General features: G+C 37.6%; 1 protein-coding gene across 1 annotated transcript; it reads left to right on the forward strand.

The window, feature by feature from the left end:
• Positions 1–12,396: 12,396 nt before the first annotated feature.
• On the forward strand, positions 12,397–81,363 carry LOC139713006 (uncharacterized; the record flags this gene model as incomplete). Its single annotated transcript, XM_071624785.1, has 62 exons — positions 12,397–12,531; positions 21,425–21,763; positions 23,092–23,205; positions 24,218–24,331; positions 25,279–25,710; positions 26,444–26,875; positions 27,115–27,537; positions 28,384–28,803; positions 29,006–29,428; positions 30,200–30,622; positions 31,458–31,886; positions 33,149–33,571; positions 34,650–35,063; positions 36,033–36,446; positions 36,892–37,311; positions 37,440–37,865; positions 38,362–38,504; positions 39,129–39,408; positions 41,786–41,896; positions 42,464–42,577; positions 43,265–43,378; positions 44,047–44,160; positions 44,740–44,967; positions 45,665–45,778; positions 46,900–47,013; positions 48,345–48,458; positions 48,755–48,868; positions 50,348–50,461; positions 50,882–50,995; positions 51,458–51,571; positions 52,272–52,385; positions 53,792–53,905; positions 54,658–54,771; positions 55,656–55,769; positions 56,763–56,876; positions 57,468–57,695; positions 57,991–58,104; positions 59,201–59,311; positions 60,728–60,841; positions 61,248–61,361; positions 62,220–62,333; positions 63,045–63,158; positions 63,836–63,946; positions 64,641–64,754; positions 65,533–65,646; positions 66,707–66,826; positions 67,140–67,367; positions 68,065–68,184; positions 68,554–68,667; positions 69,151–69,335; positions 70,572–70,743; positions 71,115–71,237; positions 71,986–72,099; positions 72,992–73,105; positions 73,919–74,038; positions 74,926–75,039; positions 76,631–76,756; positions 77,174–77,287; positions 77,792–77,911; positions 78,608–78,761; positions 80,015–80,155; positions 81,285–81,363. Coding segments are annotated over 62 exons (11,759 nt in total), but the record flags the coding sequence as incomplete, so codon positions are not given.
• Between the last annotated feature and the right edge of the window lie 62,816 nt (positions 81,364–144,179).

Here is a 144,179-nt window from a genome sequence, read left to right on the forward strand (position 1 = left end):
ATTTTATCCATTATTAAAATTTTAGATCGTATCCCCATTAAGATTTGTCAAAAGTAGATTGCTTGGTACATCAATCCTTGAATGAAGAGGGGCAGTATACGTCATTGCTTCGTTGTAGAGTGACACGTTCTCCTCGAAGTCGATGCTACAGGATATTACAAATAAGATGAGAAGAAAGAGAGGTAGGTTGCAATTAGGTAAGACGCTTTTTTGCATGTGATGGTACAATAAAAATACAATGGATAGGTGTTTCCTGCCAATTTCGTGAAATTGTCATTCACATTCATTTTATACGCGTTCAAATTCGTATGTTTGAAGCGGTGATGGTTGAAATGTATTTTTCTCGACCTATGTATCTACGAAACGTCTTGCACAAAGTTGTTGTCATGGAATCGAACCAGTCGTTGAATTCTTCTGGGTCACTTGCAATATGGAAAACTTTGAATACCGACAAAGGAATAAAGCCACAGCATTCAACAATCAATCCCTGAGTATATGTGTACAGAATCGGCAGAATATATATTTTAGATTTGTGTTAAATGCTTATTCAGAAACTGCAAGTCAAACTGTGGAATTACGTGCATCGACACAGCAAAAAGAAGCCGAGTTTTAGTTGCTGATTTTTTTTTTATTATGCTTTTACGTTTGCAAAGTGACGGTAATGAGAGCTAACCAATCTGCAATTCTCTATAGTTCGATTGTACGGAAATAATTACAGGCTTTTACAATGACGGATTACAAATGGATTCATAAGTGATGCAATAACAAATACCTCCAGACACATTAACTTTTTGCTTACAGGCAGAAAACATGAAGACGTATTATATAGTGTAACGGATGGAGAACTTGGCGATATCACCGATGTAAATCAAAATTCTGTCCGAACATAACAACCAGGCTACTAAAGCTGCAATTAGCGCTGGATTAATTAAAACAAACAAACAAACAACATACAAACAAACTAACAAACAGACAAACAAACATCCTCGACCACAGATGACCAGAATGAAGTGAATAACATGCGATATTTAGTGCATAGGGGTAGCTAAGTGGTAGAGGGTAGTAGGGGGTAGCTAAATCATAGAAAAAATGAATACTTTTACAAGAAAGTCTTCGGACCGAAATCTAAACTTCTGCGGATACATGCGATTAGGTTGTTAATTCACAAAGTTCAGAAATAGGTTGTGTAGATAGAATGTTAAGGTTTTAGTCAGAGGAAGACAAGCCTTAAACAACAACAAAAGCAACAACCATCAACAACCACAAAAACAACCAATAATAACAATAATAAAAATGATACCAACAACAACAACAACAACAACAATAACAAGAAGAAGAAGAAGAAGAAGAAGAAGAAGAAGAAGAACAACAACAACAACAACAACGACGACGACGATGCAGTATAGTCACCGGCAGAAGTAGAGCAAGAATATTACATCCGGGAAGCCAACGGGCTATTAATAGCCATGACGATGAGGGCGTTCTTCTTCAGTTGGTTAGCAGTGCCGTACCGCGTACGGCACTGGTTGGTACTTGATTGGTTGCACGGTACTAGTTGATAGCACAGAACTATACGCTCAGTCGTGATTCCGCCATTTTGGCGAGTCCTCTGCTTGTTGTTATTGTTGGGGGTTTTTTCACTTGTGGATCAAACTACTCTCAATTTTGAAGCATTGCCTTTCAGAGTAATTAACATAATTGGAATAGAAATCTACAGAAGCATGAAGGGCCGGCGCAGCCATGGGGGCCGTGGGGGCTCGGGCCCCCACACTTTTTGTGCACCATACAAAGGAATACATAAGGTGTCATCACTTTGTTAGCTCATGAAACCCGGAAGTGGGCCCCCACACTTTTGAAAACACTGCGCCGTTCCTGGCATGTGCATGTAATGGTCAAGTCTCTCTGAGCAGGACACACCGAAATGGCGGTTTATAAGTGGCGAAAAGCTACGCGTGGGTTGTGAATGATCTCAATTGATCATTCTAGGCCCATCTGTATAGTTCTGTGGTTGGTAGCAGATAATTCTGAGCGGGACGCACAGTAAAGAAGAGGATGATGATATTGAACATGAAACCCTTCTCGGGTAGCTCCGGTATGCACCCGTGCCCCGATGAAAGAAAAAGCAAAATAAAAACAAATGCGGTGTGTGTGTTTTTTTCCAAACAAGACATATTAAGACCTATTTCTTATAATGTATGGCATAGCAAAAACACCTTACATACTGGTTTTCACATCAAAATAAATGAGCATTTCTTGTAAACATTCATTGAAAACACATGATTATGTTAATATATATATATATATATATATATATATATATATATATATATAAGATATGAGAGGAGACCAGAATACTATAATGCTAATTTGATTGTTCGAAGTGTTTAAAAGGTTTTCCCCAAAACGAATTTGAATGATGGGATAGCGCCATCCCAGTCTATGGCGGTGACCGCTTCGAGAAGTTGGATTACGTTCTACGAAAGGCATCTTAGTTTTGATTGACAGGTATGTACATTCGACTTGTCGAAGATGCACTTGAACGACAAAATGGTCGCGTATGGCTAAAACCCACGAAATTGAATGACCGCAATTATATCAACTTCACAAAGACGAAATAGAAGGCAGAAACCTATATCATAAAAGTTATAACATTGCAAGATAAAACAAAGCGAAACGTAGGAAACGGGACCCAACAAATCAAGAGTACAGAATTAATGCACTGAGGTAAAATGAAGGAAACGATTAGGCCATTGGTTCCATTCCGACAGCCAGCAAGCACTGTGGTGCCCTTCTACACGGTAGGGACCTGTTTACACTTCGCTACCTTATAGGCGCGGTCATGCAGACTGGCAAAAGATCACGAAGTTCAAAGTAAAGTTTAAGATGGCAATCTTTAAGATCTCGAAGTTTTACCAATTTTCTCGCCAAACTTCTCGATCTTTTGCCAATGTGACCAGAAGACATATGATCGCGAAGACCTCGTCATCTTAACTTCTCGATCTTTTGCCAAACTGACTGCACCTAATGTATTTGGGAGGGACATAAACCCGCGTAAAGCCGGAGTCACGTGCCTTCAATCATCAAGAGAACGTCAGTCCATGTTCCCCTGCTGAAAAAAAACACAGTGTCGTACAGTGTGTTCACTATGTGTTCACGTTGTCCGCATTGTGAAAACGCTCGAAATTAACAGAGTACAAATGATTTCACACTGTGGCGGGGTTTGCCATTTCACATTATAAATGATGATTCACAATCTGTTCACGTTACCAGCGTGAAGAGGTTTCACACTGTGTCGCACTGTGTTTCACACTGTGGAACACGGTTCAAGTTCTTTACAGCAGGGATATCGGAACAAAAGAAGAGATATAGAAGTATGTCTGGCAAAGTGTTATACTGATGATGTACAGAAAGGTGAGTAAAGAGGCTACATCAACAGTTAAAAGGGATATGAAACCCAATAAACTGACTGAATGAATGCTGCAACATAAGTAGAACACATGAGTGAAAATTTTCGAAAATTAAACAACCCTTTAAAAAGGCTTTGAATTCTTGAGGTTTTTCTGTGCTCTCATCGCTTGGTGACAAGACAGCAACAGTTTGTTACGTCACGTACGGTCAACTACATAAGGAAGATCTTGCATTTTTCTAGCACAAGGAAAGTAATATACTTTAATTGCCTCTTTCAGATATCAGGGAAATATAGCATTGCTCCACATTAGGTCAAGAATAAGTCAAAGGAATCTGCACTTTCAATTTAACGAAAGAAATCATGTCGAATATCTTTATTTTTGTTAGCATTGTTTTCCAACTGTAGTAGTCTACGTTAAAAACAGTGGCTGCAAGGAAGCTTTAAAATGCATTACTTTTAAACTGTCCGATTCCCACCAAACTTTCACTGATGTCTTCTGTTATACTGTTGTATTCACTCAATTTACATTTGTGTTTGAGTTTCATTTTCCTGTAAAATTTTACCTGATCATACCCTGGTCATCCCACTAGACCGACACCCACGAGTCATACGGCCTACGAGTTCGGTATTGAAAAGAGGTCCATGAGTCATATACAGCCCATAGTTTCGACACTAGGTAAAAACAGCCTACGAGTTCGACAGATACAACAAGGTGCTAACTGCGTTGGTCTCGGGGGCTTTGTTAGCTTTAAAATAGTGTCGGACTAATGGGCTGTATGACGCGTGAGCTGTATGACTGTGGGCTGCATGACTATTTGAGTACTGAAGAATGTGAATGGTCAAAGAAATATTGGATTCTTAAGTCTCCCCGAACTTTGCTGAGAGCTAAGGGCAATATTTTCACTAATCACCAGTTACTAGTATTCATTATTTTATTTCTAAGCTTAATTCTATATAGAGCTGCACTTCCGACCCATATTATTTTTGTTGACCCCAACGTATACATTATCTAATCGTTCTTGTATTATGTGTTCTTTTTATATTTTTTTTAAATATGATATAGAACGGTTGTAAAAATTTCGATGCCGTACCCAAAATTGTGATTATTAGTGACAACCTTATACGCAAAGATAGAGAGTCAATGCTGTCGTCGTTACAGTCTGCTATTCCCAAGATTAGTTATTCGGAATGTTTGTTAAAATGAAAATGAATTTTCCCGGTAATTCATTACTTTCCCAAATATAATTATTCATAATCGATTATCGCATTACTACAGTGATTTTAGACGAAAGATTAACATTCTTATTTCCTACCGTAGAAATGAATTCATATTGTCATTGTTTGGTAATGAAACTTATGGGTCTAATAATTTCACGACATCACTTTTTATGAAAATGTGTGTAACTTAAATTTTTGTACCTTTCTCATTTTAAGTCTACTACTGATAAAAACAAATCCTATTCTAGTCCATTTTAGCCTAAGGGGGACTTTCATTCTAGATATGTAACATTTGACGCAGTTCCTAATAATTTGCATTTATAATTTAAAAGGAGCATTAGTACTCGACTTTAAGTTCTCCTGGCTTTCCAAATGAATGCGAAGGAATGGGAAGGCGATGAGTCTTCGATGAACTTGAGGGAGGGTTAGGAATTTATACGTTTACACGTCGGATAATAGTTATCACTCCAATCCCCTCTTCTGTCGAAGAACTCTTTTCTTGTTTTGATTCAAGAGTTAACTCTTAATGTGCCAGGCCCAAAACCCCTAACGTGCCAGAGGTTTTTACCTACCGCCAGAACGTTTCGAAACTGGACTAACAATGAAATTTAAAACCGCCATATCTCTGAAACTATTGACTTTTTTTAATTGAGTTCTACACAACATATATCAAGAAATGTTTGTTCTTTCGTGTCATGCAGTCAGTTTGCCACAATTTCTATCTGAACCTGAAATATTGCAGAAATAATTGATACATCAAAAAAGTTATTAAAGATTTTCGTGTAGTATGGAAAAAAAGAGTCAGTCGTGTTTTTTCTTCAATGGAACACTCCCTTGACTCTGTGAGAAAGTTTTAGAGCAACATCTCCTCTTTCAAATGATAACAAAATTGTCTTCTAGAATTGTATGATTCCAAAGATACTAGCAGTTTATTTTGTCTTGGCAATTTCTCTTTTTGCCTCAGTAATTCATTCCCAAATCTGAGTCTTTTAGTCCCAGATCCTGTATTTGCAACTAAAGCAATAGTCCCGGGCCCTGGAATAGTGTCTTTTGTCCACCTGAGAAGGAAGAACCTGCTAATCCTCCTTTTGTCTAAGCGGACTGCGGGCGGGCGTACTCTATTGAAATCGGCAGGCCTTTGTCCACGCGCAATTCCTTTGCTAGTGTGGGGACGATTAGTTACATTCACCAAAACAAAAGGATGAAAGACTTGACCGACGAACCTAAGCTGACCCTCTGTGAGGGACAAAATAAAAGCAGCTTCCCGCAGGACAGCGTCCAAGCGGAACAATGCGAGTGGAACCGCATAGACAATACACGCAGATTCAATAGCATACACACGCGTGGTTTACCTATGAGACTTTTGACCCATACACATCTCGCAGAGGGTGCGCCCGCTGCGGATTTTCCCGACGCGAAAAAAATACAACTAGCTGAAAAATCGTGTATTTACTCAAAACTTTCCAATGTAAGCATGCTCATATTTTTAGTGGAAACGATGGCTATACTAATCAGCTACCAGTACATATCATTGGCAGTTGCTTGGTGTAACACATTACGGTACCACAAGAACTTAAATGATCAATGCTTTTCTTGCTCTTTTTAGTCGCCGATCGGCGACCATGGCACGTCAGGACTAAGGTCGCCGTTCGGCGACCATGGCACGTTAAGAGTTAACATTGAAGTAAAAACAATCTGCCCGAGAAACATGCCAGCAAACCCATCAATGGAAAATCGCGTGTTTACTGAAATTTCCCAACCATGTCTTTGGCAGGGCTGCAAGCTGTAGTCACAGCGGGTGCACGTCATAGCACAAGTTTGACACTCATGAATCATACAGCTTACGAATCATACAGCCTACGAGTCGTGCAGCTCACAAGTTCGGTACTGAGCAAACAAGACCCATGACATCGAAACATTAAGGCCCATGTTGTAATGTCGAACTCGTGACCTGTTTTTACCTAGTGTCGAACTCACGGGCCTTACTTGGCCTAAGGACCTATTTTTTGTCGAATTCGTGGGCTGCGCAGTGCAGGTCTCGTGGGTGTCCATCTCGTGGGATGACCCTCATAAGGAGTCCGTGTGCATGTTGTCAGAAAATGATAATGCGATTCTGTTCGTTGCCATAAGAAGAACACAACTGACAATGCACATTTCAACTGATGTAAACGTTACCAAGTGATTTGTACATTGTCACCACTACTGCCATCTCATTGTCACCATAATTACTGAAATCTCATATATTCCTCGTCCGGGCGTAACTGTATTTTTTTCCCATTTTCCCCTTTTTTATTCTTTTATGAAAATAAAAGAGAGAGGGATTGAGTTTGCACCCATTTTGAAGTGGGATGTATTCTTTCCCTGCATGGTTTTCCGAAAAAAAAAAAAGATTCTGTCCCACTCATTCACTCTGTCAAATTTCTGCAACATCTCGTGCAAGATTTGAATAATATGTGTGTATATATTTCCATGCATTTGATCCTTCCCTCCCATGAAATTCACCTGCTATGAAAAAAAAAAGAAGAAGAAATGGCTAGTTAGTTAAAAAGAAAGAATGGAGTGCAAAGTTGTGTAAAGGACTATTTGCTAGCTTTAGAAAAAGAAAATGGATCACTGAAATTAAGCATACTATGACTACGGCAAATAACTGGGAGACTAATTATTCTCGATTTTTTTTTTTCTTTCAGCCAGATATCTCTAAATTCATGCCATGAACGTGACATGAATAAGGCTAAGACCCACGCAAATTCCATGCCTCCATGGATGAATAGCAGTAGTTGCCACGTTCTTTGCGTTTGGCTGCATATGAATGGTGTCTATTAAGGTCATTCGTTTTCATAATAAGAAAGAAAAAAGTAGGCTCCGTGGGAGTATTTTAGATAACACATTATCTTTGAACTCCCAGAGTGCGAGCTTTTGTAGTAAGAAATGACGAATACAGACTTCTTCGTCGATAAACCTGAAACTACAATACCGAGGAAGTTAATCAAAGGCATTATCCAACAATGTTTCCAATTAACCAAACACAAAATAGGATGCATTTACTAATAACCACAACATTCGCACCAAAAAAAAAAGAAAAAAAAAGGGGTGTGGTTCATGGTATACTGGAGACAAATGTCTAGTGAAACGGTGGGGCTTGTTTGTCCTCAAACAATGAAGATGCTTTTGTCATATTAAAACAAACTTCGCCAAAGACACATCAGCTAAGTTATAGACAAAATTATTTTTGTTGTCTTCTTCACTGCATGAGATGACCGTTAGTGTTTTTACCTCACGGTGACAAATGACCATCATATGGCATGTTCAAACTCTTACTGTCAGGATAAGGATTTCGTCATGATGCCTCACGTGTTTCATCCCCTTACTCTCCCTACGTTCGTCGTAGTTATCATACTTGATGAGAATTAATTCATGAAGTGTAAAAGGAACCATGGGCATGATTTATGTTATAGTTTCAGGCACAGATAATTCGTGACTATATCGTGAGAAGAACATCACCAGTTTTCGGTCAAGGTATAAAGCAGCATTCAAATTCAAAAATGTTCTAAGGTAAGGAGGGAAAAATACAAATGAATACTAGCATGTTACTTCTCTTTGACGCCTTGGGAAAGATAAAAATATTGTAGAGAAAATGGTAAGCTCCTAAGGCGGTAAAAGTGCTAGAACCACCTGTGTGAGTTGCAAACTCTGTTTGCAATAAACTCATTTTGCTATCAAAAGGGGTAAAATTATTTGAAAACAGATATCTTGCTTTTGTGGCTATTCGAAATTTTTCTGTGAGTCTTAAAGAGAAAACTATGTGGCATTTAATAGTAAAAAAAAAACACTGTATGCCCACACGGGTTGTTTGTGCGCATATTTTTTAGGCGAAAAAACTGTGTAGGCCTATTGTGGAATACGGAGGCACAAAATCTACCATAGCTGTTAAACCAAGCGTGAAGTGCGGCTGAAATGACGCTGATATGATTGTACTGCCGTGACAAAAGAAGTATGGAGCTTTACAAAGATAAAATCCTCTTGGCTGTGGTTCAATGAAAAATTACGAGTGCGTGGGTAAACAAAAGGAACAATGCCGTTCACATTCTAGCTGCCCTGATTTCCTCAGCCCCACCTTCTATTTGATGCACACACGGCAACAAGCAAGCGTTGTCACGGATAGTCCAAGTTCAAAGTTATTGTGGGGAGACTGAAGTGTTTTTTATCAATTTTCTGGCATATTCTGGTGTTACGCATATTCTGGTGTTACCTAACCAAAAGACACTGTGAAAATAATTAATTTGTTACACAATTATGCTGAAACGGGAATGGCTGGGTTTTGCGCTTGCAAAGCTTGTGTTCTTTTGAATATGTGATCATCACTTTAGTTCCAATTGAAGCTCATTTTGGAATCACTAGTCTTTATATAGGCGTTACAGCTGCAAGGTCTTTCGTCAGCTTGTAACACCATGGGTGTTCCATTCCACGAAAGCTGTGTAGACAAGATCAGGGACTTGAGAAAGTTGTTCAGTGAACATGGTTTATGGCCCTTTTAGACAGTGCATAAGACTGACGTGAAAGTACCACTTTATTTTCCGATATTGATTGTGATCCAGCTGTATTATGGATCACATTCTGACCCCCGAATTTGACGGAGAGTGCTATATCAATATTTGTGATCTATCGTGGCTATTAGCAACCTGTTTGCCCCAAAAGTCAGTGATATTTTGACAGTTTGGTTGTCAAGAAATGACATGATTATTAACTTTGTACTTGATTTTCTTGTGTCTCGATTGGAACAATTTTCATGACTTTCTGTTTTAATGTATCTTTTAACAAATAGACATCAATATCTCATATAGGTAAGTGTGATAATGATAATTGTGATGATGACAATAATGACGATAACAATATAATAATAATAATAATAATAATAAGAATGATAATAATAATAATAATAATAATAATGATAATAATAATAAACAATAATAATAACAATTACAACAATAATAATTATATTGATGATATAGTCTTGAACAATTGAAATACGCCGCGTTTGTCACACAGTAGCTCTCCTGGCGCAGAAAGACATAAAAAGTGAAACCTCTTTTGCCACTATTTCACAAGGAAAGAGCAGGTAGGCCTATGAGCTCGAATGAGCAAATAGGAGCAGCATCTCGTAAACATAGTTGCCGATGTGTTTACAAAACCGACCCCATCGCATCCCAAAGGAAACACACTGGTATCATAATATTTTTTATGACTTTTTAATGGTCAACATTTATCAATCTAGATATGAAACATACTGGGATTTGTGGTATGATAAAGTCAACGTGTGGAATGTAATATACACGACGCGTCAGAGCTGTCTTTGAGGCGTATAGTCCACCATCATCTAAAATCCGTCTGTCCCAAGTGATTCCTATTGGCGTCCACATAGTCTCTCTGTATTTATGCTTATTTTCTCTCATATTGGCAGATATCTGATTGCTTGCCAATCGAAAGAATCTCTGACAATGTAATGTTTCTCTTTGAAAATAAAATCATCTTGTACGGAAGTTTTGCCTGCGGCATAACAGCAGGATTATAGTTACGTGGCAGGTTCAGTAACGATGAGAATAGTGACAAAGAATGATAATGATATGATAATGTAACGCCGATTGTACAGGAAACTGTCATCGGTTGATGGTGATGATGATGATGATGATGATGATGATGACATGTCTTCCGATCGTTGATCTTGTATGTTGTATATATATATATATATATATATATATATATATATATGTCCAAACATGTTGCGAATTCACGTATTGGCTCCAATTTAACGAAGAATAAACCGGTAATGCAATATTTCGCCAATAAACTCTATATAAACTCATATAAACTCTCAATAAACTCTATAAATTGGCGAAATATTGCATTACCGGTTTATTCTTCGTTATATATATATATATGTATATACATGTACATATATAATTATATAACATACAAGATCAACGTTATGACCTGCCATTGTAATTGCTAGACCATAAAACAAGTATCAAACCCTGTCAGACACTTTACAAGAGGCCCGGGCGTTTCCCAGTGTGTTTCATCGCCCCCACAAGCAAAGGTGTGCACGTCACGAGACCGACACCCACGAGTCATACAGCCTACGAGTCATACAGCTCACGAGTCATACATGAGTTCCACACTAAGCTAACAAGGCCCACGACGTGTTGTGTCTATCGAACTCCTGAGCTGTTTTTACCTAGTGCCGTACTCATGGGCTTTATTTGCCATATGTCGAAGTCATGGGCTGTATGACTCGTGAGCTGTATGGTCATGGACCTGTTTTCAATGTCGAACTCGTGGACTGTATGAATCGTGGGTGTCGGTCTAGTGGGATGACCCCAAGTAAAGATATGTTAAAACCCGAACACCAGCAGATTGGGAAACAAACACGGGATACTAGCCATGTTCGATCTTATTTCATCAATACAATGATCATTGCTTCCATCTCCCTTGCCCCTCTGTTGTAATTAATTAACCTCATCTAGGACGTTACATGTTTTGCTTTCGAGCTGCCTCGTCCTCCCCTCATAAGAGTTGCGAAAATATGTCTTCATTATATAAAGACATCCATGAGTGGTATTTGGTTTTAAAATAATTATGAAACAGAAAAAAAAAACATTCTGTCAATAGACCTGCTCAGAAAGGCTCGGTACACTCAGATACGAACAAATGATATACATCGTCATTGTTATGCACATTAGGTTTCAAAGCTGCCAGATATTCTGAATTAATTCAATGATCCGCATCTCCCTTGTAATTGAGGTCATATTTGATAAAGGACAAGGTTAGGGAGAGGCCTACAAGAATGCAGATCAAATAAAAGATATCTGCTGTTAACAATGGATCTCCATTACGAATTACACGTCACAATGGCGAGCCTGTGATTGGCTGATCGTTGTTGGGTGGATCAATATTGGAAAAGAAAAAAAAAAAGATAAACTTCGGGTCTAGGTGTAACACGGGCTTGGGGTGTATTCTGTGATGAAGAACGCCAGAGAATTAGAAACAACAATCTTCAGTAGAGACGGCGCGGTTCAACACATGAACAGTAGGTAACGTTTAGGCCAAAGGATCAAATCAGTTGAAGTCAAGTTGCTCGGTGTATTCGTTTCCAACAGTTTCTGAGGCCATTCCTTCGGTCAGAGAAAAGGGAGAAATTCGCCATGAAGTTGGCGCTTTTGTCCTTGTTTTGTGTGGCGCTAAGCTTCTGCGCTGTGACTGCACAAAATGGTAAGTTTTAGCACGTTTAATTTTTTTTTCTCTCAGTACTTTTTAGAATCACTCCCTTCACACGAACCTCCGTCCGGTCTACCAATGAAACTCCAGTTATTATTAGTATTAGTATTAGTATTAGTAATAGTATCATTATTATAATATTTGTTATTATCATCATTATTTTCATTCTTACTATTATTTTTACCACCTGTTTACCATGTTATTTTATCGTACTGGTGTTAAATCTGATTCAATACAATGAATTGTTTCGAGGGCTATCACCAATTCTACAACTGATCATTTGTGTCACTAAACGTTGCAACTGAAATTGTTCAAAGCGGAAATAAGAACGTGATGATGAACAAGGTCAGTCTCTGTACATCATCATAATGCAACAAAGAATGTAAAATCCTATGGTATCGTGGCTTTCACTCTTTTACATCAAGGAATCACAATATATAACATACTGATTCTCTAGGATGTAGTGTTATGTTTTTCCCGTTGGTTTTTCATTTCAGAATGCGACTCATCGCCCTGTGCAGGCAGTGCTCAGTGCTTAGATGGACCCTACGGATACTATACCTGTCTGTGTCAGGGAGACACGTACGGAACGAACTGCGATAATGAGAACCAGGGAATCCCAAATAGTCTTGGTAAGATTGTTGTGCCTCATTCGTGATGTGTTTTGGCTACGTCAATTTCCTAAGCACATGATTCATCTGATGGTTGTTTTTTGTGTTTGTGTGTTTTTGTTTGTTTGTTTGTTTGTTTGCTTTTGTTTGTTTTGTGTAAAATAACCATCGGTCATTAAGCACTTTGCATGTAAAGTGTAAACATAATGAGTACGGTTGCATGAAAAGTTTTCAATGAATCGATGAAAATCAATATTGCTGGCAAGTCTGTGTCATGATGATACTTACTCTTGATTTAACGCATAGGTGTAATAGCAGGTGGAGGATTTTTTTTAATGCATCAATCGTATGATCAATCGTAAGCTCAGTCTTTATGCTAGAGTCACACACGGCCGGATTTCGTACCGGGTCCATAAGGAATTAACACCGTATCGACCCATACAGTTCGAGCCGTAGAGACCCGCGTTGACCCACATTGTAACCCGTGTCAATTCCTGATGAATTCCAGGGGCTACGATACGGCGGTGAAAAATTGTTGGTCATGTTCAAAATTTTCTCACTGATTTCAATTCCATATTGATATCCGAATTGACCCGGTTCGAACCGCACTAACTCGCATCGACCTGCTCCAACCCTGCGCAAAACCGTTGGGACCCTTGCCGTATACCACATTGCCTTCATGCAACGGATGATGACAAGGCTTACGGTACGGTCGAAGCGGGTTGACACTGGTCAATAGGGGTCGATAGTGATTGTATCATAAATTATCCTCCATTCTGGGACTAATCCGGCTCGTTTTCACTCGCATCAAATTCGTTTTGTGACCTGGCCGTGTGTGACTCTAGCATTAAGAAAATTGTGTCAGGCATCATTCCACTGGTGTATTTTTGTTAATGTAGCCTAATTAGGTATGATAAGTTCTAAAAAAGATTCACAGTTGACAATGAAAATAACCCCTGTATACGTTTTGGGGGATTTTCTTTTTGTTATGATGATCGATATCTTGATTTTTATTTACATTCTTCACACTAGACACACTGCTTTTAACATGTCATTATTTTGTAATGTGCACATTAAGGAATTGTAATCAGACATTTTTCTCTCCTGTACCATCTTGATATGACTATGTGGATTAAGCTGTACTCTACACACCATCCTATACTTTACCCTATAAACTATAATATATATACTTTGCTATATAAATCATTATAATATCAGAACATAATACTCCGCTCTTTAGTTTAGGTAGGACTTATATAAGGTGTACACCATGTATTTTCTTAGTCTCGACATAAACCAACCTAATCTTGTTTTGTATCAGTTCATTTTCCCCTTTTTATTAAAAAAAAATCTCTAAACCAAAATTAATCCAAAGTAAAGGATTACATGTATATCGAACAAGAAGATAATCATAGTAAAGATGAAAAAGAGGCAAAATAAGTGTATATTCAAGTGACCCATACGCTAGTACACAGAAAAAAATCCTCAGACTCGACTTTATCTCTTCTTATTGTCTGCCTAAAGAGAATTTAACAAGTTCAAAATTCTGAAAGCATATTTACATGTATAAGAAGAAGTGTTTTATGAGTAACAAGCATCTATTTACTAAATTATTATGAACAACTGGATGATCTTATACGGATTCCTGACAAAAATAAGAACGGCATTTAAAATGCAGATGGGAAACTTGACTGTCTAGACCTTGAACCAATGCCATTAACACGAATGCCCTTCACAGAGTACTGCACCAGCTCATGAAAAAATACTCAAATCATTTATGGTCAGATCCAATATATCCTGAGAAGTTCAAAATTTTCTTCAAACTCCAGGGAAAGACCCCATTAGCGTGCGATTCAGGAGGGGGGGGGGGGAAGCTGCTGGACCTGGGACGGGGTCATGGTCAATGGCATTTGTCCTTCCCCCCCCCCCCTTTCCCCTCCCCCTACTCCCGTTTTTACGGAGTGATTCTTTCGGAACATTCTACGTCTTTGTTTAAATTGTTTCAATAAATTCTCATAATACAATTTTCTTGAAAAACTAATTACGTCGGTTAAGTTGTTACGTGATAAAGCGCACGTAACGTCTGAGGTCATACAACTGCTTTGTCTTTAAATACTTCCTATACAATCTCTGCCTCGTATTCATGGAACGCAGAGTACCAGTTGTGATCCAATGTTTCACTACCAGTTTTTATCTTAATTTTTGTATCCTGATTTAGAATGTTTCTTGCAGACGCTGGTAAAAATATCTAATATCATGATTATGCAGTATTAACATCTGACTGGTTTGTTACAGCCGTAAAATCAACTGACAAGCTCCTCAATAAGGGATGAAATACAAAGTTGTCTGGAAACACGTGATGTTTTCAGACAGTTTCTATTAAAACCCATAGTTAGTGAACTGAAAAATTGGAAAATGATATAGTGGAAAATATCGGCGTTTACACACACACACACACACACACACACACACACACAATATATATATATATATATATATATATATATATATATATATATATATATATGTATATATATATATATATATATTTGTCAGTAGCATTCGTAAGGATGTTCAGCTCAGTTCAGTTCAGTTCAGTTTTTATTTCTGCATTTCAAAATCAATACAAATCAACAAATCAACAAAATACTTACATAGTCATTTACACAGCTAATATTCGTAACGTTTGGATCTTACATACATTTTCTTTTTTTCAAGAACGATATATGAAAGGAAGCAATAGGAAAGTATAAAAATGAAATGCAGGGGACCATCATCATAAGCTAAGCTTGACGAGGAAGATGGTCCCAGGTAAAGAGATACATAAAGAAAATCTTGCCACTCACTGAGTTCGGGGTAATTGTGCGAAGGGCACAATAAAGAGATACATAAAGAAAATCTTGCCACTCACTGAGTGGGAAGTAATTGTGCGAAGGACGTGCGGTGCAGTGCGGTGTGCATTGTGTTGGGATGAATCTTGGTATGTAGTCCATGGGCCAAGACCCGAAAAATGGGTTGTTGGTACCATCTGAGGTGGCACAACCTTTTTGGTGTCATTTTGTTTGTCGGGCATAGATATGCTTATCAAGCTATGATAGCATTTCCAAATGAGTAGCTTAGTCATAATAAATGAATTTTTAACCAATTTGGTCTCGTATTTATATCCCTATACTTCTGAATCGAAACTAAACCGCTATACAAAGAAGAGCACTGCCTTCTGCATGTCCACAGGTGTTCTGTTGTAAACGCGGTGCGCTTAGTCTTTATTCAAGGCAGCGAAGGGAATATCCAAAGGGTTATGATGTCCACAGCTGTCACGCAGTGCGCTTAGTTCTTTATCTAGACCAATGTACCGTTATCATATCTAAAGTTCCTCATAAAAGGGATTATCTATACTGTTTTTATACCACCCTATCAACAAATACATCAGTTTTAAACAAAAATCACTCTGTTCATTTACAATGTTATTTATTATAATGTATTGTAGTGTACCGGTACATTGTTTTTGCATTATCTTTCATTGTTGGAGGGAAATAAAGCGACATTGGCGTGGTATCAGCGTTTTCACCGTAGCGTTTTCGCCGGAAAATTATAAATAATTGAAAGATACGGTAAAATTCACGAGGAATTGCTTTTGTTGTTGTTGTTTTTAGATAAAAGCATATACACTGTATCATACGCTTTGGACATTCCCTTCGCCGTCTAGAATAAAGACTAAGCGCTGTGGACATCATAACCTTTGGATATTCCCTTCGCTGCCTTGTATAAAGACTAAGCGCACCGCGTTTACAACAGAACACCTGTGAACATACCATAGAGCTGCATTTTACAGCTCTATGGAACATACAGAAGACAGTGCTCTTCTTTGTATTGCGGTTAGTTTCGATTCAGAAGTATAGGGATATAACAACGAGACCAAATTGGTTAAAAATTCATTTACTATGACTAAGCTACTCATTTGGAAATGCTATCATAGCTTGATAAGCATATCTATGCCCGACAAACAAAATGACACCAAAAAGGTTTTGCCACCTCAGATGGTACCAATATCTGGCCTGGCCCATGGACTAATGTACGTTGAGTGTTATTTTGTGTATCAGTGTGATGAGGTGAATGTTACTTCAGTTATGGCCGTGAACTCATTGTTTAGGGTGTTTGTTGACCAGGTGGTATGAATATTTATGTGTCAGAAGTATACTGGATTATGAAGGTGTTTTTTTAGTTCTCGTTTGAAAATGTTGAACGACGTACATTGCTTTAAATTAGGGGGAAAGAATTCCAAATATCTGGTCCATTATGTTTTAATGATTTTTGAGCTAAAATGATTCTGGGGTTTTCGAGATGGTAATCGGACGACTGACGTGTTGGATATGAATGAACGGTGGAATTTGGAGTGAAGAAACCATCAAAAATTTTTGGAAGACAATTAAATGTATATTTATACATAAAAAACAGCAGTTTGAAAGGTGTGAAGATCCTCAATTTTCAAATTTTTTTTTAGTTGACGAAATAGGGGATTGGATGGGGATAAGTAACGGGAATTGGTAATCAAACGTACAGCACGTTTTTGGTGAGTATGAATTGGATTTATTTTAGTTGAGCCACAGTTTCCCCAAACGATATTGCAGTATGTGATATGTGGTAAGATCAATGCATTATATAGAATAGTCAGGGAATTTTGAGAAATGAAGTTTTTCAGTCGATATAAAATTCCTACAGTTCTTGAGACAGACGTGTGGATATTATGAATGTGATCGTTCCAAGTTTATAAACTCGAGTCAATTGTGATTCCTAAAAATTTAGTAGATCTTACTTCAGTTAAGGATAATCCATCAATATTAATATCATAACTGCTGTTAATGTTCTGTGGAGCAGTAGGTTTGAAACGTATAAAATTTGTTTTAGAGACATTAAGGGATAATTTATTACATATAAACCATTGGGAGACTTTGTCTATTTCCGTGTTCAGAGTATTAAACAATGTTTCGAGGTTCTCATGGGAGTAAAAAATATTAGTATCATCCGCAAAAAGTATAAATTTAAGAGTTTTTGATGTATTTATTATATCATTGATATATACAAGGAACAGCAGGGGGCCAAGAATTGATCCCTGGGGAACACCACATACAATATTAGAATTCGGAGATTTAGATGACTTAAATAGTACATATTGCTTTCTGTTGGATAAATAATCAATAATCCAAGAAAGTGCTAAACCACGAATACCATATCTTTTTAATTTGTAAATTAATATATCATGATCTATGGTATCAAAAGCCTTTGATAAATCCATGAAAATTCCTACAAAGTGTTTTTTATTTGCAAAAGATTCAGTGATCTTATCTAACAATTGAATTATAGCTAAATCGGTGGAATGGCCCTTTCTAAATCCAAACTGATTAGGTATAAGTAGGTCATTTACATGAAGAAAAATGTACAGGCGTTTATGAATAATTTTTTTCCAGAATTTTAGAAATACTAGGTGATAACGATATTGGTCTATAATTTTTTTAAAGAGAAGGGTCGTCTTTTCTTTTGAAAATTGGAACTACTTTCGCAATTTTTAATGAGTTTGGGCATATTCCAGAAGACAGTAAAAGATTGAAAATGTAAGATAAAGGTGTGGTTATTTGTTTGATGATTTTCTTCAGTATATAAACACTTATTTCATCATGACCACTAGATCTACTTGGCTTTAATCTGTTAACAATCTCCAGTATTTCTTCCTCATCTGTTGGGGTAAAGAAAAGGGATTTGTCGCAGTTTGGTAGAAGAAATTCAGTAATGTTTAAATGAACATGTTTTTTTTTATTTTTGAAGCTAATTGGGGGCCAATATTTACGAAATATGAGTTAAAAGCATCAGATACAGTATTTCATCAGGGTTTGTGAGTTCTTTGTTGTCATTATAAAAAACGTACGATGTTTCCTTATTACTTTTACCTGTTATTTCATATATAGTTTCCCATAAGCCATTTACGTTATCCTTTTGATTGTCAAACTTATCGGAATAATACATTTTACGAGAAATACGAATCAAGTTACTGAGTATATTTCTATACTTTTTGTAATCTGTAAAATGTTTTGTATTGTGGGTAGTAATCGCCAGTTTATACAATCTATTACGGGTTTTTATTAAATTGATGATTCCCTTTGTAATCCAGGGATGTTTGTTCTTTCTACGTGTTTTTTTTCTTAACTAAAGGAATGTTTTTTCGATAATAATATAAAAGTTTATCTAGAAAAATATCATAACCTTTATCGGCGTTATTTTGAAGATACACTTCTTGCCATTCTTCCTTCACTAAGTCAAGATTAAGTAACTCAATATTCTCGTCTGATTCTTTTCTGTACATTATTGTTGCCAATACATGTACAGGAAATTTGTTACACGAGAGGATTTGGTTATGATTGGTCTGAAACAGAATGAATTAAATAGGCCTGCGTTATAAAATCCATTAGTTCAACCGTAATAGGCCTATGACCTTTTAAGGAGATCAAAATTAAAATTTCCATTGAGTAGCATAGCTTATTCTTACGTGCTGTTTTATTAAAACACAAGCGCAATATGTCGGTGAACTCATCTGTCTGGGTGTTTGGGGCTTTATAAATCACGCCGATAATGAAATTCATTCTGGACGCCTGTTAAATCCAAACAAAGAGGGTATCAACATTCATCCGAATCAAACTGCAGATCTGATCCGTTTTTAAGGCAATGATCCTGAACAATGATCAGGATTGCAATGCTCTATTACATATGCATGAGAAATTCCGCTATCACACCTAGTATTTGTTTATCCAGGGAGGTGCTAGAGAAGGAGAGACAACTTACTGCTCTCCTTTGAAGTCATGCACGGCACCACGGAGAAGTTATGCGTTCAACTACAGGTGTTACCCATGTGCTTTGACAAAAGAGAGCATCAATAGTCGGGACGAGCGCTCTCACATCTAGAAATACTTGCCCCTACTGCAATTCGCTCTCTCTCTCTTTCAATGTGATGGCAACAATGAATTTGTGTACCTTGAATTGGAGCAGCGAATCAAAATGCAGTGTAAAACTAACAATTTTAACAGCAAAATAGTTTAAAAGCACGCTGGAACACGCTTTAGCGGAGTACTTTATTTGAAAGATCAAAATATACCAGATTAAAAGATAGAAAACTAACATGCGCAAATGTGCGCATCGTAGAAAAATATTAGGTTTTTAAGATGGCCTGATTTTCATTTCATTTCGATTTCGCATTACAAAGAAACTAGAAATACATGTTTATAATATTGAATTCTTTCCTAAACTATTCTAAATCAATTCGAGTATTTCATTTTACGGTGAAATAAAGCTTGTAATTTAACGAAAAGTGAAATGCGCTCTTCGTCTCCGAACTTCGTCTTGCAACTAGAGCGGTGCCGAGCATGACTTCAAAGCGTAGTGGAATGCTAGACATCCCATTGTAACGCCTTGAACCCAGACATGCGTTTGCATGAATTACGACGAGTTGCCACTCCATCTCTGTAACACCTCCCTGGTTTATCCTGAAATGTAGTACACGCAAGCACATGAAAGCATGTGGTTATTTTTTTTCTTTTTTTCAATTTTTTTTTAATTTTAGCAGTCCCCAGGGGGATCCCTCATGAATTTATTAATGAAGCATCCATATGCCTTGGAGTAGTCCAAAAGCCTCAGCAGAGCTCTGCATGTAAAGGTGGTATTCGTGGTATTCATGTCTATTGTTCAGGGTCCTTGCAAGCCACACGCTCATATACACATCATTGGTTCTCGTTTAAAATTCAATTTCGTACAGAGGGTTCATTTTGGCCAAAAATCTGGAACCTAACTTTAAGATTAATCAAGTATTTAACAAAACTGATTCCTGCTCTATTTTTCAAATCACCTCTAACTAAATTGTACATTATTCAGCTAGTACTCACACCAATGACGGTGTCCTCATTATGATGTATAGTTTTCGAACTATTAAGAATCAAAAGTGGGATTTTTTTTTTTGTAACACCTAGTACATACAACACCCACCGCCTCTTTTTTTTTTCTTGCTTTATGAACAAAGTTATATCTAGCTAAGTTGTACATTGCTTATCTATTAAAAAAAAATGCGCGTTATGTAGTACTGAATAATCGTTACTTTCTGTTCACAGGGCTTCTTTCTTTGACTATAGGTTGCATGATTCAATGGAAATTTGAGAGAAAAAAAGAAGAAATTGAATTGAATGAATGAGCAAACATTATTTACACCACTTGTTTGCTGCCCTCATTGTTACCTGTCCTCCCAACGTTTTAAAGGGACATTCCAGACGATTTTCATAATTTCACATCATGTAGTACATAAATCAACAGCTCCATATATAGATTTGTGGAATTGTATTTTGGTTCTTGAGCAGAGAAAAAATACTTTGAAAAACCTTAAACAAATTACACTGAACAAGGATGATGACATAGGAGGTTCACATATTTCAGAAATGTAGCAGTGTAATTCCATTACAATACCGCTTGCTTGCGAGGTCACCTGTGCATAATCTATGCATGCCTTCTTCTTTTGTTCTGCTTCCTTGAGCCCCAACTCATGCATTCTTATAGTAACTCTGCCATGTCATCATCCTTGTTCATTGCAATTTATTCTAAATTTTGAAAATATTCTTATTCTTCATCCCAATTATCACAAATTCTGAAACTCTGTCCTCAGTATAACTAATTTATAGTTGTTAAAATGTAAAAAACTGAAAATCATCCTGAAGTCTCCTTTAACTGAATTGACTACAAACACTACATTGGAGAGATTGATGCTTGGCGTCTGACTTGTCATCAGATGGCTAAGATCCAAGTTGAACAACGACAACGGAGGTTCGATGATACTCACTCTGTATTTAGGTGTTTGTTTGTTTTTTTCTGATATTTTTCGTTGCAGTGATTGATAGGCAGTGTAGCTTCACGAACAACATTTACGAGTACACGGCGACATACAGCACTCCAGCACAGTTGCCAGCAAGACAAAATTGTTTCACCCTGATACGTATCCACGGTGCGACAGTCATCAACGTAACGATCTTCAATAACAACATAGAAAGAGATAAGGACTTCATCGTCATTGGCACGGGTGACGTTCCGTTTGACCCTGTTGATCCGACGCGGGAACTTGACAGTGACAACGGCACCTTCACTTTAACGCTCAGTGGACCTAGCATATGGATTTGGACTTTTACTGATAGGAACATACCCAGTAATTACTCGGTAGCGATCAGTGCAGGTATGATGTCGTAATTCATTTATCCATACAACTAATTGTTCTTCCCATCACTTATATAATCATTCACGTCTCATTCATTTAGGCATTCGATGTTAACTTCTCCGGTGTATTGCGCTGACAGTATCATGACAATTACCCCCTCTCCCCCCCCCCCCCCGGCCTAAGAGTAGAGTGGAGATTAGGGTTAGGGTTAAGTTTAGCGGTAGAATTTTGGTTAGGGTTAGGACTAGGTGCAGGGTTTTTATAAGGGTAGGGTTAGGCAAAGGGTATGGGGTAATTGTCCTAGATACTCACTGACAAGGTTTGCCTCCGAAAAATGAAGGAGCATTGAAAGATATTAATTGATTCATTATTGTAATGTCCCTCTGGTTTCTGTAGTCGTTGTGTAGATTACTTATGGAATCATCAATTTCAACTCATACTGAACATCAAACAACACAGGGCAGTAAATGGATGAGTTAGTGTGTGGTCATTACAAATCGCAGATAATTATACATTATAATTACATGGGCAGAAATCGGAATTTCATGTAAAATCCATAATAGAAAAGATACAGTGAAACGTTTGTAACCATGATAGTCAGCAAATTATCTATCTGTGGTGAAATGGACAAATCTATCAGAATCAATGATTTTTTTTTTCAATCTTGTATTTACATGTATTGTTCATGTCACGTATAGACTTTAATGTGCGAATTTCTTCTGTTGAATTGACTGGTATCGATATACAAAGCTAGTTTTGTCTGGAGCACTCTTGGTTCACATTAAGAAGGTTTCAGATCCGACTATAAATTCGTGTAAGCACCTAAACATTGTCGCGTTTTAAAGGGATTGTAGAGTTTTGGTTGTGCTCCTAATCTAAGGTTATTCTCGCCTGTTATTGAGACCAATAATTGTTTTGGATATCTCAGCCATTTCAAAATCTATGTTGATGAAAATGCTTTGAATTTCTGTAAGAAATATATGCTGTTTTTTGTTTTGTTAGATTCCCATGTAATAATCTTACAAAAAAGAAGTCCCATCTCAACCAAAACTACACTATACCAAACAAACGAGTAGACATAAAATGGATATCCGATGTTGGAGAGGGGGACAAACACACACGCACACACACACACACACATACACAGGATCCTACCTTATTTCTCTTAAGCAACATGGTGTAAACCCACTGAAGAGCCTTTTCTGACACTCACATCGTAAACTGGCCATCAGAAACGTGCAACCCCCGTACTTTGTAGTATTCTTCGATTGCTAGTAGTACAGAATGACAAATTTGGATGAAAAGTTAGAGACATCAGGTGATATAATACACATTATCCCTCACAGATGGAGATGACTGCGCATCACAGCCTTGTCAGAATGGAGCGACTTGCGTAGACCTGCTCAGGGATTACACTTGTCTGTGTTTACAGGGATACGAGGGACCCAATTGTGGTGTTGGTAAGTTTGTTCGTTTGTTGCTTGTTTGTTTTCTGGCATGATCGTGAGGAATATCGATAGTTTTGTTAATGTCGTATTCGGTATAAATTAGAAATATTTTTCTGTATATAATGGAATGTATTGTTCTATGTGTTTACGAAAACAGGTAGCAACATCAACAGTGTCATATACGAACAGCGACCAATATCTTGCGTGAAAAATTTGCTTTAGATAATTGTATACAAAATCTGTGGGATTTCGTAATCTCGTAGAAAAGGGCGAACATAATCATAATATGTGTTGAGTCCTCCTTATGTTCACTGCTTTGAAGTCTCCTTTACTGCTGCTTATTCCATTAGTTTGTTTTTTCATCAATTGCCATAGAAATATATAGATTTGACGACTTGACGGTATTATTGATGATATGACTACAGTATCATAAACCAACGTTCAAATTAATTGAAAATAGTGATGTGATGATGAAGTGAAACTACCCGCATAAGAACCACTTATAAAGATGTCGTAAAAGGTTCGGAAGGTCCGAACTAAATCAAATATATCTTTAAAATTTCCAAAATACAAAATACAAATGAAAGAATGAGTGAGAGAGATAAGATATGATCCAAGAAGTTTTTAGTTTTGTTCCATTTTTCTCAAAATACACCATACTCTAAAAATGGGTTCATATACTGAGCCAAAGAGTTAATGATCCCTATATCCCAGCGCTCGCATCGACAAATTATGTCGTTATGATAAAGAGCCACACGTGCACAATATAGAATGGCAAATGAACAAACAAAACACTATTTCAGCGTGTTATATTTCACTTTCTTTCTGTAATGAAAGCAGTAACCAACAATGGGTCATGTTGGCTTAAAAAAAGATACCACTAGTGTCGTTGAAGTATTCCGGAAATTGTATTGGTTGTACCAACCAATATAAGGAGGGAAGCTTATTCAGAGACGTTTCTGATTCTCTATTTGGGAAGAGCTGTTGTAATACGACTACAACTCTTAATCTTCTCTATCTACAGACACAGACGAATGCCGAAGTGACCCATGCCAAAATGGTGGAACATGTAATGACTTTGAAGATTACTACAACTGTACTTGCACTCCAAGTTTTACCGGATTCAACTGTGAAGTAGGCAAGTATGATTATTAAAAATTGATGATAGTAACATAGCCATATATGTAATATATATATATATATATATATATATATATATATACATATATTTGCTGTTCAACATTCTTTGAATAGTATAAAAATAAACAATGTGACATGAAGGGCCTAGGTTGCTTCCTGGATTAACAGAAAACACAAGGCAAAGACAAAGGGCAGTACAGAAAAACATGTAAATACATCGTGCATAATAAAAGACACACTCAACAATAGTTACATAATCACGAACGGATTGACGAAAGAATACATTTTTGATACACAAAGAAATTAAAATATGCAATATTTGATCATGGAGCATACATTTCTACCTTAATAAGTCAATTTTGTCTCATTCGTCTGTTTTTTTTTCCTCCTCTTTCCCTCTTACTAAATCATTATCTTTTCCTCTCTGTCTCTCTCTCTCTCTCTATCTATCTACCTTGCCCTCCTATTCTTAAACACATCTTTTTTCTTTCTTATAACCTTCTCCTTGCTCATAACCCTTTAATACATTTAACACTTTATTATTTTCTTTTCCTCAAACTCCACGTTGACTCTCTCGTTGATAACAACCCATTAACAATAGCGATATATATATATATATATATATAATAATATAAATTTATATATACTATGTGTGTGTATGTGTAAGTATATATGAATACCATGTGTGTGTATGTGTATATATATATATATATATATATGAGTAAAGAGTATAGGAAATTAATTGCTCCTGCATATAGGATATGATACAACGCTTTATTTGCTTTAAAGATCATTATAGCCCGATGCATATTAATTTTTTAGTATACATGCTGTAGGTATTACTGGCGAGGAACAAAAGTTATAATCCATAAAGAAGCGACATCTCTTCATCTCTAATTATCTTTTTTTTTCTCCATGGCCAATCACGCTGGCTTCTGTCCGCAGGTGTGGTTATCGTCTTGTCCACTGTTCCATCATTTGGCGCCAACGAACTTGTGTATGGCGGCACGGAAATCCAGTCTGTGACCTTTAACCTCACCATAACGCCATCATCCCTGGCAACGTACTCGGTGGGTGGTGATGGAACATCAGGCCTCTGGCGTGTGTATGTGTTTCTCAGCCCAAATATGGAAGGAACTCAAGTCACTGGTCAAGAGCTTCTAGTGACCCTTTCAGGGGAACAGGAAACAGCTCTATGGCAACCCCCTTCGCCTACTGTTCTGTCCGTACTACAGTCCGGTACAATCAATGTCGGTGCTGGCATCACTTGTTCTGAGCTTCAGTATTTCTGTGCCCGTCTGAGCAAGGGTGAAAGTCCGTCACCGGACTATGAGATTACTGGTTCCCTCCTTGGATGCACCACGATCACTTGCAGAGGTAAGCTGTTCACGTTTTAAACGGCTTCGTATTTATTTCCTTTTAATAATAAGAAAAATCAGAAATGTGTATTTTTCCCAAAGTTATTGGTCATTTAAAGTCAAAAGGTTGTGATGTACAGCGTTACCAAACAACAATCATCCCTGAGCTATACATATCCTTGCTCTTAGGAAAGGGAAAGTTCACTCTGTTTGCGAAGTAAATACATCGGTAAGAATATGTTTCTTTCAAAATTATGTCAACTTCAAGGAAGTGAGAGATACGAGTTTAATCTGATTTTAGTTTCTTTTATCCTGCCTGAAACAAACTTTTCTAGACTTTTTGGCATTTCTAACTTATTAGATTGTTCACAGACTTCAGACTTCACTCCCACAATCATGACAATTTCAAGTTTTTCAGAAGTACTCTCACACGATTGCAATTCATACAGAACGCATTTGAACGTATTCTTTGCTGAATGTGATATTTATAAATCATTTGGGGGAAAACAAAGACGGATGAATTACGATCAAAATGCCAGAAAAGTGCCAGTCACTATAAAAAACCATACACCGTCCAATTAATTCTGTACTGATTTTCCCTATTTTCCTCCAATTTGTTTCAGAGGCTATATTTACAAAATGAAGGAATAAGTCTCAAATGTTTAATTTCAATTCATGAGTGCATAAAGAAAGACATTACATCCTTAAGAAAGACATCATATCTTTATGATGTTGTACGTTTCTCATGGCAGGTGTGGAGATAACAAACATTGATGTCAACATTCAATCTGGAGATCTGACGACGGGAATGACAACGCAGACGGTTACATTTGATGTGGCTCTAGATTCAGACGCAGAGGGGGGAAACGTAGAGGGCAGCAATCTATGGAGGGTCACGGCCTTTGGAAACAGGTTTATGAATGGTTCAGGCGGCAGAATAGGGGAAACTAACGTCACCCTCAGCAATGTTCAAGGAAGTGTTGGTATCGCCGCAGGAGTTCAGTCCACTATTCAGGGATTGTCTTTTGAATTGGACATGGACACTGTTGGTGCCATCTGTGCAGATACACCGATGAACAGATATATCTGCGTGGAAGTGTCGAAAGGCAGTTCGGCCTCACCCGATTTCAGTTTGTCCGGCCCTCCCGATGTGTTTGTGACATGCGTGCCAGTGATTTGTAGAGGTGAGAGGAGTTCATGTGCAAAACTGTATCTTTTATACTGTATTTTCATAGATTGTATAGCCGTAGACGAGCATAAATACCGAACAGAATGACCTGAACCTGTAAAAAATATCACCTGAACCTTTTGATTATGTTGTATCGTGTACATTTATATTAACGAGTGCTTCAAAGGGGTTGAAGTTTTTCTGCACTACTCGTAGTTACTTTCCACATCTTTATCTACGTGTCTTGATTTATAGCTGTTGAAATCACCAACGTTGAGGTAGAAGTGGATTCTGATGCACTCCGCGAAGGTATCGCCCAAGACGTCGAATTTCTCGTGCGCCTCACCTCTAACGCAGATGGTAGTACTGCCATTGGCAGTGGCCTGTGGAGGATTATAGCCTTTGTCAGCTCGGACTCTCTTGGCGCCGGTGAGCGTCTCGAAGAAACTAATGTCATGCTTACTGCTCTGCAAGCTGCAACGACCCTCGCAGCCGGAAACATGGCCACCATTCCAGCATTGGCAGTCACTTGGCAGCTTGCAGACGGACCTACGTGCTCACAGCTCAGCCATTTTTGTGTTGAGGTGCAGAAGGGCGCAAGTGCTTCTCCAGATTTTGAACTCTTCGGAGATCCTTCCGATGACGTGCTCACCACCTGTACTCCAATATCTTGCAGAGGTAAATATATTATATATATAATATGCACTCTTTAAGAAATGGACAATGACAAGTCGTCATGCTTTCCAACGCCAACTTCAACTGTTTAAGCAAAGACGCAAACACACACTCACGCACAAGGTTGAAAGTGTAGTTTGGTCATGATATACTAAGATATTCTGGCGAGATAACATTGTTATCGATTTTTTTATTTCAATATGAAATCAAGCCAAATCAATAAAGAATATCCAATGGCACCAAAAACATTGGTGGATAGCCCTACTTATCGCGGTCTAAAAGAGAGTTTCAAATATGAGGTACAATATTTGTTGTAGCAGTAGATGACAGGTTCAAGTCCCACTTGTTCCTTTTTTCCGACATGTTTGTTAATTTACACATCAGCAGTTGCGATCTTAACAAATTTTCATTTGTAGAGAGAGACAAACTGAAGAAACTCAAAAACCTGAGCCTTCACCCCTCTGAATAATATCTTTCTTTCAATATTTGTTTCTACTTTAAGAAATAACACAAAATAACAGCATAAGTCAGTGACAAAAAAAATTGAAGACATGTATTTACTAGACCCAGTATTACAAATAATAATTGAAGACTATATTTAATCTTACCAATAAAAGTATCAACGGAATGTGACTGGTCAGTACAAGTTAATCAATGAAATCGCCTTTAAATAGATATTGCATGCACGATTTTCAGAGTGATGGTTGAAACAATTTTACAGTTAATACTGACTCTAGCGCAAGTGGTAGGGAATTGCATTGCTCCAATGCTCTTTATGTATAAAGAAGTTCTTTTAAAAATGTCTATGCGTGACCTGGGAAGAACAAAGCTCTATTTTATTACTTCCAGGTGTCGAGATCAGTTCAACAAATGTCCAGGTGAGCTCTGGAGACCTTAGAGAAGGCGAATCACAAACTGTGACCTTTGATGTCGATCTTATATCTGTGGATTCTGGCGGAAGTGTCAGTGGTTCCGGCTTGTGGCAGGTCACTTCATTTCTAAGCCAGACTGCTGACGGAAGTGGCGGCCGACTCGCCAGCTCCAACGTCACTCTAAGTCCGTCCCAAGGAAGTACCAGTGTATCAGCCGGTTCTCCTGCAACCATTTCAAACCTTGCCTTGGATATCAATCTTCGAGACGGACTAACGTGCTCCCAGTTTAACTACTTCTGTATTGAGGTTTCCAGGGGTGCAAACCCATCGATCGATTTCTTACTAACCGGAACGACAAGCTCTTCGCTTATAAGATGTCAGCAGGTTGTCTGCAGAGGTATGTAGGCCTACGTACGTTATATTACTTTTGGCTTGATTTATTGTCTAAGAAAGTGTGCAAAAAGCGAAATCAAATCCTTGAAAACTAAGGTATGGCGATGCGCGAAGTGCATCCATCTAACACAATACCGCATACAGTAATGTGAAGTGAGACTTACCAAGTAAACCGCTCTCATGATATGCGCCTTTCTGTGTTGCAGGAGTTGAAGTAACCGGTACAGAGCTAGTGATGACCTCTGGGGATGTCAGAGAAGGTTCTTCAGAGCCTGTAGCTTTCGATGTCACTCTGAACACGAACCCTGACGGCGGCAGTGTCAGTGGGTCCGAGTTATGGCATGTAGCTGCATTCCTCAGCTCAGACTCTGATGGGGTAGACAACGTTTTCAACCTTCCTAACGCCACTTTGACCAGTGTGCAGGGGAGTACAGCGGTTATCGCTGGAACACCAAGCACGATTGCCGGGATCAGCATACCCCTTGATATCACGAATGGCCCCCCTTGCTCTGAGTTTGACTACCTCTGTGTGCGAGTTTCTAAAGGGCCTGAAGCCAATCCAGACTTCTTGCTCAGCGGTGCTGCCAGTAACAACGATCTCCTAGCCTGTCAACAAGTCACTTGCAGAAGTAAGTCTTGCCCTAGTGTTCCAGGGCAGAGTAACAGGAAGACAAACACAGCATACACACAGAAACCATTCTACAACGACGAATGTAACTTGGCTAAGCAACAGGCCAATTTGAGACGTCGCATTGCAAAAGCAACAAGAAATCACAAGACAAGATCCGTAACTCAAAATCGAATTTTGACATTTGACAAAAGCAACAGCCATGAATATCTTGGGTATCAATAAATCCTCAAACGTGTTGTTTTTGTTTAGAACATTCAATTCGTGATTATCAAACAGTATCAAAATGCTGACCTCTTGTTTAAAAACATTTTGAAAGGTCTTCGTGCCTGGCAAAATTCCTCATTAGTCGAAAACACAGAAAGCCGGAACCAGTCTTACAGGAATTTATTCTTGAAACAAAATTCAGATAACAGATTTAGATGATACGGTTTTTTCAGACAAATATTAAACGAACAAAATAAAAAAATACAATGATTGTCAAAAACACATTTGAAAAACCTTCGTGACATTTTATTGGTTTTGTATAAAGCAATACCACGTTTGAAAACTCCAGCAATTTAGTCAGGCTCGACGAAGTATTTCAAATTTAATTTCCATTTCATTTTCAATTCATGTTCATATTTCTCCATGAAATATACATCAAATATAACAAAATTAGATAATACATGATATCAAGGTAAGATGTATGATATTTCAAAATTAAGTATCTGCCAGGATAATGTCTTCTAGAGAATATAATACCTCGTACTGAATATTGAATACTTTCCAGGTGTTGAAATTACGATGGTCACCCCAGCAATCAGCGGCGGAGAGTTGTTGGAAGGACTGACATCTGCCATCAGCGTCACTGTGGCCCTGTCAACGAACAGCTTAGGTGGTGATTTGTCCGGGACAGACCTCTGGTATGTGACAGCATTTGGCAGCGATACCAGTAATGGAACAGGGCTAAGGTACCTGGAAACTCCCGTGGATCTCCCACAAGTTGCGTCTGATGCTGGTGTGATAGCCGGGACAGTGACTACTCTTCAAAATATCCTTATCAATTTCACTTTAAGCGGAGATGTGACCTGTGCTCAATTCCGATACATGTGTATCGAGGTTGAGAGAAATATCAATTCCAACCCCGCCTTCACTTTGGCGGGCGTCCCCAACGACGACGTTCTGACAGGTTGCACACCTGCACCCTGTGGAGGTATGAAAAAAAAAAACCACCCAGCAGCAACAATAACAACAAAACAACAACCACAATTGTATATTTTTCACTATCCATGTAAAACACTTTTCGGTTGATGCCACTCTTCTTTAAAATCTAGAAACAGTCGTAGAAATGTTCTCTACTGTCTACTTCAATTCGTCAAATACCCACTCGGTGATAATCCTCTCGATCAACAATCTTATCATCATGTTTACTCTAATTAAAAGAAAGTTCGTTTAGTCTTTTACCAACTCATGTAAAATATTGACGTAATAAGTGACATCTATTTTTTTTTAAGTCGAGTTATAATTTGGTAAAAGTAAACGTACTTTTTATTTCCATTCTCCTAATTCTATAATATCGATTAATATTTGAATAAAGAAACTGGAAATAAACTCACTTGTTGCGACGCTTCGCCAATTATCAAGTAAATTCTTCGGGCGAATGACGCTCCCGTTGATGAAAGGGCCCACAATCTTGTACATCGACTGGATGAATAAGAAGACTCACATCAGATTATTTTGTAATCATTATCAAGTATATTCGAGGAATCCAGTGAGGCACCATGCTCATACAGCACATCAACGTGCCATGCATTAAAAAAGATTTTCAGATGTGCAACATCAGTGAAGGCAAAAACGTAATTATAATTGTGCGTGCGTGCGCGCGCGCACACACACACATATAAATAGTATATGATATATTACATATCATATATAATATATAATATGTTATTCATCTCTTTATTTCTTCATTTACCAATCTATTATTCATTTTGCTATCACACGTGTTCCTTATGGTTCGTCTGCTTTCTCTTCGTCTTTCTGTCCAGGTGTGGAAATTACAGATACCAATCTCGTCATCCAAGATGGGTATCTTCGTGAGGGAGTCTCACCGATTCCGATGAGTTTTGACGTGTCTTTGATTTCCAACCCATCGGGAGGAAGCGTTGCAGGCGAAAACCTGTGGGAAATCACCGCATGGCTCTCGGACGCTTCAGATGACAGCGGTGTACGCTATCTGCAGCAGCCAATCCTTATCACACAGGAGCAAGCTTCTGTTCCCATTGTGGCAGGCGTTGACACTGCAACGATCGCCGGTATCGTGCTGGACTGGGACTTGACAAACGGTCCGTTGTGTTCACAAGTCAGCTTCATGTGCGTCGAGGTGGCAAAGGGCAGCATGGCTAACCCCGATTTCCTGTTAACAAGCTTTCCAGACTCGAGCGTGCTCAGAACATGCGCACCAGTCACTTGCCGAGGTAGGAATAAAATCCTATTAGCTTTCAATCTCTCACGTCCTCAACAGTCAGTATCTGAACTTGAAGAGGTTTTGGTATTAATTGTCACAAACACACCATGTCAGGAAAGAAGAACGCACATCGAGGGTGCGCATTTCAAAGATATTGAGGTTATAAACACACACACACACACACACATACACACACATACATACACATGGAGGGAAAAATAAAAAAAAATCCACCAAAATATTATCAAAACATATGGTTGCTCAGAATTCTCGCTGTCTTGTTAAGTCATGTATGTTATAGAAAGATGACGTCAGTACAGACAACTTCATCTCAGCAGAGTTTAATCATGACGCCTGATAATATACACCGTCAAGTTGAGTCTATAGAGAGAGCATCTTATTCAGTGGTTGCTACCTTTTGTCGTTTAAAGTCACACTTACATTGTGCTGAACTAAACTGATTGTATTGTTTGAGATATTGGGCACGAAATAGCCAAATGAAAATACTAAAGATAGAAACATGCAAACACTAATAATAGACAGAGATGGAAGAAAACTGAAGAAATTCACAGCTAAATAGACAGAGATATTAGGCACGGCATTATAATTATACTAGTCGGCCTATAGGGCTCCGTGGTCGCCCACATTTATCACTAGAGGCAGTTTCCAACTCAGTATTTGTGACACAGCTGACACAGGTCTTGCTTGGATGAAATCTGCTGGCAAATTGTTCTTCCAGCAATTTGATTGTGCAGTTCTTGTCCAAGCAATTGACATTCAGTAAGTATTAATCATGATATGCAAATAAATCAAGAGAGGGTCTGAATATTCAAGAGGCTCAACAAAAGATCTCAACAGAGGGTGAATAACTATCCATGACTTATATGTAAATTCCTCACGAGGATGGATGCAAAAAAAAAAAAATCGTTACCGGGGAAAACTAATTAGGAGAAATCGAAGGAAAGTGGGGTTTACCATACTGTGAAAGAGGTGTGCCATGGTAGATGGCCAAGGAAGAGATAAAACGTGTCGGAGATCACTTAACGAAGGGAAAATAAATCCATTTCAAAATGAATCTCTACATTAGATCTCTGATGCGTCCATCACATATTATTAGTAGTAGTAGTAGCAGTAGTAGTGTAAAGGTAGTACACAATGCTTGTAATCATGGTGATTTTGAGAGGGCTAATAAAACGGTCATGTTCCAGGACATTGTATTTTGTAGTGCTTATGTATACTTTTCCGCCCCCCCCCCCCCTTGATATGTTACAGGTCCAGAGGTAACGGGCACCTCGTTGGACATCTCCGTGCCCGTTACAGTTTTGGAAGGGACATCTCAAACTATCGAATTCGATCTGGAAATCGACAGTGACGGTGATGGTGGAAGTGTAAGCGGAACCGACCTTTGGAATGTCACGTTTTTCCTCAGTGACGATTCGAGCGGCACCAACCGCATTGGTTTGCGACCAATTATGCTGAGCTCAGTCCAGGCCAATGCAGCACTTACTGCTGGTCAACAAACTGTTATATCAGGTCTTATGCCTGTGCTCGATCTGCAAAATGGACCTCCATGTTCTGCCTTCAGCTACTTCTGCGTTGAGCTTCTGAAGGGTGATGGTGCTAATCCCAACTTTGATCTTACCGCCATTCCTGATGATTCCGTCCTTTTGACATGTGAAGCTGTGTCATGCACAGGTAAGTTATCACAGTGCTGACTTTTGCAGATTGGTATCATTGCATATTTAGGGTATTTTCCTTTAAAGGCCTTCATACGGAACTCCTCTCCTCTTATTTTGCTTCCAAGTCCGTAATATGATCAAAATATATTTTGCCATGAGCACCTTTCTATGATCTGCAAATGAAACCTTCTGGCTACCCTCGTGAGATCTAAGCCAGGGCATGATCCTGTTCATCTCAAAGATTCCCTATTAAAGATAAGTTTTGTAAATCCATCGTCTTTGCCTCGGTCATTGCCTCGATATTTCCAGACAAGATAAGTATTTTATATTACTTCGCTGAGTAGTATTGTACTTGTACTATTGAACCCCTGCTGTTTATAAATAATGGCGCTCATTGAATATTAAGACTAATGGAACTAGAAGAGATTTGGTATGATCAAGCAATAAAACTAGGCAAGTGAATGAAAAAACAAAATCCTCGACAAAATATGAATATTAACATCAAACTATCGAGTGCTAGTATAAGTTTAGAACTAAAACGTGTTCTTTGAATAAATGCGTGCCCAAGACCAGCATACCAAGAAATTTGCTAAAAATGAGGAAAATAAGTATGCGTAGTATCACATACTTTTGTTGACGATGTAGCAGGAATCGATGCTGAGATTTTCTTTCTTAAGAAAGAAATATTTCCCTTATTTCCTCGTTCTGTCACGTTATCTCATTACGTCATTTTCACTTGCCGTTAATGCGTACAATCAACATCTAACATGTAACAACAGTCAAAGTTATTGTACTGTCTAAAATATTTGCGTCCCTCAAACTACACACGCACACACACACACACACACACACACGCACAATAATAATCAACAAACTCATGGCAAATTACATAAATGACGTCCATGAGAATCGTTGTGGGGAATATGGATTTAAAACAAGTACTTCAATGGGTAGACAGGATGAAATTATTCTTCGTGGTAACGATTGTCGTTACGAATGCCATTGACCCCCAAAGTTGATAAATTGGTTTGCCATGTAAGATACGGACTCTTCACTGAACATTTATTTCATCTCCATTTCTACTTGTTTCATAGGCGTGATAATCGGTGACACCGTGGTGGCAGTTAATTCAGGAGATATCCAAGAAGGAGAAAGCCAGACCGTCGTATTTGATATAACGCTGTCTAGTCTTCCTGGAGGAAGTGTGAGCGGAGATAACCTGTGGCTTGTGACAGCCTTCGGCAGTCTGGATCCTAACGGGGCAGGTGCTCGCGTGGATCCCGTAAATGTCACGTTAGATGCGATCCAGGGCAGCACGGCTATCGATGCTGGCGCAGATGCGGTCCTTGCCCAAATCGACTTCGAATGGGACTTATCAGATGGTCCACGGTGCGCCGAGTTCGATTACTTCTGTGTCCAAGTGACCAAGCACCCGAGCTCCAGTGTAGACTTTCTATTGGAAGGCGATGCTGACGCCCTGACCGCTTGTCAGCCAATAGTGTGCAGAGGTGAGTTTACGTACATCATTTAAGTCAATCGAGGAAAAATACCATTAACCAACAGAAGGAGTGTTGATTGTGTTAGCAACCTGTGACGTACCCGAATCTGACAATGTTACAATATATATATATATATATATATATATATATATAATATATATCACATGTGTGACCCTACACCACAAAACAAACAAAAAGTCGCCAGACATGGATTTTTAGTTAAGAGCAGATTCTAAAAGAGCAGACTCTAAGCTTTAAAATGATGTATAAACTTAATTCAAATGGACTCCCCTCACCTATCTAAATACTGGAAAGAAGGTACACATTCTGGAAAAGTGTGAACTGAGAAAAGAGGCTCTCAAGTACAGCGTCTATTCAAGCGGTTAATCTTTGCCAGACTGTGCTAGCTGTGCGATGAAAGGGACAAAACACAGGATGGAAACTATCGGAGCAACAACAATGAAGAGATTATCAGATTAAACTGAAATCAATCATGTTCTTTGAACACATTCTGTCCTTGATTAATGCCAACTTTCAAAGCAGTAGCATTATCCTTTCAAAAGCTATTAGACTTGAAAGTGAAAAGTGTGAAAAGGATTTAAATAAATGAAAACGGGCCTTTAAAACATACCTGATCATTCTACTCTCCTCCAAAAAAGGGTTGTAGAAATTCTGCTGGAAACACACTTTTCCATTCATGTCATGAACCCAAATTACAGAATAATATAGAAGAAGAATAGCTCTTTCAGAAAATATGAACAACTCAAGATTGACTCGGTTGACCAATTTCACCTTTTTTAAGCCCTTACGTAAAATCAAGGGGTGCGACTTTTTGTTCGTTTTGTGATGCATGGTCATATATATATATATATATATATATATACATATATATATATATATATATATATATATATATATAGTTACATATATATATAAAGAATGATTCATTATGTAATATTTGCTTTTATCACAAACCAGGTGTCGAAATTACCAGCACGACTCTCCAGACCACTCCCGGAGAGGTGTTGGAAGGCAGGGAGCAAGATGTCAATCTCGAAATCACTCTCGAATCAGATGCAAATGGAGGAAGTGTCAGCGGTGACGATCTGTGGCAGGTCACCGCATTCACAAGTAACTACGCGAATGGCAGCCAACCTCTGGCTGAAACAGTTCTCTCACTCACCTCTGATCAGGCTGGAGTTGATATCGTGTCTGGGAATCCCACTCAGATAACACAAATCGTCTACACCTTGAATCTGACTTCTGGACCAACCTGCTCTGAGTTTCGCTACATCTGTGTACGCGTTTCTCAAGGAAGGGATCCGATGCCTTCGTTCCTGTTGGACAGCGCTCCGGAAAATCTAGTTGACTGTTTTGAAGTAACATGTAGAGGTGAGATGCTAACTGAATGCATCACACCAGTTGGTGCTCTCTCAGTATACTTGCGCTCAATAGAAAATCATACTATGTGCACTACCAGACAATGATGTACTAAGCTCTTAGGTTCGACTGATTAGATATTTTGAAAGTCGTTAAAAAGTCATAATAGAACACACTATTACAAGTCAATGAAAGTGTCCTTCTCTTTTTTTTTTCATTTAGCTAATCATAGGTATTTGCTCTTGCTCTCAGGTTAGAAAACATGGTATTACATGTATACACATTCTTTATACCCTCTTGACAAATAGTGTCTAAAGCTAAAGGGATAAAATCATCGAAGTAATATAATGAATGGCCAGCATCTTCTACCATTATGACAGAGAATGGGTGGAAGAATGTCCAATCCTTTCAGCATCCACCGAAATCTGATGTTGGTCTTTCGAAATCGCATTTGCAGGTGTCGAAATAACGAACACTGCCGCCACCGTCGCGTCTGGTGATATCCGGGAAGGGGTCAACAACCAGCCGGTCACTTTGGATGTCACCCTGTCATCAGATCCTCTTGGGGGGAGCGTCAGCGGGTCAGACTTGTGGACATTTACTGTCTACGGCAGTGACAATGCCAATGGCAATGGTGCCCGGGCCCTCGAGAGAGTTGTGGCTCTTACGGCTTCTCACATTAACACACCTCTCTTAGCGGGTGTTGACTCCATGTTTAACAACCTGGGAGTCCGGTGGGATCTCGATTCGACTGTCACCTGCAGCCAGATCCAATACGTGTGTGTGGAAGTCACGAAAAATGCAGCAGCTATCCCAGACTATCTTCTAACTGGTAGCGTTGCTGCTCGAAGGGACTGTCAGCCATTGACGTGCAGAGGTAAGTCGTTGTTAGGAAAGTCCATTATGCCGTCACTGTCAATCTATTAAGATATGATTGTAAATGAACAGCACTACATTTCAAACAATTTGTTGAGAGCTTTCACTATGCTTTATCTCTCATTGCAGGTGTTGAGGTGACAGCAACAAGGCTAGATGTTTTTGACGGCAGTCCTCTGGTTGAAAGATCGCCTTCGCACACAGTGACATTCAACTTTGAAATGGATTCGAGTGCTGGCGGCGGAAACTTAGCTGGATCCAACCTCTGGACATTAGTGGCATACACCAGCGACAGCAACGTTACAGGCGGCTCAGTTTTTAATCGAGTGACAGCGTCGCTAACCCCTACCCAAGCTTCGACTGGTATTACTGCCGGTGAAACTTCTAATATCCCATTTGTGGAAGTCGACCTTAATCTGGAAAGCCTTCTTTGTTCTGATCTCGCTGGAATCTGCGTTGAACTCTCCAAGAACCTGTCATCGAATCCCGACTTCACTTTCGACCCACAACCCAACAGTGACGTTTTGACCGCCTGCACTCCTGCTTCATGCACTGGTATGTATAATCTAATATGGTGTGGTTCCAAGCCTCCTTAAAATGCTTATACTAATGGATTGGTAAAGGATTAACATGAATATGATGTGAAAGTTCTTGTTGTCACTTAAAAACACCAGCAGATTCGTTAAGGAAACAATTATTGTTACTATATTATCTTATTTATATTCCCTGCTTTTGGCACTTTTAGACATATTTTGGTCATTCCAGAACACGCATCATATTATTCATTGCATAAACGTTGATTGACAAAAACAGTCAATATTCGATTAGCAACTACAGGCCTCCCAAAGCAACGCTAATCGCTGTATTTTGAATTCTTTTAATGTTTTAAGGTTCCACTTTTCCTCGTCTATCAACACTAGTAAAGACGAAATTAATAGATAGTTAACGTTTTCACCCTGTGTTTCAAGCTCCTTGTTCGTCATGTCATTTCTGAGAATAACAACGGCAGTTTGTTGACACATTGATTTATCTGATTCAAAACGCTGTATAGGCGTCGAAGTGAATGGAATTTCGTTCAGCGTCACAAATGGAGGGCCCGTTCAAGCCGGCTCCCCTAATAATAACTTGACATTTGCCCTGACGATCAACTCCAACGCTGGTGGCGCTAGTGCATCTGGTTCAAATCTGTGGCAGGTGAGCTCACTGACAGTGTGGCAGTTTTATGATTATTTTCGGTTGTCAAGGACTTATGTGCGTAGTTCCCCTCTTCATGCAGAGGTCGTGGGAGGGTTTACTTAGGGGAGAGTGACAGGGATGTAGTGGGCCTTAGTTGTGACCATGTTTTGTTTCGGGTGTTTAATATTGTTATTGCACTTGTACTTGTTTTTCTTTCGTTGCTTTTATAGTCGTTAAATTGCACATGAATATACGCATGCTTTCGTTGGTGATTCATGACATGGTTAGAGATACAAGTAAGCTTACAGCAACGAGCCTTACAATGAATAGCTAGACACTCTGTCAAATACTACTACATGTATTACAGTAAAAGTTAGAACTTAGTAAATATGGCTAATATTTCTCCCAGCGTGTAAAAATTGTCTCGGTGTTTACAGTGTCCCTTAGGTTCTCCGGGGACGTACTGTCTGATGGGATGGGTAGAAATACCCTTCCGGGCATCCTGATCCTCTATAAGGAGTCGTACGTAGTGCATCCTGTAAAAACATTACACCCCCTTACTTTCCGGGCGACCGCTGGTCTCATTATATCACACGCTCCTCTAACCATTGATGTTGTTATATCACACGCTTCGCCGACCAGGTCAATCTCTTTCTCAATGACCAAATGGACGGTCAAGGGATGACAACCGGCGACCAGGTCACATCAATCCCGTCGGCGTCGAATAGCCAGCCGTTGACAGCGGGCCAGCCTCGGTTGGTTGAAGGTATCAACACCATCCTCAACCTGAATTTCCGGCAGTGCGACACTTTGCCATACATCTGTCTCCGACTGAGCAAAGGTCCCGGGGCTACGCCCGACTTCACTCTGTCACCGACCTCTCCCTCTGCCCTGATTTCATGTCAACAGCTTCCGTGTGAAGGTACCATTGTGCTCACCACACATAACACATTCGCTAGCACATTGTCTTGATGTACATTCACTTCCATTCATAAAGTGAAGAATGTATTGATGTCCAAGTGCTTCAATTAATGGTGTTAAGATCTACCAACACTACCTAGTCAGTAGTGATAAATGAATGCTCGTTTTGTAAAGAAGAGTTGGAAGATGTTGTACATTTCGTTTATGAATGTGAAACTAGTAAGTCAATTTGAAACTGAAACTGAAAAAAAAAAAGATAAATGAAGGTTCTAGACCACAGATAGTATCTAGTCTGGAAAATATTATTTTTGGTTGTGAAGAAAAGAGAAACGATGCTCTAAATGGTGTTGTGATTTTCATTAAGCAACAACTATTTGAAGAAAAGTTAAAGAACAAAGTACATAGGTTTAACTCTATGAAGAAAAAATATTGAATATTATGCAGATGGAAGATATGATTTATTCTGTATCGGGTACTCTCAACAAGTTCGGTTTAAAGTGGCAGTCACTCCAACATTTGTTTGTGTAAATATTTACGAGAGAAATGTTAAGTAAAAAAAAGGGATAAGAGATTATTGACATGGAGATAATACGATACATGTAGTCCATGGAGGGCAAAAAAAAATGAGAAAAAAAAAACTACGAATTCGTATTGAATGTCGATACTGATTAAAAGTGAAAGCAAAACTTCACAATAATCTGAACATGCATACCTGGTTAACATACCTGGGGTGTTTCATAAAGCTGTTCGTAAAGTTACGAACGACTTACGAGCAACTGGTGAACAGTTCTTGTGCTGAATTATAGAAATTCTGATAAGTATAGCACACCGGAATTGATCACCAGTCGGTCGTAAATTGCTCGTAACTTTACGAACAGCTTTATGAAATTGGGCCCTGATTGTGGGCATTAAAGGGACTGTACAGTACTGGTTGAGGTGAGGATTCAGGCTTATAACATTCCTAAGTGAGATAATGAGAAACCTCTTATGAAATATGAAAGAGCATGTAATTCTATGAGGAATTCAACGTTTATTTGATGAAAATTGGTTTTGAAATGGCTGAGATATCCAAAACGACCGATTCTAATAGAGTGTGGGACCCACACTTTATGACGATCGCTTTGTTTTACTTCGTTTTTTAGGATGTTTCAGTAATTCCATACCCGATTTTCATCAAACAAACTTTGAATTCCTCTTAAAATGGTATGTTCTGTACTACATCATAAGTGTTTTCTTGGTATCTCGCAAAAAGTTAAAAGCCCAATTCTCATCTCCACCAATACTGTACCATCCCTTTAAGTTAAAGTTATACTGAACTTATTTGCCCCTATGCTACTCCATCGTCTGGATGCGATAAATAACAGACTTATGTTTTCTGCACTGTTCGGTTTAATGAGAACATGAGCATGAAAATTCATGCTCATTATCATATTTGTCCTTTTTTGTCTTCCATGCTTTCTCCAAGTTAGATTTAAAAGAGTTGAGTGATGTGCTGTTTGCCACATAATCCGAGAGATTATTCCATTCCGTGATAATGCGCTGTGAGCAGACATTCGACCGAAACATCAAACCATTGCCATTTCAAAAAGAAACAACAAAATGTATATCCCGTTTTGTCATCCCACTAAGTATTTTAATCCGTCATAAAACAGATACCAAGAGTGTGGAATATTTGAATCATATTTTGCCTCCAAACTTGAAAAGGATGTATCCTTGCATGTGTTTGCATAATCCTAATCTCTTCGCCATTAATATTGCCCATGTCTAAAAGTATTGTATAAAAACGCTATGATAAGACACACTTCTCACCACAAATCGCTGGTTCCAGAAATTGGCGTGCAACAAAAGGAGACATATTTTATACAATAAACACTCTCCTTGCGATGAAACATATTTACATCACCCGCTCGACGAAATTCTTAAACAACATGACCAATGTTTTCTCTCTTTTTTTTTTTCGCTTTTATGTGTAAACTATATATCATGTGCTATATTTTTCTCGGATTCCCTCTCCCAGTATGATTTTTTTTTTGAAATAAATATATACGTATATTTCACAGAGCAAGTCATAATATATTCTACGTAGGTTCAGCTCGAATATGTACTTAACTATCTGTTTGTGTGTGTGTTTTTTTTTTAATTGTTTTGGAGCTACTTTGATGTATCCTGTTCTTATGCGTTTGATTTAAAATATCACAAGCCTTTGGCAGCGACGATGTCGATATCAATAAACCATTTCAATGAATCAATTCAATCAATAGATAATTTGAGAAAGATATAAGCAAAATATAACTACATGCTATCGATTTTTTTTTCATGGAAAGATACGTCTCAAATGATTAATGCCTATGCTAACTATTGATATTTCTATGTTACAGACACAGACGAATGCGATCCTAACCCGTGCCAAAATGGCGACTGTGTAGACCTGGTTAATGGCTATACCTGCAATTGTGAACCCGGTTATACAGGAACTGACTGCGAAACAGGTTTGCACAAATGTTTTATCATCTTATTGGGGAAACGTAAAGAAAACCAATAAAATGGCGTGCGTGATTGGCTGATACTCCTACAGGGGCCTGCAGAGGGAGAATTGTATATTTCGGTTCACAGCGATGGAAGAAATCTAAACATTACGAGTTGATTGAGTTGATGTTTGAAAAAAATTAAATTAGTTTTTAGCGTGATCGTAAAACTCGTTCTCAATATGAAGAGGAAATATATTACTTATCATTATAATGACTTATTAGGAGTGTTTTCAGCAGTTTGGTTGTGTGTTCGTTACCTCTCGAATTACAACAAGAACAATATGATGATGAGTAAACATCAGAAGATTTCTTAAGCTTTTAATCCTTGAATTTAAATGTTTCTTTTGATTGAATGCATGCCGATGAGTGTATGACTGAATGCTATATGTCATATTATGTGATATTTTCAAGAATAATTTGAAGATTATTCTGCAAAAAAAAGTGATGACGTCAAGTTTCCTAAGTTTCAGAAGACTTAAAAATGAAACTGGTGAGATAATAATTATTTTTGTTTATGATTTACTGCAGAAATTGACGAGTGTGGAAGTTCGCCTTGTCAGAATGGTGGAACCTGTAATGAGATGGTAAACGGATTCACTTGCACCTGTGCCCCCGGATACACCGGCGTCTTATGTAACGAAGGTATCCGTGATCCTGTTTTCAAGTCGTTGCTGTAAATTGTGGTACAGCCTCTACAAAGAAATACGCCCCATGACATATAACGTGATAGGACGGCGATGAAACTTATAGATTTGAAAATCAGTCCTCTTTTCTGATAGGAAAATAATGTCGACCGTTAACAGTGTTCCTAATAGTGCTTAGTGCTCTTTAAGACTGATATAGGAGCAAAATTGTCTTGATTTCTGAGCATTCCTGGATCTCTTTAACCCGTGCCATACGGGAACGTGGTTGCCTCTGTACTAAGTCTATGGGGATTTCAGAATTCAGTATGGAACGGGTTAAAACGCATTTATACAGCTTTGGTCCTTTCAGTTATCAAACATTATCAAATATTAACCTGTTCCGTACGGGAACCTGGTGGTCTGTGTATTAACTATGGGGATTTCAGAATTCAGTGTGGAACGGGTTAAAACGCATTTATACAGCTTTTGTCCTTTCAGTCATCGAACATCATCAAATATCAACATTCAAAAGTCAATGCGTCTCATAAATCTCTTCTGCTATAGAAAAAAAATTGAATCATTTGAATATGAAACACGTATTAAACGTTTATGTTTTAACAGCGTATTGAATTTCCGTCAAGATTCAAAGATTCACATTTATATTGATCTTTAACCAATAAATAATGTTTCGTCATTTTCCTCCCAGATATTGATGAGTGCAATCCCAACCCATGTCAAAATGGAGGCGACTGTGAAAACCTACTGGCAGCATACAATTGTGTTTGTCAACCCGGCTACACGGGCGTCAATTGCGAAACAAGTAAGTACATGCACTGCATCTATGTTCGAAAAAAAAACACCAAAAAAAAAAAAACAAAACAAAACAAATTTATAACCAAACATGATTTCCTTCCCTTATCTGTTTCTATTTCTCATAAACATGCATGCCATCATCATCATTATCATCATCACATAAATACATTCATTGATGTAATTTTTTTTCATCTCCTCTTTACAGGCCTTATTACATTTCATTTTTTGTATATATTTATATTGTATATAACTCCGACTATGGGCTTGCACACATATTAGGCCTACATAAATATTATACGCATAAACTCGATCCCCATACACCGCCATTATGTGTTTTATAGGGGAGTGAACCTCGATCTGACTTGAGTAAATCTGGCAATGTCTGTTGTATAGAATACATCAGCAAAGGCAGCTGAGTCAATCAATCCGTTCAAAAGTTATGTATTTTTAAGTTCTCGATACCGCTATCGCTGGATGAGAAGACTACAACAATGTTATTCGTGACGTCATGGAGGATTACATGCATGTGTACTATACTAATATTTGGGTTTCATTCTTCTTGAAACCTTTTCAGCGCACACTTAGGTCCTACCTCCATCAATACTTAAGCCACTTCTTTGAAAGCGCTGTTTAGTTCCTCCACGTCATAATGTTTTAATCTTGTTTCTTCTTCAGATATCAACGAGTGTGAAAGCGATCCCTGCCTGAATGGAGGAACGTGTGAAGATGATGTCAACAGATATCGGTGTGAGTGCGCTTCTGGTTGGAGTGGAGACCAATGTCAAATAGGTATGCCGAATCTCTCCATGAAATAATAAACACTATACGTAAGGTAGCCTCTCACATATAGGCTACTGGTATACTATCGCAGCTCGGTCATAAGATATGAAAATTTAAGGTCCTGAGTAACCATTATATCCGAACGTTATATGCGTGTCAATGAATAACAACCTGTGGTAATGGCGGAGGGAAACTGCATGGTCACTTATTGTACCTTTTGCACTCAAAGCACAGATAGATATGTCAACACTTACAATACATTGGCTGAATATTCAAAACCAATCAGGTGATACTTTGATAACACCAGTTAATATTTTAGCTACACGTATATCATAAACAATATCATCTGTAGATTCTGAATTATCCAATATATATAAATATGGCTCATTCAATGTGAATAATTCACTGAAGAAACGGCCAACTCTCTTTTCGGTGAAATTTTATCAAGGCGCACAGTTTCACAGCACGTAAGGCATGAATATCTTCTTCGTAAGGTACCCTTTATCCAGACTATATGCTAAGTCATTCTGACTTTTACATCGATGTGAATGACACAGTTGATCATTTTACACCGTACACTTTTGGTAGATGTCGACGAATGTGCAAGTTTCCCTTGTCTGAACAACGGTGTCTGCAATGATATGGTCGACGGATACACTTGCAGTTGTTTAGCGGGATGGACTGGTGTTCACTGCGGCACGAATATCGATGAGTGCTCAATCGCTCCTTGCATGAACAACGGAACTTGTGTTGATGGAATTAACCTGTACTTCTGCACGTGCCAGCCTGGATTTACTGGGTACAACTGCAGTATGGGTAGGTAGCTTTATGACTGAGGGTGAAATTCTTTTGGGGAGCGTTATAATGGAAATAGAGGGAAAGAAGAGCATCGAATAGAGATGTGGGTGTTTATATTTGCACATTGTGAGAGTGGCGAATACGAATGAATCATATATTGTTAACCCAATTTGATAAAGATTACATAATAGAAAATTTCATAATGGGGCAATGGTTTTATTTAGTAGAAGTCGACTTTATGCTCACGTTCGTGGGATGTGCCACTAACACACAGGACCTATATTTTGTGTCCTATCTGAGGGACAGGGTGTTTTGCCTCTTACTCGAGGGAACGGTATGATAACACACAGTATTGCTCAGTCCAGACTCACAGGTATTCGAATCCGAGCCATTCGATTGAAAGGCTGATACACTACCGACTGGACTACCGTGCAACCCTGACTGCATCCGTTCAAGATTTTATTAGGAATTAGCACAGTCCTCTTTTTGTCAATGACAGATCATTAGTATTACAACGGAGATTTCTTTCATTGTTGTGTGTGTGTGAGTGTGTGTGTGTGTCCCAGCCCTGCCTCATGTTCAGGGTCAAATTGGTCCTTCAACAAATATGATGTAGACATCAGACAAAGACGGTTCCGTGCTTGGCTAAGTTGAATTTTGATATTTCCATTAACTTGTTGTTGTTGTTGTTTTTTTTTTTTTGTTTGTTTGGCAGACATTGACGAATGTGCAAGCGATCCCTGCTTCAATGGAGGCACTTGTATGGACGCCATCAATGGCTACCAATGTATATGTGCACCGGGATGGACGGGAGTGAACTGTCAAACCGGTATGTCCGCTTGATCTATGTATTTGTAAGACAGATAATGGATAATAATGTGACCCGCTACAACAAAAGAATCCTAAAGTCGCTGACGGGTAAGCCTAGCATGGCCCAGAAAAATGCTATTTTCAGGCCTTTCCTTTAATCATTTAGCTTTGAAATTTCGGCAGATGATAGAAGATACATTAGACTACAAAATTGTGTTCAAACAGAAATCCGAACGTTTTGACAGATTTTGGCGATCTGACTTCAAAGCCGATTTTCTCGGCTCACCCGTCAGCGACTTTAGGATTCTTTTGTTGTAGCGGGTTACATATTGTTATCATTGCTTATGATAGATTTTGCATTACAATTTGCTACTAGAAAATGTCTGTCTCCTAAAAGAACATCAGTGAAAAATAAATAGGTCGTAATTTAGTTCGAATTCATATCCATAGACATAAACACTTCAGTAGACGGATAAGACACACGGTAAGCAAAATCAACTATACTTTGTAGAATATACGAACATGTTTCAACTTCCCGGTAAACGACACAATCTTCTGAAGTGTCAAGTTGGTTTGGAGCAGTGATTTCTGTTAACTGCGTGAATACCACTATTTCGAACAAGGCATACTCGTATCTAGGGGAAATGTGTTGCATCTTCTAGCAATAGCCATACGTAACAACTTGAAACAGATGGTATAGTACTGGTGGAGATAAAAATTGGGCTTTATAGGTTTTTTGGGGGGAGATACCAATAAACCACTTATGAAATACATTTTAGTACAGGCCATACCATTCTAAGACGAATTCAAAGTACATTTGATGAAAATCAGCTTTGGAATGTCTGAGACATCAAAAACAAAGTAAAACAAAGCGATTGTACTAAAAGGTTGGTCCGACCTTTTACTATAGGATCACTCTGTTTTGGATATCTCAGTGATTTCAAAACTAATTTTCATCAAGTAGAATTTGAATTCCTCTTGCAATTACATTTTTTTTTTCATATTTCATTAAAGGTTTCTTATCCCCTCACCAAAAATGTTATAGAAACCTGAAGTTAGGTCTCAAACAAAACTATACGATTCCTTTAAAGTTTTATGTTTTAACACCATTTTGTCATTTCTTGTATAATATCATGATAGACATCGATGAATGCAGCTCTTCACCTTGTGAGAATGGGGCCGATTGCAACAACGAGCAGAATCGATACACGTGCGATTGCCTGGCGGGGTACACTGGAGAACGATGCGAGATAGGTCGGTATAACACGCAGGATAATAATTACTCTCTCAAGTCTTGGTTAAGATTTAAAGGGGCATTCCAGACGATTTTCATAATTTCACATCATAAAATAAATAAATCAACAGCTCCATGAATATATTTGTGGAATTTGTTGTGGTTCTTGAGCAGAGAAACAATACTTTGAAAAATCTTAGACAAATTACATTGAACAAGGATGATGACATAGGACGGTCGCATATTTCAAAAATTTACTCAGTGTATTACATTACAATACTGCTTTCTTGCGAGTTCACCTGTACATAATCTATGCATGCCTTCTTCTTTTGTTCTGCTTCCTTGAGCCCCGTCTCATGCATTCTTATGGTGACCCTGTCATGTTATCATCGTTTTTCATTGCAATTTGTTATACATTTCGAAAATATTATTATTCTTCAATGCAATTATCGTAAATTCTGAAACTCTGTCCTCAGTAAAACAAATTTTTAGTTGTTCAAATATAAATATCTGAAAATCATCCGGAGCTCTCCTTTAAGGTTAAGAATAAGCGCTAAGATTAAGAGATAAGATTAAGAACCGTGCTTTTCTCCGTATGCGGCAAATATTCGTCGTGGCCGCTAGTTAAAAAAGATGAGCTCTAAATCATCTTCCACTGAATATCTTCTAATCTATTTCGAATTTTCATTTTCAGATCCTATATCCAACACAAAGGGTTTGTTCAAAATTGGCGAAAGCAATGGTGAAATTCACATCAGTGCAGTGATTTCAAATTGTTTAAAGATGGCCACTAGAGAGACATTATCTTATTCATTGTCTGTTGCCCGTTTAGCGAATTTGTGATACTTTTCGACCTCCGAGAAAGTTTTCTTTATTCACTAAAGAGGCAAAGAATAAAAGTGTCATTCTTTTAAGGGGAGGGGTATTCTAAGATCTACGTACACATGCGCCGGCTATGCATCTAAGGCTGGAGTAAGAAAGCTAGGTATTTATCATCTCATACGAATCATCTTTGGATAAAAATGTTGACTCTCTCAATATAGATCTAGATAATAGGAAGCACACATTGCTGTGTGATAATGGGAAATTTTAGATGTTTCTTTCATTTAAAGCAATTAAAATCTTTAATGTTTCGACGCAAATGCGTTGTGTTCACCTGGAAGGTCTGTACATGTAGCCTATTATATTAATCTCTAGCAATCTCAATAAAGAAAATTGATGATAATTGTAAATCATGTTACAATATATAGTTATATGAGAACAACATTGTATCTCTCTATCTTAAGTACAATTAGGAGTAGAATGGAGGCAAATAATGACAGTTTCGGGGTCTTGTACTTTTCCTTCGCAGAAATCGACGAATGCGAGTCGGCACCGTGTATGAATGGTGGCACTTGCACTGATAACGTCAACTCATACGAGTGCACATGCGCCGACGGATGGACTGGGGACGATTGTGAAATAGGTAAGTGGGTTACACAGCAAAAAAAAAAATGGAATTGAACAGCAGGGATGACTAAATTGGAAGCATTGCCGAAAATACACCACAACGGCAAAAGCAAACATACCACTATTTTCTTTTCCTCATATTTATGCACTACTGCAAACTCTATGTCATTATGTACTTTTTGCAGCTAACAAAAATGCTAGTTAAGGTGTGTGTGTGTTTTTCATAACTATTACTAAGTATGTGGCTTTGTGTTTGTTTCTAGTTGATTTTCATTTGTTGGTCTCTTTTTCCTGATCATAAATGTATTCCAGCCATCAATGAATGCAGCAGCTCGCCGTGTCAAAATGGAGGAACCTGCCTGGATGCCACCAACGCATTTACCTGCAGCTGCGCACCGGGGTGGACTGGAACCACGTGCACAGAAGGTATACATCTATGATTATCATCTCACACCGAACACACACTAGAAGTCTTGATTAGCGTACTATGGGCTTACACAATTGAAAAGGCATTCACTTATAACGTGATTACGCTTTACAGATTTCGTACTGTGAACCACCATGGTCATTTTCATGAGGAAACTTACGTTGCCAGCACACTGATAGCCAGTTATTCCAATAAACAGTAAAATGAAAAATAACAACACGCGTTAGCGTAGTACTAACTTGTTAATGCATAAAGACCTGTCACAGAGCGCATGCGCAATGCTTCAATAGAGTAACGAGAGAAGCAAACACAACCTTCTGTATTTTGTTTTTCAAGTAGAGGAACTTCACTTTCACGAAATTCAAGATTCACCTGGATAGGACATAAAAGTAACTGCATGTGATTATAGATCAGTTCCACTCCGCCTAAACATTCCAGCGTGCTGTGTTTTTATCGGAATTGGGCTTCAAAGTGTTGGTTGTCAGTGTTTGTTTTTGTTGTTGTTGTTGTTGTTGTTTAATGAGGGAGAGGTGAGGATATTGTTTTGTAGTGATACTCAAATCTATTACTACCGCCTTCCATTCAACTATTGATGACCGGATCTGTATCCTTACCTCCGGCAAGCATTAACCTCTCCCCATACTCTCCGTCTCTACTGAGTCCCTTCGAGTATACCACCAAGATGCTAGAATGGTCCTATTAACCCCTCACTGTATTAGTGATCATCCAGCCCCATCTCTCAATCTTAATGTAGGTCCAAGTACAATCAAACCACAATATATGACCAGATTGAGTCAACCCAAAACATCCTGTCCTACCCCGATTAATTACTTTGAATTGATGTTAGCCTACCCGCCCCCCCCCCCAAAAAAAAAAACCAACAAACAAACAGTCAAACAGACAGACAAGGATATGCTACCTCCCTGCTAAAACTAGTCCTGCCTTTTGTTTCCGGAATTGAAAACCTTTCTTTGATGTCCAGACTTCGTTTCCTTCACCACTTCATAATACACTTGTAATCAATGTTGACCAGTCGTATATATCTGCTGTATCATGTGAATTGTAAGACTTAAAAAAAAAAAGAAAAATAGATTTGATACTCTGAGTGAGAGGATATACCATAGAGACCTCACAAATAAAATATACTTCGAAATATATCCACTGTGTGTAAGACGTTGTTCTTCATGCAGCGTACCTTCCACAAGAATCCAATCCCAATACACAACAATCGTGAGTGGATTTAAGAAAAATCATTTTGTGAAGTAGTCATTCTTATTCAGTACTGTCGAGTGTGAAGATCCTGTACACACTGAACTCGCTTTATGAACATTTATTCAATTATACCAGAAAATGCCAAACTGTCCTCTCTCTCTATCTATCTCTCTCTCTCCTTCCATTCCCTGTATATAATATAAATAACTCATATTCAGATGCGCGTGCATATACATCTGTATTTCTTTATTTGCTTTCTTTAACAGATATCAATGAATGTGAGAGTGATCCATGCATAAATGGAGGTACATGCGATCATGGAATAAATCTTTTCATCTGCACCTGCGCAGTTGGATGGTTTGGTGACCAGTGTGAAACAGGTTTGTTTATTTGAGTACTGCTGTCAGATCTACTTTAGTAGTTCTAATCAATGGTCTTATTCGGAATTATGCATCACCATGTTCGCTGTCGCAATACACGAAATACTCTCGTCCAATCTTTAGGATTGTTGCATTGTAGTTTATGTACTTATGAATATTTACAAATGAATAATGAATGTCACACTCCTGAGATCCTTTTGGCCTTGACATGTTTGATGTGATCAATCAAAACCAAGAACAGATAAAACGAAATCATAGAGTAGTACATGCAAACTTTTGGAAATCGGGCAATCTATCGAAAGAAAAATGCAATACACAAATAATGATCGTTGAATAAAGTACGTAAACAGCGCGAAGCTTGCCATCGTGCAAGTTCATAAGTGAAGTAATTAATGTCTCTCGCCTTGCCCTCTGCTACAGACATCCAAGAGTGCGTCAGTGATCCGTGTATGAACGGCGCCACATGTGTCGACCAAGTCAATGGTTACAGGTGCAACTGTCTTCCAGGATACACAGGAACTCATTGTGAAATAGGTTGGACTTTCTTCTCTCTTATTTTCTCGACTTTTAAAACTGACTGAACTCTGAACTTTTGTCTGTAGAGTGATGGATATGAATGTTTCACGTCGGCGAAATATCACGCCGGGGAAAAAAAAGAAATAGTATTATGCGAACTGCGTCACAAACCATTATGTGTGTCAAGTGAAAGCCTATATGGCTACACTATTCACAATTTGGACATGGAAGGAGGAAATCTTTATGAGGCAGGGTTCTAGAGTCTTAAGAAATAAACATTAATTTTCACTTTACGTGCATATAGAAATAAGAAATCACTTTAATGATATGTGTACATTTGCAAACTGTATAGTTGATACATTTTGGATAATAATCTTTAAAGATGCATGATATTTATGGAGTGCCTTATGTGTGTATGAACATTTTGTCCAAGATGTGATTTCATGTCTGCTGAATGTAAATTTGCTTTATGAATGCCAGACATCAACGAGTGCGCCAGCAGTCCCTGTCAGAACGGAGCAACATGTAATAACGAAGTGAACAGCTACAGTTGTGACTGTGCCCCTGGCTACAACGGAAGCAACTGTCAATTCGGTAAAGTTTCAGAAGATATTGCTGTGTTTGACGCCATCTATGTAGTCATTAGTGGCGATGTTGTTATCGTAATTTTTAGAGACGATAGTTTTTGTTGTTGTCTCCATATCAGATTACAGTGAACAATCAGTGAACAGTGTCATACAGTGAACAGAAACAATCATCTATTGCATTCTCATACTAGAGTCATGATAATCTTACTCCTAGTCATAGTTCAAGATCACGATGTCAAAGTACGTAACAAGAGAAGCGTCATTAGGTGTAATTGAGCCATGCACACACTTGTTCTGCATGTAATATACATTCATGAGAGTATTATTATTCATTAAAATCAAAATGTTTGGAATCAGATATGTTACACTAATCATAAACCACACTCACGAAGTTAGCTTCTCCTTGTATTGTGCGTTGTACGCCAATACACGGTTCATGACTATTCCTGGACGAGTTAGAAATTTTACAGACTACAGGTTGAATTTATAACTGTGATCTTCCCGTTAAGAAAAAAACCCAAATATATATATATAACTTATATATATATATATATATATATATATATATATATAACTTTGTACATGTCGTTAGTTTGGCCATTGGGTGTTTACATTCGACATCCTGTGCGTTTCACTTTGCCACGTAATGAGTGAAGTATAATTATGGACACGTTAGTATACATTCTGCTTTACCGCTTTCTTCACAGAGATAAATGAGTGTCTCTCAATGCCTTGTCTGAATGGAGGGACATGTGATGATAAGATCAACCAGTTTGTGTGTACGTGTGCCCCTGGATGGACTGGAACGACATGCAATATCGGTAATACCATTGTGTGATGTATACTGGTATAATCATTAATTTATCCAGTGCAATACTATTCAAGCAGGCGTCATATCCAAAAGCCCTTTCACGGATGGTACGTGCCGTTTTCTATTCAAAGCCATTCTCGACCAAGCGAAATGTCTTCAACAAGCTAGGACATTCACATGATAAAATTAGCCAAAAAGAAATGATTGTCATGAAAAAGTTAGCTGCCAGAAGTGGGCATAGTAAAAAATCATTGGATGTGATAAATAATGCCCTAGGGAAACAGTGCAATAGGAAATTAACCATTAAATCTATCGAGTGTAATGATTGAACAGTTATGAATGAGAAAGAAATTTGTATTTTGTTGTCTAAATCTTTGCTTATATTGGCTTTGATATTGAATTTTCTTTTGATGATTCGTGTGAGTATGATTATTTTCAGTATGTTACAAAAGTTGAGTCAACCGCATTTTTTAAACCAATTACTTGTAAAGAAATAATTGATATTGTAATCAGTTCCAAGGGTGATTTCAGTGCATGATATGACAGTATTGATATGCAAATTGTTAAATAAGCTAATCATTTGATATTTAAACCCTTACGTATAATATCTAATCAGTGTATGGAATCTGGTATTTTTCCAGATAAACTGAAAATGGCTAAAGTTGTACCAATTTTCAAAAGTGGTTCCCCCGATGTAAGGACAAATTATCGCCCAATATCGGTTTTTATCTCTTTTCTCCAAAGTCTTTGCAAAATGCATTTCCACTATACAAGGCTTGTTGAATTTGTGACGAAGTGCAATATTACCAACAAAAATCAGTTTGGATTTAGAGCGAGGCGGTCCACATCTTCTGCACTGATTAATTTTACTCATGAGGTGATCTGTGCAATAGACAGCGAGATTTTTTTTTTTTTTTTTTTTTTCGGGGGGGGGGCTTATTTTCAGACCTGAGTAAAGCATTTGACATGCTTGATCATAAGATTATTTAAGCTACACTATGTCCAGTATTAGTGGAGTTATTTTAAAACTTTTTAAAATTGCTTTGAGTAATCTTAAGCAGTTTGTATCCATTGATGAGAATGTTTCGGCACATAAAAAAACCAAAACAAACATAAGATGTGTAGTGTCCAGGGGTCGATCCTTCGACACATTTTGTTTCTCTTGTACGTACATTTCTTACCAAATATTTCTTATATTTTACAATGTACTTTATTTGCAAACTATATAAGCATATTTCTGTATGTACAGGGTGAGTAGTAATAGACTACTAATAAACCAGAAATATTGGTGATTGTACTTCATGATATTAATAAGACCTTTCTTTTTTCCCTTTCCAAAGCTCATTATGTTCATTCTTTTTCAAGCTGGTCTTATTGTTTAAGACGAGTTTTGCTGTATTTATTTCTTGGCGACAGATATTGATGAGTGTGATAGTGCGCCTTGCAGAAATGGCGGTACCTGCTCCCAAGACATCAACTCCTATACCTGTGCTTGCCGTGATGGATATACCGGAGTCAATTGCGAATTTGGTATGTCCTCTCAATCAACAGCTGTCATATTTTCAGACTAGTGTACAAATTTTTTTTTTGATGGTTGATGGTGAATCTCTTTTATGTTATATGAATATTTGGTACAGCTAGTTCCAAGTTGCAAGCTGTATGGTAACTCTACTTCGTTTTAATGAACACCATGATCGTTCAGTATAAATTGACAAGCACTTTCTTTTCTGTATTGCAACACACCTGTAGAGCAGCTTTATCTTCTACGCCATTCGTATTTGACACGTGAATACAGTTGAACCTCTCGTATCCGGACAAGTCGGGACCGGGGCTCATCCGGATAAGGGATTTGGCCGGATACGGGAGACTCAATGCTTTATTTGTACATGTACATATACATACACGTGTACTGATGTAGCCCATTGTAGTAATCAAATGTACCACATGTAGTAATGTGTATACTGCAACCTTTTCATTGTTACACTCAGTAACAGACCCCAAAATAGGGGTTCGTGTTTGCAAGAATGAAATCATTTTCTTTTATAAATTCTTGGGATGATTTACCTAAATAATAATTAAGAAATGTATCAAGTATATGTAATTCATGTGTGTTTGTGTAGGAGTTCTCAAGGAGTTGGGAATCCCCCTTTCCTCCCGTAATTATTTAAAAAAAATACGGCGAGATTGCGTCCGTATAATAGAGAGATCCGGATAAAGGGAGGCCGGATAAGAGAGGTTCAACTGTACATCAAAAAGTCACTTTATTCTTCCTTATTACACAGATATCGATGAATGTTCCAGTTCGCCTTGTCTAAATGGTGCGACGTGCGATGATTTCATAGATCTCTACATCTGTTCTTGTCGCGATGGTTTCACTGGGGTAAATTGTGAAACTGGTGAGTTTGCTTTGTATTCATTCCCTTTGTTACCGAATGCCCATGGAAATCAACAGGAAATCACGTCCATGAAGATTTTTTTTTCTTTATAAAATGCATTCGCACGTACTGTATGGAATGAAAGAGGGGACAAAAACACGTAGCTGGCACAGGCAGCAATGCAAATAGGCAGATAGGTATCACAGCAATCAACAAGAAAACTGGAGAAAAACTGGATATCAGAGGCGGTTCTTTGAAACACTAACGTATGACCAAGGTGATTGAATGACAATGAATTGAGATTAACACGTAGACAATATTCTTATTTTCAATCTCTTTTTGACTCCTTATTTCTTCAGTCTCTTTTTCGAATAAAATTGGTTCCTCTATTGATATCATACGGCCTATCCGTTTTCACTTATAAGAATCAAGTGATTGTTATCAGTATTTCGCTTTATTTTTACTGGAACAGATTGCTTGAATTTTCTTTTCAGGACAATATTCCCTAGACAATGTTGGTTACCTAGTAGGAGCGCCATGCCTAGTAGAAGCTCCTAACATTAAAAACGGTCTTGTAGGATAGGCGACATATACCACGTTTGACGAAGCACTCGAAATATTCTCCTTTTACACCCTCAGAAACAGGCGAGCAAAGCTGTGCCTGGATTTTGCCACCGAAATCGCCAGAAACCCATTGTGCAGTGATTGGCTTCCTACTACCCTGAATGCCAATTAATCTCTACGTCAAAGACCTACATACCAACAATTTAACTGCAAAACGGAACTGTTTCAAAATAGTGCCCTTCCCTATCTCGTGCACTTACACTTTATTAAATGAATAATATATGTTTTGCTTGTATATCTCATTTTTATTTGTGAATCAAACTGTTATTCGCTTTTCACAGAAATTGATGAGTGTGAGAGTGGGCCGTGTAGTAATGGAGGTACCTGCGTTGATAATGTGAACTTCTACACCTGTTTATGCGCGGACGGGTACGCCGGCACCAACTGCTTGACTAGTAAGTTGAATGAAGCTACGTCAACACAGGAAAACTTAGTTCTGCAAAACGATTTCAAAATAAGAAGTCATGGGAGTGAATAAACATAAGCTTGATTTGATGCACAGATGGTGAGAATAGGATGCATTTTGACTTGAACTTCATGTATACCTTTCAAGAAACAATCTACTTTGTCATGATATCTTTCAATTGTCTCTTCATCTTTGTGACAAGAAAAACAAGCCTCCATCTCATGAAAAGAATAAGATTGAAGGAAACGTTATCTACTGTCCTTCCTTAATGATTTCTGTAAATACTGAACGCGATTCGTAATCACCGGAAGAATGGAATGCTTGCCCAATTGCAAAAGTTATGATTACAACCAAAATATACAGTAGGTCCTGTGTGTTTTGTCGTTTATTTCTTCTGACGAACCATTAATGCCCCATATTCTCCTTGGGAGTAGAAAATAAACGATGGGCCAAAGCCTAACGTTAAAAATTTGGAAGGTCAAAGTGTTTTTTAATCATTATAATGTTTGTTGAGAATTTTGAAATCATCATAAGGCGTATTCTACAAGAATCTTTTTTTTAATGATAATGATTTCATGCTTGAAGTTTTCTTCATTCGTCATATGCGGGCAGTTTTGGAGAGGGTTTAGACAGGATGTAAAGAACGCTTTTGGAAATCATTAAGAAAGGATCTCTTATGAAATAATGTATGAATAATCCTCTATGAAAACCTGTAAATATGTACATTAAACATTGTTTCTGTGAATATTACAAATACGTTATGTAATCTACATTATTGAAATGACTGGCCTTAACTAGCCTGCAAGCTATTGCCGGTTCTTTTTTTTTTTCTGCCAAATATGTACTTTAACTATCGACTGTTTTGACTATGTTAACGATGTTTGTTTGGCAAATAAATTTCATTTCATTTCACTTCACTTCACATCATTTCCTTTCATTTCACTTTATTTCATTTCATTGCATTTCATTTTCATTTTTATAGATATCGATGAATGCGCAAGCAACCCTTGTTTCAGTGGCGGAACTTGCACGGATTTGGTGAATGGATACGAATGCACGTGCCCGTCTGGACGAGAGGGCGTAAGGTGTGAGCTTGGTAAGGACTACGTGATGTCATTCTTCTTCCAATTCTTACAATAAACTGCTATTTCATTTCTGAAAATTACGCACTACGTGTACATAACAATGTGAGCACCATATCATGTGTGTGTGTGTGTGTGTGTGTGCCTGTCAGAAGGATTTAATTAAATTCATTGAAAAACCACAAGTGCACATAGGTACAAATTTTGCAAATAAATAATTGACTTCATTTCAATAGAGCGTGGTTAAGCACGGGACGTCAAATATTGGAAGCAAAGTGTGAAAGATGACGCAATGATGAAAATGAAGATATCGCATGACTTGTGTGTCTTAGGACTAAGACAAAGTACGTCTACTTGCACGTGTTCTTCCGTTAGTAGAAATGTTTATCTCAAACATTTTAAGTTATATTGCTTACTTCAATGAAATATTGAATCATCTTGACTTATAGCTTTGCACATCTACATGTAGGCCCTATAATGATTGCAGGAAGTAGCAGGCCGACGTCGATAGTATATTTACACCTATCGTTGGATGAACGATTCTCTGACAAAATGTGGCATCGTGACTAGTTAGGAGGCTTATTTTGTTTTCTTTGACTCACTAGATACTGACGAATGTGCCAGCAGCCCCTGTAATAATGGTGGTTCTTGCACCAACCTCGACAATGCCTTCAGCTGCCGCTGCGTACAGGGCTACGGAGGAAACCGTTGCGACATCGATATCAATGAGTGTGCTAGCAACCCGTGCGTGAACAGTATCACTTGCGATCACGGGATTGACTTCTTCAGCTGCACTTGTCTGCCAGGCTGGGACGGTGTTCGTTGTGATATCAGTAAGTATTCTTCTTAGCTGTAATCAACATTTTAATTGTGAAATTGACCCACGTGAGATACAGTTTGAGTGAAAAATTGAACTTATTCCAAAAGGGATGGTTGGGATAATGATAAATTGAATTAAACTGCATGTCAGGAAAGATTTGTCATATTGAGTAAATCGTTTTCAGATATGTCTATCATGTAGAAAACTGTGTTTATTCAAGTCAATTGTCGACATTTTTGATGGATAAAATTATTGCTGTCTATCATTTTCTTATGCCCGATTTCACATATTTTACCTCGTCATCACAGACATAGATGAATGTGCCAGTAATCCTTGTCGGAACGGAGGCACGTGCGAGGACAACGTCAATAGCTTCTCTTGCCGATGTCAACCTGGATGGACCGGTGACATTTGTGAAATAAGTGAGTTCCTTTTTTTTTTCTTCGGAAGACCCTTTATTCAACGTCATTCTAAAACGTTAAAATGATGATGTAAAAATGGGCATGAGATACTTCAGATGCAATGAATAAATACAGTAGAATACTTTACATCTAGATTTGCATCGAAAGGTAGTTATTTAGTTTATTTCGGAGTAGTTTTGTGAGTTGTTCAATGAGATGGGTTTTGAAAGAGCCTTTTCTGAACGTGGCGTGTTCTCGTGTTCCATTACAGCTATAAGATTATGATATTGAATGGTCGATGTATTGAATACAACTTGTACAAGGAGTACGAGCCGGGGTGAATCATTATATCATATTGCATGAAATTTCTTGAGGTGTCGATTCAAATCCGTACGTTCAAATACATTCAAATTATGAAAAAAAGGTAAACACGAGCCTTTCTTGTATAACCGTAAACACTTGAATTGATTTAATTTTCCTTGACTTGTTCATTAAGAATCCTGGCATACTTTACCTTGAAATTGAAATAAATACCGGATCACGCTTTTCCATCCTTTCTCCCATAAAAATCAAATAGCGAGATAAATCTATCACTGTTAAACAAAACGAAAAGCATCCATCTATGTTGAAATTCTCTATTTTATTCATTATTTATTTACGAAGTCTTCTTTAAAACCAGGGTAGTCCCATTCAGTGTCACAAAGGCCTGCTTAACAAGGGAGCCCTGCGTTGATATACATTACATACGTATGTACACAATAAAAAGACAAGAACAAAACGAACATAGATATAGTACAGCTAAAGAACAATCGGTTCGGAAGAGCATAAAACACATAAGAAAAACATAAAACGAGCGGTGAAAATAGATATCTGAATAATTCATAGCTAGTGCAAAGGCTTCATATCAAATAAGAGATTGATGTTGGCGTACACGATTCTTAAATGTTTGCAATGAGGAGGCTGTTTAAATAAAAATTGGTAACTCATTAAATGATTTGATGCAGCATATGGCAAGGAGCAATTCTTATATTCAGTTCTAGTTTTAGTTCTGTCTATTTTTTTTTTCTGTGCAAGAGACATTCATTGTTTTCGTTTTCCATTGGACGTGTGCCTACAGACATTGATGAATGCTTCGGGGATAGGTGTGTGAATGGCTTTTGTCTCGATGGAGTGAACGACATTACTTGTGTCTGCGAGCCTGGATGGACGGGAGAGCTGTGTGATACCGGTAAGATGAAATCCCTTCTTCCAATGCCAATAGCTGAATGGTGAAGTATTGGAATTATATATATATATATATATATATATATATATATATATATAAACTTGAATTATATACTTGAATTGAAATGTGTATATATATATATATATATATATATTATATAAAGTGAAGTTTTAGAATTGTGTATATATATAATCATGTATATATGTGTATATATATATATATATATATATATAAGCATTTCAGTCCATATGTACAAGGAACTATATTCAATCTTCCTGATTGTAATTGCAGTACGAGTATTAGACAGTTTTGTTACATTTATATGTATGCATCATGTCTTTCATGTGCCATTGCAAGCAATTCGGCAATTTCATTGACGCAAGTCGCGATTTCAATGAACCATGAATAATAATGATGATGATTGATAAAATTCGTAAAAATGATGATGATAATAATACAGTGCTTTAGAACAACACTTCTGGACAGATGGGATCAGTGAAACAAATGAAGAGTTTGTTCGCAAAAACCGATAAATCCGTTTCTGCCAAATGGAGATATTTGCGATTAAAGGTCAAGAAAAATAAAGAGAATAATAAGAAAATTTCTGCTTCAATAGACCATAATTTCAAAAATGTACCTTTATATGTAGTGACCAATATATCATTTAAAAGGTGTTATTTTGTACTTTATGAAATAGACCGTACTTCAAAATCTTCAAAAATGGACTTATCGGTTTTTGCAAACAAACTCTTTAAATGTTGCCAAGTTTAAGTACACTGTTACAAGCACCACACCACAGACATCTCACTGTATTTCAAAACGTGCCATCGCGGTGCCGATGATATTTTGTTAAATTCTGTGTTATCTCCGGCATCAACACACTCCGACTATGGTAATTAGTGTGATATTGTGGTTGAGAATAGGAAGGATCATAAATGTTATTCTGATCTGTTGCACATTACATTGCATACATCATTTCTGTATTCATATCTGTAAAATATTTATATGTTTCTGCTGGAAAGGGAAGAAATGAAAGAATGAATAAATAAATATTTAGTTGTATTTTCTACGAAATGTGAAGCATATCTTGCCGATATCATTGTCTGCATTTACATTTATGGGTTCTGCGTCGTTCGTGATTACGATGTGATTACGGAATTCAGATACAAGAAATGTGATATGTTTAAGGAGCAAAAAAAAAAAAACAGGAATGACATGAAATGAAAAGTTTTGCTATGTTTGCATGATATATTACAAAATTGATGTAGACTGTACAGTCTGCTTTATTAATAGCTGTATTGCGATTCTGAAGCGACAGGCACCGTATACCTTTAATATCAATCCTACCATCCTAACAAGACATGAGCAGTGTATGCTGATAACATTTATGTCTGTCTTTCGGCGTAATCTCCTTTGTAGATATCGATGAATGTTCCAGTGACCCATGTCAGAATGGTGGAAGTTGTTCCAATGAAATTAATAGATACACGTGCGCTTGTACCTCCGGCTGGACTGGCTACAACTGCGACCAGGGTAAGCATCTTCTGATTACCGGAACAGGCTGTTGGTATAGACAGTGAAAGAAGATTTATTCAGATTTCTTTCTCTATCCTTAGATCTCAACCTATCTACAAATCAATGAAGTGGCAATAATTGTACTTATAATGAAGCTTAGTTCTCAAATTTAGTGATTTGAACGTTTTTTTAATACTTTTTAAATGGCTTTGCGTTTGAAATCATTAATAGTCCCACTGGCTGTTCATGGACCATTAGGTACGGCAGCGATATTATGCTTTTCTTTCAATTCCAGAAATTTCAGAAATTTTGTGAATGAATGCATTTATATGCGTTAAGAATACTTTCACGTCATATATAATGAGTTAGAAAAGAAATATATAATATATATAATATAGTTGTGTGATTATTGTTAATTGGACAGATTTCAACGAATGTGGATCCAACCCTTGTCGCAATGGTGCTTTTTGTAATAACCTTGCGAATGCATACTCCTGCACGTGTGCTCCCGGATGGACTGGCACCAACTGTGACATAGGTAAAGGGGAAACCCAATCATTTGTAAATTTGAATCATCATACCTATGCTTGCGTTTCATAAATCGTCTCTGATTCGTTTGCCTTTCTGAATACCAAATGTAACTTTTTTTTCGGGGGAGGGGGAGATATGTACTGTGATCAAATCAATTTGGTAATATTCAATTGGGTTATTATCTTCCCTAAATAATGGTCTTTGTGTGTTAATAAGTTGTCTACTCCCTCTCCATTATTTTTCACATAGAGAGGAATGGCATCATCATTCGTCACTATTTTTTCGTATTTTATCATGACTTTTTCATGACTAACAGAAAATACATACATATTAGAATGGACCTGGTAATGACAAACAACGAGAGTAGGCCTGTATTACGATAGACGATCGTTGATTGAAAGAGCAACTGAAGCTGACTCATAATTGAGATGTGTTTTACTCTCAAACTCCCTTGTTTGCCAGTGAAACGTACAGTTGCCAAAGCAAATTTGTTAAATTTTACTTTAGCTGCTTAGTAAGGGAACCATATTCTGTAGCAACAACAACAAAAAACTAAATATAGATTGTACAGTGACCGCAGGGTTGCATTAACATGTTTCAGACAGGTGTCAGGACTGGGAACTATGGATTTATGAATGCCACATTAAAATACATATCAACATAATACGGTTGCCTAATGCAGAAACTTACGATTTGAAGTCAGGCTTCATGCCAGACTTCTATAGGCATATGATAGGAGGGTATTGAATTATTTCTTTAATGAAGCGATTAAAACTATGTGTATATGATGGAATACTACTTTGTATTTTTCCTAACTCATCTTTGTCTCTCGTGTTTTCCCCTTCTGTCGCCATATTGTACAAAGATATTAATGAATGCGAGAATTTGCCCTGTCTAAACTCCGGGAATTGTATCAATCTGCAAAATGCGTACGTGTGTCAGTGTACTTCAGCCTGGATGGGAACTAACTGTGAAATACGTGAGTATTAGATTTTACACATTTGAATTGGTGTGTATATCAGCAATTTTTTTTGTGTATATATTTTTTACAAGAGGACCATCTCTTCCAGGAGCAAGTACGTAATTATGCTGTCGAATAAGAATCTTTTAACGAACTCTTCATGAAGCACTATGATTTTTTGCCACATCGTATGATTGAAAGGGGAGAAAATGCATGACAATGGCATAGCTATGATAACTAATGAAAAATGATTTGTAGGGCCTATGTCTTCATCGTCTACCTTGATGACGTCATTGTGATATCCCAGAAATGATAGTTTGGCATTATCTAAACTCAATGCAACGTTTCTAAGAGACTTTAGAATGATGCACATTATCAAAGGGGTCACAGTGTAAAAGAAGGCACTTTAAAAACAGCCTGTTTTATCTCTTGGTGAGGCATTTCCAGTGGTCATTCCCACATGAGAAGAGAAATGCAGATATGGATTGACGGTGTTCGTGAAGAATAAAAGAGACAGCCATTGACAGAATAATATGGAAGCAACCGATTTTTATATCTTCACACTGATATTTTATAACTTCAGTCCGAGTGTAAACCCACTTCAACTCTTATTCATTCGAGATGATGATACAAAAATAAGATTTATTCTTTCACAATGTCTCTTTTTGTTTGTCTCATATAACAAAAAAAAAAATCAAATCATTCTTCTTTAACACTAATCTTTCGCAGCCGTTGACGAATGTCTTAGCAACCCGTGCTTGAATGGAGGAATGTGTACTGACATGGTTAACCGTTACACGTGTACCTGTGCAAGCGGGTGGACCGGTCTACACTGCGACACACGTGAGTATATTTCATATCTCTTGATAGTTGCCCATTTAAGAAGATGATACCTTACTCGCTTATTGGCAACTTAAACTTTATAATATTTATATCCCAAGAACCAAACGCGTTTACCTGAATTGATTACGCCCTATCACATGCGTTTCGTTCTCATCGTTGCTGTTTTGATTGATTGATTGATTGATTGATTGATTGATTGATTGATTGATTGATTGATTGATTGATTTAACAAAACGTAGAGAGGTCTGTGTTAGAGAGTCCCGTTGCAAAAAAAAAAAGAAGCAATTTACTTTTTTTCTTTGAAAATAATGAAGTCTTTGATTCAGGATAGATCTGTAAGGATCATTGTATATACAATTTAATCCAGTCTAAATTCTGGTTAAATATTTTTTCCCAATTCCTTTCAGATGTAGGGGACTGAAATATTCTTTCGCAAAATGTTCGTTGTATATATCGATATGTTTTCGGTCTTTTCAACGAATAAGATACTGTATCTTCTTGTGGCGTTTTTACTTCGTTTTCATTGACTGATGTCTTTTCAATATGATTGTCCACTATAAGGGGATTGTATTGATGATAGATTATTCAAGCTTCTATAACTATCGCTATAAAGTTCGTTGAAGTTAAGAAATGTGTTTTTCGCCTTTCATTTTCCTCATATTCCTTTCGCAAATTAGCTGTCAACGAGTGTGGTAGCAACCCATGCGTGAATGGTCTGTGTCTGGACGAGGTGAACGCCTTCAGATGTGTTTGCAACGCCGGATGGACCGGCGAGTTCTGTAACATCAGTAAGTATGTGTTCGACACATGTTGTGTGCAAGGCCAATTCAGACCCCACTCTCCTGTATACTGCCAAATTTCTACTTTAATGCATAATTCCATGCATTCTACATAACATAGCCGCAGTGAATTAGTTTTACAGTCTATCTGTGTCCAGATCTATGACTACCAATGGTTTGATGTTTCCTCACCTGACACCATGCGTGCATCACTTCAACCTATTACATCCATGCACATGTGTGTGTGTGTGTGTGTGTGTGTGTGTGTGTGTGTGTGTGTATGTGCATGCATAATTTTGTTTGACTTTGTCTAGGTTTATTTATTTATTGCCTACCCCCCCCCAAAAAAAAAAGTATGTACGTATATAGAGAAGAAATGATTGAACAAACGAGAAAGAAAGAGAAAGGATAGATAGAAGTTCAATTGTATAGTACGCAGTTCCTCTTCTTACATAACATAGGCATCTCTTAGAGGTTATGCATATTGTGTGTAGATAAGTATATCAAAGATTTACATAACAATACATCCTATATAACATACTGATATTCATAAAGATGAAGAGAGAGAGCAAAAGAGAGAGAGCAAAAAGAGATGATAGGTAGGGAGAGGTAGAGAGACAGAGACAGATAGATAGAGAGGGTGCGAATGAGACAAAGCTGATTTTGACGTCATTTGCTGACGAAGTTTCCGTGTCCTCTCCAGATATCGACGACTGCGCTCCGGACTCGTGCCTCAATGGTGGTACCTGTCTTGATGGTGTTGCCAGCTTCCTGTGTAACTGCCAGCCCGGCTGGACAGGCGCCATTTGCGATACCGGTGCGTATCACTTCCGATGTCATCGATTCGTATTGTTTCATGTATGTCGTTATAGGTTTGACTGTTAAGGTAACACAAATGTCTCTTTCACAGCATTCTAGCTGAGAGTTAAGTGTGTTTTACTGTAATCAGCCTGCTTTGTGTGAGTGATAACACTTACTTATCTTAGACGCACGCTGCTTATAATTTCATTCCAAACTAGCTCATAGTGGATGAGTGAAGAATGGTATTTCCAAGCCTTGTAATTTAATAACAAAAAAGAGACAAACGAATCAAAAAGCAAAGATGCAATGTCCTGCGGGGGAAAAAAAGATATCAGACTTTGTTTTGTAGAGAGTAATTTCTTTAGTGGAAAAATCAAAAAGATCCCATTCTTGTGTTTTTTAGATGTTTTTAAATGCTTTTATATCTTTAAATACTCCGTTTGTTATTTGCTTTGCATGATAACATGATATTCAACACAACCATATTATCTTAACATCCTTTTTAATATGTAAGCGGAGCTTGTAGTTTTTGCAGGTGTGTTGTTCCATCGTCACCGATTTAATGGTTGTTGAGGTAAAGCCTATTTGTGACATAATGAGGATGAATTGGACTTTGGGGAAATCACGCACATAATGTTCTGATTTTTGATCGCTTAATGTTAAGTAGTGCTGGTGCTTGCAACTAACAAATGCAATCAACAGATTAAACTTTGTCCAGAGAGATGAAGATTTTGCGTTTGCCCTTCAGCATTGTATGAGGTTTGAATGTCGTTCCCGTGCCTTCTCTATTTCAGACATCGACGAGTGCGCCAGTGACCCGTGTCAGAACGGTGGGCTCTGCACTGATCTTATCAATGCCTTTACATGCGCTTGCCCGACCGGCTACACCGGTATATTTTGCGAGATCGGTAAGTGTCATACAACAATTGAACGTGTGTTTGCCGCGGGAAAAATAAAATACTTGAGCACATTCTGTTGACATTACCTGCGTATGTTTCCCTGACTCTAAGTATGCATGTAACACCTGTATGTAACACCTGTATGCTGATGCTTCTGTTATTATGTTTATTTCTTTAAACACTAGGGCTCTGTGTTTATTCATCTCGATGTAGGGCAGTTTGTCAATCAGATGCTATAAAAACAACTCACCGCATGAATCATTAATGTAGATTAATACCCAGTATCCACCGCTATAAAATAAGAACCATCACTTGCTATCGGGCAGGAGCTCGGTACAGTGATATGACAGTGATATGACGTCTGTCTAGCAATTGGGCAGTCATGGGTTTGAATTTCACCCGAGTAAGTATGTTCATGATTTTCTTTTTGTTGTCATGGATGTTTCTCTAAACAATGAACACTGAATAACACTTAGCAAGAATCATGTAACTTGATAAGCTTTTGATTGATGTGTGGGTTAGTTCAAATTCAACGATTACATGACGATGACGGCATTATAACACTGATTGTGGCAACAAACGCCATATGAAGGAGACGATGACTGAGTGGATTATAACTTAATGTGGCACTTGGCATTATTGTTATGATAACAATAGCAGGGACAATGAAAATTAGTATACTGTACAAGAATAATGTCAATGAAGAAGTTAACGTGATAACAGCAATAATAGGTATACAGCTATACATCTTGCTTTTATAAACCGATTACGATAAGATAGTTCTTAGTGTATTTATCATTATCATCCAGATAATGCTGCTAAAGATTATAATCTTACACCAATGAGAGTGAGACAGTGATTATATTTGCTTTAAACAGAAATTGAATAAACTAGGTCTAATTGCCCGCTTGTCACGTAGTGCGAATAAATAGGCGCTACTCGTTAGTTCTGCTGTGAGGGTCATAAGTACATTTGAGGCGATTCTTACTAATACATTAACATTCACTAACACTGCTAAATCAGTCACTCAACCTGTACCTCTTATCTTGGAAAAAAATACAATACTCAGATATCGACGAATGCAACAGTCAACCATGCCGCAATGGTGGTCTGTGCTTCAACGAACCTAATGGTATATCCTACCGATGTGCCTGCAGGGGCGGCTACACTGGCACCAACTGTGAAACGGGTAAATACTGTCGTTTTTACTTCCAGACTAAAAAACGCTTCATATGAAATCAGTTATCTACCAGCCTTGAAAACATACTTCAAGAGGAACAGTTTTGACAGCATCACATTACTGTATTTTGGTAAAAGTCAACTATTTTGAAGCGAATTTAGGTGTAGCATTTTAGAGGACAGTAAAAGGTCATAAAATAATGCAACCTGTGCGAAGGTTACAAAGCGTTACGATCGAGCAAAGTTTTGTACAAAAACAATACACTGTACTCCCTTTATCGGACTTACTATTCATCACTTATGCTTACACTACGAAAACACAGAGATCTTGGAATGCCTATCCAACCCCTGTGTTAATGGTGGCACGTGTAACGAGATGATCAACGGATACACCTGTACGTGCCCCTCGGGTTTTGCTGGGAGTACGTGCGCCATCAACATCAATGACTGCAGTACGGGGCCCTGTCAGAACGGTGGAATATGCCTCGACAGAATCGGCAGCTACACGTGTGTGTGCAACCAGGGGTACGCGGGACCGAACTGTGAAATCAGTAAGTTCGACACCCTTTCTGTTAGCGGTTAATGAATTACAAAACTGAAAAAAGGAAAATGAAAAATGTAAGTTCAGCGGTAGTTATTGGGCCAGTTGTTCTGTAGTTATATGCCCCTTCATATTACTGACCAGTTAACTAAGCCTTAAAACTTGTCCAAAAAAAGTAATAACTTTCGTGAGATGGGCATGTAGGCATTTACATCAGATTTTCGCAAAACCATGGGCTTTTTAAACTATTGATTTTAGGTTTCATGAAAGTGTGATTCTAATCAGGACTCGACACTAACTCTTTTGCTGTTAACTCTTCGGGCCACTGATACCTTTTGATTGCAAATTTTGGTGACCCGAAAAAAAAAATATGAAAAAAGAAGAAATGAATTGAATGGATAAAAGGAAATAAGATCTATTTTTCAATCTTAGTTTTCAAACGGGCCGCCAAAAACATAAACTTTTTGGAAATTTGGTTGCCTAACGTCAATTTTTTTTTAAGTAGCGTCGGGGCACTGCTTGTATTGAACCCTGTTACAATCGTATTTGCACAGATAGTTTCCGTTTATGTAGGAGTAGAAGTTAAGTTACCAGATGTCACAACCACTGCATAATATGATTGTCTCATTTATGTTTCTTTTATAAAGAGCAGAAATTATTTGCTCATAAGTGAAAATCTCACCAATTGCCTCTGAATTTCACCACAGACATTGACGAATGTGCCAGTAGTCCATGCCTCAACGGTGGAAACTGTGTGAATCGTGTAGGTATACATGGCTACGATTGCGAATGTCCAGACGGTTTTACTGGGGTGCACTGCCAAACGAGTGAGTTCCCTTCACCAAGCGTGTGTTGCATATAGTAATTACTGTACATGGAACATGGAACATGGAACGTATTAATTTCTGCATCGAAACAATAAAGAAAAATCATTTGTTCTTTCAGTGATTTAACATCTAAAACACTCCTCCATTTTATAAAGTCGTAACTGCTAAATAGGTACATAGGAATTGTTCCAAGAAATAGTAACCTCTTCGTCAATGTAAGAGGGAAATTTAGTAGAGGTTACACCCAAGCAGTATACTGGTAATAGAATATTGTGCTATCATGATATAGCCACTGTGGGATTTTGTTAGTTTGGGTCTTTCTGCCGTCTTTGTCAATGTTTTCTGTTGTAATTTGCCATCATTTCACAGACATCAACGAATGCGCAAGTGCTCCGTGCCTAAACGACGGCTTCTGTGTTGATGGTGTCAACTCCTACACGTGTACGTGCCCACAGGGCTGGAGCGGGGTCAACTGTGAAATTGGTGAGTATACCTCACGCATTGCAACATTTCTGCACAACTCTACAACATGGTATGCATCGACACATGTTTTCCGCTTCTATTCTAAATTGACGGTATGTTCTTTTGTAGTTTTTCATTTTTGATAATTCAGTGTTCAAATTAGCAGGGAGAGATATTGTCCGCCATAAGGGTAATTTGGGCAATATTAACGACTGCACGTAGGTTTCTACGAAAGATTAACTGAAAACAAGGTGAATATGATTTTTATTTGTCGGGAGATTTGTATTTGTACACGCATATAGGCGACAAAACGATCTCATGTGTCTTGGAATTATGCAACTGGCGTAATGACTCAACACATATTAGGACTCATACTTTCTATCCCAGCTCCCTTTCTCTCTTTTTTTCTCTCTTTTTGTTTTCACTCGCGTTGTGTCATTTCCTTCATGTACTATAGCGGTACCTAATTTAGTATCTAACACTTTTTACTCATTGTCTTCCCAGCCATTGGTTGCCGTGTGAATTACACTCTTGGAGTTGGCGAGCAAATCATCATAAACTCGCCCAATTACCCATCTAATTACATCGACGCTGCCAACTGTCTGTGGTTTATCACGGGTATCAACGGACGGGAGGTGTCCATCGACTTTAAGGACTTCATCACTGAAAACAGATATGACACCTTGAGGGTAGGTATTTTACTTTTCTGGACTGTTAATTGATTTTAACCACCGTAAATGGCAGATCAAGTAAAGGACATTTCATGTAGCTGATCTAATGAATACAGAAAAAAAAATTGACGATAATGACAAAGTTAAGTTTAAGCTATCTTATATGATTTGCTTCGTTTCATTCATTGAATCAATTACGGCAACAAAGTTCATCCAAAGGCCGTTTTCAACTTGAATGTGTACTCAACTTGTTTTTGATTGTGTTATTTGTAAATCACCTTATTTTAGAACCTCGCGTGCTTCCAAAACATCAGACCTGGTGATATAATCATGTAGCAACAGTTGAAGTATGTCCCAAATCAAAAATGATACTGTGTGATGTCCAGGCCACCCACGGTATATGACACGATACCCAATCTCATAAAGTAGGCATTTCTAGCACATCAGTTGTATAGACCGAAAGCAATTGATGCGCCTATAATTTTAATATTTAAGAACGTTAACCGTTGTTTATTTGAATGAATAGGGATTACTATGAGAGCACATATTACTCAATGACTATCAACATTAATGACAACTACGCTGATCGCAATGTCAGTGACATGACGTGTAAGCAGCGTTTGTAGTCATAGGATTAAAGTGTAATGAACTGTGGGGGCGCTGTGGCATAGTGGATAAGACTCCCGACTCCTGATCGGAGGACCCGAGTTCGAATCTCGCCTTGTGCTCACATCCTTGGACAAGATGTTCTTACCCACTATGTGCCTCTCGACCCAGGTGTATAAATGGGTACCTGGCAATGCTAGGGTAATAATAATAGCAGGGCCGTGCCCTTGAGAACGGCGAGAACATGCTATGTTCCTCTCGACCCACGTGTATAGATAGGTACCTGGCAATGCCAGGGTATTGATAATAGCAGGGCCATTCCCTTGAGAACGGCGAGAACATGCTTGCCGAAACGTCGGGACTGGGTAGGCCCTTTTCAGGGCCACTCACATACTCCAGAAAGAATACGTGGTGCACCGTGAAGCCTTCTACCACCCAAATAGCAGGGTCCTAAGGTAGAACAGTGGCATCACTGAAAAAAGCTATACCCTGGGTAAATAAGAATTTATTGTTATTATTATCATTATTATCATTATTATCATTATTATCATTATCATCATTGTTATTATCATTATTATTATTAGTAGTAGTAGCAGTAGTAGTAGTAGTAGTATCATTATCATTATTATCGTTACTCTTCCTGTTCAGATTGGAGTAGGATCTTCTCCAAATATTGGCAGCCAGAGAATCGCCGCATCTGGGCCGATACTCCCGGCCGACACCACGCTGCAGGCCAACACCATCTGGCTTTCTTTCCAGACGGACAACGAAAAGTCTGAGCGTGGGTTCTCCATCGAGATTCGCGACCAGGATTACCAAGGTAATTTTCTTCACCGTATAGGCCCACTGAATTTAGATATTGCTACCTTGACAAAAGCTGTGCTGTTTCTTTGCGATATGTAACTGTGTGATGATTTGTTTGGTGTATCAATGGTAAAGACAGTAATAATAATAATGATAATAACAATAACAACAACAATAATGATAGTAATGATAATAATTATAATGAATATGATAATGTTAATAGCATCAACAGTGATAACAAAGTAAATGATATTGAACTGTTTTAAAATCGAGTTAGAGTCGACAACGTGCCTGGTTCGTAACTCGTCCCGATGTACCAAATCACCTTGTCTTCGTTAGGGTAACGTAATGTTCTTATTTGTGTTGTGCTGTACACTTATTTCACAGTCTTGACTCCGTGTGACGCTCGCCCGTGCATCAATGGAGGAAGCTGTATGAACGTTGGTGTGACCAGATTTGAGTGCACATGCCCATTGAGCTGGGAAGGAACACATTGTGAAATCCCGTCAGGTTCGCTTGGGGTCGTTCTCGTTACCTTTAAAGTCTTTCATGATAATAATGATAATGATAGCAGTGATGGTTGTTTGCGCAGGACAAATTCCATCAAATATGGTCGAATTGCTTTTTGTAGATAATTTCCGATCCAGAATTTGCTTATCTAGACTTTCTCCCGAATATTCATCATTTCGTCTGTATGTTGTTTGTCCATTGTGTTTTTCTGCCTAATTTCTTGTTTCTCTTGTTTCTCGTCATCCTCTTTTTTTTTTCTTCATTTCATTTTTTTCAACGAATTCTTTATCAGATTATCTCCTCCTTCTCACTTTTACTCCTTTATAAAATGGGTATTGTTCCTCTTCCTCTTCACCTGTATTTTGTTCGTTTGCCTTTTCCGTGCAATTACAAATTTTCTAGTTTAAGATCCTCTTATGCACAGTATAATTCCTTGAATATTGGTGCAATTTTCATGATCTTTTTTCTATATCTTGTTCATCAATGTATTTCCTTAATCAAACGTATTGAAGATGGGATTTTAAAAAAGAAAGCAAAGTGACAACATATTTGTCATGATGGCTGATGCCTCTGCATACCTATAATGTAAGAGCGAAATTGCTCCCTGCTGTATCAAATGAATGTAAGTGTTCATAAGTTCATTTTTATAGTTGTTCCATAACGACAAGATGATTTGTTCTGTGGCTATAAACATCTACGGATGTTAATGGGACGATCTTGTTGTCTCGTAATACTTTTTTATACCCAGAATTCAACAAGTGCGGCTTGAACCCATGTGGAAATGGAGCCGAGTGCATGAACAACGGTCGAGATTATACCTGCAGCTGTCCTGATGGTTTCACTGGAAAGAACTGCACAGAAGGTAAGCCGTTACATTGATACATGCTCCTGTCTCAGTTAGTAGCGTACTTTTTTCAACTTACTTCATTAGACATGCAGTCCCAAATGTGTAAACTCACTATCATTATCATTCATTGGATATGAGGAAGTATCTTTGTGAATGCATTTAAAAATAAGCTGGAAGAGCATTGGAAGAATTGTGCATTGTAACTACTACAATAGGCCCTCGGTCTCGACCAGTTTTCATTTCTTCTTGCCGTGTGTACACGTATACGCCCCATAGATTTTTCATAATTTAAGATATATATTTGAATGAGATTAGCCCAGGCTATAATTACTTGAAGGATCAAGAGCAGCTGAGGATAAGATCCAGATGGATAACATCATCGTTGCCGAAAAATAAAATTAAAGTAAATTATTAAGTAAGTAAGCAAGTAAGCTCCGTAAACTTCTACACATACCAAGTATCTTAAAAGGATACATTACACGTTGCTTACGCACAATAAAGGCATGATGTGAATGGTGACGTAATGAATGAAATGAAAGGTAAACATAAGAAAGTTTTGACTCCTGGAACATGATGTATTCAGTCAGTCAGGATCCAGTGCAATGTTTATGAGGAATTCGAAATCTCGTAAGTAAAGAGGTTAATGGATGATTTTTGTGTCTTTGTGCAGTGAAACGTCCTTGGTCTTTTATAATGGGTAAGGCAGTGTCTTATAAGTCCCTCAAATATATATCTGTCATGTGAGATGTTTATCGCATCTTTTCTATTCTAATAGTTAATGTGGATGGAGCGGAATGAAGGAATCTCTTAATATTATGACAATCGTCAGATACCTTTCGAGAGAAAATGTTTCGTTTCGAATGAATGAGATATCAAGTCGTAATAATCATGTACCGTTTTTATACAGATATCGACGAATGTGCCTCGAGTCCGTGTGCGAATAACGGCACTTGCATTAACCTGATCAACGGGTATGTCTGCGTCTGTCGGAGATGCTACAGTGGTATCAACTGCGACATTGGTAAGTTTCAACCCATGCTGAGGAACGGAAACAGCTTCAACTCTAAACATGAACGAGATATGAATTGTTTCAACCAGTTCTATGTCTCTTCAACTTCCAGAAATTTGTTTATTCGTGCTTTGAATATTAACTGAATTCCGTCTGTAAACGAAAGGGTTTCACTTGAAAGTATAGTACTCCTAATTATCATTATTCATATTGACTTTCACTTACTATATAGATATCAAACATAACATGGAATGAAAGTGGTTTTAGTATCTGTAGGAATTTCTGAATTACATGGTATATTTTGCTGCCAAATACCAATATATTTCATACTGAGTAAAATAGATGCGCTGAAGATACATTGGTACCCAGGAGCTGTAATAACGAAGTGCTGCATTATAATATCATAAGTACCTGTCATAAATGACACACGTACTAATGGGTATGCAATTAGAGGTAGTATATTGGCATTTAACCTTTGGCTAATGCTTACTAGAACACCGGAGAGTTCCAAATTGGCAACATATAAATTCCAGAAATAAAAATAAAAATTACAGCCCATTTCTGCCTTTAATGTTGTGCAGGACTTCTGCTCAGTTCCTCTCATTTAATTCCTTTGGCGCAGAAACCATTACATTTTGTATTACATCTATTAAAGTGCTAATATCATAGAGGTTAGGTACACATGAACAATACTACGACCATAGAGAACATAGAGGTTAGGGACAATACTAACACCCGTATGGTACAGTCTTTCTCAAAAAGGTGAGAGAATTCAATGAAGCATGATTTTTACAATATCGCATTTATATTGTTTAAACCATATAGCACCACCAACGGAGTCCTGCGTTAGAGATTTATGCGAGAATGACGGAACTTGCTCCTACAACAGTGGCACCTACCAGTGTGCTTGCAGGGCTGGTTATGAAGGAACATACTGCCAAGTCGGTAAGTGATATTCAAAGGACTACAGCATACTCTGTCATTGTTTACACAAGTTTAGAATCACCAGTTAAATTTTTGACTTGCACAGAGTGAACATTATTACATAATTTCTACACGAATATTCGTGTTTGACGGTTTGCTCACCAAGTGCGATCGTTGATGTATGGATAGATGAATCAGAATAATTTGTTGCCTGGCTGCTGAAGTACCCTCCCAAAAGTCGGAATTTAACAAACCTCAAAAAAAAAAGAGAGAAGAAAGTAATGTCATTTAAGATTTGTAACGTGAAGCTTAACACACATATGCCTACACACACACACACACACACACACACACACACACACACAACTTGCTTGACTTCGATTGATGTCGATAACCATGATGATTGTGGACCTTTCTTGAACGCAAGCATGCAACAATCTGATATTTCTCAGACTAAAGAAAATGAATCCAATCATGCTTATTGAAAGTGATACGTATTTTTAGTGACCACAAAGTCAGAATTTGCAAATGATTATGATATGATTATATAAAATGTATATGTGAACACAAAGATTCATTCTTTTTTAGCCATTGATTCTTTATATATGTATATATATATATGTATATATATGCATCCTATATAATATGTGATTACATTCGTATTATTACAGGTGGGAGAGAAATACTGGTGGCACAACACGTCACACATTCTGACAACAAAACAAATCACCACCGCCAATGATATCAAACTTAAAGTAACAAAAACTTTATTCTTCCCTCTCCTCAAACGGCATCACCCAGTCTCGATCCATGTTTTTTACCCAACGTGGGCCGAATAGGCCACACCCACTTCGCACAAAATGCATATTCATGACAGCATACATTCCTTGTTCTGATTTCAACAACAGATGCCAACCAGTGTAGGGTGAACCCCTGTCTGTCCGGGACATGCACTACGGTAGATGGCTCCTTCTCTTGTGAATGTGACGAAAACTACATCGGAACGAGATGCGACATCGAGTGTGAGTGACTCCGACATTAATCACCATTTCGATCGAATTCTTTATTATTATTATTATTATTATTATCATTATTATCATTATTTATTCGGCTTTCAGTCACAAATATTCAAAATCAAAACACACAAAAAAAATATCTGATTATTACGCATTTTATGCAGATACTCCCTGCTGGAAAGAACACATTGCCCCACAGTGTGAGAAACACAGTGTGAACACGCTGTGAAATCTCTTCACACTGTTAAATTCAAGCGGTGTGAACACATGGTGAATCATGAATTCAGAGTGTGACACAGAACATCGCTATGTGAACACTGTGAAAACCAAACCACAGTGCGAAATCATCTCCACATTGTTAAGTTCAAGCGTTTTCACATAGACGACTATGTGACAACACTGTGAAAACACTGTGGGACAATGTGTTCTTTCCTGTAGGGCCATTTGCCCTTACTAATCAACTTTGCTTCTCTCTGCCACATGTTACAATACAAACTCCAAATGATTATGATTATAAAAAGGAACAAGAAAAATGCAGTGATTTGAATATCTGAATAGAAATGATAATGATAATGGTGATAATGATGATATCGCAGTGGCATTGATGGTTATGATGATTATGAAAAGAATAAAGCAAATGATGACAATAAAGAAGAGAAGAGGAGAAAGTATAAAAATGACATTGATAACATAAGTCGTAATACGACAGTAATGATAACATTTATAAGGAGCAAGGGCATAATGTATCTCATTGTTTTAGAGGGTTCAGTCCCATCGCCCTAACTGAAACTGCAAGATTTTACTCACATACTGTGGTCAACATGATTGTGTTTGAATGTTTGTACGTTAGGATAAGGAGTTGAATCCATGAATCAAGCCCAAAGTCTGTTTGTTTGTTTGTTTGTTTGTCTGTTTGTTTGAAACTGAAATTTCGAGGACACCATCAGATTTCTTTCCTTTTTTAATCATTTGAAAAACCCACACGGGTCAAATTCTCCAATTACTATTTATGAAACTAGTCCGCCAAGTTTGCAAAAATTGTTTGACGATCACGATGATAGTAAAGTGCTACTTTATACTTTGTAATGTTTTTCTGGATTTATTCACAGCATGCTTTGCTAACCTAAAGCTAGTCAATCAAACCTGACTAGTATTAAGATTGTTGGAAGCAAAATGCATTGTGAATATTATGCAGTACACACTGCATGCTATAAGAAATAGAAGCAGCACTGGCTGCGGACGGAAACTCGATGGTTGAGAGATCAGGTGCATGTCAAGTTATCAGGAGGTCGTAGGTTCGAATCCTGCTCGAGTATGTATGCCCATGATTTTTTTTTTTTTTGTCACGACTACTGCTGAAACATTGATCAATTCCGTGCTTATGTACGTTGATGTAGGACAATTTGTCAATCAGTCGCAAAATACAGTTTGTACTTGCACTGAGCAACGTACTTGCATTGCAGTGCCAGCAAACGGAATGGCAGGTCGCACCTCACATTAATGAATGCTGCTTTAATTCCGGAACGAACAGATCTAATTCTTACTTATAAAAACATGTCACCTTATATGTTATTTTATTTATTTTTTTTATCTGCAGTGACAGACAAGTGTACTATCGCCAATCCGTGCCACAATGGAGCAGAGTGCTCGTTTGACCTGAGCGGGAATGGGACATACACCTGTACCTGTCCATCCGGGTACGAAGGAGATTTCTGTGAACAAGGTACAAATACACTTCCATGTGGCGTAAATAACAGAACGAATGACATTTTCTGTTTTTTGTTTGTTTGTGTTTGCTTTTTTGTGATTTCTTTGTATTTTGCCATTTTGTAAATCTTTAAGAGTCACCATATCCGTTTATCGCGTAATTCATTTCAATGAAAACTTAAATTGGTGATTGCTAGATTGTTCTTAAGAAATCCAATCTAAATTTTGTTTGTAGCATTTCTCTGTTAAAATCGTATTTTCTTCATATTTCAAATTTTCTTAGATCGTATAAATTGGTTGTTTCAATAGTTTGATAAAACTGTGGTAGAATTAAATTTTGATTCGTATTCGCTTTAGTACAGTGTCGCTTAGTTCTGTTGATCCATGACTCTTAATTGTAATATTTGATCGTGATCGTGTTTGATCGATCCAGATATCGATGATTGCGCCGGTCAGACCTGCAGTGGGATCGGTGTGTGCGTGGACGGAATAGACAGTTTCGAATGCGTTTGCCCGAGCGGCTACATGGGAGAGCTTTGTCAGATTGGTAGGTATCCCATCATGCTTTTCCCACCTCTGAATTAATAAAGCAATGTATTGTGAAAACTCGGTCATAAGTCCGGAAGTTTGATGAATTCTACAATTTGTTTCCATGACGGAAGAAGACTTGATTTGCAATTTGATTGTACATGTTATTCGTGTACCAGCATATGTGTAAGAAAAATATTTCGGGAGATGACATCGATAAAACGCAACATAATTTTGTTCTTTTGCAATTAGGGCGAGCACTTTTTAGATGGATTGTATAATTACATTCAAGTATCGGTTCACTTGATACAGTAATGAAAAACAATTTAAGATCACTTCTTATTTCTAATAATTTGACATGGCAACAATTTTTGAATGTGGTAGAAGGCAACTTTTGAGAAACATGGCAGAGAATGATTACAGAAATGAGCTCTTATCTGCTCTCATAGGTAAAAGTATGCACATGTTTAATGCATATGTGTTATCATGAATGTTCATTGATTATTATTCTTAATTTCTGCAGATATTGATGAGTGCGCCAGTAACCCGTGTTTGAACGGTGGGATATGTTCCAACCTGGCCAACAGATTCCTGTGTACTTGCTTCTCGGGCTTCTCTGGACCAGTGTGTTCTTCAGATTCGAGTAAGGAGGGATGAATATTATTTTCGAATATTCTCAATAATGTTACCATTTTTACTGTCGTGTAAGGGGATATGGAAGACATATATACCGATGCACATGATGCAGATGTCACAATAGTTCCCGAAATTATCTCTTCCGATGCCGAGATGTACCTTTTTCCTCTATATACTGAAGAATCCAGTCACCTTTTTAATATACGGTGCGATATCATAGTATAGCTTACACATTTATTCATTTTTTTTCCTAATAACTTTGTTTTAGCATTCCGCGATCGACGCAAATTTCTTGCAAGGCTCGATTTGTAAAGTATTTGATCAAAACGATTGCAGAATGCAAAAAAGAACCACGAAGTCGTAGTCATATGGGAAATTTGCTGTGCTTATATCTGCTTGTGGATCTCAAGACGAATGAAGTACGGCTATCTAACACGCCAGTCAAGTGGTTCATTATTTGCATGTCTTTTCTGCACTTCTTCAGCCATAATCATCTGCCCCATAAATGATAAGTATTCTCAGAAAAAGAAAGGAAATCACTGCAAGAATTATAACCTTGTTGGACTGGGAAAAGAAAAAAACAAACAAACGTAGATCTAGTGATGGTAAAACGAGAAACTTGCAATGTTTTTGTGATGTTGTCATCATTCTTCCTGCATGCTTTGTGAAATTGTGATATTTACCACTTTTTTTTCAAAAACAGCTGTCCTTGGTCCACTACCACAAACTAGCACGTTCATGGGGAGAGAGATCGACATCAACCCGTACTTCATCCTCCTCATCGTGGCTCTGGCGTTGTTTGCTATCTTCTTCCTCTTCCTCTTCATAATTGTCTTCTGTTGTGGAGGCTCGAAGAAGTAATTCAGAATAAAATTTTGGCGCATGCTTTGTATAATTATTTCATAAAATCAGACAGCATCAAGTATAGTTGTGACAGATCAACAATTTAAAAATGCCCTCTGTTGTGGAAGTTCACAGAGGCTCTACATAAAGTTTGGTTATTGTTTGTTTGTTTTCTTTTGCCTATGGAATGATATCTAACGGCGTGACAGACATTTGTGATAAATCAGTCTTTTTCAAAAATTGGTCGCTGATGTGGACATTCTAAGAGGTAATGCAAAATAACAGTTTGGTGCATTTTGAAATATTTGATAAAATCAGACGGCCTGATATACAGTCATGATAAACAATTATTTACAATATTCAATTAACACAATTAACATCATCATTGAAACCAATACTGGACGTGAAACTACGATATAGGAGTCTTTTTTCTTAATTCTTTTATTTATTTATTGAGTCTTATTTCAACAGGGTAGCCCCATCAGAAGGCAGGTACTGTAAATTAGCAAATCAGGGAGGAAAAGAGTTACAGCCTTATACCATCACATTCTATTCATGTTGAACGCAAAAAAAATATATATACAATGTATATTGAAAGATCTGCATTCGAACAATAAAAACCAACAAATAGTTTTAGACGTGTAGATTCAGATGGAGTGGACAATACTTTGTCAAAGGTCGAATATAGTTGCATAATCTGAGAAAAAAAATATTGGGCGTGAACAGTTTCAATCAGCAATGGTACTTCCATGGAGGTACTTCTACTGAGTGGCTCTTCTTCAAGCACAGACATGACTTAAAGTGATCATACAGTTTTGGTCGAGACCTAATCTCGAGTTTCTAACATTTTGGGGTGAGATTACGAGAAACCTCTTACGAAATATGAAAGAACATGTAATTCCAAGAGGAATTGAACGTTTATTTGATGAAAATTGGTTTTGAAATGGCTGAGATACCCAAAACAGAGCAATTCCAATAAGATGTGGGACCCGCCTTTAATACGATCGCTTTGTTTTACCTTATTTTTTGATGTCTCAGCCATTCCAAAACCAATTTTCATCAAATAAACTTTTAATTAATCTTTGAAAGGTACGCTCTGTACTGTTTTACAAACGGTTTCTTGATATCTCGCAAAAAGTCTAAAGCCCAATTCTCACCTCCACCAATACTGTACCATCTCTTAAAAGTTCTTGAACGACAACTTGTTATCCCTCCACATTCTCCCATGTGTTCACTTTGAATGTGCACCTTGTACTTCTTTCTCTAGGGATGCGTATGACACGGAAAAAGCTCGCAGCGGCGATTATCCGTCCTCGCATCGTCCGGACATGTCCATCCTGGCCGCCGCACAGCCGCCTGCGACACGGGAGAACGACTACGGCAACATCGTTGCCCCTATACCTAGCACGTAAGGTTCACATCAACGTTTGTTTGGAAAGCAAGGAGAATGATTATGTGCGTTTATATCATATATATGTATGTGTATATATATATATATATATATATATATATATATATATATATATAATATTAATAATAATTATGTAATATATATATATATATATATATATATATATATATATAACTTTTTTGGGTAACCCTTGGAGGACACCGTATAAAATGGTAACTTAGAAGGACACCTTACATATGACCATATTTGCAATAATAAACAACTGAAGAAATTGTATCCATGGACGTCAGTTAATACTCGTCCCTAGCTAAAATATGCATTATATAATTTTGTAAACATTGTAATCAGAGATGATATATTTGAGATATACGGTTGTCCACGCATTGTACTGTGCTGCAGAAGTACCATTTTCAACAATGGCTGATATACTTAGTGTAAAAGACACTAATTTAACGTATACAACTGGGGTACAGAAGAACTAACTATATATTTTCAACAGATGGCGCTCTTCACTATTAACATGTAGACAACATCTTAGCCTTGTACATGCTTTTAGTCCTATGTAAAATACTAGTAAAGGGAGAACAATAACGAGACAGCTATATGCCCTTTAATTGTAACTGTCCTCCGAATGTACATTTTTTTTTGTTATATGAGATGCCCTGCTATTGTACATGTAGGAAAATATATACATATGTGTGTGTGTGTGTGTGTGTGTGCGTGTGTGTGTGTGGGTATGTGTGTGTGTGGGTGGGTGTGTGGGTGTGTGTGTGTGTGTGTGTATTTGTGAGGATAGAGTCTATGTCTCTCTGTCTGCTGCTAACAGTAATGTTGAAGGAAAACGGTGCATTCAAGCAGTTATAGTTGCCTTCGGAAGCGAGCAAACCTAACTGTATAATCCGATAATTTTGCAGATATCCAATTCTGCACATCATATAAGATCAGAAAACAGACATCACTCTGGATGTACCTTTCCATCTTCTTCTTTCTGTGTACATGTTTAATGTATATATTATATATTATATATTATGAACACGTGGTGTAGGTATTTTTCCCTAGAAACAGTTGAGTCCCGGGATGAAATCTTATAATGTTATAATCTCACATTTTCTTTCCTTATTCCCAGTGGAGGAGTGGCAGAGTCGAACAGCTATGAAAACCCGTGGCCACAGTCGAACGACGAACTGGAAAAGACAGCTCTCTGACGAATGGACAATGACCAACACAAGAGGGCTCACTTTCAACAAACCGGAACTGATGAATGAACCGACTATGATGCTGATTAATGGAAATTAGGACTTGGGAATAACACAGTGACAACAATACTACCACAAATCAAGAGGATCGTATTGTTGCAGATACATAGCAAAAAAAAAAAAGAAAACAATTACAGGTTCTAGTGGCATTTAGACACATAAGTACATAACTGTTGAGTGGCATTGTTCTTGATGCAACAAAAAACTTTTAGAAGAAGTGACATTGCGCATGAGGTGTTTGTTGTACTTCTAAACAGAACATCCCTGATTCGAGTCCCGTATGGTCCTATACAATAGTTTTATCCCGATTTGAACCTTTTAGCTCAAATGAAAAATTGATTCGTGGCAGTGATAATGCATGCTATAGAAAAGAAGTGTACACAAATAATAATCTGTCCTCTGTTAGTAAACGGTTAGATTAATTCAAAACCACGTTATATAGAAAAGCATTTCTGCATGACTTTCCGTCTTCATTTTTTTTTTTTGTCTCGTCATTATGATTTTCTATATGCCTCTCTCTGTGCCATGTGCATATTCGTAATGGATACCGATGTACTACAAACGTTTATTATTATGATTACCATTATTATTTTTATTATTATTATCATTATTATTATTATTATTATCATCATCATTATTATCATTATTATAATTATTATTATTATTATTGTTCTAGTTTTTGATATTATCACAATCATATCTGTTACTATTAATATAATTATTGAAAAAGGCTCATCCCGGAAACTAAAGCAATTAATTATCAAAAACAAAGCCACTCTTTGTCTCTCCTCATAGTTATCACTTTTCCTTCCCTCTTTTTATTATAAAGAGGACAAAATTGAGCAAAAACTAGTCATTATCCCGCCGATTGAGGGCATACATCATCAACACGAAATGGTTAAATGATTCAGTCTATAGGGCTCGCACCTGTAAATAAAATGGACTGTCCCAGACCCCTTCACAAATTCGTACCAAATAACCAAAATAAATGAAGAAAAGAATTAATTAAAAATCAGTGATGTAGTGTGGCAAAAAACTGAATAGCTGTAGACATTGAGTATAAATTCCTCTACAAACTGCATTTTGGTTGGAAGATGAAAGCTTCTCTGATGGAATTTGAGGGGACTATATTTCATTGGGTACGTGTACGGAAAATAGGCGATTTTTTGAGTGACAAGAACTCTTAGTCTGGCTTTGCGGACCCTTGGACAGAATTAGAGCAGAAGAACCCACCCTGGAAATTTGATGGATGAAAGGGTATATCTCACTTATCCAGGTTACTGAAGATGAAACACCTCATTTCTCCCAGCTATTTTACAGAATTTTTTGACATTTGAATTTTAACACACGTCTCTATGGGGAATTATTTACACGTGTGAGCCCTATTTATTAAAGAGCTTCAATGCTATTGTTGTCGCTGTGTTGTGCAAGCTGTTCGATTGAGCTGTGCTTATTGAATACAGTCACTCAAGTCTTATAACTTGAATTAGACTTCCTATCTTTTATCTATTTTTAGTTTCTTCTGATATAACCTCTATTCATAGCATAATCAATTCGATTCTGGATATTTGTTTGGTTTTCAAAAATACACAAAATATTACATAAACAGCATTGAAATTAAATGTAAAACAAAAAAGAACTTTTTGTCAGGGCGGTGAGTTGGCTCAGTTGGTAGCGCGTCTGCCTCAGACCCAAACGGTCCGGGTTCGAACCCGAGTTTGGACTGAGCAATGTTGTGTGTAATCATGCCGTCCCCTCTAGCAAAAGGCAAAACACTCTGTCCTTCGGATAGGACATAAAATGGAGATCCCGTGTGTGAGAGAGTCACATCTTATGCACGTAAAAGATCCCGCTTTATTCATTCATCGCAAAGAGCAGGGTGTTTAACCCGGTGAAGTGGTCCCGACTCATATCCAACTGGACCCCATGAAAGACCAGCAAAGCATAGCTTAATAATATGAGCTATCCAGCCATCTTCTAGATGGAAAATGAACCAAAAGACAACAACCATCAATCAAGTAATATCTTGCTTCTTACCTTGTTTCTTCTCCACAATAAATACTATCATTTACCTATAAACTACTCTATGTGCGAGACTTTAAAATCGTTTTTCTTTTGTACGATTACCAATTTATATTGTGCAAACTTGCATCTTTCTTTCTCTGCAATCTACTGCTCTGTAATGATCAACAATGATCTGTTTACTATCTGTCTCTCGTATGTTTGATGGTTTTCTGTCTTTCTGTAGAAATAAAAACCGGGGAAAAGGGAAATATTTTGCCAAGTTGTCTTTGTGAAAATGATTTTGAGTAAAAGTGAGTTTACTATTATGTTTCTTGTCTTTGTGTATTACCTCTCTTTCTTTCTTTCTTTCTTTCTTTCTTTCTCTCTGTCTCTCTGTGTGTATATATATATATATATATATGTGTGTGTGTGTGTGTGTGTGTGTGTGTGTTTGTGTGTACACATACATTCATGTATTCTACGAAGGCATAGTGTAGTTTCTAGTCTCGTTTCATCGACATGGAGGGGGGGCAGCAGTTCTCGAGGTCGCGTCATCATCACTCGGCTTAACACGGGTACAGTCGGCGAAAGAAAAAGAAATCGATAAAAAAAATTCAAGAACGAGACTAACCCAGACATTGAGAGAGAGAGAGAGAGAGAGAGAGAGAGAGAGAGAGAGAGAACAAGAAATGCTTTCTGTTTATCAAACCTCATGTTCAATTCATGGGGCATTACAAAATTATCATTACGAAGCCAACCGAGTGGTGATCCATACCACCTTGATAAGATAATCCAATCCATTAAAAGGCAACCTTAGTGCTAGTCGGTACCACGACAGATCTTGTGGCATATAAATGTAATATTTTGCATAATCTTATGTTAAACACAATAACAAAAAGCATTAATTAGTATTTGTGTTTGCACTTTTGAGAATAAAGAATACATGTGAATGAAGCAAAGCTGGAAGACCTCATCAATCATTCATTTTTGAAAGTGTGGAATACATACATTTTCTCTTCTTTTTGTGTACATTTGACTTTGATTCCTTTTTTTTTTTTTAATGATTAGACGGAGCAGCAAGAACCAACACATGACAATATTGACTAAATTTGCATATCCGTTTGTACTTTCATTCTTTGTAAGTGTTTCAGTTTGAACCGCCAAATCTGGGAACAGGAAACATCCCACAAATCTCACTTAACAGCTACGTGAAAATGAAAAGTAAACAGAAAATACACTAAAACGCTAGATTTACAAGTTTCTTATCAACGCATACAGAAATTTACTTGGTTCTAAAGTAAGTTCAACCCGACATCCGAATTTCGAGGGAAAACACCAAAGAAAAAAAGCAAGATTATTAAAGAAAAAAATACATGGGGCAAACAGATAAGATAACAATGAAATGAATTCATAAAGATCATCCGCTGGATAGTTTTGCGTGTTTGAAAAAGACAATGGTATTTGTATAGAAAGTACAAATAGGTTTGTTGTGTTGCACATCATCCCGAAATGTAATCTTTTTTTTTTTAGCAATGATAACATCAAATTATTTCTAGTGAAAAAGAAAGAATACCATTAATGCCATTCATACAAATAAGAAAGTAAGACCTATATTCTAATATAACAAAAACGAAACAAACTTTGTCACAACGATATATCACAACTTTATCACAACTATACCATCATTTGGCCATTTTGATAATTTAATTCATTCCTTTCATTTCGTTTATTTCATTTCTAACAATGCAAACATTTTAATACACAAAATAACACAATATCAATACAATGCAGTAACAAAGAAAAATACGTGTAGTTAACAATACTACGCATCACAAAAGCAAATGAAAAGTGAATTAAAACTAAAGTTTCAGGAAATGGAGGAGACATGCTAAATAGCTAATAAAGCTTGTATTTTGCAGTCTCCTCGTGGACAAAAAGACTAAATAACATCAAAGAAGCAAGTTGCTAGATATAATATAAAAGGTGCACAACACATACAGACCTATACAAACAAACAAACAAACAAACAGACGGACAAACAAACACAAGTAACCTCTCTTGTAAAGAGAAAGATAGAGAGAGAAAAAAAGAAAACAGCGAAGGAAAAACAGGAAATTATTTTGACGGGAGAAATAGAAAGAGACATGAGGACAGGAAAAAAGGCGAGAAGGGAGAAGAGATGAAGGGTCTATACCAGCACACGCGAGGCACATGGTGCGATGGATCACCGAGGTAAATGTTGGAAAGGAATAGATAAAAGAAAAGAATGAGTATGACGAATAAAAAAGAAAGCTCAAAATTAAGGCTAACTAAAATGTAACTCATTCTGCTATAGGGATTTATGAACAACTTCTTCAGTTTGAATGTGAATATATTTAAACTTAGAACTTGTTTCATACTATTATCGAGAGCATTCCAAAATTTGGGGACAGTAAAAGAAAATATAGATTTAGCAAACATAGTCTTAGTTAATGCCAAATGAAATGAGTTGGATTGCCGGGTAGGATAAAGATGAACAGATCTATTTTTAGTGAACATGGACTCAAACACAAATGGGAGAGAACTATTGGTAAGTTTGTACATGAATTGTCCTAAATGTAGAAAATGCAAATCCTTTACCTTTAAGATTTTGTTTTCATGAAATAACACATCAGTATAAGTATCCAAGTATCCTGGATTGTAATGAATTAGTGAATTTCATATTCTATTTGTGTGTTTGTATGTGTGTGTGTGTGTGTGTGTGGGTGTGTGTGTGTGATAGAGTTTGTTATTTGTTAAAAACGGAAAGAAAAAATTAAATAAAACGAGAGGAGCACTCCGAAAGAGCAGACCTCCGCCAAATCGCAATGAGTAAACTATCGCCATTTCGTAGACAGTATCTCCAACACAAACATAGAGGTGTAGGGACATCTATGCAATATATTCGGTGAAAATCTTATCAGCAATTGTTGAATTATTGGGAAATAAGCTTATCTTATATCCTTTATGCCCCTGTGCTTTGATCGTTGACCTCAGAGCAATGAAAGCTGCCTTATTGTTTCTTTGTTCAATACTTCTTTATGAACACGACTATATGTTCTTGAGTTATTGGGAGATTAAGCTTATTTCATGACCATTGACCCTATGTCCTTTAACCTTTAACCTTATAACCCCCCCAATTTAATCGTCTCTTTCAAAGCTCATAATGGGGACACCCTGCAAATTACCCCTCATCCGTTCTAGAGTTATCTTGTACACAAACAGACAGACGCATACGAAACTCTATATATATATATATATATATATATATATATATATATATATATATATATATATATATATATATATTTATATATTTATATATATATATGTGTGTGTGTGTGTGTGTGTGTGTGTGCGTGTGAATGTGAGGGTGTAAGACTTCATTTGTTGAAACATTTTACATTTTTCCTCAGTAATCGTATCCTTAAAAGTTATTGTGCCTTTTGTGTATGTTTTACTTTCCAATTGCCCCTGGTTTCAATTGACAAATGATTCTACTTCCTCAATCATTTTATTTCTTTTATTTCATCTCAAACAAAAATGTTATGGCAATGAAACATGATTTTTATAATATGAATACCATAACGCCTGATGATCCTAAATCAGTACAACAATGTAATCAATGAAAATACTGTGAACTGAAATACAATAAATGTTTAAACTTTTGTGACAAATACCGAGTCAAAGTTGATGGAAATGGAGGGAACTCTTCGATCTCAGTCCCAAACTTATCATAATAAACTGACACACATGACTAAGTGATTCTTCTACCTAAAAGGGAACATTAGCTGGGATTTTCGTGAAGCCCTTACATCCATAAGTACCTCGGAAGATTCCTATTTTGAAGCTGAAGGAAAACATCAGCGTGTTTGTTTGTTTTGTTTGAAGCGACGAGGAAACAGATGTTGTCATAGAGATCATAGACGAGATGGAAATATTAATCTGGAGTGTTTTACGAAGTGTTTTTGAAGATATGGCACGAATCCGTTATGACCTCGAGTAAAGCGACAAGATGCATCATTGATGAGGATCAGGAGGATTTCAAGCTTATGACCTTTTACTTGCATGTGTCAAATCTGCATTCCATTAATCATAATATGATGGGGTTCATTTGCATTCACTAGCAAAACATGGTTAGTCCTTAGGACGACATAACAAAACCCTTGATGGCGAGATGTATACATGGATCTGGAACCGCCTACTTAGTCAAGTTGTGCATGCCAGCACCCTGACAACATTCAGAGAAGCTGCTCTCCCCTGTATTACAACCTTGCAGCCTTCTTCTGGATCATTCATCCTTTGAAGAAGGATGCGTTCAGATTTTACTCGCACAGCGCACACTTTTATCGTAAATAGAGATCTTCAATGTGACACCTCCCAATGACACACATTGTGTAGTTCATCCCAGTATAGTTTTTTGGAGCTGCGAGAGGGATTACAGTATCAAGTATCAAGTATCAAGTACACCTGAATATTATACAAACTCTTCTTCTTATCCGGCATTATTTTGCACTATTATTTGCTGCCAAACATGTCAAATGTGGGTTTTCCTGCGTCTTGAACTGGGAAACGGAGAACTGCTGAAAACAAATTCACCTTTAATTTGTCTTTCTATTTTTAGGCAACCTGAAGAAACAACGTCTTCACGTCCTTTCAGAAATCAATCCATGATTTCATTGTCAAGGTATGTGCATTTATGCAATTTCCCTTCATGACGTTTTTATTTTTTGGTTCGAAATAAAAAATTGATGAATTGACTATGCTTTAGATATTTTTTATTCATGTCTTGAGGGGAATTCACTCAGCTGTGATGAAAGGTTGCAACAGGCGATACACAAACAATCTTTTATACATCCTTACGAAAGTCTCTTATTGGATACCGAAAATCATTATGACGCCACACGAAGGACAATTTCGATTATTTGGGGGAATGAGGAGGGGTGTGGGTGGGGGTTAAAAGGATCATGGTTCTCGAAATCTGCTTCCGTGGGAGTTGGACATTGTTAATATTGTTGAGACAGCTCTATACACTTTTTCAACTTCGGACTGTCAAGAAGAGACTAGGTGCAACGTAAATATGAAATGACATGAAACGAAGTTACAGGCAGTTAGAACTGTTGTAAACTGTGTGATATTGTTAATAGACAATTGCGTAATATTAGTGATTGGATGGAAGCCAATAAGTTGATTTTGAATATAGAGAGAACTCATTATGTTTCATTTGGTACGCGTATTATAACAGACCACAATTTGCAATTGTATTTTAAGAATATGAAAATAGATAGAGTTGTAAGCACAAAATTCTTAGGAGTAATTATAGATGAAAGATTATCTTGGAATTATCATATTGACTACATAGCCAGTATTATATCAAGAAACATAGGGATTTTGTATAAATTACAGTATCTTCCTAGAAATGTCCTTAAAATGTTACACCATGCTTTGATTTCACCACATATTAATTACTGCAATATTGTATGGGGATTCACTTTTGATAAGAATATTGATCGAATATATAAATTACAAAAACGGGGAGTGCGTTTAATAACCAATTCAACATATTCCCCCAGTTTACCTCTGTTTTTAGAAACTCAAATATTACCCATTCAAGATTTAATTTCATTAGAGTCTGCAATATTCATGTTTAAACTTAATAATAGTTTTCTCCCTGATGTATTCTCTGATTATTTTACCCTCAATAGTTCAATTCATGATTACTAGTATAATACCAGAAATGCTCAGAGTATTCATCCCCCATTAAATCGCACATCTTGTACGCAGTCATCAATGTCTTACAAAGTTACCATTTTATGGAATAATTTGAATATAGTTTTCAGGATCAGTAAGACCATAAGACAATTTAAACGACTGTATAAACAACATCTTTTTGATGCAATTAAGTTACAAGTTGACGAATAGTTAAATGTGGAGTTTTCTTCTTTTCTTCTCTACTTTCATATCTACACGTATCCGTTTTTTATTGATTCAATGTTGTAAATCTTATCGTATTTTGCATTCATGTTTGTTTAACTTCGGTTGCAAACCAAAGATTATAAATGATTACATATATTCACATCACAATATTTCTTAAGGGATCATTTTCAATAAGCCTACTTTGTGCTTCTCATGATTCCGCCACTATCATATTTGACACCATGTATTTTTGTTTGTTTGTTTGTCTGTCTGTTTGTTTTAATGCAAAGTTTGTAAACCAATTATGAAAGTGGAAATAAATGAAATGAAATGAAATGAAACTCCTTGTCGAACCTCCTAGAATTAGTAAAGCAATTTTAGGAGTTCTAACTTCCTGTAAACAGCTGTTGGTATTCAATGGACGCACGAAAGAATTCCACGGGTGCATTTTGCCTTCCATGATCGGGGAACGACATTGCCGTGTTTCTGCGAAATCTGAAGACTCCTTTTTTACGCTAATCTAGTTTCGGGTTTATTTTCACTGTTATCATTCATTTATTGAATGAAATGAAATTTCACCTATTGATAAAGTGTATAAAACAAAAGTCAAACAAGTCCAGAATATGCGCAAAAGTGTAAATTTGACCTGTGTAGTGAGAAAGTGTTTGGAAAGTCGACTTTATCACTTTTTCGATGACTTCCGACAAATGAAAATGATATGTTCCCCAATCCTTATAGATTAATACATCAGTGAGTAATTCTGATTTTCATTCAAGTAATCTTTGCACAATTTGAATTCACGCATCCCCAACGCCTTTACCATTATCATAACACTGTTTTGGGTTTTTTTTTTTTTGTTTTGTTTTTTTTTTTGTAAGTAGGGACACCGAAAAGTAATTACCATCATGAAGATATAACTTTCCTTTGAGAGTTGAGGCATCAAGCATTGGTTCATAGGGAATGACCCAGTTGTGACTCCATCGAATCCCCTTGATCTTATAAGAACCTAGCAATCTACTACAAGCAAAAGTGAAAAAAGTGAAACTCTGCATATTCGAAATTTTGTTGACCTATGTTAAATATCATTCTACTATTTTGCATTCACCGATTAATAACATTTCGTACAATTATTTCTATTTTCTTTTTCAGGAATGAAAATGCAGAGCTGGCCGTATTCTGCCACATTCCTTCTGACTCTGTTTGCGCTATCTGGTCTTAAGTCAGTGGTACTTGCGCAGCGGAGCATCTGTGACAAATGTACTTGCTATTCCGGTGGGCAAAGTGTTACGTGCGAGAGTGTATTCAACGTCCCGAAGTGTTCATCTTGTCTTGAAGATAAGACTTCAAGAACAGTTGTCAATATTGATCAAATACAGGAGAGACTTTCTCCTGAGCTGTTTGAAGGACTCACGACAACGAAGTTGCTCGCGCTGAACCGAAATCATCTGAGGAATGTTCCAACAAACATGTTCATTGATATGAGAGAGCTCCAAATTGCAACGCTTTCCTGGAACTTGTTGACAGCGATTCCTTTGTTCAGCAACAATACCTCACTAAGATTCCTCGAATTGTCAGGAAACGCTATTTCGGATGTTGGACAACACTTACGACAAGATGTCCCCAGACTTGAGCAACTTGACCTTTCATTTAACCGGATCAAGCGTTTTACGGCAGATCAGTCTCCAATAAGTCTTCGTTCCATCATTTTAACTGCGAATTTGATTGAAAAGATGGACAAATCGTCCTTTGGTGGTCTTCTTCAATTGCAAAGGATCGATCTTGGTGATAACCGACTTAAACGCATAGTGTCTGGAACGTTTTCACTTCCGTCCCTGAGTATAGTGCGTTTACAAGATAATCAAATTTCCTGGGTTTCCCCTGATGCCTTCTCAAGTAACATGACATATTTATCTCTCGTAGGAAATAGATTGACTGAACTCTACTCTGCCGATGGATTTCCCAACTTGCAATCTTTGTATCTACCAAGCATTTCTTCTATCCCGTCTGGCCTTAGAAGGCTCGGTCATCTTTCTGTTAATGGCAAAAACGAAGATTTTAAAATTGTGTCAACTCTGGAAAACATCAACGCGCTTAGAATAATTGATGTCACAGAAAGTGCAGAAAAAATTATTTCGTTTGCCAACCACTCCTTTCTTAGTGCTTTTTGCATGTTCTCATCGCAGGTGGAAAGCCTCCAGCATGTCACAAAGTTGTCGGCATTGTCAGTTCTTCGGGTAGCGGACAGCAAACTTCGCGTTGTTCCTCTTGTCGCTGGACTGAAAATGCTCACGAACATCGATCTGGTAGGAAACGAAATTACATCAGTACATGCTTCGATGTTTGAAAATCTCCCCAAACTAGAATACATATACCTAGCAGAAAATAGAATATCAATTCTAACTGGGCACTTTCAGACTCCGAATCTGCGTACTATTGACTTGCAGCAGAACAAAATAATGTCCACCGACGCAGAAGTAAGTTTTCCTCCTTGGGTAGAGGCCCTTCATTTTTCCGATAATAATTTACAGCATTGGTTCCCGTTTACGGATACACGGTTCCTCCTGAGACTGTATGTTAGTCGGAATAAATTGGCATTTGTTGATTGGGACACCTTTGGTATAGTGTATAGCCTTGAAGTATTGGTTCTAGCTTACAACCGCATTTCAGCAGTTTACGCATTCCCCTTCTCACCTCGACTAGGACTTATAGATCTCAGCAACAATCCCCTTATTTATATCGATTCCTCGGCCTTTTTATTTACTGTACAGGTTGCTGAACTAAACCTCCAGAACACCCTTATTTCAGAATTTGAGTTTAGACTTCCTCTTTTGACAACGCTTGATCTGAGTGGCAGCAGGCTCCAGCAGATCCCCCGAAATCTTTCCCAACTTTGTCCAGATCTTCTTTATTTCAATCTTTGCGACATGCATATCGATAATATTGACCCAGACGTACTAGAAACGTTGCCATTAAGCAAAGTCTGCCTCATCTATAATAGAGCAGCACATCTTTCACCCAAAAAATTGCATTTTCTGAAACGAGCAGAGATCGTAGAACTCTCACTGCCGCCGTCTATGGAGCTCACCTGCAGTGATTTCGCTGCATTGGTGCCAAAATCGTCTCTAAGAATTACTGGAGGGTCTGTCACAGAATTCAATGAGACTCACTGTAAGATACCTCACTTGTTCGAACTTTCGTTGACAGAAGTGATCGTCGAGGTCAGCATACTTAAACAAATATTAGGCGGCGGACTTTTCACATATGTCACCTTGAAAAAAATAACATTAACTTCAGACTTTTCATTTCCAGAGGAGGACAAAATTTTACATGCAACAAACCTCGAAAATCTAGAGTACTCATTGAGTAGACTAAAGAATATTCCACCGGTCTTTGCTCCAAATGTTTTCAATCTGAACCTCAACCGGAATTTGCTGACGAACTTTGCCTGCGATCGAATCTTGTATTTTTACCGACACCTTCGCAAACTTGACTTATCCTACAATCGCATTTCTTTTGTTTCCAGATGTTCAAGAATAGTCAACAGCCATCCCCTTGAAACACTCATCCTGACGGGTAACGAAATAGGTTCATTAAGGGTCAAACATTATGATACACATTTTAGCATATTTTCGCGCCTTGAATATTTGGACTTAAGAAGTAACAATCTACGATATCTGAGTCAGCACATCGTCCCAACAAGTGTTGGGAATATGCCGTTGTTTTATCTTACATTGAACGCAGACGATAACCCACTCGTCTGTGATTGTAACCAACGTTGGCTTCTCGGGATTGATGATCATTTGATTTTTCAAAATGGCGTCTGCGCTGCTCCCGAGATTAACGAAGGGCGTCTTGTGACAGATCTTATCCAAGAATCTTTCCCTTGTCCACCACTTATTCAGGTATCGCAGGTGTGTGCCTATATCAATAACAGTTTGATTGTGTCTGTTACGTGTCCGGTGACATCACAACCAAAGCCTAACATCACGTGGTTCTCCTTTAGCCTGCTGCTTAATGATACCCTCTTCACTCAACCCGGTGAACCCGGTGAGAAAGGTCACGTAGAAATTGATGTAAATAATTTGGTCAATCGAGAAATCATCTTATCATGTGTCGTAGAGAGCATCTACCAGTCCCTTGTAATGGATATTGTATTATCTGTAGAATTATCATCTGAAACTAGGGAAAGACAAAAGTTTCGGAACGCGTCGTTAATGTGCGAAGCTTCACAGCGGCTGGATGGTGTTACAAAGCCAAAGAATGTTACCGATCTCCCCTTGAACATTCCAGGGAGTGGGGCAGCTGGAAGGTTAGATTTCGACAAACGGTCTTTCGTTGCTTTTATTTCTTTGCTTTTGTTACATTTGCTTCTCGGATAACAGCTGTCAGGACATACTGCTGTAAATAATCAAATCAACAAGTCATTAACAAAGGGCGATCAGTCCCTGTGACTTGTAAAAACCTCCGGGGGGGGGGGGGGGGCATTTCATGAAGGAACTTGTCGGATAAAATATCTGACAAGTCAATTATATCGGACAAGTTTTGAGAAATTCTTAAGTCTGATTGGCTGATTTCTCTGAACTTCTCGGATATGGTTGACTTGTCGGACATTTTATCCGACAAGTTCCTTCATGAAACGCCCCCCTGATCTCCCTGTAATATTTGGTGTACTTTGACAATTTCCTTATCTTCTTACCATTCAAAATGCCGACAGGGGGGCTTATAGATAGAGCAACGCACATTATTGTGTTTAGAAATCAAATACACTGTGGAAGCAAAGACCAACAAAAAGAATTGTGACAAAGTTTGTTGGTTACTGTCTAAACTGATGTCCAAATAAATGAAACAAATACCGAACAGTATAATATAATATACAAGTGATAATTTTATTGTCTTTATCAACATAGCCATAAACGAGTATATTCTCTCTGATGAATAATTGCTTCGAGAATGGTTTTATAATGCCTACGTGGAAATCTTCTCTTTATAATAATAATGATGATAATTAGAGAAATTTGTATGGCGCAGCTACTATATAAATATACTCAACTGCGCTGTGATATAACATAAATTTTAGTTCCTAACATTGTTACTGATTAGACACACACAAAATAAGTAACAAATTAATCAAAGGCTTCTGAAAAAAAAGTAAGTCTTTAACAAAGATTTGAAGACAGCAAGTGATGGGGCCTTCCTCATTTTCTCAAGTAATCTATATTCCAAACTTTTGGAGAAGCACAACTGAAGGCACAATCCCCCAAAGTTACTTTTATTTTTGAGTTAGGTTGCTTTAGAAGCAACTTATCCTGTGTACTTCTTAAATTATGTGAATATGGATATGATTTCATTAATATTAATTCTGATGAATAACCGGGTACTTGGCCATTCATAATATAACTCTATAAATAAGTAACAAAATCTTAAATGCAATTATCATTATATCGCATTATAATGTGTGGGTATGTGTTATCGCGTGTATAGGACAAACAAATTGAGCACATTTTACGGAACATTGACGCAGCTTGCTCATTTGCAAAAAAAAAAAGAAAGAAAAAGAGCCTGTGAAGGTATCGTAAGTGCAGGTATAATAACAATGATGGTATTAAAGGGACACGACTGTGTCTATTGTTCAGCTCAAGTCTTATAGGAGGATGATGTCACAGGTGGAACATCAATAAAGATGATCTAGAGGATTTTTTTTTTTGCTTTCTTTCAGAGGTGTACCTCAACAGAGTGCAGAAAAAGATTAAAGAATGTGTTTCATGTGTAGATATCGGAATAGTTTGTTTCATTTGATCATTATTATAGTCTTAATAGGGTGGATGTGTGTTGAAACTCCGCTTAGATTTTCTTAAAGGCAAACTGCATTTTCTCCCCTAAAGGTGCATGCCTAGTGAATCGGCTCCTAGCGTGAATAAACACAAGGTTGTTTTTATCTGGATGGCCTTATGCCAAGCCTGATCTTGCATTCTAATTAATGCTCAGGCCGACTTGAATCGGCATTGCGACAAAGCGGACATATTGGCATTTTTATACCTGAAGTGTACACACCCACGTCAGCACCAAGTGCTAACCATTTATGACTTTAATAGTATTTCATTATTTCTTAGAATAAACAAACATCACAGACACATACAAACAAACAAACTTTCTCCTGGTCTTTCTCTCATTTTCATCGTCATCAGAAAAAACGACAAATGCTCAAAACAACATGCAGAGTTCTTTATAACTTTACCAATTACATGATCACATCGCATAGGGGAAACATCGGAAGAATATAACGACTAGATTAGCACAGGCCATGACAGTACATAGGAAGACTTTCATTGTTCCATGATATTATTGAACACTAAAACAATATGGTTCACTCCTTTAATTCCCACCAAAAGTAGATCGTACCGTACATTTTGATATTTTACCGGTGTATCTATGTTTACATCTCTTGTCTTTTGAAAAACTTAAACCTTATATGCCCTGAGCGAAACAGGCTCTTGGGAAATCATTTTCAAGTGACAAGTAAATATAATGCCATGAATACTGTCAAGACTGTCTTGCACCACACATACGATGAGAACAAACGAAAAGAAACATTTCAAAGAAAGAGAGAGAGAGAGAGAGAAAGAAATAGAAAGAGAGAGAGAGAGCAAAGAAATATCACGCGGAAGAAACCCAACATCGCGTGTATCATAAACCCACCTGTTCTATTTTTGATTATTTTGGAACCGACATTTAACAATTTCTTAGTATAAATGTAAAACTTTAAAAAGAAACTTATGAGATACAGAATCGAAAGCCTTTTCGAAGTCAATTAAAAGTAACACACCTGGTACATCATGTAACTCTGTATATATATGTATGATTATCATACAGTAAACGAATATTTTCACCAATGCATCGACCTTCCAAAAATCCGGTTTGATTTCCATAATAGTAGAGTAAATTTGTGGTTTGACCCCAAAAAAATTGATACAAAAGGTTTTTCAACGGTTTTGGGTAGGTTTTGACCTCCAAAATAACATACTAAAAATCTACTCAAATCCACCTACCGGAAAGGGCCTATTTCCAAGATGGCGTCCAAAATGGCTGCCGTGGGCTTAAATTTCCATAGAATGTGCAATAGCTGGCCTACATTTGTGATTTTTGTGTCAATTTCTATGTTTTGGAGGTCAGTAAATCCAATGAAACCATTTTCAAAGTTGATTAATGATGGGAAAAACCTTAAATCCAAGATGGCGTCCAAAATGGCCCCCAAAATGGCCGCCATGGGCATAAAATTGCTACAAAATTGTCAATAAATACCGTGCATATGTGATATATGTGTCGATTTCTATGTGTTGGCGGTCAACAAATACACTGATATCATTTTCAAAGTTTATCAGTGATGGAAAGCCTTAAATTCAAAATGGCGTCGAAAATGGCCCCCAAAATGGCCGCCACGGGCATACATTTGCTACTAAATTGTCAATAAATGCTGTGCTTGTGTGATGTATGTGTCGATTTCTATGTTTTGGAGGTCAACAAATCACCTATTATAATTTTCAGAGTTGACTCGTGATGGAAAGGCCTTAAATCCAAGATGGCATCCAAAATGCCCCCCCCCCCGCCACCATGGGCGTGTACTTGTTTTAAAACAGGCAATAAATGGACTACGTTTGTAGTGTTTATTCCTATGTTTTGGAGGTCATACCCCATCCTTCAAATAGTGTCTGCCTGAAAAGTTGTCCCCGTGTAGTGATCAGAATTAATTGACCATCTTGTGCATAACATAAATGAAAATATGCTTTGGTAATTTAGAAAGTGATAAATTAATCAGCTCTCACAATGATCACCATTTCCTCTAGAACGTACTTTCAATTAAAATGCCTTCAAGTTAGGGCAAATCAAAAACATCAACGAAAGTTCGTTCATTGAAGTGTCATTTACCATAGATAAACTATGCTTCCTCCTCGTCCTCCGATACTGTCTTGTAGAAAGGATTTTCGCAGGTATCAAGTTGACAGGGTCCGCAGACGCTGTGGCATGGCAGACCGTATCCCCTACAGCTACAGCGACTTGTTCTACAGCCAGTTGTGCAGTTGCATCGGATCACCTTCAACAACTTTTCTGGAGCAGCGTCCTTGTCTGACATGACTGGAACTAGTTTATTGTCCTCCAGTTTCCAACCCCAGTCTGTTGCCTTCATGTTTCCGTTCCTCCCCATCCAGACCATAATCTGATAGTATACTCTCAGAGAGTGAAACCTTGTTGAAGACGCTGTTGGTGGCAGACGTTCTGGGGTGACGAACGACTTAGCTGAAGCCAGTTTCTTCACAAAGACATTATATCGCAACTTGGCGAGGGAATCACAGGGATGTCCTCCAAATAATACTTTCATGGTATTGGTGCCGTTTTCCACAACCATGTCTCTTGTTTGGTTGGGGACAAGGAAGGTGTTTGCACAGGTTTTGATTGCTGAATCCCCCTTTGCCAGTTTCTGAAATGCTGACTTTTTTCCGATTCCAAATACTCGAGATGTCGAGTCACACCCAGTGAAGGCATGAAGGAAGAGAAGATGTGGGCATAGCTCTTCTCCCAATGATACTTTCAGCTGGTTGATATTGTGCACCTTCCAGCTCCTGGATGAATTGTCAGAACGAAAATACAGTTCTTTGCTGTCGACACTAGCGTAATGCAATAATAGCACCAACAGATCTGTATCTTCTCCAATCAGGGTAGTTGATTGTTGGTATGACGATGTCACTGCCGCTTTTACTATGTCTACATCGGCATCCCCTGGTGCATGAATTACGTTCAAGCCAATTTTCTTCATTTCCTCACTGATGAGGTTGATGAGCTGTTGCTTGTTGGAGCTCCTGGACAGGAACTCGTCCTTTTTGCCAGAGAATTCTGTTCCAGGTGTGAAGCTGACTTCGGGATGAACAATATGGCCACGGCGCTTGTGTGTATTGTCCTTAATAGATGGTCCATCATCATAACCATCAAAAACGACTGTTGCTTTTCCATAGTGACGAATAATGAAGTCAGCATACGACTTGGCTATCACATTGAAACTGTCCCCGGCTGTCCATGACAAACGATGCAGCAAGGAGCCACCATCAAGAACATAGTGCTCAGTTTGGGGAACAGAGTCAGACACGGTATCATTTGACACTTTGGAAGAATAGTCTCTGATAGCTTGAGCTAATTGAGGTTTGTCAGCCTTTCTGAAAATACCTATACCCTCAAACAGGGCAGGGGGAAATGGGCTCAGCTCATAGCCCATGACATCTTCCAACGAAATGTCTCCTGTTTTTGACACAACAAGAAATCTTTGAAAGAGTAGAGCAGGGTCAATTGCTTTGTCTGGACCAAGTTTGACTGAAGATACATCTCCAAGTGTTTTGGCTCTGTCTTTTCGTTTGAAGGAAGATGTGAAAGCGGGTTTATTGACCATATTTTCCATAATCTTCTCTCCAACAGACTTATGCTCGTGGACATTCACACCCGACGCGGCCACCACTCCAGTCACAACATTTCTTAGTGAGGGATCTGGAGAAAACGGAGAGCATTCACTGAGTTTTGAACTGATTTTGGCTAGATCAGAAGCATCTCTTTCCATCCTTGCGCCACTAGATTCCTTGTGTTGTTCACTAGTCGTGTACAAAAGATCAGTGAATTCCTGCATCGCACTGTTATATTCCGACGTGACCGGCATTGACATTGTCCATAGAGACCGTTGTTCTTCATCCATCCCACTTCCGCGTGTTAGGCCACCAGTGCTCTTCAGGGATCTCATCAAGGTCTGTTCGATGACAAGATCAGGGCTTAGACCCGCCCAGAACTTATTACTCCGTCGGATGACATGGAATCCATCTGCAAACTTGCGGAAGACATCTGGATGATTCTGTTCTAGCTCTGTCATTTCTTGAAGATACAAGTAAGAAGACTTCAGGTAGTTGTAATGGCCAGCTGCAGCAAATATTGGCAGACATTCAGTTACAGCATGTAGGTGCATTGGCCAAGATCCTTTTCGATCTGCCATGATCAACTTCCTTGCGACCCCTAACATTGTCTGGTAATTCAACCACAACTGACTTGTCTTGGATCTTGTTCGAAGTTCCATCTTCCGTTTGTCCATTTGATTTCTGATTGTAACCATTGCTTCAGATGTCACGACATTCTCAAGTGTTGTCTCACCATCCAACACCTTTGAGTACATATCCTCTGACTGAGCCACAAGTGATGCAAACTCAGTATTCTCATTCATCATTTCGGATACAACCATTCGATTAAGGCACTTGTCTACCAGCAAATGTCCTCTGAACGCTCTTTGAACTGCTTTTCCAGTCATCATATGCACCACTGCATTCTCACCATACACGACCTCTAGAACCTTGCTGAGCCCTGTTCCTTGCATGAGCGTTCCTATGGCACCGAGCAAGTTCATGAACATATGAAAACAGCCAAGTAGTAACACAACCCTTTTCAAGGGACTGTCTTGCAGTGCATCTTGGATGATTTCAGCAGCTTTCCAGTAGAGTGGTTGATCAAATGTTATGATGGGTGAGAAATTGTGCTTCATTGCCATGTTGGTGAGGAACTCCAAAGTCGATAGAATGCAAGTCTTATCCCCTGAATACATGTCTATCATTGGCAAAAACAACACTGAAGACTGACCAGGGTGTTCATACCCTCGATGAAGCGAGCACATCATTCCTTGCCAGTTTGGGGTAGCCTTTCGGAAACTGAAGGATAGCTCCCACAAAATATCGATGCTCACATCACAGTCAAGAGTTCTTGGAAGGTTCCGAAATTTGATGCTCTGGCATGCATGCTTTGCAAATCGACAATCTTTGATGTCAATTTTTGTCATGTCCTTGATGTTGAGATCAAGACTCTTTCGTCTGGTGAGCACACGCTTTGTTTTTTGGCCAGGTGTTATTGCAACAATCATACCCATACCATGAAAGGTTCCTTTGCCATCAATGGTTATGATGTTATGGTCAACGTTGTCAGCTGCAAATACCATTGTATGCTCAGCTGGATTAATCTCGTCACCCAAGACGTCTGGAGCAACACAGCTGGCAGCATTCTTTTCGAATCGTAGGATCTCGGTGTAAGACGAGCAGAATCCCATTTCACACAGTGTGTCAACAATGAATCTTGATCGATATAAATGGTGCATCTGTACACCAAGACCAATCTGCAAGGGAGCTAGTACAGTCCTTGGTCTAACTGCCTGGATGATTGCTTGACCAATACCTGCAACTTTTCGTCGATTGTCCTTTCCTGCAAACAAGGCATCTAGTAATATTTGCAGGGTATCAGTGACAAAAGCTAAGGCATTATCAAGTTTGAGCATATCAGAGCTTGGGTACTGATCCACAACGGAGGGAACATTTGTGTTAATGTCACTTTTGATCAGCTTAGCAGCAGTCTCAATAATCTTCTTTTTCTGAAGTTCTTCATCGTCATCTTGATTCGACTCCCTAAAAAAGTTTCGCAGAATGTGAGATGTTTTCTCCCTCTTGGTTACTATGTCGCCAAGTCCTTCACTTGTTGTAATATGTATCGAATCGCCGTATTGCTCTTTCAATTTGTCTTTCAAGTACTGGTTCCCATATGGACTGGAATGATCATCAGTGAGAAACCCTCTCATTTTCTCTCTGAGGTCAGAAATCGTAACTTGTTCATCATCATTCTGATCCAAGTATGCACAGACCTTTTCGAATGCCTGCTCCTGGTCTTCGTTTTTTGGCCTTCCTGACTTCTTTCTTTTCACCTTTGGACCACTCCTGAACTGAAGAGGCATATCACGCCCACATCGAAAATGTCTGCTACATGCATGATGGTATACACAATCTGCAGCATGTAGATCCCCTCCAAAGAACTCGATCCTACCTTTAACTTCAAAGGACCAGTTGTCCGATCTGTCTTCACAGCACTGAAGGATTTTGTGCACAAAGGTGTCTGTTTTTACACAACTATGGTCCGAGCTTCCAGGTGCAATAGTGTTTCCACAAAATAAACAGTCAGTTTTGCTGTTAAATGGACCGCAGCTTAGTCTGGCACTTCGTTTTGCTTGCATTGGAGTTGAATATTTTTGGCATTTGATAATTCGTGGATTTGTGTACCATTTACGACAGGTCACATGCACATTAGTTCCATCTGTGACAACGATGTCATCACCTCTTTTAACACTCGCCTGATTGATTCCATCGGCTCCCTTTTTACGTATTTGACAAACCTCTTCTCCGTTGTCAATAGGGTCTTTGCAGATGGGACAGATATCTTGTCCACTAATGCTTGATTCCATGGCAAACCTGAGGACAAATATCGGGTGAAATGGCATTTTGAATGCCTCCTTCATCATAGAACAAAATGAATAATCATAGTGACCATGTGATGTCATTTTTAGTAGTGGTAGTAGTAGAATATAATTATTTCAGTAATAATATCACATTATCAGTGAAGATGATAACATGTATTTGTATGCTACCTGTTCAATTTTCTAGTAGATAACTCTACAATGATTGTAACATTCCGTGAATATTTACATTAAACCACTTTTTCTTTCGATGTAACATTTCTTTCTCATAGTTAGACGCACATACAAACGCTCACATGCACACCACACATATACACATATACCCACCTACTCATAAACATGTATAAGAAATAGGCAAAGTAAGATTAACTTACTTTCAGGTTTCTTACTCTTTGACTTGTAAAGATGTCGACTTTAACTTGACACAACATCTGCTTGTACTGTCATGTCAGACTGGGGGAGGACATAAAGAATTGCAAGCATGTTTGAAACTCAGAGATTGTTCAACATTAAACTATGCATTACTTGAAGAATATGCTTAGCATCCATTATCTGGAGAAATTGATATATGGCCTAAAAAGAAGGAAATCAAGTCTACTATATTTTGTTCTGAATATTTTGTAAGTTAGAAACTTAGGGTTTCGAGCTCTTGAAACAAGCATTATTACATGACTTACCAATACATTTACAACATCTGCTACCAACAGTGTGAAATAATAAGACAACAATGACCCAACTCAAAATTGACATTTTGTTTTAGATTTTATTTCATTATCTTGTGTTGTTGTGAAATTTCAAAACAAACAATCTGAATTTTGCACATATTATTAAGGTGTTAAATAGACCATTGGTGCAAGCTTTTGAAGCAACACTGAACACAAACATATCACAATTACACGGCATTTATTGACAATTTAATAGCAATTTTATGCCCAAGCTTTCAGACTGGTCAAAGAAGTGGCTGATGGGTTTCAACATCCAGAAATGCGCAGTAATGACTATTACAAGAAAGCACAAGCCCAGCATGTAAAGGTATACTCTACTTGACACCAACATCCCACGAGTAAATCAGTATAAATACCTTGTAGTCACAGTCATACATGACCTCCGTTGGAGTGCCCACTGTCAGTCTGTGCTTTCTAAAGCTAACCAAACCCAAAGTATGTTGCGGAGGACTCTGTCTCCATGTTCCAAAGAGGTGAAAGCCCAAGCCTACAAGTCACTCATCCGACCACAACTTGAGAATGGAGTTGAAGCCTGGAATCCCTGTGAGGTTACTTCCATCAACCGATTGGAACAAGTACAACGAGCTGCTGCCCGATTTGTCTACCAAGACTATAGACGTGCATCTCCCGTCACAGTGTTACTATCTAAGTTGAACTGGGACCTGTTACACACCCGCCGACTTCTTGCGCAAGCAACAATGTTTTACAAGATACAACACAACCTGGTGAACATCTCCTTCCCAGCCATCATAATCCCAGCAACTTATATTGGCAGAAATGACCACCTCCTCAAATACTCAGTCCCGGAAGCCACAATTGATCCATACAAATATTAATTTTTTCCCAAGAAAAACAAAACTGTGGAACCGCCTACCATACTCTACAGTTACTTCAAGAACTCCTACTGCTTTCCAAGAGGCTGCCCTCCCATCTATTCGGAACATGCAGCCTCAGTAGGATCCAGAATACTATAAATCCACCGGCTTGGTTTTTACTTGCACATGGCAAAATTTTTTATTTTGTACAATTGATAATATTGCCATCTGTAAATACACTCTGTCCGTCGGCCGTTGATGTCACCGTGTACCATTCCAGTGTAGCTTCCTACGAAAAGCTGCAACAGGGATTACTGCTTCAAGGTTCAGGGTTCAAGGTTTAAGGCTTTCCCATCACTAATCAACTTTGAAAATGATATCAGTGGATTTGTCGACCTCCAAAACATAGAAATCGGCTCATACATCACACATGTTCGGCATTTATTGACAATTTAAGAGCAATTTTATGGCCATGGCGGCCATTTTGGGGGCCATTTTGGACGCCATCTTGGATTTAAGGCTTTCCCATCACTGATCAACTTTGAAAATGATTTCAATAGATTTGTTGACCTCCAAAACATAGAAATTGACACAAAAATCGCAAATAAAGGCCAACTAGTGCCCATTTTATGGCGATTTAAGCCCGCGGCGGCCATTTTGGACGCCATCTTGAAAATAGGCCCTTTCCGGTAGTTGGATTTGAGTAGATTTTTAGTATGATATTTTGGAGGTCAAACCCTACCCAAAACCGTTGAAAAACCTTTTGTATCAATTTTTTTGGGGTAAGGCTATTTTTTGTGGTAGATTTACCCGACTAGTAGAGTAAATTTGTGGTTTGACCCCAAAAAAATTGATACAAAAGGTTTTTCAACGGTTTTGGGTAGGTTTTGACCTCCAAAATAACATACTAAAAATCTACTCAAATCCACCTACCGGAAAGGGCCTATTTCCAAGATGGCGTCCAAAATGGCTGCCGTGGGCTTAAATTTCCATAGAATGTGCAATAGCTGGCCTACATTTGTGATTTTTGTGTCAATTTCTATGTTTTGGAGGTCAGTAAATCCAATGAAACCATTTTCAAAGTTGATTAATGATGGGAAAAACCTTAAATCCAAGATGGCGTCCAAAATGGCCCCCAAAATGGCCGCCATGGGCATAAAATTGCTACAAAATTGTCAATAAATACCGTGCATATGTGATATATGTGTCGATTTCTATGTGTTGGCGGTCAACAAATACACTGATATCATTTTCAAAGTTTATCAGTGATGGAAAGCCTTAAATTCAAAATGGCGTCGAAAATGGCCCCCAAAATGGCCGCCACGGGCATACATTTGCTACTAAATTGTCAATAAATGCTGTGCTTGTGTGATGTATGTGTCGATTTCTATGTTTTGGAGGTCAACAAATCACCTATTATAATTTTCAGAGTTGACTCGTGATGGAAAGGCCTTAAATCCAAGATGGCATCCAAAATGCCCCCCCCCCCCGCCACCATGGGCGTGTACTTGTTTTAAAACAGGCAATAAATGGACTACGTTTGTAGTGTTTATTCCTATGTTTTGGAGGTCATACCCCATCCTTCAAATAGTGTCTGCCTGAAAAGTTGTCCCCGTGTAGTGATCAGAATTAATTGACCATCTTGTGCATAACATAAATGAAAATATGCTTTGGTAATTTAGAAAGTGATAAATTAATCAGCTCTCACAATGATCACCATTTCCTCTAGAACGTACTTTCAATTAAAATGCCTTCAAGTTAGGGCAAATCAAAAACATCAACGAAAGTTCGTTCATTGAAGTGTCATTTACCATAGATAAACTATGCTTCCTCCTCGTCCTCCGATACTGTCTTGTAGAAAGGATTTTCGCAGGTATCAAGTTGACAGGGTCCGCAGACGCTGTGGCATGGCAGACCGTATCCCCTACAGCTACAGCGACTTGTTCTACAGCCAGTTGTGCAGTTGCATCGGATCACCTTCAACAACTTTTCTGGAGCAGCGTCCTTGTCTGACATGACTGGAACTAGTTTATTGTCCTCCAGTTTCCAACCCCAGTCTGTTGCCTTCATGTTTCCGTTCCTCCCCATCCAGACCATAATCTGATAGTATACTCTCAGAGAGTGAAACCTTGTTGAAGACGCTGTTGGTGGCAGACGTTCTGGGGTGACGAACGACTTAGCTGAAGCCAGTTTCTTCACAAAGACATTATATCGCAACTTGGCGAGGGAATCACAGGGATGTCCTCCAAATAATACTTTCATGGTATTGGTGCCGTTTTCCACAACCATGTCTCTTGTTTGGTTGGGGACAAGGAAGGTGTTTGCACAGGTTTTGATTGCTGAATCCCCCTTTGCCAGTTTCTGAAATGCTGACTTTTTTCCGATTCCAAATACTCGAGATGTCGAGTCACACCCAGTGAAGGCATGAAGGAAGAGAAGATGTGGGCATAGCTCTTCTCCCAATGATACTTTCAGCTGGTTGATATTGTGCACCTTCCAGCTCCTGGATGAATTGTCAGAACGAAAATACAGTTCTTTGCTGTCGACACTAGCGTAATGCAATAATAGCACCAACAGATCTGTATCTTCTCCAATCAGGGTAGTTGATTGTTGGTATGACGATGTCACTGCCGCTTTTACTATGTCTACATCGGCATCCCCTGGTGCATGAATTACGTTCAAGCCAATTTTCTTCATTTCCTCACTGATGAGGTTGATGAGCTGTTGCTTGTTGGAGCTCCTGGACAGGAACTCGTCCTTTTTGCCAGAGAATTCTGTTCCAGGTGTGAAGCTGACTTCGGGATGAACAATATGGCCACGGCGCTTGTGTGTATTGTCCTTAATAGATGGTCCATCATCATAACCATCAAAAACGACTGTTGCTTTTCCATAGTGACGAATAATGAAGTCAGCATACGACTTGGCTATCACATTGAAACTGTCCCCGGCTGTCCATGACAAACGATGCAGCAAGGAGCCACCATCAAGAACATAGTGCTCAGTTTGGGGAACAGAGTCAGACACGGTATCATTTGACACTTTGGAAGAATAGTCTCTGATAGCTTGAGCTAATTGAGGTTTGTCAGCCTTTCTGAAAATACCTATACCCTCAAACAGGGCAGGGGGAAATGGGCTCAGCTCATAGCCCATGACATCTTCCAACGAAATGTCTCCTGTTTTTGACACAACAAGAAATCTTTGAAAGAGTAGAGCAGGGTCAATTGCTTTGTCTGGACCAAGTTTGACTGAAGATACATCTCCAAGTGTTTTGGCTCTGTCTTTTCGTTTGAAGGAAGATGTGAAAGCGGGTTTATTGACCATATTTTCCATAATCTTCTCTCCAACAGACTTATGCTCGTGGACATTCACACCCGACGCGGCCACCACTCCAGTCACAACATTTCTTAGTGAGGGATCTGGAGAAAACGGAGAGCATTCACTGAGTTTTGAACTGATTTTGGCTAGATCAGAAGCATCTCTTTCCATCCTTGCGCCACTAGATTCCTTGTGTTGTTCACTAGTCGTGTACAAAAGATCAGTGAATTCCTGCATCGCACTGTTATATTCCGACGTGACCGGCATTGACATTGTCCATAGAGACCGTTGTTCTTCATCCATCCCACTTCCGCGTGTTAGGCCACCAGTGCTCTTCAGGGATCTCATCAAGGTCTGTTCGATGACAAGATCAGGGCTTAGACCCGCCCAGAACTTATTACTCCGTCGGATGACATGGAATCCATCTGCAAACTTGCGGAAGACATCTGGATGATTCTGTTCTAGCTCTGTCATTTCTTGAAGATACAAGTAAGAAGACTTCAGGTAGTTGTAATGGCCAGCTGCAGCAAATATTGGCAGACATTCAGTTACAGCATGTAGGTGCATTGGCCAAGATCCTTTTCGATCTGCCATGATCAACTTCCTTGCGACCCCTAACATTGTCTGGTAATTCAACCACAACTGACTTGTCTTGGATCTTGTTCGAAGTTCCATCTTCCGTTTGTCCATTTGATTTCTGATTGTAACCATTGCTTCAGATGTCACGACATTCTCAAGTGTTGTCTCACCATCCAACACCTTTGAGTACATATCCTCTGACTGAGCCACAAGTGATGCAAACTCAGTATTCTCATTCATCATTTCGGATACAACCATTCGATTAAGGCACTTGTCTACCAGCAAATGTCCTCTGAACGCTCTTTGAACTGCTTTTCCAGTCATCATATGCACCACTGCATTCTCACCATACACGACCTCTAGAACCTTGCTGAGCCCTGTTCCTTGCATGAGCGTTCCTATGGCACCGAGCAAGTTCATGAACATATGAAAACAGCCAAGTAGTAACACAACCCTTTTCAAGGGACTGTCTTGCAGTGCATCTTGGATGATTTCAGCAGCTTTCCAGTAGAGTGGTTGATCAAATGTTATGATGGGTGAGAAATTGTGCTTCATTGCCATGTTGGTGAGGAACTCCAAAGTCGATAGAATGCAAGTCTTATCCCCTGAATACATGTCTATCATTGGCAAAAACAACACTGAAGACTGACCAGGGTGTTCATACCCTCGATGAAGCGAGCACATCATTCCTTGCCAGTTTGGGGTAGCCTTTCGGAAACTGAAGGATAGCTCCCACAAAATATCGATGCTCACATCACAGTCAAGAGTTCTTGGAAGGTTCCGAAATTTGATGCTCTGGCATGCATGCTTTGCAAATCGACAATCTTTGATGTCAATTTTTGTCATGTCCTTGATGTTGAGATCAAGACTCTTTCGTCTGGTGAGCACACGCTTTGTTTTTTGGCCAGGTGTTATTGCAACAATCATACCCATACCATGAAAGGTTCCTTTGCCATCAATGGTTATGATGTTATGGTCAACGTTGTCAGCTGCAAATACCATTGTATGCTCAGCTGGATTAATCTCGTCACCCAAGACGTCTGGAGCAACACAGCTGGCAGCATTCTTTTCGAATCGTAGGATCTCGGTGTAAGACGAGCAGAATCCCATTTCACACAGTGTGTCAACAATGAATCTTGATCGATATAAATGGTGCATCTGTACACCAAGACCAATCTGCAAGGGAGCTAGTACAGTCCTTGGTCTAACTGCCTGGATGATTGCTTGACCAATACCTGCAACTTTTCGTCGATTGTCCTTTCCTGCAAACAAGGCATCTAGTAATATTTGCAGGGTATCAGTGACAAAAGCTAAGGCATTATCAAGTTTGAGCATATCAGAGCTTGGGTACTGATCCACAACGGAGGGAACATTTGTGTTAATGTCACTTTTGATCAGCTTAGCAGCAGTCTCAATAATCTTCTTTTTCTGAAGTTCTTCATCGTCATCTTGATTCGACTCCCTAAAAAAGTTTCGCAGAATGTGAGATGTTTTCTCCCTCTTGGTTACTATGTCGCCAAGTCCTTCACTTGTTGTAATATGTATCGAATCGCCGTATTGCTCTTTCAATTTGTCTTTCAAGTACTGGTTCCCATATGGACTGGAATGATCATCAGTGAGAAACCCTCTCATTTTCTCTCTGAGGTCAGAAATCGTAACTTGTTCATCATCATTCTGATCCAAGTATGCACAGACCTTTTCGAATGCCTGCTCCTGGTCTTCGTTTTTTGGCCTTCCTGACTTCTTTCTTTTCACCTTTGGACCACTCCTGAACTGAAGAGGCATATCACGCCCACATCGAAAATGTCTGCTACATGCATGATGGTATACACAATCTGCAGCATGTAGATCCCCTCCAAAGAACTCGATCCTACCTTTAACTTCAAAGGACCAGTTGTCCGATCTGTCTTCACAGCACTGAAGGATTTTGTGCACAAAGGTGTCTGTTTTTACACAACTATGGTCCGAGCTTCCAGGTGCAATAGTGTTTCCACAAAATAAACAGTCAGTTTTGCTGTTAAATGGACCGCAGCTTAGTCTGGCACTTCGTTTTGCTTGCATTGGAGTTGAATATTTTTGGCATTTGATAATTCGTGGATTTGTGTACCATTTACGACAGGTCACATGCACATTAGTTCCATCTGTGACAACGATGTCATCACCTCTTTTAACACTCGCCTGATTGATTCCATCGGCTCCCTTTTTACGTATTTGACAAACCTCTTCTCCGTTGTCAATAGGGTCTTTGCAGATGGGACAGATATCTTGTCCACTAATGCTTGATTCCATGGCAAACCTGAGGACAAATATCGGGTGAAATGGCATTTTGAATGCCTCCTTCATCATAGAACAAAATGAATAATCATAGTGACCATGTGATGTCATTTTTAGTAGTGGTAGTAGTAGAATATAATTATTTCAGTAATAATATCACATTATCAGTGAAGATGATAACATGTATTTGTATGCTACCTGTTCAATTTTCTAGTAGATAACTCTACAATGATTGTAACATTCCGTGAATATTTACATTAAACCACTTTTTCTTTCGATGTAACATTTCTTTCTCATAGTTAGACGCACATACAAACGCTCACATGCACACCACACATATACACATATACCCACCTACTCATAAACATGTATAAGAAATAGGCAAAGTAAGATTAACTTACTTTCAGGTTTCTTACTCTTTGACTTGTAAAGATGTCGACTTTAACTTGACACAACATCTGCTTGTACTGTCATGTCAGACTGGGGGAGGACATAAAGAATTGCAAGCATGTTTGAAACTCAGAGATTGTTCAACATTAAACTATGCATTACTTGAAGAATATGCTTAGCATCCATTATCTGGAGAAATTGATATATGGCCTAAAAAGAAGGAAATCAAGTCTACTATATTTTGTTCTGAATATTTTGTAAGTTAGAAACTTAGGGTTTCGAGCTCTTGAAACAAGCATTATTACATGACTTACCAATACATTTACAACATCTGCTACCAACAGTGTGAAATAATAAGACAACAATGACCCAACTCAAAATTGACATTTTGTTTTAGATTTTATTTCATTATCTTGTGTTGTTGTGAAATTTCAAAACAAACAATCTGAATTTTGCACATATTATTAAGGTGTTAAATAGACCATTGGTGCAAGCTTTTGAAGCAACACTGAACACAAACATATCACAATTACACGGCATTTATTGACAATTTAATAGCAATTTTATGCCCAAGCTTTCAGACTGGTCAAAGAAGTGGCTGATGGGTTTCAACATCCAGAAATGCGCAGTAATGACTATTACAAGAAAGCACAAGCCCAGCATGTAAAGGTATACTCTACTTGACACCAACATCCCACGAGTAAATCAGTATAAATACCTTGTAGTCACAGTCATACATGACCTCCGTTGGAGTGCCCACTGTCAGTCTGTGCTTTCTAAAGCTAACCAAACCCAAAGTATGTTGCGGAGGACTCTGTCTCCATGTTCCAAAGAGGTGAAAGCCCAAGCCTACAAGTCACTCATCCGACCACAACTTGAGAATGGAGTTGAAGCCTGGAATCCCTGTGAGGTTACTTCCATCAACCGATTGGAACAAGTACAACGAGCTGCTGCCCGATTTGTCTACCAAGACTATAGACGTGCATCTCCCGTCACAGTGTTACTATCTAAGTTGAACTGGGACCTGTTACACACCCGCCGACTTCTTGCGCAAGCAACAATGTTTTACAAGATACAACACAACCTGGTGAACATCTCCTTCCCAGCCATCATAATCCCAGCAACTTATATTGGCAGAAATGACCACCTCCTCAAATACTCAGTCCCGGAAGCCACAATTGATCCATACAAATATTAATTTTTTCCCAAGAAAAACAAAACTGTGGAACCGCCTACCATACTCTACAGTTACTTCAAGAACTCCTACTGCTTTCCAAGAGGCTGCCCTCCCATCTATTCGGAACATGCAGCCTCAGTAGGATCCAGAATACTATAAATCCACCGGCTTGGTTTTTACTTGCACATGGCAAAATTTTTTATTTTGTACAATTGATAATATTGCCATCTGTAAATACACTCTGTCCGTCGGCCGTTGATGTCACCGTGTACCATTCCAGTGTAGCTTCCTACGAAAAGCTGCAACAGGGATTACTGCTTCAAGGTTCAGGGTTCAAGGTTTAAGGCTTTCCCATCACTAATCAACTTTGAAAATGATATCAGTGGATTTGTCGACCTCCAAAACATAGAAATCGGCTCATACATCACACATGTTCGGCATTTATTGACAATTTAAGAGCAATTTTATGGCCATGGCGGCCATTTTGGGGGCCATTTTGGACGCCATCTTGGATTTAAGGCTTTCCCATCACTGATCAACTTTGAAAATGATTTCAATAGATTTGTTGACCTCCAAAACATAGAAATTGACACAAAAATCGCAAATAAAGGCCAACTAGTGCCCATTTTATGGCGATTTAAGCCCGCGGCGGCCATTTTGGACGCCATCTTGAAAATAGGCCCTTTCCGGTAGTTGGATTTGAGTAGATTTTTAGTATGATATTTTGGAGGTCAAACCCTACCCAAAACCGTTGAAAAACCTTTTGTATCAATTTTTTTGGGGTAAGGCTATTTTTTGTGGTAGATTTACCCGACTATAATATCAAATATGATTAAAATTTCTTAAATCTGTTTGCGATACAACCAGATGCCAGTTTATAGCATTCAATAAAGAAATTAGACGCCAATTATTTAAAAACTGTCGGAGTTGATTTTGCTTTTGGAATCAATGTGATTACTCCCAATTTTTGTGCAGCCGACATTTGTCCTGAAAAATAAGCATAATTTAAGGAATTTAACCCAAAAAAACATTTCCTTCCAAAAAAACAGATAAAACTCCGCGGTAAAACCGTCTAATCCGGGAGATTTATTACATTTCATATTTTTAACACAGAGTATACCTCTTCTGCATTTAAGGGACCTTCCAATGATTACGACATTTGCTGTGATAATTTTGGGATGCCAGAAGATGACAATAATAAGTCTAAATCTACATCTATGGTTTCTTTTGCTTCATACAAACAGGAATAAAACTGAAACACTTCTTACTGTATATCACACTGATTCCTGATAATATTGTTTTCAAAGGAGAGCTGACGAATTTGTCTATTAACATTATTCTGTTTTTTTCAAGTTTAACAAATACTTCGAGGACTTCTCTCCTAATTCCATTCACCTAATCTTGCTTCTCATTACGATTCTTTCATTTTCTTTTGGGCGTAATATTTCACATTCTTCTTTCTGTATATTTATTTCATCTAATATTTCACTTTTATCATTACACAATAATAATTTTTCTTCTAAATCTTCTATATTTTTCTCCAATTCCTTTTCTCTGTTGATTTTTTTTTTTTGCTTTTTGATATAAGAAGCGTTAGAAATAGCTTCCCCACGTATTGCCATCATCAAAGTTTAAAAAAATAACTGATCATTAACAGTAAACTGACATTCACCAACTACGTTCCCATTGTGATCAAACTGGACAGTTCCCTTTGCGTAAAATGAAATTGTATCTTTTATAATTTGTTTCATTTTTTGAACATATGTTTCATCTTTCAATAAAGTATTATTCAATTTTCAATTTCGTGGTCCCCGTTTAACTCATTAAGATTAAACTTAGAGAAACTTTAGCATGATCAGTAAAGTAAACTGAAGAAATATCAGTATTATAAACTAAAGAGAGCAATTCGGAGTATGGATATAGAAAAAGTCTAATCTACTTTGCTTAAAGAGATTTGGTTGCCGCCACGTATAACACCTTTCATCTGGATTACATATTCTCCATGGATCACATAAACTTTTTTTCATTGTGTCTAATTGTTTTTTGGCCCTGGGGTTATTGACATGTACATAGTTATATGTATCGAGGGTTGTATCCTGAACTAAGTTCCAATCACCACAAAGGATAGTATGAGGGTTTTCAAATTCTGATATAATCTTTAAAAGATCAACCAAAAAATCAGGTGTATCAGTATTCGGACCATAATTATAAAGATATAAATGTCAGGTTATATTCATATAACAATTTAAAATCTAATACCACAAATTTCCCGTTTTATCTATCTGAACTCTATTAACTTTTACTGGGATTCTAAGTTACCGTATAAAATGGTAACTTAGAAGGACACCTTACATAATATGACCATATTTGCAATAACAAACAGCTGAAGAAATTGAATCCATGGACGTCAGATAATCCCACTCATCCCTAGCTGAAATATGCATAGTATAATTTTGTAAACATTGTAATCAGAGATGATATATTTGAGATATACGGTTGTCCACGCATTGTACTGTGCTGCAGAAGTACCATTTTCAACAATGGCTGATATACTTAGTGTAAAAGACACTAATTTAACGTATACAACTGGGGTACAGAAGAACTAACTATATATTTTCAACAGATGGCGCTCTTCACTATTAACATGTAGACAACATTTTAGCCTTGTACATGCTTTGAGTCCTATGTAAAATACTAGTAAAGGGAGAACAATAACGGGACAGCTATATGCCCTTTAATTGTAACTGTCCTCCGAATGCACATTTTTTTTTTGTTATATGAGATGCCCTGCTATTGTACATGTAGGAAAATATATACATATGTGTGTGTGTGTGTGTGTGTGTGTGTGCGCGCGCGTGTGTGTGTGTGTGTGTGTGTGGGGGTGTGTGTGTGTGTGTGTGTGTGTGTGTGTGTATTTGTGAGGATAGAGTCTATGTCTCTTTGTCTGCTGCTAACAGTAATGTTGAAGGAAAACGGTGCATTCAAGCAGTTATAGTTGCATTCGGAAGCGAGCAAACCTAACTGTATAATCCGATAATTTTGCAGATATCCAATTCTGCACATCATATAAGATCAGAAAACAGACATCACTCTGGATGTACCTTTCCATCTTCTTCTTTCTGTGTACATGTTTAATGTATATGAACACGTGGTATAGGTATTTTTCCCTAGAAACAGTTGAGCCCCGGGATGAAATCTTATATTGTTATTATCTCACATTTTCTTGTCGTATTCCCAGTGGAGGAGTGGCAGAGTCGAACAGCTATGAAAACCCGTGGCCACAGTCGAACGACGAACTGGAGAAGACAGCTCTCTGACGAATGGACAATGACCAACACAAGAGGGCTCACTTTCAACAAACCGGAACTGATGAATGAACCGACTATGATGCTGATTAATGGAAATTAGGACTTGGGAATAACACAGTGACAACAATACTACCACAAATCAAGAGGATCGTATTGTTGCAGATATATAGCCAAAAAAGAAAACAATTACAGGTTCTAGTGGCATTTAGACACATAAGTACATAACTGTTGAGTGGCATTGTTCTTGATGCAACAAAAAACTTTAAAGAAGAAGTGACATTGCGCATGAGGTGTTGTACTCCTAACTTGTTGTACTCCTAAATAGAACATCCCTGATTCGAGTCCTGTACGGTCCTATTCAATAGTTTTATCCCGATTTGAACCTTTTAGCTTCAATGAAAAATTGATTTGTGGCAGTGATAATGCATGCTATAGAAAAGAAGTGTACACAAATAATTATCTGTCCTCTGTTAGTAAACGGTTAGATTAATTCAAAACCACGTTATATAGAAAAGCATTTCTGCGTGATTTTCCTTCTTCATTGTTTTTTTTTTTGTCTCGTCATAATGATTTTCTATCTGCCTCTCTCTGTGCCATGAGCATATTCGTAATGGATACCGATGTACTACAAACGTTCATTATTATGATTACCATTATTATCATTATTATTATTATTATTATTATCATTATCATCATCATTATTATTGTTGTTCTAATTGTTGATATTATCACAATCATATCTGTTATTATTATTATATTTATTGAAAAAGACTCATCCCGGGAACTAAAGCAATTATCAAAAATAAGTCCACTCTTTGTCTCTCCTCATAGTTATTACTTTTCCTTCCCTCTTTTTATCATAAAGAGGACAAAATTGAGCAAAAACTAGTCATTATCCCGCCGATTGAGGGCATACATCATCAACACGAAATGGTTAAATGATTCAGTCTATAGGGCTCGCACCTGTAAATAAAATGGACTGTCCCAGACCCCTTCACAAATTCGTACCAAATAACCAAAATAAATGAAGAAAAGAATTAATTAAAAATCAATGATGTAGTGTGGCAAAAAACTGAATAGCTGTAGACATTGAGTATAAATTCCTCTACAAACTGCATTTTGGTTGGAAGATGAAAGCTTCTCTGGTGGAATTTGAGGGGACTATATTTCATTGGGTACGTGTACGGAAAATAGGTGATTTTTTGAGTGACAAGAACTCGTAGTCTGGCTTTGCGGACCCTTGGACAGAATTAGAGCAGAAGAACCCACCCTGGAAATTTGATGGATGAAAGGGTATATCTCATTTATCCAGGTTACTGAAGATGAAACACCTCATTTCTCCCAGCTATTTTACAGAATTTTTTGACATTTAAATTTTAACATACGTCTCTATGGGAAATTATTTACCCGTGTGAGCCCTATTTATTAAAGAGCTTCAATGCTATTGTTGTCGCTGTGTTGTGCAAGCTGTTCGATTGAGCTGTGCTTATTGAATACAGTCACTCAAGTCTTATAACTTGAATTAGACTTCCTATCTTTAATCAATTTTTAGTTTCTTCTGATATAACCTCTATTCATAGCATAATCAATTCGATTCTGGACATTTGTTTGGTTTTCAAAAATACACAAAATGTTACTTAAACAGCATTGAAATTAAATGTAAGACAAAAAAGAACTTTTTGTCAGGGCGGTGAGTTGGCTCAGTTGGTAGCGCGTCTGCCTCAGACCCAAACGGTCCGGGTTCGAACCCGAGTTTGGACTGAGCAATGTTGTGTGTAATCATGCCGTCCCCTCTAGCAATAGGCAAAACACTCTGTCCTTCGGATAGGACATAAAATGGAGATCCCGTGTGTGAGAGAGTCACATCTTATGCACGTAAAAGATCCCGCTTTATTCATTCATCGCAAAGAGCAGGGTGTTTAACCCGGTGAAGTGGTCCCGCCTCATATCCAACTGGACCCCATGAAAGACCAGCAAAGCATAACTCAATAATGTGAGCTATCCAGCCATCTTCTAGATGGAAAATGAACCAAAAAACAACAACCATCAATCAAGTAATATCTTGCTTCTTACCTTGTTTCTTCTCCACAATAAATCATTTACCTATAAACTACTCTATATGCGAGTCTTTTAAATCGTTTTTCTTTTGTACGATTACCAATTTATATTGTGCAAACTTGCCTCTTTCTTTCTCTGCAATCTACTGCTCTGTAATGATCAACGATGATCTGTTTACTATCTGTCTCTCGTATGTTTGATGGTTTTCTCTCTTTCTGTAGGAATAAAAACCGGGGAAAAGGGAAATATTTTGCCAAGTAGTCTTTGTGAAAATGATTTTGAGTAAAAGTGAGTTTACTACATGTATTATATTTCTTGTCTTTGTGTAATACCTCTCTTTCTTTCTTTCTTTCTTTCTTTCTTTCTTTCTTTCTTTCTTTCTTTCTTTCTCTCTGTCTCTCTGTGTGTATATTTTTATATATATATATATATATATATATATATATATATATATATATAAATGTGTGTGTGTGTGTGTGTGTGTACACATACGTTCATATATTCTACGAAGGCATAGTGTAGTTTCTAGTCTCTTTTCATCGACATGGAGGGGGGGGCAGCAGTTCTCGAGGTCGCGTCATCATCACTCGGCTTAACACGTGTTAAGTCGGCGAAAGAAAAAGAAATCGATAAAAAAAAGTCAAGAACAAGACTAACCCAGACATTGAGAGAGAGAGAGAGAGAGAGAGAGAGAGAGAGAGAGAACAAGAAATGCTTTCTGTTTATCAAACCTCATGTTCAATTCATGAGGCATAACAAAATTGTCATTACGAAGCCAACCGAGTGGTGATCCGTACCACCTTCATAAGATAATCCAATCTATTAAAAGGCAACCTTAGTGCTAGTCGGTACCACGACAGATCTTGTGGCATATAAATGTAATAGTTTGCATAATCTTATGTTAAACACAATAACAAAAAAGCATTAATTAGTATTTGTGTTTGCACTTTTGAGAATAAAGAATACATGTGAATGAAGCAAAGCTGGAAGACCTCATCAATAATTCATTTTTGAAAGTGTGGAATATATACATTTTCTCTTCTTTTTGTGTACATTTGACTTTGATTCCTTTTTTTTAATGATTAGACGGAGCAGCAAGAACCAACACATGACAATATTGACTAAATTTGCATATCCGTTTGTACTTTCATTCTTTGTAAGTGTTTCAGTTTGAACCGCCAAATCTGGGAACAGGAAACATCCCGCAAATCTCACTTAACAGCTACGTGAAAATGAAAAGTAAACAGAAAATATACTAAAACGCCAGATTTACAAGTTTCTTATCAACGCATACAGAAATTTACTTGGTTCTAAAGTAAGTTCAACCCGACATCCGAATTTCGAGGGAAAACACCAAAGAAAAAAAGCAAGATTATTAAAAAAAAATACATGGGGCAAACAGATAAAATAACAATGAAATAGTCTCATAAAGATCATCCGCTGGATAGCTTTGTGTGTTTGATAAAGACAATGGTATTTGCATAGAAAGCACAAATAGGTTTGTTGTGTTGCACATCATCCCGAAATGTAATCCTTTTTTTAGCAATGATAACGTCAAATTATTTCTAGTGAAAAAAAAGAATACCATTAATGCCATTCATACAAATAAGAAATTAAGACCTATATTCTAACATAACAAAAACGAAACAAATTTTGTCACAACGATATATCACAACTTTATCACAATTATACCATCATTTGGCCATTTTGATAATTTCATTCATTCCTTTCATTTCGTTTATTTCATTTCCAACAATGCAAACATTTTGATACACAAAATAACACAATATCAATACAATGCAGTAACAAAGAAAAATACGTGTAGTTAACAATACTACGCATCACAAAAGCAAATGAAAAGTGAATTAAAACTAAAGTTTCAGGAAATGGAGGAGACATGCTAAATAGCTATGCTTGTATTTTGCAGTCTCCTCGCAGACAAAAAGACTAAATAACATCAAAGAAGCAAGTTGCTAGATATAATATAAAAGGTGCACAACACATACAGACCTATACAAACAAACAAACAAACAAACAGACGGACAAACAAACACAAGTAACCTCTCTTGTAAAGAGAAAGATAGAGAGAGAAAAAAAGAAACAGCGAAGGAAAAACAGGAAATTATTTTGACGGGAGAAATAGAAAGAGACATGAGGACAGGAAAAAAGGCGAGAAGGGAGAAGAGATGAAGGGTCTATACCAGCACACGCGAGGTACATGGTGCGATGGATCACCGAGGTAAATGTTGGAAAGGAATAGATAAAAGAATAGAATGAGTATGACGAATAAAAAAGAAAGCTCAAAATTAAGGCTAACTAAAATGTAACTCATTCTGCTATAGGGATTTATGAACAACTTCTTCAGTTTGAATGTGAATGTATTTAAACTTAGAACTTGTTTCATACTATTATCGAGAGCATTCCAAAATTTGGGGACAGTAAAAGAAAATATAGATTTAGCAAACATAGTCGTAGTTAATGGCACATGAAATGAGTTGGATTGCCGGGTAGGATAAAGATGAACAGATCTATTTTTAGTGAACATGGACTCAAACACAAATGGGAGAGAACTATTGGTAAGTTTGTTTACATGAATTGTCCTAAATATAGAAAATGCAAATCCTTTACCTTTAAGATTTTGTTTTCATGAAATAACACATCAGTATAAGTATCCAAGAATACTGGATTATAATGAATTAGTGAATTTCATATTTTATTTGTGTGTGTGTGTGTGTGCGTGTGGGTGTGTGTGTGTGTGTGATAGAGTTTGTTATTTGTTAAAAACGGAAAGAAAAAATTAAATAAAACGAGAGGAGCACTCCGAAAGAGCAGACCTCCGCCAAATCGCAATGAGTAAACTATCGCCATTTCGTAGACAGTATCTCCAACACAAACATAGAGGTGTAGGGACATCTATGCAATATATTCGGTGAAAATCTTATCAGCAATTGTTGAATTATTGGGAAATAAGCTTATCTTATATCCTTTATGCCCCTGTGCTTTGATCGTTGAAAGCTGCCTTATTGTTTCTTTGTTCAATACTTCTTAATGAACACGACTATATGTTCTTGAGTTATTGGGAGATTAAGCTTATTTCATGACCATTGACCCTATGTCCTTTAACCTTTAACCTTATGACCCCCCCCCCCCCCCAATTTAATCGTCTCTTTCAAAGCTCATAATGGGGACACCCTGCAAATTACCCCTCATCCGTTCTAGAGTTATCTTGTACACAAACAGACAGACAGACGCATACGAAACTCAATATATATATATATATATATATATATATATATATATGTATATATGTATATATATATATATTTATATATATATATATGTGTGTGTGTGTGTGTGTGCGTGTGAATGTGAGGGTGTAAGACTTCATTTGTTGAAACATTTTAAATTTTTCCTCAGTAATCGTATCCTTAAAAGTTATTGTGCCTTTTGTGTATGTTTTACTTTCCAATTGCCCCTGGTTGCAATTGACAAATGATTCTACTTCCTCAATCATTTTATTTCTTTTATTTCATCTCAAACAAAAATGTTATGGCAATGAAACATGATTTTTATAATATGAATACCATAACGCCTGATGATCCTAAATCAGTACAACAATGTAATCAATGAAAATACTGTGAACTGAAATACAATAAATGTTTAAACTTTTGTGACAAATACCGAGTCAAAGTTGATGGAAATGGAGGGAACTCTTCGATCTCAGTCCCAAACTTATCATAATAAACTGACACACATGGCTAAGTGATTCTTCTACCTAAAAGGGAACATTAGCTGGGATTTTCGTGAAGCCCTTACATCCATAAGTACCTCGGAAGATTCCTATTTTGAAGCTGAAGGAAAACATCAGCGTGTTTGTTTGTTTTGTTTGAAGCGACGAGGAAACAGATGTTGTCATAGAGATCATAGACGAGATGGAAATATTAATCTGAAGTGTTTTACGGAGTGTTTTTGAAGATATGGCACGAATCCGTAATGACCTCGAGTAAAGCGACAAGATGCATCATTGATGAGGATCAGGAGGATGTTATGCTTATGACCTTTTGCTTGCATGTGTCAAATCTGCATTCCATTAATCATATGATGGGGTTCATTTGCATTCACTAGCAAAACATGGTTAGTCCTTAGGACGACATAACAAAACCCTTGATGGCGAGATGTATACATGGATCTGGAACCGCCTACTTAGTCAAGTTGTGCATGCCAGCACCCCGACAACATTCAGAGAAGCTGCTCTCCCCTGTATTACAACCTTGCAGCCTTCTTCTGGATCATTCATCCTTTGAAGAAGGATGCGTTCAGATTTTACTCGCACAGCGCACACTTTTATCGTAAATAGAGATCTTCAATGTGACACCTCCCAATGACACACATTGTGTAGTTCATCCCAGTATAGTTTTTTGGAGCTGCGAGAGGGATTACAGTATCAAGTATCAAGTACACCTGAATATTATACAAACTCTTCTTCTTATCCGGCATTATTTTGCACTATTATTTGCTGCCAAACATGTCAAATGTGGGTTTTCCTGCGTCTTGAACTGGGAAACGGAGAACTGCTGAAAACAAATTCACCTTTAATTTGTCTTTCTATTTTTAGGCAACCTGAAGAAACAACGTCTTCACGTCCTTTCAGAAATCAATCCATGATTTCATTGTCAAGGTATGTGCATTTATGCAATTTCCCTTCATGACGTTTTTATTTTTTGGTTCGAAATAAAAAATTGATGAATTGACTATGCTTTAGATATTTTTTATTCATGTCTTGAGGGGAATTCACTCAGCTGTGATGAAAGGTTGCAACAGGCGATACACAAACAATCTTTTATACATCCTTACGAAAGTCTCTTATTGGATACCGAAAATCATTATGACGCCACACGAAGGACAATTTCGATTATTTGGGGGAATGAGGAGGGGTGTGGGTGGGGGTTAAAAGGATCATGGTTCTCGAAATCTGCTTCCGTGGGAGTTGGACATTGTTAATATTGTTGAGACAGCTCTATACACTTTTTCAACTTCGGACTGTCAAGAAGAGACTAGGTGCAACGTAAATATGAAATGACATGAAACGAAGTTACAGGCAGTTAGAACTGTTGTAAACTGTGTGATATTGTTAATAGACAATTGCGTAATATTAGTGATTGGATGGAAGCCAATAAGTTGATTTTGAATATAGAGAGAACTCATTATGTTTCATTTGGTACGCGTATTATAACAGACCACAATTTGCAATTGTATTTTAAGAATATGAAAATAGATAGAGTTGTAAGCACAAAATTCTTAGGAGTAATTATAGATGAAAGATTATCTTGGAATTATCATATTGACTACATAGCCAGTATTATATCAAGAAACATAGGGATTTTGTATAAATTACAGTATCTTCCTAGAAATGTCCTTAAAATGTTACACCATGCTTTGATTTCACCACATATTAATTACTGCAATATTGTATGGGGATTCACTTTTGATAAGAATATTGATCGAATATATAAATTACAAAAATGGGGAGTGCGTTTAATAACCAATTCAACATATTCCCCCAGTTTACCTCTGTTTTTAGAAACTCAAATATTACCCATTCAAGATTTAATTTCATTAGAGTCTGCAATATTCATGTTTAAACTTAATAATAGTTTTCTCCCTGATGTATTCTCTGATTATTTTACCCTCAATAGTTCAATTCATGATTACTAGTATAATACCAGAAATGCTCAGAGTATTCATCCCCCATTAAATCGCACATCTTGTACGCAGTCATCAATGTCTTACAAAGTTACCATTTTATGGAATAATTTGAATATAGTTTTCAGGATCAGTAAGACCATAAGACAATTTAAACGACTGTATAAACAACATCTTTTTGATGCAATTAAGTTACAAGTTGACGAATAGTTAAATGTGGAGTTTTCTTCTTTTCTTCTCTACTTTCATATCTACACGTATCCGTTTTTTATTGATTCAATGTTGTAAATCTTATCGTATTTTGCATTCATGTTTGTTTAACTTCGGTTGCAAACCAAAGATTATAAATGATTACATATATTCACATCACAATATTTCTTAAGGGATCATTTTCAATAAGCCTACTTTGTGCTTCTCATGATTCCGCCACTATCATATTTGACACCATGTATTTTTGTTTGTTTGTTTGTCTGTCTGTTTGTTTTAATGCAAAGTTTGTAAACCAATTATGAAAGTGGAAATAAATGAAATGAAATGAAATGAAACTCCTTGTCGAACCTCCTAGAATTAGTAAAGCAATTTTAGGAGTTCTAACTTCCTGTAAACAGCTGTTGGTATTCAATGGACGCACGAAAGAATTCCACGGGTGCATTTTGCCTTCCATGATCGGGGAACGACATTGCCGTGTTTCTGCGAAATCTGAAGACTCCTTTTTTACGCTAATCTAGTTTCGGGTTTATTTTCACTGTTATCATTCATTTATTGAATGAAATGAAATTTCACCTATTGATAAAGTGTATAAAACAAAAGTCAAACAAGTCCAGAATATGCGCAAAAGTGTAAATTTGACCTGTGTAGTGAGAAAGTGTTTGGAAAGTCGACTTTATCACTTTTTCGATGACTTCCGACAAATGAAAATGATATGTTCCCCAATCCTTATAGATTAATACATCAGTGAGTAATTCTGATTTTCATTCAAGTAATCTTTGCACAATTTGAATTCACGCATCCCCAACGCCTTTACCATTATCATAACACTGTTTTGGGTTTTTTTTTGTTTTGTTTTTTTTTTTGTAAGTAGGGACACCGAAAAGTAATTACCATCATGAAGATATAACTTTCCTTTGAGAGTTGAGGCATCAAGCATTGGTTCATAGGGAATGACCCAGTTGTGACTCCATGGAATCCCCTTGATCTTATAAGAACCTAGCAATCTACTACAAGCAAAAGTGAAAAAAGTGAAACTCTGCATATTCGAAATTTTGTTGACCTATGTTAAATATCATTCTACTATTTTGCATTCACCGATTAATAACATTTCGTACAATTATTTCTATTTTCTTTTTCAGGAATGAAAATGCAGAGCTGGCCGTATTCTGCCACATTCCTTCTGACTCTGTTTGCGCTATCTGGTCTTAAGTCAGTGGTACTTGCGCAGCGGAGCATCTGTGACAAATGTACTTGCTATTCCGGTGGGCAAAGTGTTACGTGCGAGAGTGTATTCAACGTCCCGAAGTGTTCATCTTGTCTTGAAGATAAGACTTCAAGAACAGTTGTCAATATTGATCAAATACAGGAGAGACTTTCTCCTGAGCTGTTTGAAGGACTCACGACAACGAAGTTGCTCGCACTGAACCGAAATCATCTGAGGAATGTTCCAACAAACATGTTCATTGATATGAGAGAGCTCCAAATTGCAACGCTTTCCTGGAACTTGTTGACAGCGATTCCTTTGTTCAGCAACAATACCTCACTAAGATTCCTCGAATTGTCAGGAAACGCTATTTCGGATGTTGGACAACACTTACGACAAGATGTCCCCAGACTTGAGCAACTTGACCTTTCATTTAACCGGATCAAGCGTTTTACGGCAGATCAGTCTCCAATAAGTCTTCGTTCCATCATTTTAACTGCGAATTTGATTGAAAAGATGGACAAATCGTCCTTTGGTGGTCTTCTTCAATTGCAAAGGATCGATCTTGGTGATAACCGACTTAAACGCATAGTGTCTGGAACGTTTTCACTTCCGTCCCTGAGTATAGTGCGTTTACAAGATAATCAAATTTCCTGGGTTTCCCCTGATGCCTTCTCAAGTAACATGACATATTTATCTCTCGTAGGAAATAGATTGACTGAACTCTACTCTGCCGATGGATTTCCCAACTTGCAATCTTTGTATCTACCAAGCATTTCTTCTATCCCGTCTGGCCTTAGAAGACTCGGTCATCTTTCTGTTAATGGCAAAAACGAAGATTTTAAAATTGTGTCAACTCTGGAAAACATCAACGCGCTTAGAATAATTGATGTCACAGAAAGTGCAGAAAAAATTATTTCGTTTGCCAACCACTCCTTTCTTAGTGCTTTTTGCATGTTCTCATCGCAGGTGGAAAGCCTCCAGCATGTCACAAAGTTGTCGGCATTGTCAGTTCTTCGGGTAGCGGACAGCAAACTCCGCGTTGTTCCTCTTGTCGCTGGACTGAAAATGCTCACGAACATCGATCTGGTAGGAAACGAAATTACATCAGTACATGCTTCGATGTTTGAAAATCTCCCCAAACTAGAATACATATACCTAGCAGAAAATAGAATATCAATTCTAACTGGGCACTTTCAGACTCCGAATCTGCGTACTATTGACTTGCAGCAGAACAAAATAATGTCCACCGACGCAGAAGTAAGTTTTCCTCCTTGGGTAGAGGCCCTTCATTTTTCCGATAATAATTTACAGCATTGGTTCCCGTTTACGGATACACGGTTCCTCCTGAGACTGTATGTTAGTCGGAATAAATTGGCATTTGTTGATTGGGACACCTTTGGTATAGTGTATAGCCTTGAAGTATTGGTTCTAGCTTACAACCGCATTTCAGCAGTTTACGCATTCCCCTTCTCACCTCGACTAGGACTTATAGATCTCAGCAACAATCCCCTTATTTATATCGATTCCTCGGCCTTTTTATTTACTGTACAGGTTGCTGAACTAAACCTCCAGAACACCCTTATTTCAGAATTTGAGTTTAGACTTCCTCTTTTGACAACGCTTGATCTGAGTGGCAGCAGGCTCCAGCAGATCCCCCGAAATCTTTCCCAACTTTGTCCAGATCTTCTTTATTTCAATCTTTGCGACATGCATATCGATAATATTGACCCAGACGTACTAGAAACGTTGCCATTAAGCAAAGTCTGCCTCATCTATAATAGAGCAGCACATCTTTCACCCAAAAAATTGCATTTTCTGAAACGAGCAGAGATCGTAGAACTCTCACTGCCGCCGTCTATGGAGCTCACCTGCAGTGATTTCGCTGCATTGGTGCCAAAATCGTCTCTAAGAATTACTGGAGGGTCTGTCACAGAATTCAATGAGACTCACTGTAAGATACCTCACTTGTTCGAACTTTCGTTGACAGAAGTGATCGTCGAGGTCAGCATACTTAAACAAATATTAGGCGGCGGACTTTTCACATATGTCACCTTGAAAAAAATAACATTAACTTCAGACTTTTCATTTCCAGAGGAGGACAAAATTTTACATGCAACAAACCTCGAAAATCTAGAGTACTCATTGAGTAGACTAAAGAATATTCCACCGGTCTTTGCTCCAAATGTTTTCAATCTGAACCTCAACGGGAATTTGCTGACGAACTTTGCCTGCGATCGAATCTTGTATTTTTACCGACACCTTCGCAAACTTGACTTATCCTACAATCGCATTTCTTTTGTTTCCAGATGTTCAAGAATAGTCAACAGCCATCCCCTTGAAACACTCATCCTGACGGGTAACGAAATAGGTTCATTAAGGGTCAAACATTATGATACACATTTTAGCATATTTTCGCGCCTTGAATATTTGGACTTAAGAAGTAACAATCTACGATATCTGAGTCAGCACATCGTCCCAACAAGTGTTGGGAATATGCCGTTGTTTCATCTTACATTGAACGCAGACGATAACCCACTCGTCTGTGATTGTAACCAACGTTGGCTTCTCGGGATTGATGATCATTTGATTTTTCAAAATGGCGTCTGCGCTGCTCCCGAGATTAACGAAGGGCGTCTTGTGACAGATCTTATCCAAGAATCTTTCCCTTGTCCACCACTTATTCAGGTATCGCAGGTGTGTGCCTATATCAATAACAGTTTAATTGTGTCTGTTACGTGTCCGGTGACATCACAACCAAAGCCTAACATCACGTGGTTCTCCTTTAGCCTGCTGCTTAATGATACCCTCTTCACTCAACTCGGTGAACCCGGTGAGAAAGGTCACGTAGAAATTGATGTAAATAATTTGGTCAATCGAGAAATCATCTTATCATGTGTCGTAGAGAGCATCTACCAGTCCCTTGTAATGGATATTGTATTATCTGTAGAATTATCATCTGAAACTAGGGAAAGACAAAAGTTTCGGAACGCGTCGTTAATGTGCGAAGCTTCACAGCGGCTGGATGGTGTTACAAAGCCAAAGAATGTTACCGATCTCCCCTTGAACATTCCAGGGAGTGGGGCAGCTGGAAGGTTAGATTTCGACAAACGGTCTTTCGTTGCTTTTATTTCTTTGCTTTTGTTACATTTGCTTCTCGGATAACAGCTGCCAGGACATACTGCTGTAAATAATCAAATCAACAAGTCATTAACAAAGGGCAATCAGTCCCTGTGACTTGTAAAAACCTCCTGATCTCCCTGTAATATTTGGTGTACTTTGACAATTTCCTTATCTTCTTACCATTCAAAATGCCGACAGGGGGGCTTATAGATAGAGGAACGCACATTATTGTGTTTAGAAATCAAATACACTGTGGAAGCAAAGACCAACAAAAAGAATTGTGACAAAGTTTGTTGGTTACTGTCTAAACTGATGTCCAAATAAATGAAACAAATACCGAACAGTATAATATAATATACAAGTGATAATTTTATTGTCTTTATCAACATAGCCATAAACGAGTATATTCTCTCTGATGAATAATTGCTTCGAGAATGGTTTTATAATGCCTACGTGGAAATCTTCTATTTATAATAATAATGATAATAATTAGAGAAATTTGTATGGCGCAGCTACTATATAAATATACTCAACTGCGCTGTGATATAACATAAATTTTAGTTCCTAACATTGTTACTGATTAGACACACACAAAATAAGTAACAAATTAATCAAAGGCTTCTGAAAAAAAAAGTTAGTCTTCAACAAAGATTTGAAGACAGCAAGTGATGGGGCCTTCCTCATTTTCTCAAGTAATCTATATTCCAAACTTTTGGAGCAGCACAACTGAAGGTACAATCCCCCAAAGTTACTTTTATTTTTGAGTTAGGTTGCTTTAGAAGCAACTTATCCTGTGTACTTCTTAAATTATGTGAATATGGATATGATTTCATTAATATTAATTCTGATGAATAACCAGGTACTTGGCCATTCATAATATAACTCTATAAATAAGTAACAAAATCTTAAATGCAATTATCATTATATCGCATTATAATGTGTGGGTATGTGTTTGCGCGTGTATAGGACAAACAAATTGAGCACATTTTACGGAACATTGACACAGCTTGCTCATTTGCAAAAAAAAAAAGAAAGAAAAAGAGCCTGTGAAGGTATCGTAAGTGCAGGTATAATAACAATGATGGTATTAAAGGGACACGACTGTGTCTATTGTTCAGCTCAAGTCTTATAGGAGGATGATGTCACAGGTGGAACATCAATAAAGATGATCTAGAGGATTTTTTTTTTTTTGCTTTCTTTCAGAGGTGTACCTCAACAGAGTGCAGAAAAAGATTAAAGAATGTGTTTCATGTGTAGATATCGGAATAGTTTGTTTCATTTGATCATTATTATAGTCTTAATAGGGTGGATGTGTGTTGAAACTCCGCTTAGATTTTCTTAAAGGCAAACTGCATTTTCTCCCCTAAAGGTGCATGCCTAGTGAATCGGCTCCTAGCGTGAATAAACACAAGGTTGTTTTTATCTGGATGGCCTTATGCCAAGCCTGATCTTGCATTCTAATTAATGCTCAGGCCGACTTGAATCGGCATTGCGACAAAGCGGACATATTGGCATTTTTATACCTGAAGTGTACACACCCACGTCAGCACCAAGTGCTAACCATTTATGACTTTAATAGTATTTCATTATTTCTTAGAATAAACAAACATCACAGACACATACAAACAAACAAACTTTCTCCTGGTCTTTCTCTCATTTTCATCGTCATCAGAAAAAACGACAAATGCTCAAAACAAGATGCAGAGTTCATTATAACTTTACCAATTACATGATCACATCACATAGGGGAAACATCGGAAGACTATAACGACTAGATTAGCACAGGCCATGACAGTACATAGGAAGACTTTCATTGTTCCATTATATTATTGAACAATAAAATAATATGGTTCACTCCTTTAATTCCCACCAAAAGTAGAACGTACCGTACATTTTGATATTTTACCGGTGTATCTATGTTTACATCTCTTGTCTTTTGAAAAACTTAAACCTTATATGCCCTGAGCGAAACAGGCTCTTGGGAAATCATTTTCAAGTGACAAGTAAAAATAATGCCATGAATACTGTCAAGACTGTCTTGCACCGCACATACGATGAGAACAAACGAAAAGAAACATTTCAAAGAAAGAGAGAGAGAGAGAGAGAGAGAGAAAGAAAGAGAGAAAAAGAGAGAGAGAGAGCAAAGAAATATCACGCGGAAGAAACCCAACATCGCGTGTATCATAAACCAATCTGTTCTAATTTTGATTATTTTGGAACCGACATTTAACAATTTCCAAGTACAAATGTAAAACTTTAAAAATAAAAGTATATCATACAGTAAACGAATATTTTCACCAACGCATCGACCTTCCAAAAATCCGGTTTGATTTCCATGTATCAAATATGATACAAATTTCTTAAATCTGTTTGCTATACAACCAGATGCCAGTTTATATATTACATTCAATAAAGAAATTAGACGCCAATTCTTTAAAAACTGTCGGAGTTGATTTTGCTTTTGGAATCAATGTGATTACTCCCAATTTTTGTGCAGCCGACATTTGTCCTGAAAAATAAGCATAATTTTAAGGAATTTAACCAAGATAAAAATCCTTCCAAAAAAACACGATAAAACTCCACGGTAAAACCGTCTAATCCGGGAGATTTATTACATTTCATATTTTTAACACAGAGTATACCTCTTCTGCATTTAAGGGACCTTCCAATGATTACGACATTTGCTGTGATAATTTTGGGATGCCAGAAGATGACAATAATAAGTCTAAATCTACATCTATGGTTTCTTTTGCTTCATACAAACAGGAATAAAACTGAAACACTTCTTACTGTATATCACACTGATTCCTGATAATATTGTTTTCAAAGGAGAGCTGACGAATTTGTCTATTAACATTATTCTGTTTTTTCCAAGTTTAAGAAATACTTCGAGGACTTCTTTCCTAATTCCATCCACCTAATCTTGCTTCTCATTACGATTCTTTCATTTTCTTTTGGGCGTAATATTTAAAATTCTTCTTTCTGTATATTTATTTCATCTAATATTTCACTTTTATCATTACGCAATAATGATTTTCCTTCTAAATCTTCTATATTTTTCTCCAATTCCTTTTCTCTGTTGATCCCACGTATTGCCATCATCAAAGTTTAAAAAAATAACTGATCATTAACAGTAAACTGACATTCACCAACTACGTTCCCATTGTGATCAAACTGGACAGTTCCCTTTGCGTAAAATGAAAATTGTATCTTTTATAATTTGTTTCATTTTTTGAACATATGTTTCATCTTTCAATAAAGTATTATTCAATTTTCAATTTCGTGGTCCCCGTTTAACTCATTAAGATTAAACTTAGAGAAACTTTAGCATGATCAGTAAAGTAAACTGAAGAAATATCAGTATTATAAACTAAAGAGAGCAATTCGGAGTATGGATATAGAAAAAGTCTAATCTACTTTGCTTAAAGAGATTTGGTTGCCGCCACGTATAACACCTTTCATCTGGATTACATATTCTCCATGGATCACATAAACTTTTTTTCATTGTGTCTAATTGTTTTTTGGCCCTGGGGTTATTGACATGTACATAGTTATATGTATCGAGGGTTGTATCCTGAACTAAGTTCCAATCACCACAAAGGATAGTATGAGGGTTTTCAAATTCTGATATAATCTTTAAAAGATCAACCAAAAAATCAGGTGTATCAGTATTCGGACCATAATTATAAAGATATAAATGTCAGGTTATATTCATATAACAATTTAAAATCTAATACCACAAATTTCCCGTTTTATCTATCTGAACTCTATTAACTTTTACTGGGATTCTAAGTTACCGTATAAAATGGTAACTTAGAAGGACACCTTACATAATATGACCATATTTGCAATAACAAACAGCTGAAGAAATTGAATCCATGGACGTCAGATAATCCCACTCATCCCTAGCTGAAATATGCATAGTATAATTTTGTAAACATTGTAATCAGAGATGATATATTTGAGATATACGGTTGTCCACGCATTGTACTGTGCTGCAGAAGTACCATTTTCAACAATGGCTGATATACTTAGTGTAAAAGACACTAATTTAACGTATACAACTGGGGTACAGAAGAACTAACTATATATTTTCAACAGATGGCGCTCTTCACTATTAACATGTAGACAACATTTTAGCCTTGTACATGCTTTGAGTCCTATGTAAAATACTAGTAAAGGGAGAACAATAACGGGACAGCTATATGCCCTTTAATTGTAACTGTCCTCCGAATGCACATTTTTTTTTTGTTATATGAGATGCCCTGCTATTGTACATGTAGGAAAATATATACATATGTGTGTGTGTGTGTGTGTGTGTGTGTGCGCGCGCGTGTGTGTGTGTGTGTGTGTGTGGGGGTGTGTGTGTGTGTGTGTGTGTGTGTGTGTGTATTTGTGAGGATAGAGTCTATGTCTCTTTGTCTGCTGCTAACAGTAATGTTGAAGGAAAACGGTGCATTCAAGCAGTTATAGTTGCATTCGGAAGCGAGCAAACCTAACTGTATAATCCGATAATTTTGCAGATATCCAATTCTGCACATCATATAAGATCAGAAAACAGACATCACTCTGGATGTACCTTTCCATCTTCTTCTTTCTGTGTACATGTTTAATGTATATGAACACGTGGTATAGGTATTTTTCCCTAGAAACAGTTGAGCCCCGGGATGAAATCTTATATTGTTATTATCTCACATTTTCTTGTCGTATTCCCAGTGGAGGAGTGGCAGAGTCGAACAGCTATGAAAACCCGTGGCCACAGTCGAACGACGAACTGGAGAAGACAGCTCTCTGACGAATGGACAATGACCAACACAAGAGGGCTCACTTTCAACAAACCGGAACTGATGAATGAACCGACTATGATGCTGATTAATGGAAATTAGGACTTGGGAATAACACAGTGACAACAATACTACCACAAATCAAGAGGATCGTATTGTTGCAGATATATAGCCAAAAAAGAAAACAATTACAGGTTCTAGTGGCATTTAGACACATAAGTACATAACTGTTGAGTGGCATTGTTCTTGATGCAACAAAAAACTTTAAAGAAGAAGTGACATTGCGCATGAGGTGTTGTACTCCTAACTTGTTGTACTCCTAAATAGAACATCCCTGATTCGAGTCCTGTACGGTCCTATTCAATAGTTTTATCCCGATTTGAACCTTTTAGCTTCAATGAAAAATTGATTTGTGGCAGTGATAATGCATGCTATAGAAAAGAAGTGTACACAAATAATTATCTGTCCTCTGTTAGTAAACGGTTAGATTAATTCAAAACCACGTTATATAGAAAAGCATTTCTGCGTGATTTTCCTTCTTCATTGTTTTTTTTTTTGTCTCGTCATAATGATTTTCTATCTGCCTCTCTCTGTGCCATGAGCATATTCGTAATGGATACCGATGTACTACAAACGTTCATTATTATGATTACCATTATTATCATTATTATTATTATTATTATTATCATTATCATCATCATTATTATTGTTGTTCTAATTGTTGATATTATCACAATCATATCTGTTATTATTATTATATTTATTGAAAAAGACTCATCCCGGGAACTAAAGCAATTATCAAAAATAAGTCCACTCTTTGTCTCTCCTCATAGTTATTACTTTTCCTTCCCTCTTTTTATCATAAAGAGGACAAAATTGAGCAAAAACTAGTCATTATCCCGCCGATTGAGGGCATACATCATCAACACGAAATGGTTAAATGATTCAGTCTATAGGGCTCGCACCTGTAAATAAAATGGACTGTCCCAGACCCCTTCACAAATTCGTACCAAATAACCAAAATAAATGAAGAAAAGAATTAATTAAAAATCAATGATGTAGTGTGGCAAAAAACTGAATAGCTGTAGACATTGAGTATAAATTCCTCTACAAACTGCATTTTGGTTGGAAGATGAAAGCTTCTCTGGTGGAATTTGAGGGGACTATATTTCATTGGGTACGTGTACGGAAAATAGGTGATTTTTTGAGTGACAAGAACTCGTAGTCTGGCTTTGCGGACCCTTGGACAGAATTAGAGCAGAAGAACCCACCCTGGAAATTTGATGGATGAAAGGGTATATCTCATTTATCCAGGTTACTGAAGATGAAACACCTCATTTCTCCCAGCTATTTTACAGAATTTTTTGACATTTAAATTTTAACATACGTCTCTATGGGAAATTATTTACCCGTGTGAGCCCTATTTATTAAAGAGCTTCAATGCTATTGTTGTCGCTGTGTTGTGCAAGCTGTTCGATTGAGCTGTGCTTATTGAATACAGTCACTCAAGTCTTATAACTTGAATTAGACTTCCTATCTTTAATCAATTTTTAGTTTCTTCTGATATAACCTCTATTCATAGCATAATCAATTCGATTCTGGACATTTGTTTGGTTTTCAAAAATACACAAAATGTTACTTAAACAGCATTGAAATTAAATGTAAGACAAAAAAGAACTTTTTGTCAGGGCGGTGAGTTGGCTCAGTTGGTAGCGCGTCTGCCTCAGACCCAAACGGTCCGGGTTCGAACCCGAGTTTGGACTGAGCAATGTTGTGTGTAATCATGCCGTCCCCTCTAGCAATAGGCAAAACACTCTGTCCTTCGGATAGGACATAAAATGGAGATCCCGTGTGTGAGAGAGTCACATCTTATGCACGTAAAAGATCCCGCTTTATTCATTCATCGCAAAGAGCAGGGTGTTTAACCCGGTGAAGTGGTCCCGCCTCATATCCAACTGGACCCCATGAAAGACCAGCAAAGCATAACTCAATAATGTGAGCTATCCAGCCATCTTCTAGATGGAAAATGAACCAAAAAACAACAACCATCAATCAAGTAATATCTTGCTTCTTACCTTGTTTCTTCTCCACAATAAATCATTTACCTATAAACTACTCTATATGCGAGTCTTTTAAATCGTTTTTCTTTTGTACGATTACCAATTTATATTGTGCAAACTTGCCTCTTTCTTTCTCTGCAATCTACTGCTCTGTAATGATCAACGATGATCTGTTTACTATCTGTCTCTCGTATGTTTGATGGTTTTCTCTCTTTCTGTAGGAATAAAAACCGGGGAAAAGGGAAATATTTTGCCAAGTAGTCTTTGTGAAAATGATTTTGAGTAAAAGTGAGTTTACTACATGTATTATATTTCTTGTCTTTGTGTAATACCTCTCTTTCTTTCTTTCTTTCTTTCTTTCTTTCTTTCTTTCTTTCTTTCTTTCTTTCTCTCTGTCTCTCTGTGTGTATATTTTATATATATATATATATATATATATATATATATATATATATATATAAATGTGTGTGTGTGTGTGTGTGTGTACACATACGTTCATATATTCTACGAAGGCATAGTGTAGTTTCTAGTCTCTTTTCATCGACATGGAGGGGGGGGCAGCAGTTCTCGAGGTCGCGTCATCATCACTCGGCTTAACACGTGTTAAGTCGGCGAAAGAAAAAGAAATCGATAAAAAAAAGTCAAGAACAAGACTAACCCAGACATTGAGAGAGAGAGAGAGAGAGAGAGAGAGAGAGAGAGAGAACAAGAAATGCTTTCTGTTTATCAAACCTCATGTTCAATTCATGAGGCATAACAAAATTGTCATTACGAAGCCAACCGAGTGGTGATCCGTACCACCTTCATAAGATAATCCAATCTATTAAAAGGCAACCTTAGTGCTAGTCGGTACCACGACAGATCTTGTGGCATATAAATGTAATAGTTTGCATAATCTTATGTTAAACACAATAACAAAAAAGCATTAATTAGTATTTGTGTTTGCACTTTTGAGAATAAAGAATACATGTGAATGAAGCAAAGCTGGAAGACCTCATCAATAATTCATTTTTGAAAGTGTGGAATATATACATTTTCTCTTCTTTTTGTGTACATTTGACTTTGATTCCTTTTTTTTAATGATTAGACGGAGCAGCAAGAACCAACACATGACAATATTGACTAAATTTGCATATCCGTTTGTACTTTCATTCTTTGTAAGTGTTTCAGTTTGAACCGCCAAATCTGGGAACAGGAAACATCCCGCAAATCTCACTTAACAGCTACGTGAAAATGAAAAGTAAACAGAAAATATACTAAAACGCCAGATTTACAAGTTTCTTATCAACGCATACAGAAATTTACTTGGTTCTAAAGTAAGTTCAACCCGACATCCGAATTTCGAGGGAAAACACCAAAGAAAAAAAGCAAGATTATTAAAAAAAAATACATGGGGCAAACAGATAAAATAACAATGAAATAGTCTCATAAAGATCATCCGCTGGATAGCTTTGTGTGTTTGATAAAGACAATGGTATTTGCATAGAAAGCACAAATAGGTTTGTTGTGTTGCACATCATCCCGAAATGTAATCCTTTTTTTAGCAATGATAACGTCAAATTATTTCTAGTGAAAAAAAAGAATACCATTAATGCCATTCATACAAATAAGAAATTAAGACCTATATTCTAACATAACAAAAACGAAACAAATTTTGTCACAACGATATATCACAACTTTATCACAATTATACCATCATTTGGCCATTTTGATAATTTCATTCATTCCTTTCATTTCGTTTATTTCATTTCCAACAATGCAAACATTTTGATACACAAAATAACACAATATCAATACAATGCAGTAACAAAGAAAAATACGTGTAGTTAACAATACTACGCATCACAAAAGCAAATGAAAAGTGAATTAAAACTAAAGTTTCAGGAAATGGAGGAGACATGCTAAATAGCTATGCTTGTATTTTGCAGTCTCCTCGCAGACAAAAAGACTAAATAACATCAAAGAAGCAAGTTGCTAGATATAATATAAAAGGTGCACAACACATACAGACCTATACAAACAAACAAACAAACAAACAGACGGACAAACAAACACAAGTAACCTCTCTTGTAAAGAGAAAGATAGAGAGAGAAAAAAAAGAAAACAGCGAAGGAAAAACAGGAAATTATTTTGACGGGAGAAATAGAAAGAGACATGAGGACAGGAAAAAAGGCGAGAAGGGAGAAGAGATGAAGGGTCTATACCAGCACACGCGAGGTACATGGTGCGATGGATCACCGAGGTAAATGTTGGAAAGGAATAGATAAAAGAATAGAATGAGTATGACGAATAAAAAAGAAAGCTCAAAATTAAGGCTAACTAAAATGTAACTCATTCTGCTATAGGGATTTATGAACAACTTCTTCAGTTTGAATGTGAATGTATTTAAACTTAGAACTTGTTTCATACTATTATCGAGAGCATTCCAAAATTTGGGGACAGTAAAAGAAAATATAGATTTAGCAAACATAGTCGTAGTTAATGGCACATGAAATGAGTTGGATTGCCGGGTAGGATAAAGATGAACAGATCTATTTTTAGTGAACATGGACTCAAACACAAATGGGAGAGAACTATTGGTAAGTTTGTTTACATGAATTGTCCTAAATATAGAAAATGCAAATCCTTTACCTTTAAGATTTTGTTTTCATGAAATAACACATCAGTATAAGTATCCAAGAATACTGGATTATAATGAATTAGTGAATTTCATATTTTATTTGTGTGTGTGTGTGTGTGCGTGTGGGTGTGTGTGTGTGTGTGATAGAGTTTGTTATTTGTTAAAAACGGAAAGAAAAAATTAAATAAAACGAGAGGAGCACTCCGAAAGAGCAGACCTCCGCCAAATCGCAATGAGTAAACTATCGCCATTTCGTAGACAGTATCTCCAACACAAACATAGAGGTGTAGGGACATCTATGCAATATATTCGGTGAAAATCTTATCAGCAATTGTTGAATTATTGGGAAATAAGCTTATCTTATATCCTTTATGCCCCTGTGCTTTGATCGTTGAAAGCTGCCTTATTGTTTCTTTGTTCAATACTTCTTAATGAACACGACTATATGTTCTTGAGTTATTGGGAGATTAAGCTTATTTCATGACCATTGACCCTATGTCCTTTAACCTTTAACCTTATGACCCCCCCCCCCCCCAATTTAATCGTCTCTTTCAAAGCTCATAATGGGGACACCCTGCAAATTACCCCTCATCCGTTCTAGAGTTATCTTGTACACAAACAGACAGACAGACGCATACGAAACTCAATATATATATATATATATATATATATATATATATATATGTATATATGTATATATATATATATTTATATATATATATATGTGTGTGTGTGTGTGTGTGCGTGTGAATGTGAGGGTGTAAGACTTCATTTGTTGAAACATTTTAAATTTTTCCTCAGTAATCGTATCCTTAAAAGTTATTGTGCCTTTTGTGTATGTTTTACTTTCCAATTGCCCCTGGTTGCAATTGACAAATGATTCTACTTCCTCAATCATTTTATTTCTTTTATTTCATCTCAAACAAAAATGTTATGGCAATGAAACATGATTTTTATAATATGAATACCATAACGCCTGATGATCCTAAATCAGTACAACAATGTAATCAATGAAAATACTGTGAACTGAAATACAATAAATGTTTAAACTTTTGTGACAAATACCGAGTCAAAGTTGATGGAAATGGAGGGAACTCTTCGATCTCAGTCCCAAACTTATCATAATAAACTGACACACATGACTAAGTGATTCTTCTACCTAAAAGGGAACATTAGCTGGGATTTTCGTGAAGCCCTTACATCCATAAGTACCTCGGAAGATTCCTATTTTGAAGCTGAAGGAAAACATCAGCGTGTTTGTTTGTTTTGTTTGAAGCGACGAGGAAACAGATGTTGTCATAGAGATCATAGACGAGATGGAAATATTAATCTGAAGTGTTTTACGGAGTGTTTTTGAAGATATGGCACGAATCCGTTATGACCTCGAGTAAAGCGACAAGATGCATCATTGATGAGGATCAGGAGGATTTCAAGCTTATGACCTTTTACTTGCATGTGTCAAATCTGCATTCCATTAATCATAATATGATGGGGTTCATTTGCATTCACTAGCAAAACATGGTTAGTCCTTAGGACGACATAACAAAACCCTTGATGGCGAGATGTATACATGGATCTGGAACCGCCTACTTAGTCAAGTTGTGCATGCCAGCACCCTGACAACATTCAGAGAAGCTGCTCTCCCCTGTATTACAACCTTGCAGCCTTCTTCTGGATCATTCATCCTTTGAAGAAGGATGCGTTCAGATTTTACTCGCACAGCGCACACTTTTATCGTAAATAGAGATCTTCAATGTGACACCTCCCAATGACACACATTGTGTAGTTCATCCCAGTATAGTTTTTTGGAGCTGCGAGAGGGATTACAGTATCAAGTATCAAGTACACCTGAATATTATACAAACTCTTCTTCTTATCCGGCATTATTTTGCACTATTATTTGCTGCCAAACATGTCAAATGTGGGTTTTCCTGCGTCTTGAACTGGGAAACGGAGAACTGCTGAAAACAAATTCACCTTTAATTTGTCTTTCTATTTTTAGGCAACCTGAAGAAACAACGTCTTCACGTCCTTTCAGAAATCAATCCATGATTTCATTGTCAAGGTATGTGCATTTATGCAATTTCCCTTCATGACGTTTTTATTTTTTGGTTCGAAATAAAAAATTGATGAATTGACTATGCTTTAGATATTTTTTATTCATGTCTTGAGGGGAATTCACTCAGCTGTGATGAAAGGTTGCAACAGGCGATACACAAACAATCTTTTATACATCCTTACGAAAGTCTCTTATTGGATACCGAAAATCATTATGACGCCACACGAAGGACAATTTCGATTATTTGGGGGAATGAGGAGGGGTGTGGGTGGGGGTTAAAAGGATCATGGTTCTCGAAATCTGCTTCCGTGGGAGTTGGACATTGTTAATATTGTTGAGACAGCTCTATACACTTTTTCAACTTCGGACTGTCAAGAAGAGACTAGGTGCAACGTAAATATGAAATGACATGAAACGAAGTTACAGGCAGTTAGAACTGTTGTAAACTGTGTGATATTGTTAATAGACAATTGCGTAATATTAGTGATTGGATGGAAGCCAATAAGTTGATTTTGAATATAGAGAGAACTCATTATGTTTCATTTGGTACGCGTATTATAACAGACCACAATTTGCAATTGTATTTTAAGAATATGAAAATAGATAGAGTTGTAAGCACAAAATTCTTAGGAGTAATTATAGATGAAAGATTATCTTGGAATTATCATATTGACTACATAGCCAGTATTATATCAAGAAACATAGGGATTTTGTATAAATTACAGTATCTTCCTAGAAATGTCCTTAAAATGTTACACCATGCTTTGATTTCACCACATATTAATTACTGCAATATTGTATGGGGATTCACTTTTGATAAGAATATTGATCGAATATATAAATTACAAAAACGGGGAGTGCGTTTAATAACCAATTCAACATATTCCCCCAGTTTACCTCTGTTTTTAGAAACTCAAATATTACCCATTCAAGATTTAATTTCATTAGAGTCTGCAATATTCATGTTTAAACTTAATAATAGTTTTCTCCCTGATGTATTCTCTGATTATTTTACCCTCAATAGTTCAATTCATGATTACTAGTATAATACCAGAAATGCTCAGAGTATTCATCCCCCATTAAATCGCACATCTTGTACGCAGTCATCAATGTCTTACAAAGTTACCATTTTATGGAATAATTTGAATATAGTTTTCAGGATCAGTAAGACCATAAGACAATTTAAACGACTGTATAAACAACATCTTTTTGATGCAATTAAGTTACAAGTTGACGAATAGTTAAATGTGGAGTTTTCTTCTTTTCTTCTCTACTTTCATATCTACACGTATCCGTTTTTTATTGATTCAATGTTGTAAATCTTATCGTATTTTGCATTCATGTTTGTTTAACTTCGGTTGCAAACCAAAGATTATAAATGATTACATATATTCACATCACAATATTTCTTAAGGGATCATTTTCAATAAGCCTACTTTGTGCTTCTCATGATTCCGCCACTATCATATTTGACACCATGTATTTTTGTTTGTTTGTTTGTCTGTCTGTTTGTTTTAATGCAAAGTTTGTAAACCAATTATGAAAGTGGAAATAAATGAAATGAAATGAAATGAAACTCCTTGTCGAACCTCCTAGAATTAGTAAAGCAATTTTAGGAGTTCTAACTTCCTGTAAACAGCTGTTGGTATTCAATGGACGCACGAAAGAATTCCACGGGTGCATTTTGCCTTCCATGATCGGGGAACGACATTGCCGTGTTTCTGCGAAATCTGAAGACTCCTTTTTTACGCTAATCTAGTTTCGGGTTTATTTTCACTGTTATCATTCATTTATTGAATGAAATGAAATTTCACCTATTGATAAAGTGTATAAAACAAAAGTCAAACAAGTCCAGAATATGCGCAAAAGTGTAAATTTGACCTGTGTAGTGAGAAAGTGTTTGGAAAGTCGACTTTATCACTTTTTCGATGACTTCCGACAAATGAAAATGATATGTTCCCCAATCCTTATAGATTAATACATCAGTGAGTAATTCTGATTTTCATTCAAGTAATCTTTGCACAATTTGAATTCACGCATCCCCAACGCCTTTACCATTATCATAACACTGTTTTGGGTTTTTTTTTTTTGTTTTGTTTTTTTTTTTGTAAGTAGGGACACCGAAAAGTAATTACCATCATGAAGATATAACTTTCCTTTGAGAGTTGAGGCATCAAGCATTGGTTCATAGGGAATGACCCAGTTGTGACTCCATGGAATCCCCTTGATCTTATAAGAACCTAGCAATCTACTACAAGCAAAAGTGAAAAAAGTGAAACTCTGCATATTCGAAATTTTGTTGACCTATGTTAAATATCATTCTACTATTTTGCATTCACCGATTAATAACATTTCGTACAATTATTTCTATTTTCTTTTTCAGGAATGAAAATGCAGAGCTGGCCGTATTCTGCCACATTCCTTCTGACTCTGTTTGCGCTATCTGGTCTTAAGTCAGTGGTACTTGCGCAGCGGAGCATCTGTGACAAATGTACTTGCTATTCCGGTGGGCAAAGTGTTACGTGCGAGAGTGTATTCAACGTCCCGAAGTGTTCATCTTGTCTTGAAGATAAGACTTCAAGAACAGTTGTCAATATTGATCAAATACAGGAGAGACTTTCTCCTGAGCTGTTTGAAGGACTCACGACAACGAAGTTGCTCGCGCTGAACCGAAATCATCTGAGGAATGTTCCAACAAACATGTTCATTGATATGAGAGAGCTCCAAATTGCAACGCTTTCCTGGAACTTGTTGACAGCGATTCCTTTGTTCAGCAACAATACCTCACTAAGATTCCTCGAATTGTCAGGAAACGCTATTTCGGATGTTGGACAACACTTACGACAAGATGTCCCCAGACTTGAGCAACTTGACCTTTCATTTAACCGGATCAAGCGTTTTACGGCAGATCAGTCTCCAATAAGTCTTCGTTCCATCATTTTAACTGCGAATTTGATTGAAAAGATGGACAAATCGTCCTTTGGTGGTCTTCTTCAATTGCAAAGGATCGATCTTGGTGATAACCGACTTAAACGCATAGTGTCTGGAACGTTTTCACTTCCGTCCCTGAGTATAGTGCGTTTACAAGATAATCAAATTTCCTGGGTTTCCCCTGATGCCTTCTCAAGTAACATGACATATTTATCTCTCGTAGGAAATAGATTGACTGAACTCTACTCTGCCGATGGATTTCCCAACTTGCAATCTTTGTATCTACCAAGCATTTCTTCTATCCCGTCTGGCCTTAGAAGGCTCGGTCATCTTTCTGTTAATGGCAAAAACGAAGATTTTAAAATTGTGTCAACTCTGGAAAACATCAACGCGCTTAGAATAATTGATGTCACAGAAAGTGCAGAAAAAATTATTTCGTTTGCCAACCACTCCTTTCTTAGTGCTTTTTGCATGTTCTCATCGCAGGTGGAAAGCCTCCAGCATGTCACAAAGTTGTCGGCATTGTCAGTTCTTCGGGTAGCGGACAGCAAACTCCGCGTTGTTCCTCTTGTCGCTGGACTGAAAATGCTCACGAACATCGATCTGGTAGGAAACGAAATTACATCAGTACATGCTTCGATGTTTGAAAATCTCCCCAAACTAGAATACATATACCTAGCAGAAAATAGAATATCAATTCTAACTGGGCACTTTCAGACTCCGAATCTGCGTACTATTGACTTGCAGCAGAACAAAATAATGTCCACCGACGCAGAAGTAAGTTTTCCTCCTTGGGTAGAGGCCCTTCATTTTTCCGATAATAATTTACAGCATTGGTTCCCGTTTACGGATACACGGTTCCTCCTGAGACTGTATGTTAGTCGGAATAAATTGGCATTTGTTGATTGGGACACCTTTGGTATAGTGTATAGCCTTGAAGTATTGGTTCTAGCTTACAACCGCATTTCAGCAGTTTACGCATTCCCCTTCTCACCTCGACTAGGACTTATAGATCTCAGCAACAATCCCCTTATTTATATCGATTCCTCGGCCTTTTTATTTACTGTACAGGTTGCTGAACTAAACCTCCAGAACACCCTTATTTCAGAATTTGAGTTTAGACTTCCTCTTTTGACAACGCTTGATCTGAGTGGCAGCAGGCTCCAGCAGATCCCCCGAAATCTTTCCCAACTTTGTCCAGATCTTCTTTATTTCAATCTTTGCGACATGCATATCGATAATATTGACCCAGACGTACTAGAAACGTTGCCATTAAGCAAAGTCTGCCTCATCTATAATAGAGCAGCACATCTTTCACCCAAAAAATTGCATTTTCTGAAACGAGCAGAGATCGTAGAACTCTCACTGCCGCCGTCTATGGAGCTCACCTGCAGTGATTTCGCTGCATTGGTGCCAAAATCGTCTCTAAGAATTACTGGAGGGTCTGTCACAGAATTCAATGAGACTCACTGTAAGATACCTCACTTGTTCGAACTTTCGTTGACAGAAGTGATCGTCGAGGTCAGCATACTTAAACAAATATTAGGCGGCGGACTTTTCACATATGTCACCTTGAAAAAAATAACATTAACTTCAGACTTTTCATTTCCAGAGGAGGACAAAATTTTACATGCAACAAACCTCGAAAATCTAGAGTACTCATTGAGTAGACTAAAGAATATTCCACCGGTCTTTGCTCCAAATGTTTTCAATCTGAACCTCAACCGGAATTTGCTGACGAACTTTGCCTGCGATCGAATCTTGTATTTTTACCGACACCTTCGCAAACTTGACTTATCCTACAATCGCATTTCTTTTGTTTCCAGATGTTCAAGAATAGTCAACAGCCATCCCCTTGAAACACTCATCCTGACGGGTAACGAAATAGGTTCATTAAGGGTCAAACATTATGATACACATTTTAGCATATTTTCGCGCCTTGAATATTTGGACTTAAGAAGTAACAATCTACGATATCTGAGTCAGCACATCGTCCCAACAAGTGTTGGGAATATGCCGTTGTTTTATCTTACATTGAACGCAGACGATAACCCACTCGTCTGTGATTGTAACCAACGTTGGCTTCTCGGGATTGATGATCATTTGATTTTTCAAAATGGCGTCTGCGCTGCTCCCGAGATTAACGAAGGGCGTCTTGTGACAGATCTTATCCAAGAATCTTTCCCTTGTCCACCACTTATTCAGGTATCGCAGGTGTGTGCCTATATCAATAACAGTTTGATTGTGTCTGTTACGTGTCCGGTGACATCACAACCAAAGCCTAACATCACGTGGTTCTCCTTTAGCCTGCTGCTTAATGATACCCTCTTCACTCAACCCGGTGAACCCGGTGAGAAAGGTCACGTAGAAATTGATGTAAATAATTTGGTCAATCGAGAAATCATCTTATCATGTGTCGTAGAGAGCATCTACCAGTCCCTTGTAATGGATATTGTATTATCTGTAGAATTATCATCTGAAACTAGGGAAAGACAAAAGTTTCGGAACGCGTCGTTAATGTGCGAAGCTTCACAGCGGCTGGATGGTGTTACAAAGCCAAAGAATGTTACCGATCTCCCCTTGAACATTCCAGGGAGTGGGGCAGCTGGAAGGTTAGATTTCGACAAACGGTCTTTCGTTGCTTTTATTTCTTTGCTTTTGTTACATTTGCTTCTCGGATAACAGCTGTCAGGACATACTGCTGTAAATAATCAAATCAACAAGTCATTAACAAAGGGCGATCAGTCCCTGTGACTTGTAAAAACCTCCTGGGGGGGGGGGGGGGGCATTTCATGAAGGAACTTGTCGGATAAAATATCTGACAAGTCAATTATATCGGACAAGTTTTGAGAAATTCTTAATTCTGATTGGCTGATTTCTCTGAACTTCTCGGATATGGTTGACTTGTCGGACATTTTATCCGACAAGTTCCTTCATGAAACGCCCCCCTGATCTCCCTGTAATATTTGGTGTACTTTGACAATTTCCTTATCTTCTTACCATTCAAAATGCCGACAGGGGGGCTTATAGATAGAGCAACGCACATTATTGTGTTTAGAAATCAAATACACTGTGGAAGCAAAGACCAACAAAAAGAATTGTGACAAAGTTTGTTGGTTACTGTCTAAACTGATGTCCAAATAAATGAAACAAATACCGAACAGTATAATATAATATACAAGTGA

Source organism: Diadema antillarum, unplaced genomic scaffold (genome assembly GCF_040938485.1).
Source record: "Diadema antillarum isolate AM-2024a unplaced genomic scaffold, OU_Dant_1.0 seq00001893_RagTag, whole genome shotgun sequence".
Lineage (NCBI taxonomy): Eukaryota > Metazoa > Echinodermata > Echinoidea > Diadematoida > Diadematidae > Diadema > Diadema antillarum.